A 142,605-nucleotide genomic window follows, 5' to 3' on the forward strand; every position below is an offset into this window, starting at 1 on the left:
CCACGGTGCAAACAAGCAGAAGAGCCGGGGACCGCAAAAGATGCCAGGTTCTGTGATGGAAGACCTGACAGCCGGCATTACTAGCCACCGGCAGTGAGAGATAGAGTAAGTGCCAACATTCATTGGCTAATCTATGTATGAACCTCTTCCAACAGATCACCGACAGGAGCCTTCGGATGAGAGCAAAGTGAGGATGAGGATCTAAAGTACTGCTGGAACCAGGTGGGAGTCCTCCCTCACTTCGTGGTCAAGAACGGCCTACTCTACTGTGTCGCACAGCGGCGGGGGGAGAAAAAATGTCCCCTATTAGTACCGAGGTCTAAGACAGAAACAGTGCTAGAGCTGGCTCACTCGCAACCAATGGCTGGACACCTAGGGGCCTAGAACACATTGCAGAGAGTGCGGACCGGTTGTACTGGCCAGGAATCGACACAGAGGTGAAGCACTTTTGTCAGAGCTTTTTGTACCAGAAATGTCCGGGGATTTACCCTCACCAATTTGAGCACTTGTAAATAAATCTCCCTCCTTTAAATCAGCTGTCTTGTGTCAGTGCCTTCTCTTACCATGCCACAGATCAGATGTTATATTATACAATGTTATGTCATGTTTTAAACTGTTAAAATAATATAAAATATTTCTTTTATAAAATTGCAAATTGCAAAATTAATGTCAAAATGAAAGCAAAAATTTTTTTTTTCCAGTGGATGCACAAGTCTTCTGAAGATTTTCAATCAACAGAAAGATATTTGGAAGATATTTGGAAGCGGTAAGTCAAGCTAAGTCATATGTCTGTGCTTTATTGGCAATGATATGTACATGCATAATGCAAAAAACCATTAAGGGATTAATGCGATGACAGCTTGTGTTTTTAATCGTAAAGCTGTATCTTTGTTTCTAAAATTGATGAGGTAGTTGTAACGTTACATATCTTTTATAAATTTGATCAAACTAAATACTCTTCGAAGATACAACCTATGCTATACTACCGTATAAATACTGCAGATTAATATGAGATTGCCAGAAACTGCATTTGTTACCCGATCTTTAAGCACATGTTTTTTAACACACAACCTATGAGGTAGCCAACTAATCTAGACATTTACCTGCTTTGTCTCACAGTTCCCTTTCTGTCGGTCTCTCGACATTGTGTCCAACCGACAGATGGGATTCGCCCTTGAGAACCTATCATCTTCTGACTAGTTTTGAAAAGGCCAATGAAATTGGCGAATGAAATTAGCATGAGACGTCTATTGCAGCATCGGAGGGCGACCTATCAGCCATACTCTCTCTCGCCGTTGCGAGCATTGGGCTGCAATGCACCGCCCACTCTCCAGTGGTCGCGGCTGGATAATTGGTACATCAGGTCTGAGCTCGATTCTGATTGCCATTTTTTCCTGAGGTTCATGAGGTGCTCAGCAAGACTTGGGGCGCCTCCTTTTTGTCACGCTGACTCTGTCACCCTCTCTTCCCTCAATGGGGGGGCAGCTAGGGGCTATGTTGATGTTCCTCAGGTGGAACGTAACATCGCAGTGTATTTGTGCCCACAGACGGCAGCCACCTGGAGGACTCGACCTGGACTCCCGTCCAAGCCGTGTAGGTTTTCGGCATCGCTGGTGTCGAAAGCCTACAACCGTGGGCCAAGCGGTCTCTGCTCTCCATGCCATGGCCATCCTGCAGGTCCATCAGGCCAAGGCGTTGAAAGAGCTCCACGAGGGTAAGACTGACCCAAAGATCATGCAGGAGCTTCGCACTGCCACCTCCCTCGCTTTGGGTCAGACGATGTCCACACTAGTGGTCCACGAGAGGTATCTCTGGTTAAACCTTGCGCAGATGCGGTTCACCTTCTTGACGCCCCCATCTCGCAGGGGAGGCTGTTTGGCGACACTGTTGAAGACTTCTCCCAGCAGTTCTCGGCAGTGCAAAAGCAGATGGAGCCTATTAAGCACATCTTGCCCCGCAGTGACCCGGCCTTCTTTGACATAGACTCCGGCCACGGTGCCCCCTCCTCAGGTGGCCACCCGTAAGAAGACGTTGAGGTAGCAACCACCGCCTAATCTTTTTATTAATGAAACCAATGTTCTCTGCTGTAGTTTTCCAAATATTTTTGTCAAACAAATATCCTAGTTGAATGTTTTCTACATTTTGTACCATACACCACATATCAAATCTGAGAGGTTGATATTGGTCCAAAACTGTGCAGATATTCCATCAAGATATCACTTTTGGCCAGCATCATGTAGGATAGAGGTGTAAATGTTGCTTAACACATCAAACTGTAAGATTAAGGACACTTAATAACAATTAATTGGTTGTAGAGGTTCATGCTGAGGAAGTGTTTTGACGAAGATAAAGGTGAAAGTGAAGGCTTTAGCAGGGGTCATCAAGATTCACGTTTAGTAAATGTCCATATTGCTGTCTTGAGATGGTTTCATTTCAATTTCTGTCAATTTGATGTTAAATGAATGCATATTTTCGGAATAAATAATGTGACTCATAAGAGGGAACTTTTAATACTTTTATTTCACAACATAGCTAGAAAAATCTGAATGTGTGCATATAATTAGTATATAGCATAAGCATTATCGAAGGTATTGTTGAGATTCAAAAAGCACAAAGACCTATTTGTTTAAAAGAATGTTTGTGTGTGTGTGTGTTTCTGCTACAGTATGATACTTAATATTTGAGTATATACAGTTACTATCCCACAATCTACAACAGATCTGGAATAATGTACAGACACTAACACATTTTCAGCATTTTCTTACTTCTCATCATACAAGAAGAGACAGAAATAATCTAAATAGAGACAGACACATGGAGAAGGAGTACCAGCCACTAAACCTTCCGCTTGCAGCCGAGACAGTCAGACGCAGTGTGGCATAATTCAGATCAGTGGACCCTGGAGCTTCTGCCTCAATGGTGAGTGTGACATCAGTCCCAGACTCTGTGCTGGAGGGCATAGTCAGGGTTGCGGTTCCCTGGGCACTTCTACCTGACTCCACATTCAGGAAGCTGGGGACAGACACACTGAAGCCGTCGCTAGTCCTGGCTCGGATAGTGTAGTTGCCTGCTGTGGCATTAGTAGCCACTGTAAAGTTAAAACTGAAAGGAACTCCAGGCCTTGCAGTGTTCTGTGTTTGGGCCTGTGAAGAATGAGACACAAGTAAACAAAATATATAACACTGTGCTACTCATAAAAATCTTACATATTGTGTCATTAACCGCTAGGAGCAATGCAATTGTTTGTGTAATGACCCTTAGTCTGTGAGCCATGCAATACATATTTAACCTTACCGTAATAGTTATTCTAGAGCCTTTATGATGAATGGATGACTGCCTCTGGAATCGGCTAGATAAGATATTCAACAGCCCTTTCAGCTGTAACCCAAATGTCCCCTCAGGGATTCTGTTAAGACTAACCAGGTAGTCTCTCCCGCCAACTGATTTGACAGATCCATTGACAACACTAGATCCTGAAGCATCAACTAGAAGCACATCAGTCAATGTGACCGATTCACCCCCAGTCACCGAGAGAAACAAGGTGGCGTTCTGACCTGATCAACAAATCAGAGTGGTTTAAAAATGGTGCAAAGGCATTTGAAAAACTATAATACACGTTTGTATAATTAATTTTTTTGTATTGTACCAGTAGAAGGGCGAGTGAAAATCTGTCCCCATGAGTCTGAATGACCTCCTTGACTTATCTCCACAAAATAAGAGAGAATGTTCAAAGAACTCTGACCTGCACAATTAAACAATATTCTGGATTTATGATTGTTTATTTCAATGACTTTTTTTTAAACAGGAAACTTAAAAGAAAGATATATGGAGAAATTATTAAACTTTACCAATGACTCTCAGAGTGTAGGAACTCGTTGAGTTAATACTGATGCTCCATTCCCCTGTCTGGCTTTTTGACTGGAGTTTGATTTTCTTAAGATTCCCCACAGTCTGGATGCTACCTAGAGAGCCATCTGTCACTGAATCTGACTGAGACACACCTAAGCGGAATAGAAATCATAGCACTTTTGAGTGTATCCGATTATAAACCATAAAAGCATATAGTTCTTTCAACAGGTAACCCAATGAGCTACCTGGAAGTTATAGGATAGTTCTAGGAGTTACAAACTGGTCATACCTGTGGGGCTGTAGAGGGTAAAAACCAAAGAAGACCCAGTGATATATACAGTCACATTGGACAGAGATGTGTCTAATGGGAAAGAAAAGTTTCCTGCATTCCCTGCACTCCTCGCCACTTGAAGAACTGTGACCTTCAAGAAAAAACAGGGACCACTTTTACAATCTGAGGCAGATCTGATAACATACATTTCCCAAAACGAAACAATATATTGCAAACTCTTGTAGAAATCTACAACATAATCGCCAATATACTGTACATTTAGAACATGATAATATTGATAACAATGTAAACGGCTATAAAAAACATGTCTCATCTTTAAGTACAATGGTAATGATTGAAGTACTTTGAATATAGCAAGATTGTGAGAACATACCAGACCAGAGGCAAATCTGTCTGTAATGGCTTTTGAGGCCTCAGACAGCGTTGTTTGTGTGACTTCGAAAGTTTGTCCACCAGAGACTTGAGTCAGGTCTCTGTATAACTGTATTTCTGACTGAGTCATCGGCCTTGATGAAGAACTCTGAGAGTCGGAGACCTCCCTTTTCCTACGCGATGAGACGGAGCTTGTCAACAGGAATGTGACCTAGATAGTGGCAAGAAAAAGACGGACAGATATTTAAAAGAAACACCATTTTAGATGCTGTAACATAATGGACATAATGAAATCTATAAAGATCATAACTGTTCTGCAAGAACTCACTGTAGATTCAGTGCTTTCTATCATGGCTTCAACTGCGCTTTTTAATTCGGGGTCCTTTGCTGAAGCATCAGTGAAAACAAAAATGTCTGATGATGGCGGAGCTCTTGTTAATGCCACCTGGAGCGAAATGAATATTTAAGTAGAAAATACCTTTTAATAATTTTCAGTCGTGCTCTATTATAAACATCAAAGCACCACATGGCTGTTGTTTGCTCCCAAAACAAAACGTTTATAATATGATCATATGTTTAAACTAATGTTTTGTCCTTAGTTTAGGAGAGTACCGATTTCCTATAGTAAAATTATAAAAGTACTGTGCACACACATACCAGCAGTCCTGACAAGCACATTTCAGGGAAGTCTCCTCCACCAGATGCTGAAAGAGAATTGATTTGCTGTTTGAATTTGTCAATATCCCCTGTCCTTGTCAGTCCAACATCTGTAGATATAAGATACATTCACATGTCACTACAGAGTTGTACATCTACAAATCTTAGCCAGATATATGCATCATAGAAATATAATATATGAGAAAATGCCAAAATTCAAGTGAACGCAACGAAAAGGTGTTTCTGCCAGCCAGGGCTTCTGAGAACTTCCTGTATATTATCAGAAAACTAAGATTCCCTTTCTTTTGGTCTCTCTGCGTTGTGTTGAGACAAACAAAATGGGGTTTTGATTTGAGAACCTATCATCTCCGATTCTACTTTGAAAAGGACAATGAACTGGGCGAATGGGACGGCACGCCAGACCCTGCCCCGTACATTCGGGTTTAAAAGGGAAGATGCCCATTCATTCACCTTTTTGCTCTTCAGAACATTGCAAGGCTTACGCAGTTCACAGCCGGATTCCTGGTACCTGGACACCGGTGCCAATTTCCCGGCAGTGCATGATGAGCGCACAAAAACACGGGAACGCCCCCTTTGGCGCGTTTGCGGCAGACAGGCTCTGTCACAGTGACTTCCCTCGACTCTGGAGCAGCTAAGGGCTATGTCTGTACCCCAGGTAGAGCATGCTCTCGTGGCACAAGGGCACTTGTGTCCACAGACGTGCCACCTGGAGGCACCGACCAAGGCTCCCTTCCAAAGCGTGTTAGTCCAGTGGTTATGCAAGGCCTGTTCACCGCCATAGACCTCACTAGGGCGTTAAGGGCCCATTCGGCGTATTCATCCCAGCAGTTCCGCCCCACCTTACCTCCTCCCCCGGCTCCGGTGCCCTCTCCTCATATGCCCCCCCACGGACAGAGGTTTCAACGCAGGACATCAACTCACTGCCAGGAGCCAACCGGGGAGACCCTGGGGGAGAGGTTCTGTGGTGGCAGCACAGCTGTCCCGCCAGAGTCAGGGCCCTGGTGGGGTGAGCGGGTCTGCTGACTTACCTGCCTTAAGTCTTTGCAGCCCTCCGCACTCTCCACGGCACTGTGCGTTCCGCAGCAAAGACTTAAGGCAGGTAAGTCAGCAGACCCACTCACCCCATCAGGGCCCTGACCCTAGGGGGACAGCCGTGCTGCCACCACAGAGCCTCCCCCCCACGGGAGCAATAAAGCAGATCTCCCCGCTAATTCCTCCATCACAATGTCTGGGGGCCTGATCACAGCCAGGGTAGAAGAGCTTCTAAGTCTGCTAGTCGTGCCTACAAGTCGCGCTCTCGGAGCACAGGCTCTGACAGCCACTCCCCCCTGCCGAGAAGGTCATGGTCTAGCAACCCAATGTCTGAACCCTGGCCGTGACGAGGAGATCCAAAGTGACCTGTCTCCCGCTCTTGTGATCACTCGGGCAAGAGAACCCAATCTTTCTCTAATGATGAAGACGCTTCTCCTGTCGACGCTCCACCAGGAGGGTAGGGAACAGCACACACTCTCTGTGTCCAGCGGGTGCCTAGAGTTGGGGTGCCCCACGTGGGCTAGACCCCAACCACTCCCACCACAGACTATGTGGTAGGGAACCTGCAGGTACTTCCCTGGGAGGAAGTCCCAACCTTTTCCCTGTCATGTCCAGTAAGCACCCTGCGCCTCTTCTCAGAGCGAACACAGAGCTCTTGCTCGGAGCAGCTATTTGTCTGTGTCAGGGGACAGCAGGGAGGCTGTCTCCAAACAGAGACCAACGCACTGGATCGTGGACGCCATCCCTTGGCTTACCGATCTCAGGCCCCTGCCCACTGTTGTGACGCTCACTTCACCAGGGTGCAGCCTCCTCGTGGGCACTGGCTCAAAGCGCCTTTCTGGCAGACATCTGCAGAGCTGCGGGTTGGGCTGCGTCCAGCCTTTTTCGCATGGCCGTCGAACCTGTGTCAGTTACGTATGTAACCTCGGTTCCCTGATGGAGGGAACGAGACATTGTGTCCATCATGCCACGAGCGCTGTGCCGGCCCGCTGCAGCGAACGAGGGTGCCTCTCAAGTTCCTCAGCCCAAAAAGGACCATCAGGGAACCGAGGTTACATACAAAACCGAGATGTTAAGCATGTTTTTTTTAAACACAGCATGCCTACCTGAATCATTAAATGTAATTAGCATGTATTCTGAAGGTTCCTCTGCTGTTCCTTTTCTGCTGTCTATGATATTGATGGATACTTTCTTGACTTCTACGATTTCGTCAGACATACTGCCTGTGGTGTCAATCACAAAGACCAGCGCTGATGTCTGAGTTAGACCCAGAAGTCTGAAGGGGATTCAAGAGGGCGAAATAAATTAAATCAGATTTAATGGCTAGGTCAAATTTTGGTGAGCCTTATTCCAAGTGTTTTAAAACAATTCAGTATATTCAGCTGCAAAATTAATTTTAACCTCTCCAAACACGCATGCAGGAATTTTTTCTGAGTTTCATATGGCGTTAAATATCCTGCATTTTTAGCTATGAAGGGAAGGAGAAGAAGAAAACCCTGTATATTTTGTCATGGCATAAGGTCCGAATGAGCAGAGAAGGAGATATTTTGTGAATCACGACTAGGTTTAGAGAACATAGTAATGTAGCACATTATTGTACTTTTTGCTTTTATAGAGCAACAAACTGTGCCATACCGAAGAAAGGTTGTTTCGCCCGCAGCCTGCCGTATGTCTTCCAGAAGTTCCATGGTAGCGTTAATGGCCATGTATGCAGCTTGTGAGTGAAGGAAGCCGTGATTCGAGTTGACATCATCCTTATTAATGCCTCCAGTGGGGTCTTTCAAGCTGGTTGCATCAAACCCACCATGACTACATTTGCCTGAAAGATATTTGTATTTAAAACACATTGTACATTTACACAAGGTCAATTAATGGTTTGAAAATCAAACAATTTAAAAATACCAATGGTAATGCATTCCTACCTGCAGGTTTGTTGGGTAATATAAGGCTGAAATATCCAGAAGTTAATATCTTGTTCTGCAGGATCTCTGGGAGAATGTTATCATTGCAGTTGTCGTTGACACAGCTTTTACATGTTGCTGTTTTGGAGTCTATAGGTAGACAAACATTTCATAAGTGTGGGCAAGATAACCAAATTTTAGGCGGAAAATGTAATGACAATTTAAACCCTATTCAGATGGGATTTGTTTCATATAGGGAATTGATCAACCCTATAATTCCTACCGAATTGACAGTCTAAATTACTGTTTCATATTTTTTTTAACTGTGACAGAAAACTGTCTCAAGCAGATGTTGGTTAAATCAAAATACTTGCTGTTGCATGCAGACTTAAGGAATTAAAGTTGTCTCAAGCTCTGTAGTATAGTATATGGGTAGTTGACAAAAAAAGGCTGCAAAAGTTTTGAAAGAAAATGTACAATGAAGATAAATCTCACTTCCTATTTTATATTACATTTATGCATTTGGCAGACGCTTTATCCAAAGCGACGTAACATTTGTTTCTAAGTATGTGCAATCCCCTTGGATAGAACCCACAACCTTGGCGTTGTAAGCGCCACACTGTTACCACTGAGCTACAGGAAAGGAGAAAATATTAATAATACAAATCAAAATATTAGTAATTATATTATTAATATTATACTTTCTTTTCAAATTACTTGCTGTCACACATTTACGGTATATTTGTCAACTACCCATATGTGTCTCTGAGCGCTCTGATACGGAAATTTATTTTACAAAAAAAATGTTGGGTGGGTTAAAACTAATACAATGGGTTATAAGTGAACCTATGCTATATGTATCATATAATCCATGGATTACAACTACAAACTAAACACCTATTTTTTATCAGTAAATTACATATGATGCCAAAACGTAAAGACAGTAGACACACCCATCTCAGTGAACAACCATTATCGAAAAAATGACTCAACAATAAACATTTCAGATGTCCATAGTAACAACTAAATTCCATCTGAATAGGTCTAAAAGTGTCAGGTGTAATATTAATGCAACACAGGAAATAATTTGATGATCAATGAAATACACAGAAATTACTTTACCTGCGGTTTTTGCGAGAGAAATGTCAGGTTTGATCAAGTCGCTATAGGGTCCAGCATATCCCAGTTCCACCCAGTTACTGTGGCTATAGAAATCCTGAACACAAAAATAAATCCATTTGCTAAATTAATCTAAGTATCCAACCATCAATTAAACAAATGTGTAATTTAATTTTGTCGTACGAACGACATCATGTGCTACCATTTATTAAAAACAGGCTTACAAAAAAGTAAAAGCTTATAATATAATGTTACATAAAATACTGTTATATGCATTTATTTGTTTTGTGTTAAACAAACAAACTAAATATATAAATCTTCAGCAGTCAATGTTACAAAAAACACAGGATAAACCAGTAGGTCCAAAAAGGTCTGATGGCAAAAGCTAGAGATAACTCCATATACATGCACGCTTTTGTGGCCCGAACTAAACATCCAGTACTCCTCCGCAAAGAGTACCTGAAGATTATTTATGATAAGCAAATGATATAACAAGTAAATTACACTGGCTGGCTAGTTAAAAGTATGTCTAACTGTTTATTTAATATAATTACTATACAATAAAATATGAATATAAACATTAAATTAAACAGAAATAGTTATAATATTAGCCACAAGCCAGATCGATCAACAAACACAGGCTGGAAGTTAACTTCTACCCAGGCGTGTGCGTCCAATGAAATTGTCTACAAAAGGAAAGTTGTCGTTTTTGTCAGGTTTTATGTCAGTACAACGGATGTCAATGAATGCCAGTGTGTTCTTCAGAAGAAAGGTATAGTGGTTTGGAATGACATAAAGGAGTAAATGATGAAGGAATTTGAAGGGCCCTTTTAAGCACTTATGAGTTATTTGAACGTAATAATGAAAATTGCGTAAGCTCAAATGTGTCCAATGTGTCCACATTGTGGACAGTAGAAGGATAAGAAAAGGAAAACTGGAAATGATCGCACTTAAAATCAATTAGATTTTTAAGATTTTTAAAAAGACCCTCTGCTACTATTCTTTTAAATGGAACTTTATACAGCAATATTCATATCCTACTATGATTTCCAGTAATAACATACCTGTAAGGTATGGGTTACTATCCCCAGGTTTATTCTGGCAGCTTTGTAATTTCCCTCTTTCAGATTGATTTTAAGTTTGGCTATGCCCTTGGTGATGAGGTCCCGTCCATCGCTGAAAGCCTCATTGTCAAAATGATGTGCACCACTGAATTGTTTTCTATCCACAGCTATGTTGTTGAGGGAAATCTGAACAATAGCCAACTTAAAATTGGTTGCTTTTGAGAGTACAGAATTTGAATTTGAGCAAGCTGTTTGGACAGTAGCAGCAGTTAGTTTGCTGTTGGCCTGGAAGTGAGGAAAGTAAATAACAATAGTTAAAATTTCCAGCATCTCAAACATATGACTTTAAACATTTGCACTTAAATCAGGTTTAAATGAATGAGAAAAGCTATAAAAATGGTACTTGTTTCACAACGATTTAAGTTTGTTTCTCTTCGTATGCGAAGTATGCAATCAGCTATTCTATGATATCCTGGTGTTATATGCCAAGACAACTAAATCAGTAAACAGTCCGAGAAAAATGTGGATTGCCACTAAATCTGTTTTGATAAACAGCATTCTTAGGCTCCTAGAGTCCCACCTTTTTGAATAGTTTAGCTCCACCCATAATTAAATGCAACTGAACCAGTAAATCAAGATTAGCAGCATGTCTTAATTTACAGCGAGTTGAATTGTAACTAAACTCTGTATAGGACAGTGGCTCTCCCGATCATGGTTTGCCATCTGCCTGATTGTTTCATTCTCATACAATACTTTTCTTACAGGAAGTGTAAAGTCTTTGCCCTGAGCAGTGGCTATGTCACGGCACACTGCTGCGCCCTTGGTGACGATGGCAATCTCTGTGATTTCTTGATGATTGAGGGAGGCATCAGAGGGAAAGATTTTGAATGCACCAGCCTGGGGATGTTGAAAGACAGCCCCCCAGAGAAGAATTACAGCCACTACAACCAGTGAAATCATGACTGTTCACAATAACTGTGGAAAAAATTGAAATTAAGATACATTTCTTACACATTCAGAAACAAACTACCATTACAAAAATGGGTAATAATGTCTTAAACCTGCAGCTTAAATCCACCAATTGAGTGACTAGTGCAACGTTCTCCCTGCAATCTAGCACAACATGCTTGATTCAGTAAATTCTCTTTGCGGTATCAACTCTGATTACACATAGTGGGGGAATACTTTTTAAGATACACCCATTTTGAGTCTCATAATAGAAGATAGTTGATGCTGAATCAAGCATTTTATTGAATTAGGTTAGAGCTCCAATCTTTAAACAAACACACCTGAACCAACTATTATTAATGCAAACCTGGTTCTTGCAGACAGAAGACAATCTAGCAGACATTTGCTTTATTAAACTAAAACTAAACTTGTCAGACAGGGACATTTCAGAGAAAAGGATTACATTTAAACTGTCTATACTTAAGAAAATGATCTCTGATTTACGAACACAGTTAAAGGGGAAAAAAAGTGTCATTACCTTGGAGCAGATCTTGTAGTAAATCGTATCTGCAGCCTCTGTCAGTACATTTATACTCCTCTAGTGATAAATATCAGCGTCACGCAGTTATCTTGATTTGGCAGGTTTGTATCACACTAAATTATAAGAATCAAGGAAATTGGCTAGTTTCTCTAAATCTTTATTTAAAAAATTTATTCTGTCATTCTCACAAAGTATTTTCACTGTGGCTGCATATGTCATGAACAGATGCGTTGGTAAAAGAGAAAGTAAAGTTTTCAATAAAGCTTGCAAGATGCTTTTGCATGTGCCCTACACTGTGGGCAGGAATTTCTAGACTTCATACCTGTCAATCGGTGACTTTTGTACACAACACTCCTTGACCAAAACAATTGGAAAAATCCAGATCATCGGGGCTCAAACCTGTAGATCTACATTCCTTTAGATTTCCAACCACACTGTGTATAGACACAGAGTGGTTGGTAACCCTTTGAAACTGATAAACTATGGTCTGAATACATTTTTCGACTGATGAAAACTCTATACAAAAGAATGAGAATTCTTGCTCCTGTGTTTTATGTATTGACAACTGAATGATTGTTGAATACAGTAAAAATATATTTGTTTTTGAGGGTACGAATTAAAGAATGAACTTGAATACCCATAAAACGTTCAGAAGAGGATGTGTCTATTTTTGTAGTTTTCTTCCTTTTAAATCTACATAACAATTGTATAGTTTTTAATCTTTGCTACTGTTGAGTTCCTCTTTGGGGGTGTAAAGGGATGTATTTTCAGCTACTTTGAAACATAATAAAGTGCACTGTTTATTGAAAAAATAAAACTCACTTCACTTGCACAATTGCTTGCATTTGGCTCAAATAAATTCCAGGAAAGAATGAGGACTGACCTCATTCTCTAGTACAACATGCTTGAACGGTTTCTCTTTCCACTTTAATTGTTGCATACATATCTAGACAGTGATCACAAAAACCTAGCAAAAAGCTCAAACAAAAAAATGCTGTAGGACCCTGTTCGCCAAGTCTACATTTTATAGGTCTTGCAACAGAAAGTAGCCCATCTAAAGTATCTAACCCTATGGCCTAGTAGACACCTAATCTACACGCAAGATCCAGAGAAGACATATTTTGTACTGTCAAAACAGGTCATTGAATATTCACCTACCATCAGAGTTAATATAAACATAATTGGGTGCTAATCAAAAACAAAACATCGATTTGCGTAATCAAAGTAAAACCGTGAAAACCTGTAGCTTAAAAAATTTAAGTTAGGTCCTATTTCAAGTTGATAGATATTTGTCATGTGAACTCAAAAACAATTATATTTAGTAGAACTCTAAATAAGTTACTTTAGTGAGGTAGGCGGGACGAGAGCCGGGAGTCATGGCCGGTGCGTGAGTGATAAGGAGCGTCAGCTGTACAAACACCGGTCTCGTATCACGTAGGGAGGCTTCCGGCTGTCTATTTATGATTGCTTTAATTTAACACACAAACCATAACTAACAGCCAGGCCTGGTCCTGTCTCTCTGATGGTCAGATCGCTGGTACTCTTATGCTCCTGATCCCCTCCGTGATACGCGACTCGACTCCCGGCTCTCGTCCCGCCTACATCACTATAGTATAAGTATTTTAACTCTAATGATAAGTTGAAAAGATGAATTTCTTCTACTATATTATGTCTATGGCTGATCAGAAAATATTTCAAAGAAATTTGAGCTTTCATTGTTTATAATTTATTTTAAATGCTGATTCCTGAGAAATGACGGTTGTATATCGTAGGGTTCAAGGTTATTATGTTTTATAGTTTTCCTAACTAATTAAAGCAAATGCTTAAATCCATCTGTCCATATAAAGATCCATAATATCTATAATTTTAAGCATACAGTCTTTTAAAATTATTAAATTATCCCAGGTAGAATATTATTGTTATAGTCACAGCAGGACAGCTCACACTGAGGTGTGATATGAGATTAACAGAAAGTGAGATGAATCAAGAAAGTGAGATAGATGAATCGGAGGAGGAAATAGATGAATGGAGTAACAATAGCAGTAAGGAGTGGACACAGGTGAGACGCAAGGAAACAAGGAAAGAACGACAATCTGATGAAATTAGAAGAAAAATATGAAGGAAAGAAAGAAAAGAAAGAAATTAAAGTTACTTCAACCTCCTTGCACACTAAATCCTCTAAAGGCTAGTGAAGCAATACATAAACAAAAAGATGAAGTACACTTTGTCAAAACCTTAAGAGGTCGAAATTTGTTGATTCTTTGTAGAGAAAAACTTCTAAATATTTTCTTTGCAAGGAACTCAAACCACAAATGTGGGACGAAAGAGGGATAGTTATGGTAGGGATATCAGGAGTGACAACTGAAGAACAAATACAAAGTAACATAAAAGGAGCTCGGGTGACTTAAGTTAAAAGACTGCTATATACAAAAATGGTGTCAGGGGACAAAGCAGTAATGTTGGTTTTTGACGAGAATAAATTACCTGAAAGAATCAGGATTGGCTATGTCAGCAAAATGGTAATAATTTACATTTCGTCTCCATCAAGATGCTTTAAATGCTAACGGTATGGCGATATTGCAATATCATGTAGGGATAATATTGTAATGCATTTGTGGAGGAGAAGTGGCGCATATAAAGAATGTGAAGCACACAGAAGAGCGGTTCAAGTTCAAAAGGTGAGAATGAATCTGGAAAGTAGATATAGATATAAAGTCTAAAGAAAGGTATGTGGTGCAGCCCCCAGTTAAAAAAAACAGTAGGCTAAAGAAGCAAAAATACCAACGACACACTGATGGTAGAAAATACTAGAAGTTATAAATTGTTCAGCACAAACAAGTAGCAGAACAGAAAAAAATAAGATAATTACCAAAGCGGCGGGAATAATACCTAGTAGATATATCAGTAGAAGCAATAAATGCAACATTATCAGCAGGGATATCTGAAAGTCAAACATTGTGTGATGGACATTGATGGCATTGAATTTTCTACGAAGGAATGCCAGAAGCCTAATTGCTTAAAGAGGTACAACAATTTATAGTAGAATGATCTGTAAAACTAAATATCATCTGTATACAAGAATCCTGTTTAAAACCGTCACTTGAGTTCATAGTTCATGGATACACAGAAGTACGTAAGGATAGAAAAAGTGTGGGGTAAGGGGAGGAGTATGCATTTGTTGTTCAACAAGGAAGTAATTCTAGAGATATCTATTTAGATAAAGATATAGAAGTAGTTATAATAGAAAATGTGTAAGTAGAACCAGATTTAAGAGCGTTAATTTGATCATCTCTGTCAAAAGATATAAAGAGAGAGACTGGATATGAGGAGGGAAATGGTTAAGTTATAGTGTGCAGAGATTTAAATGCTCACAACACATTGTGGGGAAGTATAAAAACAGATGGAAATTTGAAGGAAATGATGATAACCAACCAACATGCCTAAATGATGGAAGAGGAACTAGATATGATGTAGTACGTACATATGATGAAAAGGAGTCGGCCATTGACATTCCAATAGTTTCCAAACAATTAGCAGCGATAGGTAAGTGGGAAGAAATTACGGATAATACAATTGGAAGTGATCAATTTCCTATTTGGATTGAGATTGCGATTTTTACAGATAGAACAGAATTTGATTCCAAGGTGGAGAAAAGCAAATTGGGGTTTGCATAGCTTCAAGGCAAGCAGTAAATTAATTGAGGTTGTACCATCTGAGTAATGACATTGAAGTAAACACCATGATAACAGATTTCATAATTGAAACAGCAGAAGAAGAAATAGGAAAAACATCTGGGTCTAGAAAAAAAGAAGCAGTTAAGGCTAGGAACAAACCATTTAACGATGTAAAGTCAAATCATTAATTAAATTATCAATTTGAATATAAAAAAAGCACAGGCTAAGGTTAAAATAATATGTGAAACTTAAAAGAGTTACTAAAGAAATTATTGCAATAACATAGGAACAGATATTCAGGTCAATGAGACAGGTAATGATTAGGAAAATGGGAGGCATTAGAAGAAATGTATCTTTGTCTATGCTTAAAAATGAAGGAATGGAAGCAATATATAAATGGAGAAAATGAAGAAATGCTTGCAAAAGCCTTTGTCAAAATACACAGCTCATCTAAAGAGGAGATAGCTCGGAGAACAAGGAAATTAGAGGAAAACAAAGAACAAAATAAATAAATGACAGTCCACTGGATAAAAAGATCACACTGTTTGAACTTAAAAGCGTATTAATGGGTGCCAAAAATACATCACCAGGGAAAGCTGGAGTATGCTAAAAAATGTGTCATGATCCTCTCTTTGTAGTTTTTCTATTTCAGGCTGATCATGTCTTTTGTCTTAGCCCCACCCCTTGTTTCCTTAATCATTAGCCCATCATTATTTCACGCCATACACCTGTCTCCCTCATTACATCTCCTTCCCTATTTAAAACCCTTTCGCCTTACACAACACAGCATGCACAGGGGGTTGGAGATGTTTTAGAGAAAATTCTTTCCCCCTCTACCAGAGAATCGAGTCCCAAAAGTAATGGTCCATGGTCGGTGAGAGGGCTCCTTCCTTTCATGTAATGGATAACACTGAACTGCCACCACCTAGTGCCATTAATACCCCAGTGAAGCCTCAGTCTTCACCATATCATCAGCTGTGGGAAAAACATTAGTCTACACCATTACCTCCACAACATACTCCAGCTAGGCTTACCACACATTGTGAACAAGCATACTACTATCCACAGACTATGTCATCTCCAGCATTGGCCACACCTACTTATGGTCAGCGACAACAGACAGCCCACAAGGAACCAACCCTAAGGCGACACCAACCCTTGGGTCTGAGCGCACAATTCTTCTTCCTGATTCCGCCCGTGCACTCGGCATACAAGATTGAGCTGAAAACGTAGTCCTGCGGACCATCCACAGACCATCAGTGGGACTTCAGTTAAATTCCACATATCTTTCGCAATTCAACCACAGAAGACTTTCAATGCATCATTCACTGCCAAACACCTTGGCCTGGACGATCACTCATATCCAGACCTTATCACACCTGTCTGAATTGGTCCTTTTGGTGGTCTGGCTGTCATAAAGACGAGGCATGGAGGGACATTGTAGGGACTTTCCTCTTGGAAATCGTAGCGACCAACCTGCGCTACCTCCAGTAGGACAGTCCTAACAGTTGAGTTGACTTTAACTTTGGAAGAGGCCATTAACGAAGCATTTGAAAGAAAAAATCTCCGGTATGCCAACTTGGCAGCAGAAACTGAAGAGCAGGGATGGTCAGCGAAAGTGTTTCTGGTGGAAGTGGGCGACAAGGGCTTTGTTTCCATTTCCACTACAAGGCTGCTTAAGTAAGTGGGAATCAGAGGACAGGCCCAATGGATGATAGTCAAAGAACTTGCCACTGTTGCTGAGAGAAGCAGCCACTGGCTGTGGTTGAAACGGAAGGAAGAATCTAGTCGTGGCCTAAAGGTTAGAGAGTCGGACTTGTGACCAGGAAGTTGCCAGTTTGATCCTCAGGGCCGGCAGGTAACGACTGAGGTGCCCTTGAGGAAGGCACCGTTCCCCTACTTGCTCCCCGGGCGCTGCATTGAGTGCTGCCCGCTGCTCCGGTTGTACATGTGTTCACGACTTCCTGTGCGTGTGTTCACCACTCTCTGGATGGGTTATCTGGATGGGTAGAGAGTTGGACTCGTGACCAGAAGGCTGCCGTTCCAATTGGTTGAGGCGGATGGACACAGTATGGGCTGTCATATGACCTTGCAACAATGCAACACACACCGAGGTCTGATCAACCTGCTGTGGGCATCCCCTGCCTGAGGGTGTCTTGTGATAAAGGGCCGAAACACCCAATGAGGCTGAGGTGCACAATTGACGATGTCTAACATTGATTGGGAACCATAAAAGGTCATTATCAACAGTACCTCACCAAAAGGCATCTTTCACCCTTGATAATGAATGTGATGAAAGTAGGATCAAAACGCATGTGATGTCTCTCTGATAATGACAAGGAAAAGTAATTATGTATTTCTAGAATTATTAATCCCCGAACACAGAGGATGCCTACCCGACCCAGTAAATCATCAGACCTACTTTTCCTAAATTCATATTCTTGACTGTTTCCTCTGTAATACATAAAGCATGGGAAATATCCAATTGGGCAATTCAACTGTGCTGAATAGTGCGATTTTAACACCTAGTCCTATTAACCGAATCTTAAAGTCCGGCAACAGCGATTTGAAACTATATGGAGCAGTCTGATCTCGCAGTAGACTACGTATTGTCATACTTTACACCAAGGGGTTGGAATCGACAAAAGGACCTCTAGTAGTAATATAAGTAAATGCATGTGTGTGAGGATGATTCAAGAATTCTGCCAGCACATGGAATTTGTTTGGTTATATTATATTAAAAGGAATATTGAAATGTATTCCCACACTAAACGGAATGGAGCAGCAAGAAATAGAAATTGGTGCGCTAAACTGAGTGTCGGTCATTTGAAACTTCCAGCTTATTCAACCTGAGAGTGGGACGCAATTTCAGAGGCATAACATGGGCAATTACAGTTGTCTCAAGTGAAAAGACAAGAAAAGGCTATTTTCTCATCATCTTAAAACAGAACTAATGACAAAATTTGGGGGTTAACGGTTTAATTTATAGACATTGTTCATGTTAGTTCATAATGCGTCATAACAAAATGTATAACTTTATTGTTAAAAATGTATTCGTATACAAAAATGTACATCAAGATAAATTCTATAAAAGTCAGTTACATATTGCATTAACATCTTTATAGTTAAGTAACCCGCTAAAACTAAAACAACTTACTCTCTATAAGCAGTACATTTTAAAAGAGCCATGACACAAATACAACTGCATTAGGATTTCTTGAAATTTATTCTTTTATTAATCTTGATTACCCACAAAAACGTTAACACACAGGTACATACAGGTAACATACAGAGGTATTCAGTAAATGTGGTATTTCCGATGACTTGATAAGGCAGATTTTACCAGCTAAAATTGTAGTAAAATGATACGAAAACATGCCAATTTGTGAAAAAGAATATACGTTTTTGTTAGTAAACTTGGGCTGCAAGGGAAACAATAATGAGAGCGATGTTTTGTCAGGTCTACTTCATTTGTGGTCATTCAACATCTCTTCCAGTTTAGCCTGGTTGGACCCAGAGAACTCAGCCACCTTTCACAAAAAACAAGCAATAAAAAACAACAATGACTAAAGAAATCAAACAAAGCAGCTGTACATGAAACATATAACTTTATGTTTTGCTAATAGTCTATAAGTAAAAACAATCAAGGTGAAAACACAGAAGACAGACACACACAGATTCTAACACCCACATACAAAACACTCCACACACACAATAGACAGACACACAAATGCGCACAGACGGACACGCAGACACATGCGCACACACAGACATGCACTCATACAGAGAATCACAGATTTAAGATAAAGGAAAGAGAAACAGGTCAAATAGTAAACGGACTATAAATTCCTATATCCAATATTAATTAAGTAAAACTTAAAGGAAACAAAACAGGACAAACCTTTTTACTGTTCTTGTAGAAGTGGAATGTCGGCATACATTTGATCTCACAAGATTGGGCCACATCCTGCAGAGATGAAACAGAATATTTCACTACAATATTGTCCAGGACTTCTTATTTCTCATTCCCCCACCGATCTGCAAAATCAGCTTTTCGTTTAAACAAGCTATATGCAAACAGGTTAGTACTTATGAAAGCCAATGACACGGCAAATCCCTTCCCCATAAGAGTCATAGAACTACAGGTACACAGCACTTTACTGCCCTCTAATGGTGGACTTAAAGAATTAAAGTCTATCCACGGACAAGATTAACAAAATTCAAAGTGAGTTCATCATACACAAATAACCAATCCCTGGTGATGGATAGGTTTGTGATTGAAACATACAGTGCCGATTTCACAAACTTAAAACTATTCCCAGACTAAAATTTATTTTGAGCGGTCTTAAATGAAAATAACTTGCCGTGACATCTTAAAATGTGTGCCATTGTTTTGTCTCAAGATGCACATCAGTAATGTTTTTTTCTACGGCACAACCAAAATGTCAAAATGAACGAATTAAAATTCACCAGTCTAAGAAATAATTTCGTCGTCATTCACCAGTTTCGGAAAGCATCCAATAAACTAGCATCATTTCTACCTCATTCGGTTCCCCATACATCCACCATTATACTGCACTAAAACACTGGAATTAATTTTTAGTAAGTATCTGCTCAGTATGTACTGAGACATTCTGGTTTAACTATAACAAAAGGTAAACCATGCTATACTCTGACCCCCAGTGGTCTTACAAAGTCTGTCTGGTTTTCATGGGCAATTGTTTTACTTCCTGGTTTTACATTTACATTTAGCAGACGCCAGACCACACCTGTTAATAGAAACGGTTGAGTTTTAAACATTAATATCTTTTGTTGGTTCTACAACAATTCGGTCAAAGATATTCTCATTGATAGGAATGGTTTATTAGCTAACCTAGTCCCCACCCTAATGTTACCACTAAACCCACAACCGAACTTGATTAGCAACACATCTCCACCTGCATATGATCTGGCCTGGCTTAAAAATACAGCCACTCTTACCTGCCAGTTCAGCTTATATGGAGAATCAAGAGTGTATCAGTCAGTATGAGGACACGAACATTCCATCGCTCATCCTATGCACGGCCCTGGATTCTTTGATCATATTCACAGTTAACCTTATCACCGCCGGCTCTGCCCTCCTCCCAGTAATCCCTCTCATCAAGAGTTCGGTTCTATGCAGATGCTACCTCAGAAATAGTGCACGCCGGCTCTCATCTCTGATAATTGTTCTCTTGTGTGCCCAATAAAGGGTTCAAGTTGATTCAATGCTCTCTGTTGTGTTCGGACCGACACCCTGGTGCACTGCTATACCTAAAAACTAGCCCCTTACATTGGAGCGTACCCCTTTGCTACAAGTATGTTAAATTGTTAAAAAAATAAAGCATTTTTAGAGCTAGCCATACGTTCCAAAGGTACAGATTTACAACTAATTTGACTAAGCAAATTAACGGAGTTGGGTTTCTTTATAAATTTGGTAAATGCTTTTACCCAGTGCATTTAAAGATATATACATTCGCTTTTTTTGTCTGTTCTCTGGAAATTGAACTGATTATCTTGCTGTTGAGTCTCACTCCACCAAGTGAGCTGCAGGAACTTTGAATATGCAATATAGCACCGTACGAACCAAGGACAACAGTAAACTCACCTGTGCATCATCCACATCTACTTTAAGGAAGACCACATTAGAATTGGCTGGATTTTCAGACAGACCCTTGTAGAAAAGAAATACATTGAGAAAGTTAAGCATATGATCTCAATGAACAGCGATTCAGATATTGCTATGATAATAAGGCAACAATGCTCTCAATTTAATCTTTAACACCAAAAAACAAACAAGCAGTTATTTATTTGCCAATGATTACTTACTTTGAAGAAAGGAGCAATACTCTGACAAGGCCCACACCATGTGGCTGTAAAGTCAACCACAACAAGCTTATCCCCTGCATCTGCCAGAGCCTTGTCAAAGGCTTCCTGTAAATACAGGCGAAAACTGGATTTTACTTTTGCTAAACACTTTATAAACTCAATTGTGAGGTAATTGTACATTTGCGGGAACTCTGGTATACAAGTGCTAAATGACAGATCCAAATAACGGTTTGCCCCTTGCGCTTCAGTGATGAGCATATCCGGCTGCGTCTGGGAATCTCTGTCAGACAGCGCATCCGTGTTAAGGTCTCTTTCGTGCTTGTATGGATAAAACCACACAAGATTATGTCAGAAAGCCCGTTTTGTCTAGCATTTTCTTGAGCACAGACTTCAAAGTGTAAAATCAAATCTTAAATGAATGCAAAGAGTTGTGAACAGCTCTTAAAGGGGCCCGCGTTCTTAAACATGCTGCTGTGACTCCTATCACTAATGTTAATCAAAGAACTAAATAAAACAAGAAATCATGTGATTTTGTAGCTTTAATGAGAATTTTTCTGCATTTAATTTATAATATAGCATTAAAGACTACAAAGTGTTTGAGAACTTTTTAAATTTCTGTATGTTTCCTACATGATAGCTCTCAATTATACTGCAGAATGGCTATAATTAATGTTAAAATAATCAATTAGTCAGTTACAGTACTAATATCAGAATGTTTCCTTTCATTCATAAAATGACACATTTAAAGAAATATGTAGTTTCTACAACAATTTGAAGATTAAATGTGAAGTTATTAACATTTAAAAGGTGTGTGTGTGATTAATCACTGAAAAAATGTGTGATTCATTTCGTTTAATCGATTGACAGCACTAGTTTATATCCTGTATCTTTACAAGAGCTTTTCACCACACATACGACACAACATGAGAAAACATGGATTTAGTCTAAAACAGTGCAAATGTTCTAGATCTTAGGCAAAGCCCTGAGTTTAGTTACGTTTAGTTATTTAAGTGCATTGTAAATGCTAAACTCTGCAGGTTTACTTTAGTTTGGGACTGTTAATTTTCGCCAAAGTTCAGATTTTTCAACTCGCGCGAATAACGCGAACGCTCAATTCACGCAGTCTCATTCGCGTGAATCGCACCGCAAGTAGGTCTATCGCGTCTTTGCATTGACCTAACATGTAAATCACTCTCTCTTACGCTTCATTCGCACTTAGCAGTGTGGAAATATTTCAAAATCAATGATGACGACCCGCGCATGGCAATCTGCATGCTTATGTCCTTGGTTTTGCCCTTTGGAGGTTATTGGATGGACACTGTGAATTTTGGCTTTGAAAAGTTTTGATAAGAACATAAGATTGATTGATTTTTTCAGAATATGAGTTGAAGTTGTTAAAAATAAAGATGCTGATATGTTCATTAGTATCATTGTGTTGTTCTTAGAAAATTGCCACAAACAAAAAAAATCTAGCAGGCGAGTACCAGGGAAAAAAGTATCGGTATCGTACTCGATCCTTAAAAAGTGGTATCGGTGCATCCCTAGCATTAATATTATTTTTTATGAATAGTATATAATCAGATACAAACCAACTAGTAAGTAGCTACTTAAGTAGATTTTGCATTGCATACTTTTGCTCAAGGACTTATTTTTTCTTGAGCTACAATTTCTCTTGTTACTTGTACTTTTAGGTGAGTAAAGATTATGTATCATTTTGTATCTTTCATTACGTATTTCCTGTTTTTGGCCCAGGTGTTCTTGTGGGAGTGAAGATCCCAAGTGAGCATGTAGTGTTTCTACCCCGATGGGACACCCTTAGCAAGTGCAAAAAAATTACGTTAATTAATGTGGTGTTTCGAATTATGTGATAAAAAGCAGTTTTACAAAATACATAACTATGGAGTCTTCACCAATAACATTATTAACACTATGTTTTGCTACGAAATTATATGTAGTATCTTATTATATAGTCAAGTCAACTAACTAAACTACAGATTTTTTTCTATAGTGCTGTATTTGTATTGTATCAAAGCAGCTGTACCCAAAAAAGCGAAAAAGAAAAGAAAAACACATGTTCGGCAAACATAGAATAAATACATTTAACCCAGTGTTTCCCATAGGACCCCTGACTTGTATCTGTTTTTCTTCTACTCTCTTATCTGCCACATTATACTGTATTTTACAACGGGATGCCACCAGCAGTCACCATGGAAAAAAACAACCTGCATTTACAACAGAATGCATCTCACATCTAGGGTCCTTGTCCCAAAAAACGTTCAATTGTCATCTCAAAAATTTAGATTTATATATAGTATAGTTAATATAGTAACCATTTTTTTATTTTATATTTGTAATATATCTTTTTATAATAGTATTTTTATTGTATTAAACATTATTAAAAATAACTAGCTATTGTAATACGCAGATTAGTGTAAATACACTTATATGTAAATAAGCTTGCCGCTGATTGGATCACTTTCGGTCTGAAGTCTCTTTTCTAGATCATATGATCATCAGCCGTGCAGCGTAAGTTACTATGGTGATGAATAAAGATTAAAGCGGAGGTACTTTCATGATGCCTGAAACCCAGGGTTGGCGCAAACTAATCCTAAACTTGCCATCTAAACCTGCTCTATGGTACAGGCCCCCGGCCGGAGCCGTAACGTGCCGCAGATGCGTGCGGTGTAAACAAGGGGTCAGGCCTTGAACAAGCAAAAGATGAGCGCGGTATTTATAGCATCGAGGGTGAACTGTAACGCATCATTTTCTAGCTGCTTGACACCACATGTTTATCATGGGCCGCAGATCACGTAACACGAGGCGGCATGAACACCGCCAGCGGAAGCAGAATGAGTGCGTGTTTTACCAACGTTTCGTCTAAATATTACACTTTGATTTTACGAAAATGGTTGTGGCCAAAAAACGCATATAAACGAACTTTGCCGGCTTCTTTATAATTGGATGTTATGCACCATCTGATCGCCGGTGGACAAACGTTACCGATGTAAAGAACCGGTTAGCAGTTAGGCTAGGTAACTTAAAAATTAAACTATAGCACGTCGCGCGATCACAGCCTGAACCAGTGCGCGTTGCATTCATGCCTTGATAATACTATGCGAATCCTTACAAACACATTTTAACAAACTTGGTTGAAGCGGGTTTGCTGGAAAGCTAACGTTAGTCAGCAAATCGTGTCCGCCGTTATCATAGCGCACCGATCGGTCTTATTTGGCCCAAATAGAGTTTCATATGGGAGAGTGATGGGTTAACGCGACACTCTTACCTGATCTTCAATGACGGCGATCATCCTCTTGCTTTATTGTTACCTCGAGCTCGGAAAAGAAACCTTCCTCTGCTCGCACGCCCAGAAATGGACCTCCTCTTCTCTCTGAGTCTGAACCGAGTGTATAACGAAAAGCAGCGCTTTATACAAAGCCCAACCCATAAGCACACTGCAGGACAATACTGAATGAAAGAAACACCACGGTGTTTGTGGATGACAGGTAGCCTACATCTAAATAAAATGAATATCATGAAAAAGATACCATGATATATTATATAAGATACAATTATATATTCACTCATTACACCGAGAGAAATATTTCAAGCCTTTATTTCTTGAAATTTTGATGATTATGGTTTACAGATAATGAAAACCCATAATACAGTGTCTCGGATGATAAGAATATTACAATAGATAAAAAAATAAAGGATATTTTAAACAGAAATGTCAGGCTTCTATGCACTCAATACTTGGTTGGGCCTCTTTTTGCATTAATTACTGCATCAATGTGGTGTGGAATGGAGGGAATCAGTCTGTGGCACTGCTCGGGGGAAATGGAAGCCCAGGTTGCTTTGATAGGGCCTTCGGGTCATCTGCATTGTTGGGTCTGGTGTCTCTCATCTTCCTCTTGACAATAACCACTATGAAGTTCAGGTCAGTCGAGTTTGCTGGACAATCAAGCACAGTACAACCATGGTCATTGAACCAGCTTTTGGTACCTTTGGCAGTATGGGCAGGTGCCAAGTCTTGCTGGAAAATGAAATCAGCATCTCCATAAAGCTTGTCAACAGAAGGAAGCATGAAGTGCTCTAAAAAGCACAGTGGACCAACACCAGCAGATGACATGGCAGCCCAAATCATCACTGAAACTTCACACTGGACTTCAAGCAACATGGATTCTGTGCCTTTCCACTCTTCCTCCAGACTCTGGGTCCAAAAATTACTTGAATCTGGAAAGGATTTTGGTCCACTGCGGTTTCCGAAGTCCACAGTCAACGCAGCCATCTACCAGGACATTCTTTTCTGGAAGCTTTATGGATATGCTGATTTCATTTTCCAGCAGGACTTGGCACCTGCCCACACTGCCAAAGGTACGCCGCATTGATGCAGTAATTCATAAAAAAGGGGCCTTACCAAATATTGAGTGCATAGAAATGAACATACTTTTCAGAAGCCTGAAATTCCTGTTTAAAATGTCCTCTGTTACTGATTTTATGTAATATTCAAGTTTTCATTATCTGTAAACCATAATCATCAAAATTTCAAGAAATAAAGGCTTGAAATATTTCACTCTATGTGTATTGAATCTATATAATATACGGGTTTAACTTTCTGAAATGAGTGATAAAAAATATTGACCTATTTCATGATATTCAAATTGTTTGGATATTGCATGTTTCTGCAATTGATAGGCAAACATTTTTAAATCACATTTGTTAAGAAACATGTGATATAGAAATAAATGTTAAATTTCCTCCTTGTTAACTTACTAACAAGTTAGCAGAGTTTGTAGGGCGCTGGCATGCATCATTTGAGATGTGGAATTTTTAAAGTCTATATTTTAGCAGGCATTCTTGTTATCAGATTTCTGTTATATAAGTGCCATCTTGGTTTCAGCGGGGATGGGGGGAGTGTTGACTTTAATGCCCCTTGTGATACATTTTATATTATTAGCGTAAACGTATGCTTTTCTTATGCTAAAGTCAGAGCAAATGGATTTTAAGGTTACAATCAATTAATTGGCAAACTATCATTCTGAACAAATATCTTTTGTTTTCTGACATCAAATCGGAGCTGTAGAATTTTTCTTACAAATATTTATATATTTAACATACATGTCAATCACTGCCAGGACAAATGGTTCTAGTAGAAAAATTTAAGTAACAATAAAATATCTTGATAAATTAAGATACAACCAAAATAGGTGCTTTATATTTGTCATGGTCAGAAGAGAATGGACGAATAATCCAGACTGTTCAGTACACGGTTACGTGACGCAAAGTAATTCCATGCCCACATACATTTGGGTCATTCTCATGTCTAATGCAATATGGTTTTAATGTCCTTCTTTTGCTCTCAGCCTGTTCTGTGATGTCTCATTACATTTAATTTAATCATGTTAATCATTTTCTTTGAACACTAATGTAAAATGCATGAGATTGGTAATGAGTGTGTTGTAATAGGATCTGCAATAATTAGGCCTTTCTCTTTGAAGTCCTTGTGTTTGTGTTGCCACAGATACGATACTGCCACTCTCTCTCTCTTTTCTATCGCCCCCTTCATTCAGGACAGTAGCTATTCAGAGATTCCAGGTGTTTGCGTCTATCATTTGCAAAGGAAGCCTCCAGTTTGCCTCTCCTTAAGGGTCATATATAGCCCTAAAAGTTTGACTATTAATAATAGTATGTTACATATATATGTTAAATATAATTGTTACACTTTAATAATGAAATCTCAAATAAGCATGAAATGATGGTAAGAACAAATGTGTATGCAGAAAATCTATCCATGTTTTGTAAAATAAAATGCACTCTTTTTGTTTTACGTTATCAACAAAAAGTTGTTTAATGGCCTTTAACAGTTCAACTAACCTTACCCCCATGTCAAATTTTTTATTTGACTCCTCCTGTGGAACACCAAAGAAGTCAATGGGGTCCAATGTTTTTTGGTTACCAACATTACCCATAATGGTTGTGTACTGCAAAAGAAAGACATACAGGTTTATAAATTTAAGTGTAAACTATACACTTAAAGTGGGTGATGTTTCCTACTTGCCTGGATCAAAATGATTCAATTTTCTTTTACAGACATGCAAAATTGTGAAGATGCTGTCACCTTGTGGTGTAATTTTAAATGACACTGCTCATAAAATCATCCTACTGCAAAAGGGGTTTAAATTCTTGCTTCCTCATATAAATAAGTACAATTTATTTATTCACAAACTTGTAGAATCATATATTGTGTGTAACACAGCATGTTTTCTCTTTAACTGATCAAGTCCCCCCATAAAATAAAATATGAATGCATTTACTGTTGATTAAATTATTTTATACACATAAATGAGCACATTACAAATTCAAAATCACAGACCACCACACTTCTCCACACTGCTTTGCAATTGTGGAATTTTAACCAATCACAAAACACGGGCACAATAAATGCAATTATAAATTATAAGGAAAAAAGTCAGTATCCAAGAATACCAATGCCATAGGTTAATAAAATAGCTTTTTCTTTTCAGATATTACAGTACAAAACTTTCTCCTTCTCTTACCACATACAGCAGAAATGTAACCATGGAAAATAAATCTTAAACTCTTAGAGCAGCCTGCTTTTAAAACATCTGAAAGCAGTACACAGCTCAAATTTGGAATCAAACGTCTTTGTGCATGAAAGTAAACACACATATATATGTATATATATATAGTTTACAATATTATGAATGGTTAACATATTATGAAATTACTTTTCTCATTTAAATATACAATAATTAGGTCCCTAATGTGATTATCTTAGATAATCTGGATCTATTATACATTCAGCTACCCCTTGTTCCCCAAATAACAAATAATACTAAGGCATTAAATGACATAAAAACTAATTCAACAGCCCTCTAAAACGTTTTGGTTAATGTAAAATGCATTTTTGAACTTATGAAGCAGAACAACTGTAACTAATCTTTGGATGTTTACACATGCTAAATGTGGTACAGTGCGTGTTGTTAATAATGGATTCCTGTTGTGACATACTGCATGGAATTGCATGATGTGGATCAAGGTTTGCCTGTTGTCTTGCCTGGGTCCTTCCAGCCACCAAAGGCTTTCTCTAGGTAGAGGGCAGTGGCCAAACAGAGACGGTCCTGTAATTTTCCAGCCACAATTTGTACACCCAAGGGCAAACCCTCTGAGCTAAGGCCTAATGGACACTGGGTCACAGGCAGACCCAGAATATTAAAGATACCTGAAAAAGAAAATGGAGAGAATTAACTTTTCTGCGCAGAACAGCAGTGTTGTAACACAATTGGGCCTGATACACCTGTGTATATGAATCCACTTATGCTGCAATTTCAGAGCTGATGGAACTCATTTACATAATCTTGACTAGGGCCCCAAAAGCCACGTGGCCAGTCCAACTGACTGTGATTAAATACTATGTAAATACTATGTAAATATTGGAAACAAAGCTTTCATCTTTGTATGCACTACCTGTATGTGACATTACGTGTTGGAAGAACAATATGGAGTTGGCATGCATTCTGTTGAATGTGTCTTTAATTCAGTAGTAGCTTGCCATGTACAAGCAATTTATGTGCACACTAACTCACACTACTAAAGAAATAGCCCTTGAGGTCTGTAGAAAAGTATTTGAGTCTCAAAAATGTTTCTGTATAACACTCAAGTCTGGACATAACTCATTAACATTTTGCACACAGGAACTTCTTAACTTACCAGTGTAGGAGAAGTTGAAGGGCGTGAAGATTGGGTGGTGATGTTTGGGGGCAATGTGTGGGTGAGGAGGGTATAGCAGCACACCGTCTGTGCCTAATAACTTCTCCAGCTCCTGCTGCAGGTTTTCCTTCTGCTGCAGAATGAATGGAGATGGATGGGAACTCTGAAACTTTTCAAATGAAGCAAGACCTGAGAAACACAAAAGAAGAGAATGACCATTACACTATTGCCTTCATAAATGCACCTTAGACACCCTTAAATGCAAGTCCTTTTTGGCAGGTTTAAAGGAACAGTTCACCCAAAAAATGTTCACCCAAGAATTCTCGCTTCATTTACTCACACTCCATCTATACATTTCTTTGTTCTGATGAACAAGGATAAATATATTTGGATTAATGCTTGTAACCAAACAGTTCTTGGCACCATTGACGACCAAAATAAATCGTTATTCTGTTCAACACCAAAGAAGATATTTTGAGGAATGTAAGAAAGCAAACAGTTTAGTTACAAGCATTCTTATATTATCCTCTTTATTATTTGTATTTTGTCTTGATTCTTATCTTAAAGAGAACTGTCACATTATTTGGGGTTGCTGTATCATATTTGAATGAACACCATATCATAATCATTTATGCATTTGGCAGACGCTTTTATCCAAAGTGACATTATAATAATGTTTTATTTAATAATATTCATCAGCAATAATCATTGTTTAAATCTTTGATCGAAACAAACTCATTCTGCATCAGTGCTACCTATCTTAAAGGAGTGAAAAAGCCAATGACAACCATCTGTTTCGCCCTAGATGTGAAAGCTTAGTTCGGCAGCCATACATTTAGCTTTTACTTATGCGGTCAGTTTGAATAGTCCTCTGCAACACATTCTCTTTACACACCTATCGCTCCCAAGGTGTGAGAAGAAAACCCCAAGCACCACTTGAACAGCTCCCAGATTGGCCACACCTTCTTTCCACCTTCACTCAATAGCTCGGCAAAGGTGGTGGGAGGCTAAAAACATGAATAATATAAAAAATGTTATTTAAAAAAACACGATACCAATTAGCACTATGCTTTTTCTAGGCCAAATATCTTATGTAGTTACTCTTATAACTTAAATATGGAAATTGTTTATTTCGACAAAAAAAACTGTATGACCAATCTATTTGTTACCAGCAGGCAAAACACTCACTTTTCCATCCATTCCAGGTGAGGACATCATAGTTCCCCAGATCTGAAACGAGTACTTGAGTTGAGGGATGAACAGCTCTTGAACTTTGACACCGAGGTCTGCCTCTAAACGTTTGACCACCTAATAAAACAAAAACTCATTATGAGACAAATATCACAACCATGAGACTGATACAATTCTATCTACATACCTTCTTCTGTGCCTGAAGCAGTTCAGCATCCACTGGGGAGATCAAAGGAGAACCTCCATTGTGGGGAACAGAGAAGAACCTCAGCTTCTTTAAATCTACTTCAGCAGAAAGAGACAATCTACAGAAAGTGGAAGAGTAAAACTGGGTCACAAAGCAGTAGTGTAGAAAATGTTATTGAATGCGTTTAGATAAATGTAGGCCTACAAAATATTCTGGAAGTAAAAACAATACTGTTTGTGTTTCTGTTGCATTACATGTGTGTCAGTTTAACAGTTTGGAGCAGTGGTGTAGGATGATTTTATTTATCCAGCTAATCTCTTTACGATGCAGTTTATTACTTTTCTGCATTGGGTCCTCCCATGATGCTTAGCATGGGAATTAAATCTTCAGCATAGCGGCACATAGGTCCAGTTGTCAGAAATCCCATCTGTAGTCCAGAGGCTGGCGGATACTGACCATCATTGCTTACAATATCTGTACAAAGTACAAAGAAAAGTATAGTAGCCCGTGTTCCTAATGGCCAGTTGTACTGCAAATTCAGTTGGGTCCAGAAGACTACTACTAGCTTCAATTACTAATTTAAGACATTGTCCCTGCTACAATGTCCCTGCTACAGCAAGCTACAGTCTGATCCAAGTAACATCACCAGGTTTTTAATATTCCACAATCTTCTATACAAATATCATAACATTGCCAAAGTTAAAATCTGCTTTTATCTTTTCATGGTGGTCTAAAGATTGATGGACCTAAGTTTACAACAAAATTATCAAACCTACTGCCACGTTGACACACAATTTTCTTACCTACTGATGGCTTGTGTCCAAAGATGCCATTGAAAAAGCAGGGGATACGGATACTACCACCGATATCTGAGCCAATTCCAATAACTGAGGCACCAGCACCTAAAATACTGCCCTCACCTCCTGCAAATGAAAGCATTCATTTGTAAATTGCCAGTTGTTCAAAATAAACAAATACAAAATTTCCAAATTAAACCTTGTCAAAAGTTAACCAACAAAATGTGGATTTTAGATTCAATTGAGTTAACAGGTGTAACATAACACAACCAAGTTGCTCAAAAAAAAAAGTGCCTCAAAACTTTTGAGCAGTTTTTATAAAGTAAAAGTGAAATGTCTCTGTTTTTTTTCTCCGTTTACATACACAATTATATGGTGTATACAGCTTAGTATCACAAGCATAAGAATGTGTATATCTGTAAAAGAAGACCTGAGCTGCCGCCAGCAATTCTTTCCAGGTTGTAGGGATTATTAGTGATGCCATAGAGGTGGTTGTGAGACTCTAACCACATACAGAGCTCACTGCAGTTGGTCACGCCCAGAGGAATTGCTCCCGCCCTCTTCAACAGAGCAACAGATGGGGCATCTACCCCTGAAACTAGATCCTTTCTGGTCAACAAACCTGTCGAGTTTGGCATCCCTGGTAGGAAGAAAACCCAAAGTGTCATCCTACAAACATAGATAATTTCACAGCTCAAGTTTGTACTATAGCGCAACCAACTGGACTTTCAAACTCTCTACAATCACGCTACTGATACCCTGCAGGGCAAAGGCCTCTTTAACAGTGATGGGTACTCCAAGCAGAGGTAGTCTGTCCTCCAATACATCCTCTCCGCCTGTCTCCTCCTCTATAAGTTTATCCACCTGCGCAGCTTCTTGAAGGGCTGCCGAAAACCTGAATTAAAGTAAAGGGAAGTGTGTTTACAGAAAGAACAAAATGTAGGTTGAAATTACCTCTGCACACACTCACCTGTCCTTAACCATAGCATTTATAAGTGGGTTGACTTCCTGAATGCGGTCAATGTAGGCCTGGACCACTTCAACACTTGTTACCTAGAGACAAAGCAAAACAAGTACAGTCTGGATTACATAACCAATAAGTCACTACAGCCCACAAAACCAAACAGTATAAAAAATGTGTACACAACTGCAGGACAAACAGAAAAATGCAGATTAGAAGTTTACGGCAACTGCCAACATAAATGTGTAAAATAGGCTATGCGTTGTCTATCTGAACAAGTAATAACAGAATAAAAACAATAAATAAAATAAGGAATATGTAAATATTATACAGCTATCTATGGTCTTGCATGAATATGCTAGCATTTTAAAACTATATTTCACCATTATATTTAATTGAAACATTCACTAAATATGAATGTGAAATCTAAACATAATCTACAAATGGAAAACGTGAATACTAGACTCATTTATATTAAATTTTTCTTAATTAATAATAATTATTTTCTAACATTAATAAGAATGTTAACATTAACAGTGCTGAAACACTATATTTCTCTTTGTTCATGTTAGGTAATCCATGTACTAATGTTAACAAATACAACCTTTACTATGGTTTACTACACATAAAGCAAACAAAAAACGTGTGTCTTTTACACTTCACAAGATTCAGGAGATTAGATGAATGAGAAAATTGTCATTTTTGAGAGGTTTAATCCTTTAATGACCCCAACAAAAGTGTCTGACCTTTGACCAGCTTTAAATCTCAGGAATTCATTTAAGATAGTCTGCTTATTTTAATAAGTTTCAGATTACACATTAACCAAGAGAGCTGAAATATAAAAATGGACAAACTGTAATGTTAACAAACTTTACATTGAAGAAAAATTAAAACAATTATATATATGTTTTGCTTAATAACTGGGTAACGAGATCTCGCGAGAACACAATGTCCTCACGCAAATGGTATGATTGAGTGCTGGGCTCAAAATTGCAACCATTTTTGTTGCATATGCTCCCTATATTAAACCTCAAAATATACATGGGAGCGCTTGTGTGAGTGCACATTTTGTTGTTATGCGACCTGTTTTCATTACTGTATAGAAAAATGTAATAACAGGACAAAGCATGTGCCTGCTTTGAGCTACAGTGACCCTCGTCTCTCTATGTAAACACGCTCTAGACGGACGGATTCAAAATTCGCGCACGTCTTTCGCGTCCGCAGCGCCTCGCGCCTTACTGTTTTTGTCGGTTCTCGCTGCCGGCCATGGCAAACCGTGTCACAGTTACGGTATAGATTAAATGCGTTTATATCCGAACGCCGTTTTTGACAGCATTTATAACCGTATTTGAACCGCAAAATACGGCATCGCAATTCCAAACGCCGTAAAACGTGTGCGAAAATCCGTCTATAACGTCGTTTTAAGGTGCCACCTTTTTGTGCAATTACTGCCTGTCAATAGAGTTTTTGACAAAACATGTTGCAGTGTTTACATATTGTTTATTACGGCATAATATTATTAATTAAAATAGAAGTTTCATTTGAAGGTTGATTATAATGCCCACATTATTTAGCATTTTGTGTTTTTAAGGCGAATAAGAGACAATTTTTTCCCATCATATCTCATCATTGAGGATTTCTTTACAAAAGTCTAAAAATCTTGTCTCGTCTAGTTCTCGTGGGATAAGTGTCTCGTCACACCCTTAATAACTACAACTCCCAGCATTCCTTCCATGTTACCTTGCTGCATCTGATCCGTACACCGGTTGTGAAATGAGATTTTAACATCAATTTCAAAGAGAAACCAACAATTCAACCTACAATGAATTTGCACAGAGAAGTCTACACAGTTTTTAAACATTTGACATCTTACTTCCTTCTGACGGATCTTTCGGGCAAGCTGCATCGCTGTGAGCAGCAGAAGTGGGTTAGTGATCGAAGGAAGTCTAGAAACTCCGCCATGCCGCTGCTGAGGTGCAAATAGTTTAAAAACGGCGAACAGCATCCACACAACAGCCCGAAGCAGGCGGCCTAAGAACCGCTCGAACCTGGTCAAAGCCATCGTCGGTGAGCAGCAATGACACCAGCACGCACTTGCAAAGTGAAACCGGAATGCGCTCACCACTGCCCTCAGCAGGCGGAGAGGTAGTAATGGGGAGTAACCCCAGAGTACACGGGCGCTTAAGAAAACGATATTTAGGTTATTCGTGGTTTCTGGTACGTTACTTTTAGGCACTTAACTTTTAGTTACTATTAATTTCCGGTTACAATAGGAATACAAGCCCGCAAAATAATTAATTTTGCAGTTGTTAAACTCACTGAATACATCTAGTTTGAGGAAGGTATTCCCTTCTGGCTATTTTTGTGGAGGAGGGGATTCCTTCTAAGCTAAACATTCTCTGTCTTACATGTTATACCTTATTTGTTAATTTTGTGAATCCCTGTACGATCCCTCTTTTTGGGAACGTATACCGTATAAAATAAATGAGTTCAAAAGCTTGATGCCTCTCTGTGTCTTGTTTTAATGCTCCCAGATCTGCAGAAGAATTCGCTCAGAAAATCCAAAAAAGACATGGAAATGGGTCTTCATATAGTCTCAGGGAACACTGAAGGGACTCAGGGAGCACTTTATATCTTTGGTTTTTAATTCTAGAAAACATGGAAGATTTTTTTGTGTAAAACACATGATAAATGTGACTGAACGTTAACTCTTCTATTTAAGAATGTTTATTTCTTTCTATTTAAGAGTGTTTATTTCTAAGTGTTTTTTTTTTTTATTATGCAAATACTATGCAGCTATGAAAATATTTTTGAGTGTGTTTTGTTGAAATGATTGTTCATATAAGAAATGCTAGACTTTATTTTCTATTTATTTGAATTCTGAAAAATAATGTCTATTTGACATTAAACGTCTACACTTTGTCCCTAGGTGTTTGTTACAAACTGAAGAGATATTGATTATGTAGATGTATTTGTGAATATCAAGTAATATTTTGAATTATGGAAAAGAAAGTATATTTGACATTGAAAGTCTATACTTTGTGCCTAACTGTTTGTTACAAACTGAACAGATTGATTATTTAGATGTTATGAACAGTCAATATATCAAGTAAAATAGAAAGCACCATCGAAATAATAACTACGTACAAATTCTCCACATTTTCAGATACTGTACATAAAACTCACCCAAATCTATGCGAAAATAAGAACATCTGCGCTAAACAATAAATGGTTCGCCCTCATTTCCGGCCTGAGACAGGTGGTCTAGATCGTATGTCCTGAAACGTCTGGTGCTGCAGCCTGCCACTGAAAGGTCGTTTTTCCAAAACGCATAGTGCCCTTGAAGTTGAAAGTACTGCAGGAAGAGTACTCCACCACGTGAACTGTTGTCTCAGATTAGGGAAAACTATGGTGTCTTTATTACTCAATTCATTTTGTATGAACTGCTATATTTAAGAAAATTTAGCTGTTCATCTCTCTCCAGAAATTGCTCTTCACATGATCTGGCCTTTCTAAGTGGACATGAAAGCGATTAGAATTTACCCGAAGATGCGAGAATAGCGCTCATTTTCTTGCACAGACTAGAAAACCATTACATTAAAAAAACCTTTGCTAAAGTGTATTGGATCATGATTTTAGGGCAAATAAAAGTATAAGCAATCAAACCAAATTTAGTAAATAATTGATCATTTCAGAGCATTGTGTATGAGGGCAGGTTTCATGTATTCCAAAAATGTAATACAAAGATGAATAAAAATGTAAAACTTACAAATGAAAATTGCACATTGTTATCATCACAACGTTTAAACGTATATCATGCAATGCTTACATATAAAATCAAAGGCTCGCTGACGATGATATCATCAAGCCCTAATGTCCTATTTTGCGTGTTGCATCGTGAAACGAACGTACCGGTGATGTCATCGGCAAAGCACACTGCTAGCGCACTGGCTGTTCATTGGATCTCGTGACGTTTCTACGGCCAATGAGAGGCCGAGTAACGGGAGCTTATTTATGCATTAGGATAAGGGTACATATCTAAATAAGGTTTATTATTATATACATATTATTACACACATTTAAGCGCGTATTGCTGTTGTCCAGAGCCTTGCTAGAATGTGGAGTAGGCAGGATTCAATCGGAATTCAGCTGTGTTTTCCAGCTGTTGTAAACAACGTGTTGCGCCCGATCTACGTATTGTATACACGCAGCAATATTGTTAAAGTGCAACATACAGTGTTAAAATGCATTAATACTTTTTTCATGAATAGATTAATTCGCCAACATAGGCAATGGAAGTGCAGGACCAAGCCGGCGTGCGTCAGAGCGCTTACTGCGCATGCTTGACGCGCAACGTCCAGCCTTTCAAGACCAGCCCCTATTCTTCACCAATGAACGGGCAAATTTACAATCTGCCAACGCGTTTAACTATGGCCGAGAAGGCCATGGCAGCTCATGAACGACATTTTGAACCACTAAACATCATCTCCTAAACATATCTTCTAATAGCAACGTGGGACATAAGGTAAGAGTCGTTTCTTCGATATTAATAAAATAAGGTAAACTACCATCATGGGGCAGCCGTATCACGGGCCCTGCTACGTGCATGCTGCCCCTGCGCTAACCGGCCGGCTTATAAATGCACACTTAAGGATGCTTTTGGCACGATTGCATTTATGATAAATAATAATAGACAGCTGAAGATGCAAAAACGAAGACAAGGCAGTCGTTTAAAAAATGTGAATCTGAATGCTTAGCGCTGAATGTCATTTCAGCAAGCATCCGCAATGGATCCTCTATGTGTCAAGGCTTGATATATGATTCTTACAACACGTCGCATTTCTTTCAGCAACAAACATTAAAGCCCCAACCTTCTATAGAATAATAATAATAAATGATGTTTATTTTACTGCTGTTTTAATCCTTGTCGCTGAATAATAATAATACATTGTAGGTATTGTACTGCTGCTTTACTATCGCTGATATAAGGCTGTAGCCTATAAAGTAAATGAGCATGTTTCATGTCAATGTGTGTGTAGAATAAAAACAATAAGACAATATTATTTATATTTAACCATTTTTGTGGTTTATAGAGACAGAAGCTCCCGGTAAACCAGGCGGCAGAGATTGTGGAGAACAGGTCAGCATTAACGCGCAGCCACTCTGGAGATTTACCGATCGACCCGGAATATGAAACATGGCAGATGCATCACTCAGCAAAGATCCAGATCGCACTCATCACTTTTTCTTTGTCCTTTTCGGAAACATTTTAATTGGGTGGTTTTATGGGGTTTGATGCAGTATTGTACACCCGGGAGAAACATTCACTAGACAGGAGTTGTTTTAGATTCATTTTAGTTCATATCAATGAGGTCATGGATATTTGGACTTGGCTGCGTTAAATGACCTACTGCCTATCCATCATAATGGATAAATATGATGATCAAGAACTCTGCGAGCCCTCTCTGCAAGGGCTTTACGGGCCTAACCGGATCCGTCCGTCCTCGTACCGGGCTCTGCGGAGCGCCGTGTCCAGTCTGGCGCGCATTGACGATTTCTTCTGTGAGAAAATTGGCTCCGGCTTCTTCTCTGAAGTGTTCAAGGTAACCGACACTGTTTCTTATTACTTTGTCTATGCTTTTCCTGTTGCATCTGTCTAGATTGGTTGCTGGTTTGATAAACTACACTTAAAATAATAATGAGACGTTTTTTATGGAGGAATCATGGTCATCAGGGAAAAGAAGTCTACATAGCCCATCCATATCATTATACTATATCATTAAGTTAAGATAGTTTTTTTACTGTAGCTCATCAAAACGACGATGGGCTAAGAGTCTTTACAATGAATAATACAATAATTAACTAGTTTATAAAATCCTTTTGGCACACAAACTGACTTACATATCTGTGTTGACAGAAATCATAAATTCTTAAATTATCCAAACCCACATGTTGTAGGGTAAAACATATATCGCTTTAATACAACTGAAGTTTTATAAAGTATGATGGTTGTTATATCTGTTTCTCAGTCATCTTGTATACACTGTGTCATGTGTGGCCATGTTAAATTCAACTTCAGTGTCAGTGATTAATGACAAGACAGGTTGGTTCTACTAGACATCATAATCAGATTACCAACCTGTCCCAATCTGTCTGCCTCATACCAGAGGGGAAGATGCGTGCGTTGTGAATTGGTTGACCATCTGAAATCTTTATTAAAAAAATTCACCTTCTTTATTTTAAAATCATTTTGACTCATTTTGATATTCCATGCTTTGCTGAATTATAAGAAGGCCTGTGATGTGCAACTTGAACTTTGGACTTATCATGCAAACATCGTCGTTTATTCTGGTTGTTGTGGAAAGAACACACTGAAATAATGATGGTTTTCTGTTTGTACATCGTGGTTTTGATGTATGTGAACTCAATGACTTTACAGTGTGTTCCTCTCCTTGGGTTCCATCAGGCAGCGAAAGTTGTGGACATGACAACATCATATAATATTTCTGATTTTTTAGACCCTTGGCACATTGTGGACCTTGAGATCGTATTGAATTAATTCCTCTTATCCATATTTGTTATTTGTAGCTGTCATATTGAACATTTGTCCAATACAGAATTACCCTTTTCTACCTCAGCGGATATTCAGTCTCTTAAGTATTGCAGAATATGATTTTATTTTATTTTTATGGTATTAAGGGTAATAAGACTAATAAGGTCTGAAGATTGATGTGGCTGACATGACTCGTGGCTTTTATTGAGTTCTATAAATTCATATTTATACTTTTATGTATATTATAAATGTTAATAAAATAACAGGTGTTTTTGTCAGCTGCACAGATCTTGTAATAACTGAATGCATAACACTGGGATATAAATCCAATTTAAAGTTTGCGACACATACAGCGTATTGTTTTAAGGCCGGATGGCACTAAAAGAGCCACTTACTAAAAAAACTAAACATAAACATACATTTTATTTCAGTGTTTAATAGATGTAATTTGTGTCCGATATTGAAATTGTCAGTAACAGTCCTTTCGTATCTTATGCTGCATATTTTTATTTAAGATATGTAGTATATAATGTAAAGTATACACGACTGACAAAAAGGGACACAATACGCATTGTTTATACCTGCTTCTGTAGCTCAGCTTTTAGAGAAGTGTGTTAGCAGTTCATAGGTCTTAGGTTAAAATCCTAAAATCATACAGATAAAATGTATATTTGTAATGTGCTGCATAATTCTGATGCATGTGTTTTTTCATAATTGCAGGTAGTTATTATTCAAAGTTAGTCCGATAACTTGGTTTACGTGTATGATGCTGTATGTTGTGATACTTTCTAAAAGATCTTTTTTTGAAGTTGGTCAACCCATGTGAATTTGTGTTTGTTCAATGTCCTGAATTCCAGCAGGCTAGGTGGGATGATGGGAAATCCAGAAAGCCTATTAGTACTGAACACACCATACTTGATACGCACACTCTTGTACATACAGTACCACTTTCAAAAAGATGATCATATTTCATTCAAACTTACAGACACTAATGCAACTATTTTCTGTACAAATCCCAACATCGACTTTCCAGCTTTGCTCCACTGGTAAAAATGTAATGTAATATCTGTCCAATACATGTTTCAGTGTAATTATACCTATTGGGTCCACAAAAGCCATATAAGATGGTTGCTTGTCATCCCCAAATTCTCAGGCACGACAATAAGGATGGCACAGGCCCACCACTCTGAATTTCGGGCTTTGACCAGTTCTTACATTTGTTCATCATGTACATGTGTTTTAATCCCTAGCAAATTTAAACATTTGATTTCCTGTGAAAACGTAAATAATTTCAATTTCCTGTCGTGACTTGTATAATGTGAGCTACAACACATACTCGTGTTTATATCTATATATAAACTGTATATAGCTACAAAACCACAATTGAATATATAATGTACATCACCAGAGAAATGTGTTGTATTGTTCACTGCATGTATTATTCATGGAGTTCTGTCAGTGATGTTACTGTGTGTGTGTTGTGCAGGTGCAGCACAGGATCACAGGACAGGTGATGGCTCTGAAGATGAACACACTAGCCAGTAATAAAGCAAACATGCTGAGAGAGGTGCAGCTCATGAACCGCCTTTGCCACCCCAACATCCTCAGGTAGTTGGACACACACCTTAATCTGACGTCTGTCATTCCTCATAAAATTAAAATATAAGGCTGCATTTTTATATTTTTCGATCTATTATTGAGTTATAACTGGTAACCCGCTGCTACTAATTGGTTCAAATTGCCACTATGAAGTGTCTTCATACAGAAATGTATGTGTTACATAACATGACTTCATTCTTTTCCAATGTTTTTGTTTTCCCTCCCTTTTCTGTTAGGTTTTTGGGGGTGTGTGTTCATGAAGGGCAGCTTCATGCTCTCACTGAGGTAAGATTGGAAGGTAAATTGAAACTGTATGAGAGAATGGGCTGAATGTTTGATGTGTTTCATTGTGATGGTTACACAGTACATTAATGGAGGGAACCTGGAGCAGCTGCTGGACAGTGACATATACCTGTCATGGAGCGTAAGGATCGGTCTGTCTCTGGACATCGCAAGAGGGCTTCAGTATCTTCACAGCAAGGGCATTTTCCACAGAGATCTCACGTCTAAGGTGAGGGTCACACACAACCACAAATGCCCATGTATGATAATGGATAAAAAACAGGTGAGGAGTTGAAAGTGTATAAAAACTCATAAGTGCTCATCAACCTTTTGCAGAATTGTCTGGTGCGTTGTGAAAATGGTGCTTTCATGTCTGTGGTTGGGGATTTTGGACTGGCAGAGAAAATCCCTGATTACAGGTCAGTCCATGTTTTCTTTTTCAAAGAAATATGCAGTTTATGGCACATACACTTACCTGTTTTGGGATATATATGTGATATTTTAAGCTTACATTTGAAATATATCAGAAGAGAGATAAATTTACAACAATTAAAATGTGAAATAATACTAAATATTTTCTTGCATGTCTACAGTGATTGTGTCGAAAAGCAACCGTTGGCTGTTGTGGGCTCCCCCTATTGGATGGCTCCAGAAATGTTGCGAGGAGAGATTTACAACGAGAAGGTACTTTGTCATAGAATACCAACGTCTCAACTTCCAAGTTTACTATGTTTGTGTCATTTCAAGTTTTACAGTTAGCATTTGTATGCCATAGGCTGATGTCTTTGCATATGGAATAATTCTTTGTGAGATCATTGCCCGAATTGAAGCTGACCCAGATATCCTCCCCCGGACAGAGGTACTGTATCTAATACAACTGATACATTTTGTCAAGGCACACCATAGGACACATGTTGGATTTATTCTTCAACTACCCACCTACAGTAAATTTAACAAATGATGTTTCACTTTTCATTAACTATATACGGGTTGAGTTGGAATTGGAATCTGATTCTGTATCTGCTTTTTTTAGACTGTTACCTCCATCTGCTGGTGAAGCAGAATACAGAGTACATTTTCACATAAATAGATTTTTGATAAAGAGAGAGTTTACCCAAACATAAAAACATATGGCATTACCCACTTGCAAAATTATTTTCTAAAATAATTGTAGATGTGCATAATGTTGCATTCTATCACTAAAAAACAAGGCAGGTCTACATTTAAAATTTTAATGTATCTGTCTGGTTGTCTGTAGGATTTTGGCCTGGACATTGACACATTTAAGCAGATGGTGGGAGACTGTCCACCTTCGTTTCTACGTCTGGCTGTTAACTGCTGCAATGTAAGTCACGTTTGCAAAGATAGACCCATAAATTCAAAAACATAACTGTGCGAATATGTTATTATACACAGAGCTTTGATATCTAAAATGGTAAACTGTGCTTTGTTTATTGTCAATTCTGTTTCTATAGTTGTTTTCCTTTTTCTGTTTAAGATGTGTGCAGACAGCCGTCCAGCCTTCTCTGAGATAGTAGTGACCCTCGAGAGCATAGAGAGTGAAAGAGAGAAAAGTGAAGCTCCAATTATATTGGGTAAGTATATTACAGATTTCAGATTTATAACCCATATAAGCCATAATAGTCAAACTGGTCCCAAACCAAAGTCATGCCATTGGTTGAGCCAATGGATCCTCAAATAAACATCAATGTTTGGATTGCGCCACAATGTGTATACGGTTCAAATCAACTTAAATAGTTTTTTGCAGTTGTGTGCAAATAGTTTTTTACATAAACTGAACAGACCAAACATGACAATAAATAAAAAGTAATGTATTTTTCATGGCCACGTATTTAAATTTACTCATACTTGCATACTAAATCATACTACAAAAGTTTACATCTCTTTTATATTTCTTTATATAATTTTTTAATAATAATAATACAATTTTTAATTGTTTATGATATTCTTGGTTAATTCTTGAGGAAATGTTGCTTAAACAGTAAAGTTGTTGTGATTTCTTCAGAACCTGTTGCCATTGACGTCAGCCCGTATAGGAGGAGAAGTGCACCATGCCATCCGGGTGAACAGCGTCTGTCACGTAGTCAGTCAGACATGTTGCCTCCTGCCACATCGCCGTGTCTGGGTACACCTGCACGTGTCAACCCCTTCTCTCTTCGGCAAGATCTCAATGGTGGTCGCATCAAGCTCTTCGATACCCCCAGCAAATCCGTCATCTCTCTTACATTTACTCTCCCACCACCTCCAGACCCCTGTGTCTCCCCATCTTTTAAAAGCTACCCGGGACTCCGTGGACCCCCTCGAAGATGTCGGTCTCTGCCGTGCACCCCCGAGATGGGTCGACAACTCCCCTTCAGAGACCTGAATGAGTGTGAGGGACAGGAGCAGAGGAATGAGGAACTCGGAAATGAAATGAAGAAAGATGTGGAGGAATGGCTGGATGAGATTGAGGACTCAGATTTGGTGCTGGATTTAGACATGGTGTCTTTAGAGCGGGTAGACGAGGAAGAGGAGGAAGAGATTGAAAAGAATGGATTGTGCCACACAGAACCAATGGATTGTAGCAGCTCCCCCGACACAGCGGAAAGAGTCATTTCAGGAAAACGATTTATCAGCGGTTCTTTTAATTCATCTTCATCATCCTTAAAGCCCAATGGATGGCCTACGCCTGTTTCCAACGGGCCACCATTATTACCTCCCCTTCCCCGTTTGGACAATAACAATGGACTACTGAGACCCGGGCGGCCGTTAGCATGGGCTAGACTAAACGGTTACCGTGGTCCTGCCCCAGCACCTTTACCACCCACCACGGAACAGGATGATGTAATTTCCTGTCCTGCCTGCTGTCTGGCTGGGTTCAGTTTCCCTTCTTTGTGCCTGCGTGGAGCCCCTCCTCGTCGTGGACCTCCAAGAAGACCTTACAGGAAGTTCAATGGAGGAGAGACATCCGCAGCAACAGCAAAGGGACTTCTCTGTCGGGGAGCCAAGGGCCTGGTCCCACCCACAGTTACCTGTGAGCCAGGATTAGCACTTCCGGAAGCTCAGACCTAATAAGTGTAAACTGAAAAAAGGCAACATGATTTAGAAATGGTCAGATTACTAGAGGAAGGCTTTAAAATTGCTGACAGAAAGAATCCTCCCTGTTGAAAAAGCAGCGTATGCTGGGTTAAGTATGTTTTAATGCTGGTTTGTGCTGGTTTAAGGTGGTCACGTGCTGGTTTAAACTGGCTTAAACCAAGATTATACGTACCTAACCCAGTTTATGCTGATTTTTGCTCGATGTGGTTGAAACGGTAAATTAAATGTGTGTGTGAGATACATATATGGTTGAATAGAGGGATGAAAGGCATGCTGGTGTTGCACCAGATTTTCATCTTGATTTGGGGAATTTTTACCATTATACAGACTCGCAGTTAATTACACAATAATGGGTGCTCATCGATCCGTACTCCTCTTAGCTCCTATCTATACTGTACTGACTCAAAGCCACTGTGGTAAAAAGTAATACTGTGTTTGGGAAGACAGCGATCCATGTGCAAAATAGTGGCATGTAAAGTATTTTAAACATATCTCATTTATTTATTTATTTATTTATTAGATAATCATTCCTCCTGAAGACTGGGTGCTTTTCTTTTTATATGAGAGTGTAAAAAGATGTGCGGCATTGAGTACTAATGTCAGACACTTGTTAATGATTCTTTGTTATACATGTGTATGTTTAGAAGCAATGTATGCAATATGTCATATGGTGAATCTGTAAACTGTTCTATTTAATAGGCATTTTTGCCCATTACACAAACGAAGACGCTAAGGAGTGCTTGTAGAGTACATCAGTTTACTTTTATATTGTCCCCTAGTGGTGTGGAGGATCAACTTTTGCCAGACTGCTGCTGCTCTTAATGATGATGTTACTGTAGAGGAAATTGACCTTCACCTTTGATCAAGAATTATTTGTTTGTGGTGTTCAATTTATGAGTCATATGTGGAAAGCTGTACCTAGATCAGCACAAAAGAACGTCTTACATAAGGTGTTTCAATCGACACTAGACACAAGGCACCTAAAGCCCACTGAAACAACTCATGACTTTGTGATTAAACAGTTTCATAGAAATATAGATGCAGCAATGTCCAATATAGACATAGGACCACAACTTTCTCTAAAATAAATACATTATTGAACTTGTGCAGTAGTCTATGATCAGATTTACATCAGAACCTGACACAAATGACTGAAGTGTACTGTATATACCATCTTAGAAATCCATCCACATTGAATTTCCTCATGCTTGTACACCTGCTTATGAATCGAGCAATGGAAGCGTCTGCATGGCGAGTACTGCACTAACAAGCGATCTGTATGTATCAATGCATGACAATAGTCAAGAGAAGGTCCAGCTTGTTATTACATTTGCTTCGGCTGCTATCAGAGGTGAAGATCAAGTTGGAAATCAAATTAGAAAAAATATCAGATTTGGGGGCTACGGGAAGGGTTCATGGTTTATGCAGTATGACATTGATTCAGCTATTGATTAAGGAATATATTTGAATACATTACATTGCAAAATTATAACAAGGAGATCTTTGGGGGTATTAATCCGTCCAGGATTGAGGTTCAATTTGCTTTGTTTCTTTACAGAAAGGTAATCAATGCAAAATATTGTTAGTGCATCGAACAAATAACCCGATGATCGCTATTGGATATTGTGGATTTTACAGCATAGATAAGCATATCTTGCCTCCCTTGTGTCAGTATTGAAGTGATGTTATAACAGATTGGACATGAAAGCATTTGTAAAGTCCATGTGTCACATTATTGGGTAATGTTTTTTTTTCCTTGATACGATATATTGTATTTCTCTTTAAACATAAAGCACTTATCACTACTGTTATTTGTTCTGGGGAGCAACAGCTTTAATAAATGTCAAAGATTCATGTTATTTATGAAAATGTCAAATTAAAAAGACTGAATGTAAACTAGTGTACTTTTTTATTTTAATTGATTTGAAGACAGCACACACTGTGAGAATTCAGATTGGTTTAAGGATTTGTAAAGAGACAGGTTTGATCCTATTCACCCCTTTGTGATGCAACTTTACTGTCAACCTCTGCTGTCGTGATCAAGAAAAGTTAAAGTTTCTAGGAAAAGAAAATATGACCAATTTAATATTACAAATATTGAATAAATAAAGCGAAACGTTTTTTCATATTTCCAGAACTGGAAAGCGGGAAAGCATACTGTTTACAAACAACCTAAATGTATCTACATAAAAGTAAAACCAAAACATTCTCCAAGATATTTTAATATAAAGATGAAAGGAAAAGACTTCTGCAAATAACAACATGTAATTCTTTGTAAATATTATTATAAACAAAGGTGAAGAAGAACCAAATAAACATATTCAAATGTTCAAATAGTTCAAATAAACATATTATTTCTTGATTTAAAAGTAGTCATACTTAATATTTATCTTGTTATGGAAAGTATTTATAACTGAAGGTTTTAGCTTCTCCTGTTAGTGTGCTCTCTGCAAGAACATTAAGGCGGGGTGTCCGATTTATCTTAACTGTTGTTGATGTTCAAATCACCAAAACAGACACACCCCTATCCCCATCTTTCACTTTCATCAGCACTCGGCTCGACTTATGTCCGTGTGCACTGTACACCTTACTGCTGATTGGCTACAAGGTTGGTTTGGTACTCGGCCCGACTTAATTCATAAAGTCAGAATTCAGATATCGGACACCCCCGCCTTTGAGTCATGCTTGTGTCAAAGAGAAGCAGGGTCAATAATTGACTCAATAATAACTTTTCTCCCATTAATCGTCTTAGTTAATCATTTTAGATATCTTTACATTGTGTACTGAAGAAATACTTATTTTAATATGACCAGTATGACTTTTTTCAAGACCACCATTAAATACAAATCTGTAATGATGGTCTACTGCATTGCCTATAAGTGTTTATTGCATATAAATTGCTAATTTAATGCAATAAGGAATTAAATTGCTTATTTACATTACATTTAACTTCTTATTTCAAAATCATAAAAGCCACATTTACATGCTAACATTAGTTGTTTGATTTAATACAACAGTGTTATACAGACTGTATAATACAGTCAATGATGGAAACTGCTCACTTGGTCAATGGCACCTTAGATGAACCTGAAGATCTGCCAGGTTAATTTTTGGGGACCTTATGCCCTTTACAGGCAAACTTCCCCTTTGCCTGTAAAGTTCATTAAAAGTCTTTAGAAAAAGCCAAAAACTTTTTTTAGAGCTTGACCCACAAAATAAAAAGCATAAGATAAATCTGTCAAGATGGATTGGTCTTCCTCAGCTTTTCGTCTCGCCTCCTTTTCATCGCGGTCATAAATTTTTTTTTTTTCTTTTTCAAACTCTTCAACTCTAACTTTTGACCTCATTTCTTCTATCTCCTTGAGTCTTCGCTCCTCTGTCTCTTTCATAATGCGTTGTTTTTTTTCCTCAATTGCTTTCTCTGCCCTCTGTAGCATCTCACTGGTGTAATGCTGCCCACCATTTCCAGTCACCAATTTATCAATCTGGTCCAGCAACTGAATGACCTGATCTGAATCCTTATCTTTGTTGTTAAACACATGGTATCGTCCACTGCAGGCTTTAATGAAATTGACCAGTTTTGCATTTTTACGCACAAACGTGTGAATGTTTTCACCTTCCAGTAGATCTCCGTGAGTGAACAGGGCCATGGTGTATGTGCTGGCTTCTTCACCAAATATTGCTTGGATGATTTTAACTGCTTCTGCCTCTTCATCTGTGAATCTGCCAGACTGAATCACAACTAAGAACACATGTGGACCAGGAGCAGAGAGAGGAATACAGCGTTTGATTCTGAAAATCGCCTCATTCACACTCAAGCTGGTGTCAAACAAACCTGGAGAGTCAATGACAGATACTTCTCTCCCATTGACTATTGCATAATTTTTTTCACACTCTGCAGTCACAGAAGCGGATGATATCTCAGATTTAAATAACTTCTTGCCCAGGATAGTGTTGCCTGTTGCGCTTTTCCCCACCCCTGTTTTTCCAACCAAAAGTATCCGGAGCTCTTCAACTGGATGATGCACTATTGAGAATAATAATAAAATGTTTGTAAAAGTATTACATACTTTGTAATTCTAACCAAGAATCTTGCATGTAATATCTTCATATTCCTTTAAAAATATCTGTATAGCTTGATACATGATCAGAATCTTGAACTAAATGATTACCTGAATGATTGTGTTGCTTTAAAGTCTGGAGGGGATGAAAAAATAAACATTTCAACACATTTATTAACTTTTTCTTTAAATTTCTTACATTACGATATGGATGTCTTTTAAAAGAACATAATAATGTTCTATTTGCTTCTTGCCATACTCCTCCCACCAAACAAGGGCTTTCTCCTCCCACAGGAATGCATGCCTGGTGCTTACCTTATAGAAGAATGAAGGTGGATTTGCAAATAATTCATTATTTTCCATAATGTAATGATAAAAATTAAACTTTCATATATTTTAGATTCATTGCACACCAACTGAAATATTTCAGGTCTTTTATTGTTTTGATACTGATGATTTTGGCATACAGCTCATGAAAACATCTCAGTTACGTCTGTAACCTCCGTTCCCTGATGGAGGGAATGAGACGTTGTGTTGAGAGACTGACTGGGGGTTTGATCTTGAGAACCTACCTTCTCCGAGATAATTAATTATAAAACGCCAATGGGCTTGGCGAGTGGCACGCGCGCGCCAGTCTCCGCCCCGTACATATGGGTATAAAAGGAAGATGGCGGCGGTCATTCACTCACCCTTTGTACTGAGGAACCTGAGAGCATCCCTTTCACTGCAGTGATTCGGCGCAGCGTTGTGGCATGAAGACACAACGTCTCGTTCCCTCCATCAGGGAACGGAGGTTACAGACGTAACCGAGACGTTCCCCTTCAGTCGGTCTCTCGACGTTGTGTTGAGAGACTGACTGGGGATCTATCTAAACGCCCCAGCGCTTGCACCGATATCACGACCTCCAGCGAAGCGACCCTGACTAGGCTAGCGAGTCACAAGAGTGCTACCGCGAGATGTAATCTTCCAGTCGCATAGTATTGGTCATACTGAGAAGCCTGTACTAACGGCCTCCCGGACAGTGGCGTATGCCTCTAGTAGCGAGGAGCTGTCCGGAGCCGACCACTGGGGAAACACTGCTCTCCTCTTTGAAGAGTATGTTACGGAGGCCACATCCTACCGGGAGGGGAGGTTACATGTGGAGAAACTAACATGGTCTCACCGGCGGGGAGAACGAAATGCGCTAAAAAGGTGTCAGCCGAGTAGGGGGACAAAACCAGGTGGGAATTACCACCGGAGGGGAGGTCACAGATTCACCTACCGGAAAATCAGGAGTGAGGAATACAACACACGGTACGACCCAGAGGGGAGTCACTATGTATGGGGCATTAGCCCTAGTACAGGGGTCTACCTGAGTAGGGATGACTCTACCTATACTGGACCTGGTTCCAACAGACGGCTCCGCTCCGTCTGCTACCAAATGCCAATGCTTAGTGATGGATGGAATGCTTATACTTCGCCACGAGCTGGGAAAGCAGGGAGGCAAAAAATAGCGCACTGGTCTCACCTGGTGAGGGAAGAAGGCGCTTTCGCAGGCGTATGCCCAAACCAGGAGTCCGTCCTACACGCCGGGGGCATTAAGGACATGGGCTGCAACTGGTTCCACGCGGAGATTATATAACCTTGCGAAGGTACTGGGCGTAGCCCAACCCGCAGCACTGCAGATGTCTGCCAGAGAGGCGCCCTGTGCCAGTGCCCACGAGGAGGCCAGACTCCGAGTGGAGTGGGCCCTCACTGCAAGCAGGCACGGGCGATCTTGGGACTGGTATGCCACCGTGATGGCATCCACAATCCAGTGCACCAATCTCTGTTTGGAGACAGCCCTCCCGGGGTGCTGTCCTCCGGTAACAGATAAAGAGATGCTCGGAGCTTCAGACGCAGCGCGCGTACTGGACACAACACATTGGAGGTTGGGTCTTCCTTCCCTGAGGGGAGCGCCTGCAGGCTCACCACCTGGTCCCAGAAGGGAGTGGTGGGAACCTTGGGCACGTAACCGGGACGGGGTCTCAAGACAACGTGAGAATCGCCGGGCCCGAACTCTAGGCACCCTTGGGACACGGAAAATGCCTGTAGGTCCCCCACCCTCTTGATGGAGGCGATCGCCGTCAGGAGTGCAGCTTTCATCGACAGATGAGGAAGACTAGCAACTCCGAGGGGCTCAAACGGGGCCGTACCAAGGCCCTGTAGGACCACGTTAAGGTCCTAAGAGGGTACAGAGCGTGGTCGAGGTGGATTCACCCTTCTCGCGCCCTTGAGGAACCTGGTGACCAGGTCGTGCTGACCGAGAGACTTGTCTGGTGGGTCGTCCTGTGGGAGGGTCCTGGAACCGGAGGGGCCACCGCGGGAGAACGGGGCTGCTGGGAACGTCGCGGCGCGGCAGGATCTGTCCTCAGTCTGCTTCTGTACCGCGGAGAACTGCTGTGCCACGTCCTCCACGGTATCACCGAACAGCCCAGCTTGCGAGATGGGCGCGTCCAGAAGGCGGGCCTTCTGAGCGTCGCTCATCTGCGCAAGATTAAGCCACAGATGCCTTTCCTGGACCACCATTGTGGACATCGACCGACCCAATGCACGCGCCGTGGCCTTCGTCGCCCGTAGCGCGAGGTCCGTGGCAGTGCGCAACTCACTCATGCGAGTTGGGTCGGACTTCGCGCCGTCCAAATCCTTCAGGACTTTCGCCTGAAAGACCTGGAGGACCGCCATGGCGTGGAGAGTAGAAGCGGCTCGTCCAGCAGCACTGTAAGCCTTCGACACGAGTGTCGAAGAGAGCTTACATGCCCTGGACGGGAGTCTAGGTCGACCCCTCCAAGTGGCAGCCGTCTGCGGGCACCAGTGGCCCGCGACCGCACGCTCCACCTAGGGGACGTCAACATAGCCTCTAGCCGCTCCGCCATCCAGGGAAGTCACAGCCGCCGAGCCCTCCTGCCTGGACATTCCAGGACTTGGAGAGCTCTTCATGCACCTCCGGAAAGAACGGCACCGGGGCGGGGCACGGTTTTTGTCCGCGCCCCGACCCCAGAAACCATGCATCCAGCCGCAAGCGTTTCGGGGAGGGTGGTGCCACACACTGCAACCCGATACACACAGCTGCCTGAGAGAGCATGGCCGACATCTCAGCGTCAGTCTCCTCCGGCACTCGACTGCCTGACGACAGGAGATCAGAGGAGTTTTCCGCATCCGATGCCAGCAGGCAGCTGTCCGATGCAGCGACAGAAATGGAGTCATCATCCCTATAGGGAGTCTTGCCACTATGAGACGGCCGTCTGCCGCTCGTAGGGGACGAACCAGGTGAGCGTGCAGGGGTATGGACGGAGCAACATCCATAGGAGTCCCCAAATCACCCTCGCCGCTCATCAAAGCGATCAACCGCGCCGAAACAGCGGCTGAAGACGCCTGGGAAGCAGACGGGGTGGTGGCTGCGCTCACAAAGAACGAAGCCAACCGTGACCGCAACACCCTGATTGCCATGTCCGCACACACGGGACATGCCGAATCAGTGAAACGCCCAGGGGAAGTCCACCGAAAGGAGAGGTCCGCTGCTCCGCGTCGCAAATCCAGCAGGTTAAAATCAGTCTCGAAGTCGAGTATCGCATGTAGCATAAAGCAAACACACAGGTTCCGAAGAACAAAGGATGAGTGAATGACCGCCGCCATCTTCCTTTTATACCCGTATGTACGGGGCGGAGACTGGCGTGCGCGTGCCATTCGTCAAGCCCATTGGCGTATTGTAATTAATTATCTCGGAGAAGGTAGGTTCTCAAGATCAAACCCCCAGTCAGTCTCTCAACACAACGTCGAGAGACCGACTGAAGGGGAACCAAAATTCCTCTCTCAAACAATTTGCATATTTCATCCGACCAATAAAAGAAAAGTGTTTTTAATACAAAAAAAGTCAACCATCAAATAATTATGTTCAGTTATGCACTCAATACTTGGTCGGGAATCCTTTTGCAGAAATGACTGCTTCAATGCGGCGTGGCATGGAGGCAATCAGCCTGTGGCACCGCTGAGGTGTTATGGAGGCCCAGGATGCTTCGATAGCGGCCTTAAGCTCATCCAGAGTGTTGGGTCTTGCGTCTCTCAACTTTCTCTTCACAATATCCCACAGATTCTCTATGGGGTTCAGGTCAGGAGAGTTGGCAGGCCAATTGAGCACAGTAATACCATGGTCAGTAAACCATTTACCAGTGGTTTTGGCACTGTGAGCAGGTGCCAAGTCGTGCTGAAAAATGAAATCTTCATCTCCATAAAGCTTTTCAGCAGATGGAAGCATGAAGTGCTCCAAAATCTCCTGATAGCTAGCTGCATTGACCCTGCCCTTGATAAAACACAGTGGACCAACACCAGCAGCTGACATGGCACCCCAGACCATCACTGACTGTGGGTACTTGACACTGGACTTCAGGCATTTTGGCATTTCCTTCTCCCCAGTCTTCCTCCAGTCTCTGGCACCTTGATTTCCGAATGACATGCAAAATTTGCTTTCATCCGAAGAAAGTACTTTGGACCACTGAGCAACAGTCCAGTGCTGCTTCTCTGTAGCCCATTTCCTGCACACACCTGTGCACGGTGGCTCTGGATGTTACTACTCCAGACTCAGTCCACTGCTTCCGCAGGTCCCCCAAGGTCTGGAATCGGTCCTTCTCCACAATCTTAATCAGGGTCCGGTCACCTCTTCTCGTAGTGCAGCATTTTTTGCCACACTTTTTCCTTCAAACAGACTTCCCACTGAGGTGCCTTGATACAGCACTCTGGGAACAGCCTATTCGTTCAGAAATTTCTTTCTGTGTCTTACCCTCTTGCTTGAGGGTGTCAATGATGGCCGTCTGGACAGCAGTCAGGTCAGCAGTCTTACCCATGATTGCGGTTTTGAGTAATGAACCAGGCTGGCAGTTTTTAAAAGCCTCAGGAATCTTTTGCAGGTGTTTAGAGTTAATTAGTTGATTCAGATGATTAGGTTAATAGCTCGTTTAGAGAACCTTTTCATGATATGCTTATTTTTTGAGGTAGGAATTTTGGGATTTCATGAGCTGTATGCCAAAATCATCAGTATTAAAACAATAAAAGACCTGAAATATTTCAGTTGGTGTGCAATTAATCTAAAATATATGAAAGTTTAATTTTAATCATTACATTATGGAAAATAATGAACTTTATCACAATATGCAAATTTTTTTAGAAGGACCTGTATATGTTCTAGGTCTAGGCCAATGTCCCCAGACTGCTCTAGAGGGAAAGAGCACCACGCCCAATAGATTTCCCCTCATGGCAAGTAATTCATTTTATGAGTCCTTCAAATATTTGTGTGAACTTAATTTCGTCCCTGGTAAAAGCCCCGGCTAGAATGGGAGGTCTTTCTGTGTGGAGTTTTCATGTTCCCCCTGTGTCAGTGTGGGTTTAATAAAGTTTCCTTCCACAACCCTATGTAAATTGTCTCTATATAGACATATAGACGCTGAAATTAAGAAGAAAATACATACATACATTTAATTTAATTTAAATAATTGTGCGTGGTTAATTTTCTTTGCATTCGCGTTGATTGCAGCTTTACATTACAATACATTCGTCTGAACGGCCAAAGTGTCCATTACTGGCACCAAACGATAGCGGCCCACAGGGGAAAACGCCCGATTTGACTTTGGTTTAGGTTTTGTCCTTGCTGTGAATTTCACCTTTGTATTTTTGATTTTTTTGTAGCACGTGTGGCTCAGTTGGTATTCGGACAGCTAGCCTGACTCCCTGCTGGCGATCCCCAGACTCGGGTCGGCAGATCTATATTAACCTCCTGATCCATATCGCCAATTGTTGCTGTTTGCATTGTTAAAAAAATTATTACAGTTTAAATGAGCATGGGGTTTTACCAAACTAATTGACTTAAATAAATTACATTTAGATATTCACGCCTCATTGTCTTTAAGTTATTAGTATTTCCCAGATATACTGGGTGGCGTAGTCGATCAATTCACTTTTTTCTTGGTTCCTTGTTCCTTCCTACCTATGGAGGGATTTCTCAGTCACAATATAAACTAAAAGTCTAAAGCTGAAAGTTTTAAACCAAAACTAAAAGTCTAAATTTGCATACACTCCTCAATCCTCAAATGCCCAATCCTAAATCCTCAATTCTAAATGGCTATATGATTAAATGCCCAATCCTACATATAAAATACCCAATCCTATATACCAAATGCCCAATCCTATATACTAAATGCCCAATCCTATAAACCAAATTCATTTTCAACTTGAGAGTAGGAACGTACTTTGGGTCATGACCGAAAGGACAAGATCCCGGATACAGGCGGCTGAAATGAGCTTCCTCCGCAGGGTGGCTGGGCGATCCCTTAGAGATAGGGTGAGAAGCTCCGTCACCCGCGAGGAGCTCGGAGTAGAGCCGCTGCTCCTCCACATCGAGAGGGGTCAGCTGAGGTGGCTTGGGCATCTGTTACGGATGCCTACTGGACGCCTTCCTCGGAAGGTGTTCCAGGCCCGTCCGACCGGGAGGAGACCCCGGGGAAGACCTAGGACACGCTGGTGGGACTATGTCTCCCGGCTGGCCTGGGAACGCCTCGGTGTCCCCCCGGAAGAGCTGGAGGAAGTGTCTAGGGTGAGGGATGTCTGGGCATCTCTACTTAGACTGCTGTCCCCGCGACCCGGCCCCGGATAAGCGGAAGAAAATGGATGGATGGATTTTCAACTTGGACTTTTAGTTTCAAATTTAGACTTTTAGTTTTAGTTTAAACTTTCAGTTTTAGACTTTTAGTTTATATTGTGACTGAGAAATCCCTCCATACCTACCCCTCCTCTGAGCTCCGGCCACAAAAATGTATTCTGAAGAAAAATTCTCACCAGTGTTAAATCAGCTTTGACTCATTTAAATCTGCATATTTGTGATATTTTTTACCTTTTATAAAGTGTGTTTTCCCCGTAATCTAATTAAATATATTATTTGCTTCAGCCTTAAGTTTATATTCTTACATATTATCAATAAATTAAACTAGAAAAAGACGCTGTTACCAATCAAATAATTTACAACACTTAATAATGACTCGTTCATTCAGTAATTTGTAAGTACTGGTATCGGTACTCGGTAGCAGCGAGTACCCAAATGTAAATACTTGTAGGCCTACTTGGTCTGAAAAAAAGTGGTATCTGTGCATCCCTATACTGTAGGCTATATTACTTTGCAGTTAAAATTTGAAAAGATCATAACATACCTGCAAAGCTATTGCAGCAACAACACCAATTATACCAAGCACTAGTGCAATGAAAAAAGATTGAACCCATGAGGTCTTCGATGAAATATCTTCATTGACATTCATATCTGTTGAAAAAAAAGGAGGCCAAAGCTCTTGCTCTGAGTAAAAATTGACATGAATTCAAAGTAAAATTACAAATATAAAAGAATAAATATATATTTCAGAAATAATACATTCATGACTGCCCCATAAATAGTATTATGGCCCTTTCATACGGCATGTGGCAGTGACAAATGTCTACTTTCGGTGGAAGAACGGATTAGTTTAACTAACTATTTTCACCAAAAGGTTTGTTTTCTTTGAACAAAAACGGACATTTTCGTGTTTTTTAATTTTGGTAAAATTTTAACAATTTATACAAACAAATGATGCAAATTTTCTCATTTGCCTTTTATTGGTTTTGTCATTCAGTAAATCAAACTGCTAAGTAGGCCTATATGTAGCTTCATAGTTGTAATACACGGCTAAATTCCGACGCACTACTGCTTGCTCCTTTTACTTTTACAGTATTTTAAATGATCAAATTGTGTCCACTGTAAACCCAATATTAAGTTATACAGTTTGTGTTCCTCTCTTCTTTCCTTCCATTTGTCTTTGTCTTTCAAACTACATTGTTTTAGACTACTTTCACCAATATAGCAGCAACACATTTTATTTTAGCAATACTGTATCGTCTAAACATGAATAATATCTTACTTTTTTATTATTAAGATAAAACTTACAACATACCTTTCGATACAGTGCTTATAACCTGTGGATGCCTTGGTATCTGCGTCATTTTGTTTTCCTTAAATAGTGAGCTTTTTACATTAACTTAATCTATTCCTATGATAATGAGTCACTGCTAACTTGCCTGACTTGTTCACCCTGTGGTTGAGGTATTCACAGAGTAGACAAAGCAGCGCTGCGTGGCAGAGCAAATTACTTGTCACCGCCCACAGTCATTCAAACAAAATTCCTAAGAGTGTAAATGTTTTACACTGAAACATAAAATGTATTTAAATGTGCATGTATACTATCTTCCATTCTACCTGTGTTACGGTGTTTTTCCGTTAAAAAACATTTATGAATTGCTTTATGGGACCGTGATCGCGCCTTCGACAACTTTTGATGGTCATGGACGTACCAGGCACAGCCATAACACAACATTTACCCAAGTTTTCCAATGGTAGATAAAAAGATCACACGACATTTCAATTAAACGACTGCTTAATTATCATTATTACGGACCGGCCATGTAAAGAAAAACAATTAATTTCGTTAGATATTGTTAACAAGAACAGATGTTTTTAAGGCACAAACTGAACTATTATTTATTATTTATAATACTTATTGGTTTTTACCTTCTCCTCATCAGTGAATATGCTATCTGTTCATTTATAGTTTATTTGTCAGTATTTTTAATCTGCTTGCACTGTGTGACAGACACCGGTTGCCTTCAGCTCCGCGCTGTGTGTCAAGGTATGTTAATTATTTAATGAAATATAAAAATGACTGTTTTCTTCTTAGCCTACTATACAACCAACAAGAGCATTGAAAGGTAAGTTAATGATATTGTATAGGTTGGTTGACAGTAATCGTAGTGCATTTCAATTGATCGCTATTTTAAACGTAACATCTGGCCGTCTGTGTTTCTGTTTGCATATTGATAACGTCTTTTATGTTTTAATGACACACGTTAATCTAATGTTCGGTTAGTTAGAGGGATTTCAAGTCTGTGTGGCCGAGTTCAACATGACATGGTGATGTTTGTTTTGAATTGTAGACACCGCTATAGGAGGAATACAAACACACTTAATATGAGGAATACAAACACACGTAATATGAGGAAAACAAACACACGCAAGGTTAAGATTTACCCCACGGTTATACAAAAATCCAGAAAGAAGGATTGGACGTTGACGCGAAACGTTATAGATTTCACGCCACCGCCAAGTTGAAATCGAAAGCGAGTAAAAAAACGGAAAGACAGATAGACTGCAATGGTTTGTACAACCAACCTGGGCTGCGTTTGCCAAAAGCATCGTAAGCCTAAATTGGTCGTAAAAACGATCGTAGGAGTGATCTTAATATTAAGGTCTGCTTCCCAAAAGCATCGTAACTTAAGTAACACTTGAAAATGATCGTAGATCTAATAGTGCTCTGGCTACCTTAAGGCCACGCACACATCCTCTGACATTTTCACATTCTGTAGTCACAGATGAGGAATACCGATCTGAAACCACTTTTCCTCTCCCAGGATCCACTCTCCCCTTAGTTCCCTACTCCAGTTTTCCCAATCAGAACGACTCTTATTTCGTCATTGCTCTTCAGATTCGTCTGCTGTTAAAGGACAAGGATAGCATTACATCTGTATTCACAGTTAGTGTGGGTTGGAGTTAAATACTCTTCTGTCAGGCTTTTTGATGATGATAAATATTGAAGAAGTATAGCCACGTGAATTCAAATGATACTGGAAATGGGAAAGTTTAATTATAGTTCTCAGAAACTGCAACAAGTTACTCCATCGCGTGTTTCCATCCCCAAGAAATGTTGAAGGGAGTCTGTCTATAAAGATTTAAACAAATCTGCTCCACCCTCCCTACCTAACAACTAACTGTTTTATTTGTGTTTTGAATAATTATTTGCATGAGCACTGTATTTGCTTATACATTTAGTGAACACATGTGAATTCCTTCATTGGCAAAGAAGAAGAATGTGGTGAAAAACTAAATAAAGATAAGGAAAAGAACTGGTTAACGTGACAACTTGTAAAATATGTATTTATCATGCAAGGTCATCAACTGCATATTTTGGTGTGTCGTCTGTGGGCAGTGACCATTGCTGGACACTTGTAATACCATCCTTATTTTCTTGAATGCTGAGTTCTGGAGTTATCTTAGGGTCATTAGATCTATAGGTCTTCTGGCTGTGCTGGTCTCTCCTGGTGAAGCAGTGTTTGTAGGTTTGTCACTGTTGTTTAAAACATCAAAAGATTTCAACGGCAGGCCCATGCTTTAAAAAAGCTAGAAAGTATTTGTGTCTAGGACTAGTCTTAAACCCTCTTCGGGAAACCATCACTTGACACAAACAACAGTCATTGATTACCAAAAGTAATAATCGACATTTCTAAATACATACCTTGTTCATGACTGCTAAGGCAGCAAGTACTGTGATACCAAAGTATTGAAACATTGATACATTTGATCGTTGTCTTTAAGAAGTCACAGATGCCTCCATTTGTGGATATGAAGAATTTAAAACTGACAACATGAAAATGAATAAAAATGAGGCAAGGTTGTTTTATACAATAAAACTTCCAAAATTCCATTACCCAAATAAATGAATAATATGAGCATTCAAATCTTAAGACGCTAAATGCAACATTCTTCTGTTCTCAGGTCTCCTTTATCTTCAATTAGTCTATGTATTTGGGGGTTTTGTCCTCTTAATATGGCATTGTTCCAGTTATTTAGAGATAATGTGAAAAACTTAAAAATGAAAATAGAACCCACAGACAGGAAAAACAAAGACCAGCTCAAGCAAAAAAGACTCTGACACGGCATATAACCAGAGGTGATAACCAGGGCAGATGAGACTAGTAGTCATTAAACAAAGCTGAAGGAGAAGACAGGTAATCTTTAATTGTTAATTATGGAGAAAATACATTGAGTATGCTTCATTGAATAGTTCCTTTTTCAGAAAGTAGTAAGAAGCTTACTTTTACTTTCAATGATTTTGCGGGTGATCCAACCTTCAGTTAACACTCACAGTAAGATACAGACACTTAAGTGTCTACAATGGCTCGTTTGTTTACTTTTTCATGTAGTGAAAGATATTTTTGGCCATTACAGCCAGAATAAGTGAGCAGAATTTATGCTGCCTTCCAAACAGGAAAGTAGTAGTCATGGCCATTGAAGGTCTGCTTACCAGGCTGATGTGTTCAAAAATACTGAAGTGCTAAAGATGTTATGTTCACATAGTAAGTTGGTATGGCGATTAACCTTGCAAGTTGCACAAACTAGACCCAAAAATAAATGTTCTTTATTATTTATTCACCCTTTTCACACTGACAATAAAAAGAAATTCATACATGAAAACTTCAATCCACAACTTTTCTTCTTAAAATAAAACAAAATCAATATTAAGCAAGTACACAAGTGCTCAAAATCTCCTTGTCAATAGTAATTTATAGAAAGACATTTTTAAATTATAGAAAGAAAGCTTTAACAGAAAAAATCTAATATTTTGCAATCCTAACTTGTTACATAAGTATTCACATAATCACATTGCAGATCTTGTTCAAATGCAAGGTGGCATAAATTGAAATGATTTAGAGTAGCATCACTGTCTATATCTAAAACATACATATATTTGATAAACTAGAGCAAACTGCTGCCATTGAATTTAGCTAGTCTTGGCAAAAATATTTTTTTAATCCAATGATATTGAGTATTTTACAAATAAGGGAGGGTTCTCTCTCAGCTTGCCATCTTGCCTGCTCCTCATAATACTTTTTTTTTGCTTTCTCAAAGGCCTCATCTTTAAATTTCAGTCTTCGCTCCTCTGTCTCTTTCAGGATACGTTTCTTCTCTTCCTCAATTACTCTTTCCACCTTCTCAAGCATCTCACTTGTGTAATGCTGCCCACCGATTCCAGTCACCAATTTATCAATCTGGTCCAGCAACTGAATGACCTGATCTGGATTATTATCTTTGTTGTTAAACACATGGTATCGTCCACTGCAGGTTTTGATGAAACTGACCAGTTTTGCATTTTTACGCACAAACGTGTGAATGTTTTCACCTTCCAGTAGATCTCCGTGAGTGAACAGGGCCATGGTGTATGTGGAGGCTTCTTTACCAAATATTGCTTGGATCAATCTAACTGCTTCTGCATCTTCATCTTTGAATCTGCCAGACTGAATCACAACTAAGAACACATGTGGACCAGGAGCAGAGAGAGGAATACAGAGTTTGATTCTGAAAATCTCCTCATTCAGACTCAAGCTGGTGTCAAACAAACCTGGAGAGTGGATGACAGATACTTTTCTCCCATTCACTATTGCAGAATTCTTTTCACACTGTGCAGTCACAGAAGCGGATGATATCTCAGATTTAAATAACTTCTTGCCCAGGATAGTGTTGCCTGTTGCGCTTTTCCCCACCCCTGTTTTTCCAACCAAAAGTATCCGGAGCTCTTCAACTGGATGATGCACTATTGAGAATAATAATAAAATATTGTAAAAGTATTGCATAGTTTGTAATTTTAACCAAGAATCTTGCATGTAATATCTTCATATTCCTTTAAAAATACCTGTATAGCTTGAAACATGATCAGAATCTTGAACTAAATGATGACCTGAATGATGTTGTTGCTTTAAAGTCTGGAGGTGAGGAAAAAATAATCATTTCAACACATTTATTAAATTACTTTTTCTTTTCATTTCGTACATTAGGATTTAGATGTCTTTTAAAAGACTAAGGATAAATTAACATAATGTTCTATTTGCTTCTTGCCAAACTCCTGTATGCTGCTTGTATACTCGTGTCCCCCCCCCAAAAAAAATACTTTTGGGCTGGACCCAGAAATGATATTCCTTACATCATAATTTAGCAGAAAAACACACTTTTGTTAATTTTAGCACTCACATATCTGAACATACAGCTCCTTGCATTTCCACTTTTTGATATTCATTCATTATTTGTTATGTAATTCAGTGTAAGATAAAATATTATATTTACTTATTCAGCATAGACCTCTACCTCTGTGTAACATATCTGTTCCCTGCCACCAAAGGTCATCACACACCACACTGACCGTTTCACCCTGGACTCCATTTCCCAAGATCCCCTGGCGTTACACCTTCACTAGTCACTATTTAAGCCAGACTAACTCAATTACAGGGGGCTATTGGTTGTTTGCTTCTCTTGTTCCAGAGCCTTATTCAGTGTTTTCATTGTTCCTTGTTTTTTCGTGTTTTACCTCTACCTGGCCTGGACCTTGTGTTTTGATTGTTTGCTGCAAGTCTCGACCCCTTTACCTGTTTGCTGGATTACGGTTTTGGATAACCTCTTTTATTAAAGCTGCATTTGGATGTGACTTTGCCTCCCTGACTCGATTGATACACTCTGCAATGAGTCCTGTGCAATATCAGAAATGAATCTGCACTTCAAAATTTCACAGTTAGATAGAAGACCATCTTGAAACTAACTCAATATTCTGTAATTTGGGGATTTTTTCTAATCTTAAATGGTATTTAGAACAGATATGTGGAGACTAGTTTGCCCTTCTTGCCTTCATGTGCAGTCTCCCCGACTGTCTGAATATGTGCTGTCCATTTACCAGTGTTTGGTTTCTGTTTTGGATTTTTCTGGCTGTTATTGTTTCTCTGGATTTAACCTGTTTTTTCAACCTCTGTATGGTCATATAGCACAACAACGTGTCATTTGCCACAGTGGGAGCAGACTTTTTCTGGCAGTAGGCTATGTTTGGTCCAGGTTATACTGTATATGACTTTGCAGTTAAAGATTGAAAAACATACCTGCAAAGCTATTGCAGAATCACCACCAATTATACCAAGCACTAGAGCAATGAAAAAAGATTGAGCCCAAGAGGTCTTCGATCGATAATTTTCAATGACGTTCATATCTGTTGAGAAAAGGAGGCCAAAGCTCTTGCTCTGAGTAAAAATTGACATGAATTCAAACTAATATTAAGAATATAAAATTATAAATATATCATATTTCAGTAATAATAAATGTATGACTACTCCTTAAATAGTATTATGGCCCTTTCATAGGTGACGTGGTAGTGACAAATGTCTAGTTTACTTTCGGTGGAAGACATGGGGTTGAACGCCCAAAAAGCAGATGGATTAGTCTTATGTTTTGAATGAGAGATAGCACAAATTTAAACTGATCCCTTCTTAATCCCTTTGACACAACTAGATAAAGTTATATAATTATTTAAGGTAAAAAGTAATGAAATATCCATTAAGCAGAATAAAAAAAATAAAGGATATAAGTTTGTTTTAACACTTCTGCTTCACACCTGCTCCTTTTACTTTTACTGTATTTTAAATGATCAAATTGTGTTCACTGTAAACCCAATATTAAGTTGTTTGTGTTCCTCTCTTCTTTCCTTCCATTTGTCTTTGTCTTTCAAACTACATTGTTTTGGACTACTTTCACCAATATAGCAGCAACACATTTTATTTTTATTTTAGCAATACTGTATCGTCTAAACATGAATAATATCATATATTTTTTATTAAAGATAAAACTTACAACTCACCTTTCGTACAGTGCTTATAACCTGTGGATGCCTTGGTATCTGTGGGGTTTTGTTATCCTTTTATTTAAAATAGTGAGCTTCTTACATTAACTTAATCTATTCCTCTGATAATACAAGTCACTGCTAACTTTCCTGGCTTGTTCTCACCCTGTGGTTGAATGAGTATGTACAGTAGACAAAGCAGCTGCATGGCAGAGCAAATTACTTGTCACCGCCCACACAGTCATTCAAACAAAATTGCTAAGAGTGTAAATGTTTTACTCTGAAAAATGAAATGTATTTAAAGTGCAATTTTGCTCTTTCTGTAAATCATTAACAATTGCTTTCGTTTGATTTGAGAAAGACACAAGTGATTATTACATTTAAGTTTATTTTTTTTATTGATTATTTGTATAGGATACCTATTTATAGAAGCACTATACTGTTTTTGTTAAAAATACTTTAATATTGTCTAATATTGTTATATTTACTGTAACAACACAAACAACAACCACAGTTGAACAAATCTGCATCTCCCACCCTGTGTTAAAAATTCTAACACTTTCATTTTCTGTTTACTTTTGCACTCTTCTGGCTTATACATTTGTTTGAGTTTGCATAGAAGATTCAATTCAAGACAAGGTCAAACAATTCTTTCTGAGACTTCTTTTTCATTTATTAAACAACTAGTGATACAGTGAATATTTGCCATATTGTAGTGGTTTCTTTGGCCACTTTAAATAATCTTAAATATGGGAAAGATTATACTGTGGTTGCTACAGAAACTAATCTAATCTTCAACACACGGTTGTTAGCTGTTAAAGTTAAGTTAAATCGTGTATTTCCTGTTTTACAGTCTATTTTACTATTTCACCGTCCCTGGTTTCAAATTCAAGGCAAGGATTAGTTAGAATATAACTATAACCAAGAAAAATGCAAATAAACAGTGTGTGTGTCTGTATCTTGTTGAAACTTAAAGTTAAAACTGAAACAGAAACCAAACATCCAAAACAATAGCTGGTAGCCACCACACTATTTAGATTTGTTTATTGCACTTCTTTCTAATGTGGTTTGCGCTCTGTTGTGTCGACCACTTGTAAGGTCCCCAGTCAAATTAAAGACACGCTCAGCAAACGCTTGGGATGCTAGCATTGCCAGAAGATCCAAGGCCAGATGTTTAATTTGTGGAAACACTGTACAACTCTGAGATGTTCAGAAGGATAGCATGCGATAGCCCTTCTTTGTATTTTTTGGCATTGAAAAACCTAAATCTCTGCCGTTTTGACAAATGGGTTATCTCTGTGGAGTCCTGACATGGTATTTCCTCCCCCTCTTCCCCTCTTCTTCATCTTCAGACATCCCATCTTGCAGTCTTGTTGGCACACTGTTATCAATGTAGTTTTCTGCCATGTTTTGACTGTTACTATATTTGTCCTGGCGAATCTCTGTGATTTGGCAGGCTCATATATCCTTTTTCAGATTTTTTCCACCGTTTGGGAATAATGGAGGCTTGGTTGTCTTTTGGCCGAGAGTCTCTCATTTTGTTATTTCTGATGTGAAAATCACAGCCTTCACTTATCCCGTGCAAGCGCCCCATATAGAAATACAGATGTGGGGAGGTAATTTCTACATCACATTAGGTCCCCAAATAACTATAATTATTATTTATTAACTAGTTCCACAGAAATTTTACGTTCACTCAATTTCAGTGATGCTCGAATTGTTATTTTTTAGTTTGCCTAAACTTGACTCCACTTACACTGGACTACTGCAATGCTCGGAATTTCCAGCTTACTCAACCAAACCTCTACAGATGATCCAGAATGCAGCGGCAAGAGTGGTCTTCAATAATCTGAAGAGAGCACACGTCACATCTATCTTCAATAAATTACATTGGCTCCCTATAGTCGCTTGCATCAAATTCAAGACTATGCTCCTGGCCTACAAGACCACCACTGATTTGGCACCCCCATATCTTCACTCACTAATGCAGACGTATGTACCCACCAGATCCCTACGCTCCACAAATTAACGATGTCTTGTAGTGCCATCCCAAAAAAGGAAAAAATCTCTCTCACTTACCTTCTTGGGATCGGTTCCACATTTGTGGAATGATTTGCCTGCTGTTACAAGGTCAGCAGATTCTGTAGCCATCTTTAAAGAATCGTCTGAAAACACATCTCTTCTGTCAATACCTGACCGATCAGTTCTGACTTCTGATCTCTTTTCTACTCTTTAAAAAAAACATAGCTTTGTAAACTCTGGTAGGCTATATGAGACCAGTTTTTTTATTGCACTTATGCCTTTTGTTGTCCTTATGTTGTTCCAATTACTTCCATTGTTTACCTCATCTGTAAGTTGCTTTAGATAAAAGCATCTGCTAAATGATTAAATGTAATGTAAATGTATCATAACTTCACATCACATAAAAAAGAAGACAAATGAACACATAATCACAGACATTTTTGATGAAACGGAACAGTCACGTTCCAGAAGTAGTGCCTCGAACCATTTTGGAACCTGTTGTAGAAAGAAAATAACAATTTAGCTCAAAATGCTTTTAAAATCATTCAAAATATTTGTTAATTGGTGCAACCAATTATTTTACTCCGCATTATAACATTAAATAACGGTCCGACCCTAAACATGACTCACCCCTTCCCGAAAGGTGACATTTGGAACTATCCTGTTTCAAAATGCATGATTTTATCATAGATTAGTTTTATTACGTTTGTACCCATAACATGCATTCAACACACTTACGCAATGCATTTACTGTGTTTAACAAATTGTTGTTTTAAAATTAAGCGTCAGAATTAGCAAACATAGCAAGAAAGACAGAAGTCACTTCATGCCTTCACTTCGGACACAAAAAAATATATAATAAAATATAACACAACCAAAATTAAACCTTAAAAAAACTGCAATAATACACCTTTTAAAATTATACGTTTTATGAATTAAACAAGGTGAAAGACTAAACGTACCTTTGACTTGATTGAGCTCCTTGAGTAGATGCTTGCTACTTCACACTTCTAAACACAACAAAACACAAAACATTAAATACATTGTAAGTTTTTTTCGATATAATTTGGTTTAAAAAATGTATATTTATTTAGTAACAGTTACCTCAGGTGAAGCTTGCCTCTACTGCCTCCCACAACTCAGGCAGGCACGTCGCATTGAATGCTGTATTATCATATATTGGCTGTTGAATGTTTACTGAACTAGAATTTCATTTAATGTGCATGGAATGCTGTATTATCATATATTGGCTGTTGAATGTTTACTGAACTAGAATTTCATTTAATGTGTGAAAATATTTTTTCAGGCTGGACTTGTTGCAGAAGGTTTGTGCCAGTCTGCAGAATGGATCAGTTGATGTGTTTCTATCCAAGTATGTGATGTCTAGTTTAAACAAAATATGTTCAGATTGTAAAAGTCTTGCAATGTATTCCAGCCATAAATCCAACCAAAAATATTAGTTCAACTGAGATATTTTTGCACTTCCACAGTTTTATTAATTAGTATTTTTACAGTGTAGTCATGTTATCTGTGAGATATCCTTTTTTGATCTTTTCATCTGTTTTTCTTGTGAGTTGTTTGTACTAGTAGTACTACTGTCGTGGTTTTTGGAAATGGCTTGTAAGTTTGCTGAAGTTTTATTGTTTGCACTTGAAATAAAATCCAATAGCCTACATTGTCATGATCGTGATGGGTGAGACACGGACAGAGGACCAAGGTGCAGCGGGTAAGGGGTTAACATGTTTAATAAATAATTACAAAACAAAAACCCACGAGGGGGTAACCTGACAAAACAAGGGTATGACATAGAGACAGGAACATGGCCTTACTAAACATGACTAAAGATAACTAGGCGACACTAAAAAGCTGTGAACCACAAAACCATAATGTACCAGCACAAGACAGAAGACACAAGGGCATTAAACAAGGGCAGAAGTGGCAAAGGCCATTTGGGATTCCCTGGTGGATGATTTCATGGCTGTTCCAACTACAGACGATTGGCGGGACATTGCAGCTGATTTTCATCATCGCTGGAATTTCCCAAGATCTTCTGATGAAAAGCATGTAGTGATCCATGCTCCTAACAAATCTAGATCACTGTTCTACAACTATAAAGGGACATTTGTCAAATACTGTTTTCGCATCATAGATGTTTGCAGTAATGGGAAGACCAGTGATGGTGGGACCTTCATAGAGGCACCCGTGGCTTATCTGGAGACCTGCTGCTGCCAGCAACAGAGTACCTGGGGCCCCAACCTTGTGTCTTCATTGCAGATGAAGCCTTTCCTCTCCGTAGAGACATGATGAGACCCTTCCCTGGTACCACACTTCCCAGTAGAAGACACAGGGTCTTCAATTTCAGGTTTTTCACGGGCAAGACTGACTGTTGAGAATGCTTTTGGAACACTTGCAGCACAGTGAATGTACCGGCAGGTAATTGGTATCAGTCCTTCCAATGCGGAAGCCTGTGTGAAGGCAACCTGTGTTCTACACAACTTCCTGCGGAGGACAACAAACATTGTGTGGGACCCGCTAATCCATCTTGGCGATGAAGGTTCTGCACTGCACGCGCCAAGTAGGGAGCAACAATGCTGGAAGCGACGGGTTTGAGGGAGACATTTCTGAACTACTTCTGGGCTGAAGGTGCATTTCCTTGCTTTCCTTCCGTAGCACTTTTTCTATCTGTTCTTTTTTTATGATATGCTGACTAAACTGTCAGATACGCCCATGCAAAAACATTTCCATCAAATGCATGACAACATAAATAAAGTTTGTTCCCAAACCTTTACCTCAATATTTTTAAAGCAATGGTTTGCTGACTACACTCTTCCTCAAATGCATTATGCATCTTGGTTCCCTATACAGTAGTATTGTGTTACCGAGACTTTTATTCTTGGCATGGGTAGAAAACCCTTGAGCCCTTAAGTACGCACAAGGGGGACAAGGTTTTCCAAAAAAATAAGTTTATTCAAAACAGAGTTTATTAGAACAAACAGAAAGTCTCCCATAGCAGACAAAACATGTAACAAATGTTTTCCTCCTCTCACAACAGGTCTAATTTATCTTCAGCCAAACCCAGATACAGTGGCGGCCTAAGCACAGGACCACTCAAGAACTAAATAAATTCATATACAACGTCCCAAACTCATAATACACTACAAACAAAAACAATAACATAATACCTGCCAAAAACAATACCACACACAAGAGAGTAGTCCACGTGCGGTAGGTGTCAATGTAGTATGGAGCATGTTCTATAGGCCAGAAAATTAGACTGGGAAGGGACATAAACAAACTAAAGAAAAAAAACTTACTTGTCAGTCCCATACACCACAATCATAACCCACAGCTAGATTGGAAATATAGGGCACCCACGTACAGAGACAGACCTGTAATGATTCTCTTGGTTTAGTGGCAGGATCATGACAGAACCTCATGTTTAATGTGGAGAGAGGCAATTATTTTCATGGCCTTCCATACATCCTCTCCGGTCCCCGGTCCCCTCTCTCATTACCTCGTTATTGATTAATGCCCTTCACCTGTTCCCTTCTTGATTTGGTCCCTTATTTAATGCCCTTGTGTCTTCTGTCTTGTGCTGGTTCATTGTGGTTTGTGTGGTGAGAAAATTTCACAGATTCAAATCATAAGGCAGCTCAGTGGTAAGAGCGTGGCAAGTGCGTGGCAAGTGGTAAGAGCGTGGCAAGTGGTAAGAGCGTGGCAAGTGGTAAGAGCGTGGCAAGTGGTAAGAGCGTGGCAAGTGGTAAGAGCGTGGCAAGTGGTAAGAGCGTGGCAAGTGGTAAGAGCGTGGCAAGTGGTAAGAGCGTGGCAAGTGGTAAGAGCGTGGCAAGTGGTAAGAGCGTGGCAAGTGGTAAGAGCGTGGCAAGTGGTAAGAGCGTGGCAAGTGGTAAGAGCGTGGCAAGTGGTAAGAGCGTGGCAAGTGGTAAGAGCGTGGCAAGGTTGTGGGTTCGCAGTGGATTGCAGATACCTATGTATAGGATAATGCTATCTATGTTGCTTTGGATAAAAGCGTCTGCCAAATGCCTAAATGTAAATGTCTACAAGAAATTGTACCTTTGACGGTGTTAAAAATCTTGTCACGTGGATGGGAATATGTGGCAGTCTGTATGAGGTTGAACGCGGATGTTTTATCAGGGTTCGTGCTAAATTGGGCGGGACAGTGGAACTCGCGGGCCAGTGTTGAGAGCCACTGAAGTATACACTTTTTCAGATGACCAAATCTGAATAACTGGTGATCTACAGAGGTCCTAAACGGACAAGTTGGTGGATACAAAATTTAAGGAAACACTAATAACAAAAAAATGTAATGCTTTTGCATTGACTCAAAATTCCTGTGTGTTTAGCAAAACAAATACATTTATACAGGTTTGGAACAATCTGAGGGTGAGTAAATAATGCAGTATCCCTTTAAGCCCACCTCTATTTAACAACGCCAGCTTTGGTTGTGTTCACGGTTCTATTTCTACTTTGAATATCCTAATTGCATTAGGTTGTTCTGTATAGTCCTTGTTATGTTGTTCTGTTACGCTGTTTCCGTTATGTCCCATTCGATTTTAAGTCATCCGTTTTATTATTAATGTTTTTTGTGACTCTCAGTGTTGGCGAAATGTGTACACATACTCAGAAGAAAAGGGGGACTGAACTAGAAACAGGTGAAACTAATAATCTGCAACTGGAAGGCTTCAGGGTGGAACCAAGGCAGAGGCGGTGGATCCTGATAAGTGAGCTGAGCCAGGTCTAACACTAGACAGACGGACGATGCCACAACAACACTTGTGATGATGAGGGTTTAATAAAAATCCAAGACAAAAAATATATATTCCACAAAGTAACTAGGCAAGAAAACACCTGGAAATCACGTGAGCACAAAGGGTCAGAAATAGGACGGTTACGAAATACAACTAGGTCTGACAGTAAACTAATTCCAAGCAATGGTACATAGTGTCCATGGGATGGGTATCAGGTGCGGGTGGTCCACGGCTGGCACCGTAGAAGGATCTCCTGACCAATGGAAGATGGGGGGTTGGTAACCGAGAACGCACTGAAAGGGAGTGAGTCCGGTGGAGGTCTGACATAAGGAGTTCTGGGCATACTCGGCCCAGGCTAGGTAACCGTGTCAGCCTTGCTGATGATCATGGCAGTAGGATCTCAGGTACCTCCCAATATCCTGTATATTCCGCTCAGCTTTGTTGTTGGCTTGGGGGTGATAACCAGAGGTTAGACTGGCCGTGATGTTGAGGTATTGAAAGAATGCTTTCCAGACTCGTGAAATGAACTTGGGGCCTACTGAAGTATACTGCAATGAGTGACCAGGGATGATTAGGAATGGGCAACGGTAACAGTTTACCTTCTGGACTGCGACGGGTAGTTTTTGAAGTTTTTGTCACAAACTGAGCATCCTTGAATGTACTGGGAAATATCCTGAGAGATCCTAGGCCACCAGTATCGGTCGGCCAGATCCGAGAGGGTTTGCGGACTGCCTGGATGTCCTGATCCCGGAAAGGAGTGAGTCCATGAGGGTAGCACCATGTTCCGGTGGTAAGTATGTCTTACCCTCAGGACCTTCCGGCGGAGCTTGATGATTACTTGTTGTGGAACTCACATTTCTCTTGCTTGAGGAAGAGGTGGTTCTGACGAAGCCATTGTAACACTGGAGAGACTTGGGAGATGTGAGCTGGTAGAGTTTGTGAATATATGAGAATGTTGAAGTAGACGATACCGAACTGATTGAGCATGTCTCTGAAGATCTCGTTCATTAAACTTTGAAATATGGCAGGTGCATTAAAAGTCCAAATGGCATGACCAGGTATTCATAATGTCCAGATGGAGTTATGAAGGCGGTTTTCCATTCATCCCCAGGCTTGATACGGATGATGTTATATGCGCTGCAGAGATTGAGTTTAGTAAAGTTTTAGTAAAGATTTAGTAAAGGTGGAAGGTGGCCTGGATTCCCTCCAGGTTCATCCCCCATTAGTCGTGCTTGTACCTTCCTTTATCTCTCTTCTGCCAACTTTCTAGATAAAGCCCATAATTTCACATCATATTTCAAATTCTTCTCTGTCTGCTTTCGCTTTTTAGGACATTTATCTGGAGTATTATTGATGGTGCTCGCACCATCACGAATAAAAAAGCACTTTGACTTTCTCCTCTTCTTGTCTTTTGTTGTGTAAAATAATTTCTCCCCAGTTAGATCATAGATTGGGACAACATCAACCTCAATGACCCATTTGTCCATATCGAAGTTGTCTGGACATTTTACTTTAAAGAATTTAGGAGGCCTAATGCATCTCATTACAATACTAGTGTGATTTGTAAAATGCACTTTGAGACACTTATAAAATGCATCGATATATTTATTCAGTGATGTCACCGGTATTCCAATGATTTGTCCATGTGTGTACAGTGGCTCGTCCCCAACTCCAAAATGGATAGTTCCATTTGTTCGAGTATTCATGCTCCCTGCAGCAAACCTGAACACTTCATCTGTGAATTTCCTGAGGACATCCTCTTCTGAAGCATCCTCTGTGTTTGCCAGGAGTTTGTATTCGTGCACAGGCTCAATAAGATTGCCCGGGCCAGTTTCAGGAGGAAGGATTTCATTTTGTGTGTATTCAAAGGTTGGGCAGCTTTCATCAAATGGCCGGGGCGTACACAAACGAATCACAGCAACCTTTAAACTGTTCAGTGAGTTCTCTGAGTTTGTGGAGTGTGGCAGAGGTAATTTTGTTGACCGTGTACTTACTCTATTTTCTTTTTTGTCTTTCTCCTCTTGAAAGCTCGGGGTATCAGGCAAGGTCTGTCCTTTATCAACTGCATATTTTGGTGTGTCGTCTTTGACCGATGACCATTGCCGGACACTTGTAATAGCATCCTTAGTTTCTTGAATGCTGAGGTCTGGGTTTATCTTAGGGTCATTACATCCATTGGTAGGTCTTCTGGCTGTGCTGGTCTGTCCTGATGAAGCGGTGTTTGTAGGTTTGTCACTGTTGTTTAAAACATCAAAGGATGTTTTACATTGAAGCATGTTTTTTAGGATTTGAACTGCAGGTCCATGCTTTAAACCAGCATCCAGAAAGTCTTTTTTATTAAACAAAATAAGAGCAGCTCCATAAACATCCTCCTTGTAAAGTATATCAGCATATTGCTGAGGGACTTTGAATACATCCATGAGCCAATGACAGACATCCTCTTTGGTCCAATCTTCTATTTTATTTGTCCTCGTGTCTGATGTGAAGATAGTCAGATTTTCTTTTGTCTCAGTCACAGCACTACTTGTCCCTCCTACATTATATTGGAGGTCATCGTGTTCTTCTTGAAATCTTGAGATATCATGTAAGGTCGTCCCTTCATTTTCTGTACATTTTGATGGTTCCTCTAAGTACAGTGAGCATTGCTGGATATTTGAAATATCATCTGGAATTTCTTGAACGCTGAATTTTGAGGTAATCTCTAATTCATTAGATCCATCCGTAGGTATTTCGGCTGTAGGTATGGCACTGTCCTTCAAACCATCTGAAGATGTTTTATACCGAGACATGTATTTAAGGATTTGAACTGCAGGTCCATGCTTTAAACCAGCATCCAGAAAGTCTTTTTTATCAAACAAAATAAGAGCAGCTCCATAAAGGTCCTCCTTGTAAAGTATATCAGCGTATTGCTGAGGGACTTTGATTACATCCATGAGCCAATGACGGACATCCTCTTTGGTCCAGTCTTCTAGTTTCTTCAGATGTCTGCTTTGGTTTTCTATAGCGTTCTTTGTTGAATATTCTGCATTCTGAAAGAAGAAAAATACCCAGAAGAATTCAATTCATTGGGTTCCATTCTAACCAAAATCACAATAATCTATGTTAAAACTTTTTTGTCGGGTAGACTCAAAGTGAGTAGACTCAATTTTAGATGCTGTCTGAAAAACTGAGCATGTGCTATTACATCCGTTTTTGACGCATCCTCTGAGGACATTGATGACTTCGCCATGGCTCAAAGGTTGTGAAGTAATTCAACACAGCAAACTGTCCTAGTCCTGTTGTAGACCAATATCTGCACTCCCATCCAATCAGGTTTGAGAACTGTAAATATAACAAATGGGAGAATTAGACGCATTGTTATAAACAGGATTAAGATTTGTGTCTTGATCACACTGACAGGGTTTATTTTGTGTTATTTTGCTGGCAGTACATTATGCCTTACAAATCTAAATAAACACTGAAACTACTGCTTGACTAACATTAGATCATTTGACTACGGCAATAAAAAATCTATTGCTATTATTTGCATGTTATAAATACTACAGTACTCCTCATAAACCTTCTTAAAGTGTTAAAAGAGTCAACACTGCAATGTGCTTATTTATGCATCAATAATCAGAACAAAAATTTACAATTTCAGTGAAATGTAACTTACAAAAAGCACCATCAGTATTGACATTTTGGAAAAATGCAAACAACACAGGTGCACTTCCTGTTTCAGTGTTGTTTACGTCTTGTAAAATTATCTATATCGAACCATTCGTATGCACAATCGTATTTGCAGCTTATACTAAGCTAAATCAATATGAGATGATAAACTTTGTAACAGCACAGAGAATAAAGCGCCATGCACAGCTCAAAACACTTTTACACACAGCAACACGTTAGAGTCTGTCTGCATTAGATATGGGTCATGTTTGCTTATTGTTTGCCACAACTGTAGGCTTCTGCACATCTTTTGTAATTTATGTCTTATCTCACACTGTCCACAGCCAATAAAAGTCATGCTTACCTCTCAATTGTGCTCAGTTCTTATGCCGGCGTCAAAAGTGAAGTTAACAAATCACGTGTTGACATGACATACAGTATATCCTGTTTAATAAGAAAGTCTTGTTTGTTTTATTTTATTATGCTCATACGTATTCATCACATACTTGTTTAATAATGATGTACTACATATTTGAAATTCATATGCTCCGTAGACACAAGCGAAGGTTTCATAAGTTCTGAGGAAGTCTGTCACTAAAGAGCGCATGCGTGTTTATGTTGGCATGCCTTTAGTCATTTGGAGAAAGAAGACACGCTGGAACATTGTGTAGGAGTATGGGTGTGCTTCACTTCACAATTCCTAAAAAAAGAGACCTTTGCACTTTCCACTCTAAATTTATAAATTTGTGTTGTACTTCTGCCTGCCTGTTCATTCTATATTTTGTAAACCGATATTTTGCACTTCCTGTTCTTTGTAGTCCATCTTCTGCTTCCTGTTGTAGTCTTGTTCTTGTTTCCCAAAGCTGATAGTTTGCACCTACCCTTGCTTCCCCAAATAAATATGTTGGCTATATATGAATCCCACATGGTGAAATGATTGTGTTCTTGTGGTTATCCATGGCATTTCCTGATTAGTGGACAGTGTTGAAGTGCATTTAGATTTTGCTTAGTCATTGTCTTTTCATACACTGTAAAAAAACGGAAAGTTCCCAGCAGCAGGGTTGCCGGAAAGACTTTTCCGTAGTTATAAATAAATGTTTTAACTTTAATTTTACACAAGATCTGCTCCCAAATTTGGTCAATATTAATACATTAAAGTAGGTGATGTTACAATGTACACACATTCATATTATTATATAAATATGCAAATATGCATCCAAAACTGGCGGATAGGCTGAGGTGCAGTCCTCTAACGTGGGCAAGACTTTATGCGAAGTTGTCATGATTCTGCCTGCTCTTGTCTTGATTTTCTGGTCTAGGGGCAGAATCATGACAGACCCACGTGTTTTATGTGGAGAGGAACATATTATGGTCAATCAGGACATAATATGCGTTCTCTCCTGTCTCGTCATTTGGCCCTGCCCCTCTCGTTTCTAGTATAGCTCTCCTCCTGTGTCGCATTACCCACACCTGCCCATCGTTATCCCCTTTGTTAGTCTCCCTATATAATACCCTCTTGTCTATTGTCTTGTGCTCGTTGGTTGTACATGATCCCTTGCTTGTACGTATTCATGTATCCTGCCCTGTTGGAGTGTTCATGTTTCCTAATAATTCTAATGAGTGTTTGCTAGTCTTGTTTAGTTTTCAGTTGGTTTCTTGTTTAATAGTGTTTTCCCCATCGAGGGTGATTGTTTTGTTCCTGTTTGATTATTAAAGTCTATTTGTTAACCCCTTCATCCCTGCTGCCTGCGCTTGGGTTCTTCCACTACCACGTTCGTGACAGAAGTATGTAAAATTACTCACGAATAGTTTCAATTCTTTCCTACGGACTCAATGCTGGCTGGGTCACATCGTTTCTTTCTCTCTTTTAATCCAGTAAAAGGTATATATATATATATATATATATATATATATATATATATATATATATATATATACTATACAATAGGTTAAAAAGAGAGATAAAACTCAATTTGCACATTTTCCTAATTATAAACATTAATAATATCAAATCATGTCACACATTTGTCAATAATATACAGATACTATTTTTAAATAAACAATGTCAATTTTCAGCCTGTTTCTGTAGCCATATTTTAAATATACAGAAAATAAAACAAATTCACAGTCTATTTCTATGTAATTAGATATGTTTCCCTGTTTCAAATAAAAACTGTCAAATAAAACAGGAACATTTTGTTCTGTACTGTATACAGTGTTCTTCTATTTACTATTGCATGAAGAGGAGATCTCTGATTTAAAAACTTTTCTCCACAGGATGGTGTTGCCTGTTGCACTTTTTCCAGATGCCGTTTCCAACCAAAGGAGTTCAGAGCTCTTCTCCTGAATAAACATTAGACTTTTCTAATTTCATGTAATCCCATCATTTTTATGAAGCTGTGTCAATTATTGTTTTGCTGTATATGGAAAAGTCATGTTTTACCTAAATCATCCGTATCCTCATGTTCATAGAATATCTAAAAGTATAACATACTTTTCATGTGTAAAAAGTTTATAATAATGTGAAAATTTGAATAAGACACGAAATTGTGTTATACACAGGGATTATTTTAAACCAGAACTAGGCCTTAGTTAAACGGGGACATTGAAGTAGTTTTTACAAACATGTCTAAACAAACACCCACGATGGGGGAAAACACTAACAAACTAAATACAAAATAGAAAACAAACACTTACCACAAGGGGGGGGGCAAAAATAAACTAACTTCAGGACAACAATACAACCTCATACAAAACAGGATAGGAATGGCAACTGGCAGGGCAAGACAAGGCAAGGAAACAAGTACAACAAACAAGTACAAACAAGGAGGACAGGTGTAGCAATACTAGGAACCAGAGGGTCGAGGCCAATGACGAGACTGGAGAAAACGCATATTATGTCCTGGGGCCCGTTCTTCGTACGTCGCTAACTCGGTTAGCTGGATTTGATTGTTGACGATTTGGCATGATCTTGGATTGTTCGGTTCTTGGACGCTCATCCTGGACTTGCTGTCATAGCAACAGGTCTGTAAGCTTGAACCTGCTCGGGAGCAGGCTAACTTCATGTAAACAGGATTAGATTGCGGCTTTATAAGCGGAGGAGATAGGTAAGTCTGTCGCAGCCATGTCTTGTCCATTTGTACGACAGCAACCTGTTGCGGAAGGTGCAAGAATAATTCGCAGAGCTTTTCGAATGAATAGACAGGATCATTTAGCGCAGCAAGATAGCGTCATTGTTGAGAGATACCGTTTTTCTCGTAAGGGTGTTATTTACATCATTCATTTGTTGGAACCACACATAACGTGTTTAACACGGAGGAGTCTGGCTTTAACAACAGCACAGACTGTGTGCATTCGCAAACTTTACCTGGCGCTCAAGCAGTTTTTAGGGTTTTTTGTTGTATTTCTAAGCCACTTAAAACCGCAGGATTTTTTAGCTATTGCAAGTACATTTATAATTGTTAATGACATGCAATCATGACCATGCCAATAAGTATGAATAACAGTATGTGTCCTTTAGGCTTCCCTAACGTGATTGGTGCCATAGACTGCACACATGTCCCCATCAAGGCCCCCTCAGGCAAAATATAATTTTATAATTATAAAATATAAATATAATGAGGGGGATTTTGTGAAGCGAAAGGGCGTTCATAGTGTAAATGTGCAGATAAATTACTATTACAATTTATAATATTCCAGATTATTTCTTGGAAAAAAAGTAATGAAATCAAAAAGTATGCAGTTGACTGACTAAAATCTCTTCGATGGTGTGCGACTCTATGCTCCACGTCACCAATGTGGAAGCAAAATGGCCAGGATCAGTGCATGACTCAAGAATTTTCAGAGAGTCACATTTATGCACATCATTTGAACGTGGTAAGGGAACAAACATTTCAAGCTCACAGTATTATACACAGTATTATGCTGAGCCTAACAGAACTGCATTTTTCCATTATACAGGGGATTGTGACGGGATCCTGCTTGGAGACAGGGGCTATGCCTGCAGGCAGTATTTTATGACGCCCTTCCGTGAGCCAAACCCTGGACCACAAACCCGTTACAATGCAGCTCTAGCCAGGACAAGCATTGAAATGACCTTTGGGCAACTAAAGGGAAGATTTCAGTGTCTGAAAAGTCTGAGGGTTGCACCTGACAGGGCCTGTGACAGAATTGTTCCATGTGCCATATTGCATAACATTGCCACCATCAGAAAGGAGAGGAACCCTGTGGTGGGGGTGCAGCCTGATGATGACCTCCAGCCAGTGCACTTGGATCAACCTAGTGGCAGAGCTGCACGGGACAGAATTGTGGAACAGCATTTTTTTACTGAATAAAAGACAAGACAAATATGCTTAGTTTCTTGAGTTTTATTTAAAAGATTATTTATAAAGAAAAGCCAGCAAGTCATATTTTGCCTGCAATAAGAGATAGTTATGGAAAGTCAGCAATACTACTATGTGTGAAATAGTGTATTAGCACTTACTCTGAAGCAACTCTATCTCCAGTGAAATTTTTCTCTCTTTCAAGTTGTCGAGTTCAATTTCTCCTCTAATTTCTCTTTTTTCACCTTAAAATACTCTATTTTTGGTTAAAGGTGTCGTTTATATAGGGAACGGATGTCACCCTGTGTAATTTTGTGAAAAAAAGGGTCAAAACATGCCTCATGCAACAAAAGACAAAAGTAAAAGTACAACACTGCCCACCTCTGTATCACTTCTTTGTGCAGACTGTTCTGTGAGCCTTTCTGTAGACCTTTCTCTAGGTGTGGACTCCTGCAACTCATGTTGCAGCCAGAAAGAATAGGTACACAAGTATATACAAATTATAGTTAAGTTATTTATGCACTTACAGGTTCTTCCTCCAAAGGACAGTCATCTGAGAGGATTTCTTCACAGGACGTGCAATGAAAATAAATGGGTATTACAATGTGTTGCACTCTTGGGGGGGGGGGGAATAATGTCATTACAATTAACTACACTGTAAAAAAATTATGTGATCAATTACTCATGGCAACATATTTTATATGAACAAAGTTTATTAGTTTTCACTTTCACAAACATTTGAAATGACTGTACCAAATTCATTTAATGCAGCAACAAACCATTTTACAGTATACTAAGAGAAATAAAAGCTCATTTAGCCTAACAGTAATGTAGGTGTTGCTGCTACTGGTCCCTGGCTTTGGGTCTAAGGAAGAGCTGCCCCCAGGGATGCCCTCCACACTGGGTCGGTTTGAATTCAACCCAAGGGCCAGCTCTTCTGCTGGGGTATATTGTGGGGGTGCAGGACCACCACCTGTAATCTTTCAGCCTTTTTCTTTGTGGCTGTCATAAATAGACACATCATTTAACAGTGGCTTTTTACATAAGGACTGTATAAGAAGTAAAGGCTACCATTTTGTAGAATATTCTTGTACTTCACATTTACTTGTTCCCATGTTCTAGTGGGTCCCGTGGTGGCTCTGACATAAATAAGTATGAAATAAATAAAAAATGCAAAAATACATACTGTAGAAAGTGATAGAAACATCTGACATGGACACCATTTATGCATTTAATTTGTTTGAATTAAATGTTCAAATTGGGCATAACCTTCCATTAAAAGCTCTCCTTCTGCTTGAGAGGAAAACTGGGCGCGTTCTTTAGCCATGCTGAACAGCCAATCACCGCGTTGCTGATCATTGTTTCTACTATCGATACATATCCCCTTTTAAACCAACGCAAGAACGCGCAATGATCTCAGATAACTCAATCCAGCGATACTTATCATAAACAACAGGTGTATTCGAAGAACCCAATTAGCCGGATCATGATTAGCATGATGATGTCATCTTGGATGTGTTTTTTGATCTCGGATGTAATAAGCGACGTACGAAGAACGGGCCCCAGATTGACAAAACTATGTTTCTCTCCACACAAAACATGTGGCTCTGTCACGATTCTGCCACTAGACCAGATAATTAAGACAAGAGAGGGCAGAATCAGGACACATTTGCAGGTTATCCAACCTCAAGTTAACATTCACAGTAAGAAGATACGGACACTTCAGTGTGTACAATGGCTCGTTTGTTTACTTTTTCATGTAGTGAAAGATATTTTAGGCCATTACAGCCAGAATAAGTGAGCAGAATTTATGCTGACTTCCAAACAGGAAAGTAGTAGTCATGGCCATTGAAGGTCTGCTTACCAGGCTGATGTGTTCAAAAATACTGAAGTGCTAAAGATGTTATGTTCACATAGTAAGTTGGTATGGCGATTAACCTTGCAAGTTGCACAAACTAGACCCAAAAATAAATGTTCTTTATTATTTATTCACCCTTTTCACACTGACAATAAAAATAAATTCATACATCGAAAACAGTTCCTTCAAAAGATTTTGTTGATGATTTGAAAGCTTCAATCCATAACTTTTTTTTACAATAAAACTAAATCAATAATTAAGCAAGTATGCTCAAAACTCGTCTCCTTGTCAATAGTAATTTATAAAAAGAAATAACACTTTGTAGCTTTAACAGAAATACATCTAATATTTTGCAATCCTAACTTGTTACATAAGTATTCACATAATCACATTGCAGATCTTGTTCAAATGCAACTTGCATAAATTGAAATGATTTAGAGTAGCACTAATCACTGTCTATATCTAAAACATACATATATTTTATACACTAGAGCGAAACGCTCTTGCGAATGAATATAGCTCATCTTGGCAAAAATATTTTTTCAAACCAAAGAAATCAAGTATTTTGCATAGTAAGGAGGGTTCTCTCTCAGCTTGCCATCTTGCCTGCTCCTCATAATCCTTATTTAACTTTTTTTTGCTATCTCAAAGGCCTCATCTTGAAATTTCACCCTCAGAGCTTCAATTTCCTTCAGTCTTTGCTCCTCTGTCTCTTTCAGGATACGTTTCTTCTCTTCCTCAATTACTCTTTCCACCTTCTCAAGCATCTCACTTGTGTAATGCTGCCCACCGTTTCCAGTCACCAATTTATCAATCTGGTCCAGCAACTGTATGACCTGATCTGGATTCTTATCTTTGTTGTTAAACACATGGTATCGTCCACTGCAGGCTTTGATGAAACTGACCAGTTTTGCATTTTTACGCACAAACGTGTGAATGTTTTCACCTTCCAGTCGATCTCCATGACTGAACAGGGCCATGGTGTATGTGGAGGCTTCTTTACCAAATATTGTTTGGATGATTTTAACTGCTTCTGCCTCTTCATCTGTGAATCTGCCCAACTGAATCACAACTAAGAACACATGTGGACCAGGAGCAGAGAAAGGAATACAGCCTTTGATTCTGTCAATCACATCATCTTTACTCAAGCCGGTGTCAAACAAACCCGGAGAGTCGATGAGGGACACTTTTCTTCCATTCACTATTGCATGCAATTTTTCACATTGTGCAGTCACAGAGGAGGAAGAGATCTCAGATTTAAAAACATTTCGGCCCAGGATGGTGTTGCCTGTAGCACTTTTCCCCACCCCTGTTTTTCCAACCAGGAGAATCCGGAGCTCTTCATCTGGATTAAGGACTAAGCAAAAACATTTTTATTTCATTTTTTGTCTTGCTAATAAACAGTTTGCATATGTTTTAACTAGATGGTACAATGTGCCTTTTTAATAAACATCCTTTATAACATATTATGTATAACTGTAAATAACAACACATAAATAGACAAACAAACAGATTTTACCTATGTCATCCAACTATGCAATCCTAACTTGTTACATAAGTATTCACATAATCACATTGCAGATCTTGTTCAAATGCAACTTGCATAAATTGAAATGATTTAGAGTACTAATCACTGTCTATATCTAAAACATACATATATTTTATACACTAGAGCGAAACGCTCTTGCGAATGAATATAGCTCATCTTGGCAAAAATATTTTTTCAAACCGAAGAAATCAAGTATTTTGCATAGTAAGGAGGGTTCTCTCTCAGCTTGCCATCTTGCCTGCTCCTCATAATCCTTATTTAACTTTTTTTTTGCTATCTCAAAGGCCTCATCTTGAAATTTCACCCTCAGAGCTTCAATTTCCTTCAGTCTTTGCTCCTCTGTCTCTTTCAGAATACGTTTCTGCTCTTCCTCAATTACTCTTTCCACCTTCTCAAGCATCTCACTTGTGTAATGCTGCCCACCGTTTCCAGTCACCAATTTATCAATCTGGTCCAGCAACTGAATGACCTGATCTGGATTCTTATCTTTGTTGTTAAACACATGGTATCGTCCACTGCAGGCTTTGATGAAACTGACCAGTTTTGCATTTTTACGCACAAACGTGTGAATGTTTTCACCTTCCAGTCGATCTCCATGACTGAACAGGGCCATGGTGTATGTGGAGGCTTCTTTACCAAATATTGTTTGGATGATTTTAACTGCTTCTGCCTCTTCATCTGTGAATCTGCCCAACTGAATCACAACTAAGAACACATGTGGACCAGGAGCAGAGAGAGGAATACAGCCTTTGATTCTGTCAATCACATCATCTTTACTCAAGCCGGTGTCAAACAAACCCGGAGAGTCGATGAGGGACACTTTTCTTCCATTCACTATTGCATGAAATTTTTCACATTGTGCAGTCACAGAGGAGGAAGAGATCTCAGATTTAAAAACATTTCGGCCCAGGATGCTGTTGCCTGTAGAACTTTTCCCCACCCCTGTTTTTCCAACCAGTAGAATCCGGAGCTCTTCATCTGGATTAAGGACTAAGCAAAAACATTTTTATTTCATTTTTTGTCTTGCTAATAAACAGTTTGCATATGTTTTAACTAGATGGTACAATGTGCCTTTTTAATAAACATCCTTTATAACATATTATGTATAACTGTAAATAACAACACATAAATAGACAAACAAACAGATTTTACCTATGTCATCCAACTCATGTTTTTCTTGTTTAAAAATCTAGAGGATTACAAAAAGGGACAGTTATATATGTTTTAAATTGATATATTGTAGAAAATCACAAAATTACAATCACAATCAAAAATTTATTTAAAGATATCTGTTTAAATATATATAAAGACGTGTGACGTTTTGAATGTTCTATCATTGTGCATTTTTTATGCATACCTGAATCCCTATTGCAATGGCGCCGACAATTATACAAGAAAGCATTTGTAGAACAGTGGACAAAGATGGGACCCAAAACTTTGAGGCCTTTGGTGGTTGTCCTGGAGACTTTTCAATGTTTTCCATTACTATTGAAAAAGGGTTGGTCCATATATAATCGTTATTGTATTTCAAGAAAAAAATAAAATTATACTTTGTAATACATTGGGGACAGAAAATGTAGATAGTCTGTCTGCGAAATGTTTGGAGCATATTTTCTCTCTCCCACCAGTAAATGTATGAGATTCAAATGACAAAATGTCTTATAACAAGCCGTTACAATTTAGTTATTTTGGAACAGAAAAAATCTTGCTTCCAAAACTGAACAAAATAGCATTAACAACTGGCATTGTAAAGAATTTTGTTTCCATCTGTACTGCACTAGTTTCAGTAATTTTTCTGTTGCAAAATAACTTATAAAAAGAAGCATTATATGCTGTAGCATTAAGATACGTATGGTGAATTGCTCTGTCTTACTTGTTTTAGGTATTTTGTCAGGTCATAAAATGGGCTATAGAATAGGCAAATTGGGTGAATTTTTTTAATTTTGGCAGTGCATTTCTATTGACAGTTTCAGTTCTACATTAGTTTGGTTTTCCAGACAGGGTTAAGCAAGATAAAAATAACATTTCTGTGTGCATCTTGAGACAATCAATCACACTGATATTTACATTTACATTTAGTCCAATAACAGACGCTTTTATCCAAAGCGACTTACAAAGAGTTCGGGGAGCAATAACCGATATGATATATATTTAAGATATGTCAGTTTAAGTTGTTTTTTATCAACATCTCATTTAAATTAGTCTGGGAAGATAGGTTTAAGACATGTCCGGGAAACCGCCCCATCTAAATAAGCAAATTCCCGGAACTAAGTAGCTCAGAAAATAGACACTTTTTGTGTAGTTTGGCTTGATCTACCCAAAAAACTTGATAGCAAAATAATTTACAAAAAAGATAATACTTTTACCAGTAGCTAGATAGACAATATATTAATATAAATTACACTATGATTAAACATTTTAGAAGTAATACGTGTACAACGCACCTTTCGATGTAGAGCACATTATAGATGGCGTAGAAAATGAAACTGCTTTTGTTCAAAGAAATGGAGCCTGGTAAGTTTCGTTTTATTTCCCAGCGTCCAAAAATATCACCTCCAGGAGTTTTCATAGAGTGGGTAAACGTGGTGTACACTGCCATCTACAGGACCCTAAACTACGCGGCACTGCATAGAAGGCCAAACCATCCAAATGGGGGACTTAACGTATAAGCAGGTTTTGTTCAGTCATTCACTTTCTCAGAATTTAAGGTTTATATTTTGTCGACTTATCTTGTCCAGTCAGAGAATTTATTAACTTTATGCATTTGGCAGGCACAGTTTTCTCCACGGTGACTATAATACATTTATTCATACATTAAAATGGGCTCTGGGTCTTTAAAATGAATTTTGCACAGTTATTAGAGGAATGACAGACTAATTTTTCAATTTCAATGACTTGCTTTGTGTCAGTCAGACAGCTATTTACTAATTGGTTCAAATTGCCACTATCAAGTGTCTTGATAGTGGTAACAGAAATGTATGTGTTAAATAACATGACTTCATTTTTTTCCAATGTTTTTGTTTTCCCTCCCTTTTCTGTTAGGTTTTTGGGGGTGTGTGTTCATGAAGGGCAGCTTCATGCTCTCACTGAGGTAAGATTGGAAGGTAAATTGAGACTGTATGAGAGAGTGGGCTGAATGATTGATGTGTTTCATTGTGATGGTTACACAGTACATTAATGGAGGGAACCTGGAGCAGCTGCTGGACAGTGACATATACCTGTCATGGAGCGTAAGGATCGGTCTGTCTCTGGACATCGCAAGAGGGCTTCAGTATCTTCACAGCAAGGGCATTTTCCACAGAGATCTCACGTCTAAGGTGAGGGCCACACAACCACAAATGCCCATGTATGATATGAAGAGGTTCAACCAGGCGCTCAGGTGAAGAGCCAACATGTTTCGACCAACAACAACTTATTGAATATTCCATTGTCTGATTGTGGGTGGGAGTTTATTTATAATTTGATGTCATTCTCATTCTTTGTAATACTTTGCCCTGAGGAAGACCAGTTGTTGGTCGAAACATGTTGGCTCTTGTACATATATTTTTTTTAATGACTTAAGCCAAACTTAATAAAGGATTTTTAACTTTATCCTTCTCCTTCTCATATTTGACTGAGTGCCTGGGACCCGCTTTTTTGCCCATGTATGATAATGGATAAAAAACAGGTGAGGAGTTGAAAGTGTATAAAAAATCATAAGTGCTCATCAACCTTTTGCAGAATTGTCTGGTGCGTTGTGAAAATGGTGCTTTCATGTCTGTGGTTGGGGATTTTGGACTGGCAGAGAAAATCCCTGATTACAGGTCAGTCCATGTTTTCTTTTTCAAAGAAATATGTCATTTATGGCACATACACTTACACTTATTGTTTTGGAATATATATGTGATATTTTAAGCTTGCATTTTAAATATATCAGAAGAGAGATAAATCTACAACAATTAAAATGTGAAATAATAAAAAAATATTTTCTTGCATGTCTACAGTGATTGTGTCGAAAAGCAACCGTTGGCTGTTGTGGGCTCCCCCTATTGGATGGCTCCAGAAATGTTGCGAGGAGAGATTTACAACGAGAAGGTACTTTGTCATCGAATACCAACGTCTTAACTTCCAAGTTTACTATGTTTGTGTCATTTCAAGTTTTACAGTTAGCATTTGTATGCCATAGGCTGATGTCTTTGCATATGGAATAATTCTTTGTGAGATCATTGCCCGAATTGAAGCTGACCCAGATATCCTCCCCCGGACAGAGGTACTGTATCTAATACAACTGATACATTTTGCTAAGTCACACCATAGGACACATGTTGGATTTATTCTTCAATACATCCACCCAGGGACGTGCACAGGAATTTTGAGGGGCAGTTGCTCTGACCTGAAAAAAGGGCAACCCCCCCACCCCCCAAAAAACCTCACAGGCTATATGAAGGACTGAGAATAACAGGGTCTTTATTCATATATATATATATAAAGAAGTAAAACACTGAAATACAGCACTCAATCACCTCAACTAGTACTTATAATAACACAGAAAAACATAACTCCCTGAAATATCTCTGCTGAATCCGCCTCTTTTCAGTGGGCATCTTGGCTTCAAACAATACCCAAAATAGTGATAGGATTTGGGCATTTAACCATTTAGAATAAAATAATTAATGTGATGCATTGCTTCCATCATTCATTCTTCTTGCTAAAATGAAATGTGAGAAACTAACTATCAGCCGACATATGTAGCTTAGTTTGCCTAATGCCTACCTACCAAAACAATTGTAGCAGGCTGCTTGTCTGCAAGCTATCTGTCTTAATATTTAGGCTTAACGTGGCAAACTCAGCCTGGATTTATGAAGTTTTTAATACATTTCATAAAACTTGATGATGATGATCGTTCGTTTGTTATACATCACAAAATCACCTTTTCTGATAACGTAATAGGGGCCATTTCCATAACACAAAAAAAGGAGACACTTTGCAGCATTAAGTGAGGCAAGAATAACTGCATAGGACTCTGGTGTACTCGCAACTACAATACAATTTTGTGCATCATATCGATGGTCTCATGATACAGTGATTCTGAAACAGCCTACTCTGTTTTTTCAAAAATTGTCTGGCAATGAATATTTGACCTAAGCTTAAGGGAAGATGTACCTGCAGCTCGTCGGTTACTTTTGTTTTTCTGTGCTGGCATGTCGCAGGTCCCTTGACTACAAACGTCCACTTCACAGCGACATTCATGAAAAGTGTATCTACAGCCTTTTTATATAAAGTTGTGCTCTTTTGTCCATTCCGGAGTCCGGACTAAATAAGGTCTGTCGTTTCAGCAAGTTACCATTATGATGTGACGAAGCCAGCACGTGGACTCCAGGCTTGTTTACGTTTTTAACCAATGATATATCAGATATTTATTTGACACCTCTTTCAGCCAATAGGCTTGTTTGAGATGCGCCTTGCCTCGCCTGAAATGTAGGTGAGAGTAGGCGGCTGCAGTAAGGGGAGGGGTCAAAAAAGACCTTTGAAGTCGGACACTTCGTGAATCGTCTCGGTTACGTCTGTAACCTCGGTTCCCTGATGGAGGGAACGAGACGTTGTGAGAGACTGACTGGGGTTTGATCTTGAGAACCTACCTTCTCCGAGATAATTAATTATAAAACGCCAATGGGCTTGGCGAATGGCACGCGCACGCCAGTCTCCGCCCCGTGCATACGGGTATAAAGGAAGATGGCGGCGGTCATTCACTCACCCTTTGTACTGAGGAACCTGAGAGGGCACTCCCGTTCACTGCAGTGATTCGGTGCAGCGTTGTGGCATGAAGTCACAACGTCTCGTTCCCTCCATCAGGGAACCGAGGTTACAGACGTAACCGAGACGTTCCCCTTCAGTCGGTCTCTCGACGTTGTGAGAGACTGACTGGGGATCAATCTTAAACGCCACAGCGCTTGCACCAATATCACGACCTCTAGCGGAGCGACCCTGACTGGGCTAGCGAGTCACAAGAGTGCTACCGCGAGACGTAATCTTCCAGTCATATAGTATTGGTCACACTGAGAAGCCTCTACTGACGGCCTCACGGACAGTGGGGTACGCCTCTAGTAGCGAGGAGCTGTCCGGAGCCGAACACTGGGGAAACACTGCTCTCCTCTTAGAAGAGTGTGTTACGGAGGCCACATCCTACCCGGAGGGGAGGTACATGTGGAGACATGACATGGTCTCCCCGGCGGGGAGAACAACATGCGGAAAGGTGTTAGCCCGAATAGGGGACAATCCAGGTGGGATTACCACCGGCGGGGAGGTCACAGATTCACCAATCGGGAAATCCTGAGTGAGGAATTCAACACACGGGACGACCCAGTGGGGAGTCACTACGTATGGGGCACTAGTCCTAATACAGGGGTCTGCCTGAGCAGGGATGACTCTACCTATAACGGACCTGGTTCTAACAGACGGCTCCGCTCAGTCTGTTACCAAGTGCAATGCTTAGTGATGGATGGAATGCCTATACTTCGCCCGAGAGGGGAAAGTAGGTAGGCTACAATAGCGCACTAGTCTCACCTGGTGAGGGGAGAAGGCGCTTTCGCAGGCGTACGCCCAAACCAGGAGCCCACCCTAAACGTTGGCGGCGTTTAAGGGCATGTGCTGCAACTGGTTCCACGTGGAGATTGTAAAACCTCGTGAAGGTACTGGGCGTAGCCCAACCCGCAGTTCTACAATGTCTGCCAGAGAGGCGCCCTGCCAGTGCCCACGAGTGGAGTGGGCTCTCACTGCCAGCGAGCACGGCGATCCTGGGATTGGTACCCAGTGCGCCACCTCTGTTTGGAGACAGCCCCCCCCGGGTGCTGTCTCCCAGAACAGACAAAGAGCTGCTCAGAGCTTCTGCGGCTCTGTGTGCGGTCCAGACCGAGGCGCAGCGCGCGTACTGGACACAACACATAAAAAGGTTGGGTCTTCCTCTCCGGAGGGGAGCGCCTGCAGGTTCACCACCTGGTCCCGGAAGGGAGTAGTGGGAAGCTTGGGCACGTCGTCGGGACAGGATCTCAGGACCACGTGAGAATTACCGATCCCGAGTTCCAGGCACCTTTGGGACACAGAGAATGCCTGTAGGTCCCCCACCCTCTTGAAGGAGGTGAGCGCCACAAAGAGTGCATCTTTCATCCAACTGAGGAAGATTGGCAATTCTAAGGGGCTCACCAGGGCCGTACCAAGGCCCTGTAGGACCACATTAGGGTCCCAAGAGGGTACGGAGCGCGGCCAAGGTGGATCCACCCTTCTCGCGCTCCTGAGGAACCTGGTGAACAGGATGTGCTGACGGGGATACTTACCTGCGGGTCAGCACTGATCCGATCAGGCAACTCCGCGGGTTCTCCTCCCGGGGAGAACACCAGGACAATTTGGCGCCACTATAAGCGTATAACCGCCTAGAGGTGGGGCTCTAGCCTGTAAGACAGTCTCCCGGACCGCTAACGGGCAAGCCCTCGTCCCGTCCAGGGGCCAGGCATGGAGGTTCCAGAGGCCTGCATTGGGGTGCCACAACGTGCCCTTCCCCTGCAACGGTAGGTCCTTCGTCAGGGGAATGGGCCAGGGGGGGCCGTCGTCAGATCTACCAGATCCGAGAGCCAGGTCTGGTTGGGGCAGTATGGCGCCACTCACCAGAGCCTGATGCCCCTTTTCCCTGACCTTGCACAGGACCTGTGCAAGGAGGCTCACTGGGGGGAAAGGCGTACTTCCGCTTGTCCCGCGGCCAGCTGTGTGCTACGGCATCCGTGCCGAGGGGACCCTCGGTCTGGGAATACCATAGCGGGTAATGGGTGGAGTCCGGGGAGGCAACAGGTCCACCTGTGCCTGCCGAACCGCTTCCCACATGAGCCGGGCTGCACGGGGATGGAGTCGCCACTCTCCGCGGGGAGTACACTGTCGAGAGAGCGCATCGGCTGTCTGGCTCAGGTTGCCCGGAAGAAACGTGGCCCGCAGGGATTTCACCTGCTGACTCCAAAGGAGGAGGCGTCGGGCGAGTTGTGATAACTGCGGTGAGCGTAGGCCGCCTTGCGATTGATGTACGCCACGGCAGTCGTGCTGTCCACCCGGACTAGCACGTGTTTGTCCTGCACGAGGGGCTGGAGCCTCCTCAGTGCCAGAAGGACTGCCAGCAACTCTAGGCAGTTGATATGCCAACGCAGTCGGGGACCCGTCCACCGACCCTATACTGCGTGCCCACTTGCACACCGCACCCCACCCTTGCAGGGAGGCGTCTGCCGTTACCACGGCACGCCTCGAAACCTGTCCGAGCGGAACCCCCGCTCGGAGAAAGGTCAAGTCTGACCAGGGTAAGAGAGTGCGAAGGCACTGAGGCGTCACCGTAATCCGCCTGGTGCAGGCGTGCCACGCCGTCCATGGAACCCGACTCTGTAGCCAGTGCTGAAGCGGCCGCATGTGCATCAACCCGAGAGGGATTACCCCCGTCGAGGACACCATGTGCCCCAGGAGCCTCTGAAAATTATTCAGCGGCGTCAAGGGATTCTGACTGATCAACCTCAGACAGCGCAGCACTGACTGTACACGCTCGTTGGTGAGACGTGCTGACATACGGACAGAGTCTAGTTCCATACCGAGGTAAGAGGTGCTCTGCGCGGGGGAGAGCTTGCTCTTCTCCTGGTTGACCCGGAGGCCTAGACGGTCTAGGTGCCGAAGCACAAGGTCCCTGTGCGTGCACAACACATCTCGCGAGTGTGCCAAGACAAGCCAGTCGTCGAGATAGCTTAGCACTCGCACGCCTTGCTCCCTGACAGGAGCTAAGGCAGCCTCCACTAGTTTGGAAAAACCCGTGGAGACAGGGCCAGACCGAATGGCAGGACCCTGTACTGATTCGCCCTTCCCTCGAACGCGAACCGTAGGAACGGCCGGTGTCGGGGGAGAATAGAGACGTGAAAGTACGCGTCCTTCAGGTCGATTGCCACGAACCAATCCTGGTGACGTACCAAGCCGAGGATGCGTCTCTGCGTCAGCATTCTGAACGGCAGCCTGTGCAGGTGCTTGTTCAGGCGACGCAGATCCAAAATGGGCGCAGCCCCCCGCCCTTTTTGGGCACGATGAAGTACGGGCTGTAAAACCCGGACGACATCTCGGTTATAGGGACGGGTTCGACCGCAACCCTTCGCCAGAAGGGCGGCGACCTCCTGCCGAAGCACGGAAGCATTCTCTCCTCGCACCGAGGTGTACAGAATGCCCCGAAACTTGGGGGGGGCGCTTGGCGAATTGGATCGAGTAACCGAGACGGACTGTCCTCTCTATCCAGTGTGACGGGCTGGTGCGCTACCAAGCGCCCAAGAACCGCGACAACGGGACCAGAGGGACAATCTGCTTCACCGTGCCGGGGAAGGCTGGTTCGGTGGCTGACAGTACGGTCACCTCGCACAGGGGGGACCCCCCGGGAGGTTGACGGCTCTGTATGTTTACCTGCTTCAGGCGGCCTGACGCAATGTCCAGGGGAGATTGCGGTCGGCGGCCCGATCCATCCAATACACCGTCTGGATGAGAGTGTTGTGGAGGAAAACCCAGGGGAGATTTGTCTCTTTGAGAGTATGTGGGCGCCGGACTCTGAAAAGGGCCCAGACTCGATGGAACGCGGCAGACAGCATCCTTCTCCGATCCGGCGTTGGAAAGGCCGGGATTCGGGCCCAGTAAAATCTCCCCCTGGTTCGTCCCGTCAGGGCCGCTTAAAGGACCTCTTGGCGGGCTGCTAACGGGGAACAGATGCCCTCTACCGCGGGGTCTCTCTGGTGGGTCGTCCTCTGGGAGGTTCCTCAACCGGAGGGCCGCCGCGGGAGGGCAGGGCTGCTGGGAACCAGGCTGTGCCCGAGACCATGCCGACCTGTTGGCGGGCACGTTGCGGCGTGGCAGGATCTGTTCGATCGCCTCAGTCTGCTTCCAGACCGCGGAGAACTGCCGTCCTCCACGGTATCACCAAGCAGCCCTGCTTGCGAGATGGGCGCATCCAGAACGGGCGTTCTGGGCGCCGCTCACCTGCGCAAGACTAAGCCACAGATGCCTCTCTTGGACCACCATTGTGGACATCGACCGACCCAGGGCACGTGCCGTGGCCTTCGTCGCTCTTAGCGCGAGGTCTGTGGCAGTACGCAGCTCACTCATACGAGTTGGGTCGGACTTCCCGCCGTCCAAATCCTTCAGGACTTTCGCCTGAAAAACCCGGAGGACCGCCATGGCGTGGAGAGCGGAGGCGGTTCGTCCAGCAGCACTGCAAGCCTTCGACACGTGTCGAAGAGAGCTTACATGCTCTGGACGGGAGTCTAGGTCGAGCCCCCCCATGTGGCAGCTGTCTGCGGCACAAGTGGCCCGCGACTGCACGCTCCACGCGGGGGACGTGAACATAGCCTCTAGCCGCCCCACCAACCAGGGAAGTCACAGCCACCGAGCCCTCCGGCCTGAAACGCGCCGAAAGGGGCGCATTCCAGGACTTGGCGAGCTCATCATGCACCTCCGGGAAGAATGGTAACGGAGCGGGGCGTGGCTTTTGACCACGCCCCCGAAACCGCGCATCTAGCCGCGAGCGTTCCGAGGAGGATGTTGTTACACCCTGCAACCCGATGCACGCGGTTGCCCGGGAAAGCATGGCCGACATCTCAGCGTCAGTCTCCTCCGGAGCTCGACTGCCTGACGACAGGAGATCAGAGGAGTCTTCCGTATCCGATGCCAGCAGGCAGCTGTCCGACGCAGCGACAGAGATAGCGTCATCATCCGTATGCGAAGTCTTACCACTATGAGACGGCCGTCTGCCGCTCGTAGGGGACGAACCAGGTGAGCGTGAAGGGGTATAGATGGTCCGCGAGCGTGAAACTGACGGAGCAACATCTATCGGCGTCCCTAAATCACCCCCGCCGCTCGCCAAAGCGGTCAACCTCGCCGAAAACGGCAGCTGAACAGGCCTGGGAAACAGACGGGGTGGTGGCAGCGCTCAAAAGCACGTAGCCACCGTGACCGCAACACCCTGATTGCTATGTCCGCACACACGGGACATACCGCATCAGTGAAACCTGCCTCAGCATGCTTGAGCCCCAAGCAAGTGACACAGGAATCATGGCCGTCAGACTCCGGGATGAGTCTGTCACACCCAAGGATACAGCTACGAGACATGCTCGTAGCCGGAGGGACTTACCTCTTAAGGTCTGTAGCCTTCGGCCGAAACGCCCAGGGGAAGTCCACCGAAAGGAGAAGTCCGCTGCTCCGCGTCATAAATCCAGCAGGTTAAAAGTTTTCTCGAAGTCGAGTATCGCGTGTAGCATCAGCAAACACACAGGTTCCGAAGAACAAAGGATGAGTGAATGACCGCCGCCATCTTCCTTTATACCCGTATGCACGGGGCGGAGACTGGCGTGCGCGTGCCATTCGCCAAGCCCATTGGCGTTTTATAATTAATTATCTCGGAGAAGGTAGGTTCTCAAGATCAAACCCCAGTCAGTCTCTCACAACGTTGAGAGACCGACTGAAGGGAAACTCGTTGTTTTGTCGCTTGCAAACGTGAACAGTGGAGGAGATCGCGTTCGCGTTTTTTATCGCAGACGAAGTGGATGTAATCGAAATACCACTGTTTTTACATGAAGATGGTTACAATAATAATCACTGAATGTACTGTCAAATAATGTACAAATAAACAGCTTACACAAAAACATGTAAGACATTTTCAAGGATTGTATAAACAAATGGTAAATTAAGTAAATAGCAAGTTGCTTTTGAGAGACAGAGTTCATAACAAATGTTTATCATATTTAATAACAAGCAGGTTTCTGCCACCATTTCACGTCCATAGTATTTTTCCATACCATACAAGTCAAAGCTGTATTGTAGCAAACATTCTTCAGAATTTCTTCCCTTGTTTTAAGACCCAGACACTTCTCAGATGAAACCACACAAAGATGAGGCATAATGACTAAACAGTCCATTTAGATATGTATGTGTGCATGTATATTTTTAATGGATTGATTTATTAATTCACACAAACATACAATAGAATAAAGTGTAAATTAAAACAAGGAAGAATTCTAATGAAGAGAAATATAAAATAAACGCACGTCCTAATTCTTAACTTCACTATGTGTGTTTTTGTTTTTGTTTAGTTTGCATGTAAATATAAATTAACAGATGCGTAATCTAATTCTTAGAATGAAGAGAAAATGTATCGTTGACATTCTCAGCCAATGAGCTTGAAGCTGTGTCATCAGTCAGTCGTTTCCCATCATGCTTTTGAGTAGCGCAGTCGGAGGAGAGCAACTGCGCTCGACCTATGGCGGGAACTCCGTGCCAAAACCTATGGCGTTCCATTCGGTCCAAAATTATGACTAACCAGCACACACAGGTCTCACTGAACGTGACGTCTGCGTCTGCCGAACGTGACGTCTGCGTCTGCCGAGCGTGACGTCTGCGTCTGTTGCTTGAATCGTTGGTCTGCCGAACGTGACGTTTGCGTCTCACTGAACGCGACGTCTGCGTCTGCCTGAACATAGGCTACAAGCAATTTTATGTTTTTATATTGACAATACCTTAAACCAGGGTTCCTCAATTAGTTTTCACCAAGGGCCAAATTCTACTAACAATAGCAAGTCAAGGGCCACCGACTATAATTGGATAACTACAATGTTTGTTCTGCTATTATTATTATTATTGTCATTATTATTATTTTTTTTTACAGTTGTTTATTTGTTTTTAAAAAAATCACAATATAAATATGTTTTTTATTAGTTCTATTTCCTTAGTTCTATACAGTAACATTATATTCACAAACTCTCTTCAGCACACGACGAGCTCGGAAACGACGATGTGGCAGACTCGAGCTCTCGCGAATAAAGTTTACCAGCCTCGTGACTGCATCCATCGTCTCTTTCATTTTTCAACACCGATTTATGAAGCTAGTGCTTATCAGGCCTTTTTGATGTCCAACCATTGAGGGAGCCCCGTCAGTAATGACAGAAACAACTCTGCTCAAATCTAATTCATTATTTTTAAAGAACTCCGTTAGTTCGTTAAAAAGTATTTCACCGGTTGTGCGGCCATGCATCGGCAGCAAACAAAGCAGCTCTTCGCGGAAATCCTTCCCATAAAAAAAATCGGACAAACACCGCTGTGCAATGTCGGTTAGTTCGCGAGACGAGTCTATTGCGAGTGATATGGCTTCTGCTTTCTTTATGTCTTATAACAGATTAGACAGGCACTCACCCGCCAATGGCTCCACTCTTCTTGTTGCTGTGCAATCAGATAATGGAACCTGCTCCGTTACCATTTTCTTTATTTTCGCGTCGTGATTTAGAAGTTTATCCACCATGTCAGTTGCACAGGTTTTAATTAATTCGGCGTCAGTGAACGGTTTTTTGGCCTTTGCCAGGTTCCAAGCCACACGTTAGAATGCTGCAGTTACAGGCTTTCAGAATGTTCCGGATAACTGCATTTGAAATTTCTGCGCAATGCCCCGAAATGCCGTTTCAAGTTATCATTCTTGCAGACCGCCACGGTCTTGTGCATAATAAACACGTTGGCTTTGCCTTGTGGTGGTCAGGCAAAATAAAACAAAACTGTTAAGTCCATTCTTTTAAATATTCTGTGTCTACCTTTCTCTTTTTTACAATCGCCATGATTTCGCTGTCAACCCTTGTCACTAGCTGTCAATGAACCTGCGCCGTTTGCATTTTCGCGCCAGCATTGTGATTGGCTGATGGAGTACCGCGAGAGCTATGTGAGATCAGAGTGCTTCGTGTGTTTTCGTGCGGTGATGTCATGCCAACCCAAATGAAACTGAATACACTTTTAGTGCATCAAGCGGGCCAAAAAAAATCATTTGCGGGCCGCCTATTGAAGAGCCCTGCCTTAAACAGTTATTAACTGAAAGTAAGCGTATTCTTTCTTTTTTGAAGAGTAAATTAAAGTTTGAGTATGTTGTAATCATTTGACTGATCTCACGTTTCCCTTGCTTATTCTTGCTCACAACATATTATCAGATTTCCAAGGGGTAATATTTCGTGGCCACGACAAAACTTAGTGAAACGAGCATGTCCCCTCCAGGTCTCCGTACATGTGAGATTGGTCAACGTGGTAAATATATTTATTCAAATTATCCTGTTCTTCTGGAATAGTTTTTTTGGAAATCCTTCTCGACAACATATCGAACAGGAAGAAATAGCATTAATGGAATTAAATATGCAGCATGTACTTTTCACCACTAGGTGTCTCTAAGTCACCAAAATAAGAGGGACGGTTCCATTAACTGTTAAATATTGTACGAGAAACTCCTCCCCTCAACTAGAACACTCAAGATGGGTAGTGGATCGGCCTTCAACATGACAGAGACCTAAAACATATAGCTGAGACCACCAAGGAGTGGCTCAATGAGAAGCACAATAAAATACAAATCAATTTCTAAACCAATTCTACATTCTTCCACCCATGCACCTTTCATGCAGTTTAATTAGTACTAAACAAATAAGTACTAATTCAAGTAATTAGCTAAATTAATATTATGATATTTGGCTGAGATACAACTATCAAAATCAGAGGGTGCCAAAAACTACTTATTTATGTAATAATAAATTCAGTACTGTGACAAATGTTAGGTTGAAAATACGTAATGATTATAGTTTGTAAGTGTGGTTTAAAATGAGAGCTTTGAATTGTTCAATGACTTGCACCACCAGTTTTGTCATTTTATCAGATGGCAAAAGCAGCCTTTGCATTTGTTTTGCATTCAATTATGGTTGAAAACAATGTAGAACACAGTAGATTTGAAGATGTTCTGGACTTTAAAATCCCTGAATAAGAATATTGTGTTATATTTATTTCTGTTTTAGCAGATTTGGAGGAAATCTGCTGCTTCAGTTTTTTATTTATCCTGCCAGAATTTTCTTGGCATCACAAATAAGTAAAAAATAAAACACAAAAACAATAATATGACATTGTCCAGTAAATTAGTAAAACCTTGCAAATACACACACCCACACACACATTATTATTATTATTTAACATAAAAACATATATGGCTTGGCAAACCATTTAATGTTGCATTTATGCAACCTACTGGAAATAAAGTGAAACACAGATCAAATAAATGCAAGCGTTTATTTATTTATAAAGCACTAATAACTGTACACAGCAGTGGTCACCACATTTTAACGTGGTGTGTATTTGTTATAGTGAATTATATCGGAAACGCAGCAATAATCGATCGCATCAGAACAATATAAACACATGCCCAACATATAATGATATCACACGGTTTTGGACTTAGATGTATTTCACGAACACTTAACACAAAGCATTACAAACTGCATAAACTAAGATTGACAGCTGGTCCTTACCAGTGTGTAACACAATTAACAGAATGTCAAGAAAACAACAGATTATCGTTAGTTTTTAGGACAGACGCAGACGTCACGTTCATTGAGAGGAATGAGTGAAGTGAAAGTTAACAAAGTGACGCTTGACACACTGCATTAACCCGTGTATAGTAGCGTGTTACAATACGTGTTAGCAAAAATGAAAACAAATGACTTCACTGCTACACGTGAATGACACGTGACGCCTAACTGGACGCTTCACTGCTACACGTGATTTACGTGACGTCTGTATGGAAGGCCAAAAGGGTAAAAAACGCGCGAATTTTAACACGTCAACAACACGTTAAGTACGTGTACTTTACGCGTACTTTACGTGTACTTTACGCGTACTTTACGCGTGAAAAATTAACGTGTACTTTACGTGTATTTAACACGTTAAATACACGTCAAGTACACGTAGAATACACGTAAACAACGCGTGATTCAGACGCTGGTTTCCAGTTGAAACGGGTCAATATCATTGGCTGCCTACGAATTGGGTCAAACCATTTCTGCACACTTGGGGGGTTGCCTGCTGCTCATAGGCTACATGCTACCACCATGAAAGATCCTTTTGTTTATTTGTACTTTTCTTGTGTAGCCCACACGTATAAATGTCTATAAGTAGGTTAGTAAAAATTAAGTTTATTAAGATAAGATAAAAGTTTTCTAGAAAATCAGTTTTCTAACAAAAAGTTACAAATGTGGTTCTTTATAATTCTGATACAATCCATTGTAATGAATTTCGATTTTTGGTAAACAACAAACTTTTAAAGACTGAGATAAATGTGCTGCTATGACCAGTAGGATGCACCCAAAATACCACAGAAGTGCCATATTACAGAATCAAAATCAAATCACAATAGATATCAATGAAATAAGATACTGACACATGTTTTTTTCTGTAATAGCCCATCCCAGGTCATACTCATGATTTATATATTAAGGCATACCATACTTTAATAAGACACTAATATCACTGCAATAAATTAAACTGCAATGCTCAGCTATACTCCACGTTTTCAACTGTATAGTTTTAACAGTAGAATATGTTTACAATAGGGCTGTCAAATGATTAATCGTGATTAATCACATCCAAAATAAAAGTTTGTGTTGACATAATATATGTCTGTGTACATTTTTGTATTTATAAACACAGAAACATACACATACATGAATATATTGTATTTTTAGGAAATATTTACTGTAGATGTATTTATCCAAATTTCCCAATCATTAAAATTTTATTTAAATGTTTATAAATGTTTATGTTTGATATTTCTCTTAAATATATGCTTGTATGTGTATGTTTTTATAAATACAAATATAATATTCACATTACACAGACATATATTATGTAAACACAAACTTTTATTCTGGATGCGATTAATCACGATTAATCATTTGACAGCCCTAGTTTACAAGTAATCTTATTTCTGAGATATGCTTTTATTTCTTGAGAAATGGTACCGTGGCCAAATGTACAACAAATAGATATATGATATAAATACATTAACTGGTTTAAAAATAGATATAGTCTATGTTATGATAAGGCTTAAATATAAATATAAGGCTATGTTATGTTAAGTCTGTAACAAAACAATACCACCTTAACAGTTGTACCTGTAAGAAAAACAGTCAACAAACCAATAAGAATATATAGTTTTATCTCCAAATTACAATAAAAAATATAGCTGCAGAAACTGTGACAATGGGACAATGATACCAACTTGTAGGGGAGATATTCAGCGCTACAGGAAGACTGTAAGATACAATAAGGTGGACTTCAAAATTTAGTTTCTACGTATACAGCATCCACCTGAAGGTTGTGTGTGCAAATAATTTTAGCTGAATGCACAACCTGCTCTCCCCTGACCTAACAGGACATGTAAGATAATTAAGTTTGAGTTTAAGCAGGACAAAAATGACATAAAATTTAAAATAACTATAAAGAAAAAAGACAAGACAATATGTGTCAGCTTCAGTTGAATATCAGAAACAAACATGAAAACTGCTGTTAAATCCTAACCCTGCCAAAATGTCCATAAGTACAGAATTTGGCAAATAATGTATATCACCACTATAATTTGTGTTTGAAGTGCAGACTAGTGTCCAACAGACAGAAGGATAACATCTCCAAATAACTCCTAGTGATTGTCCCTGAGATCCTGAGGATGGCAGCTTGATGGTGTGACACTTTATTAATGAGAGATAATGATGTCAAGAGCCAATGATTCCAGGGTAAATTTTATGAGCAAAAAAGTTTAGAAATTTTGGACTGTTGTAGCGCAAGAGGTTTTAAGTTAGAGACCACAATTTGCTATGGTAACATATGAAACCACTTTTGGCCAATTTAAGAGATAGTCTAATTGCATTTGACCGGATTGTGTTCGTGGTAAAGATACTCATGTGGTTGAATGCACTCAAACAGCCACAAGACACCGCCTGCTCTCTGCCTTTGGACAAAATCCATTAACATTCTGGGACTTGCATTCTGTTTAACCCCTTCATCAGCGTTGTCTGCACTTGGGTTCTTCTTCCTCCTCCTCCACGATCACGACAGTATGACAAAGTAGAATTCCAAAGATATTTAAGTAATTATTGAAAAATGATAGACACAGACAGCCATCCATTAACACACAAAAACAATACTGGACAATGAACTAAATGAACATTAATAGGGGACTTAATAGGGGAACATAATCAGTTAAAACAGAATCAGTTGAGGGACTAATTAACTAACGAAATAAGACAAAAATAGTAGAACCAAACCTGTAAAACCATGACAATAACAAGTCTATTATGCATGTGAGCTATCTTCTCAGTGACACCAAAATTGTAAAGAATAGTTATATTGATGACCAACTTAAGCGTGGATGTCAACTTGCCTGGCTCAGTGCATGAATCTGTGTTCTGTCAGTGCTTGAGAGGTAAAGTATGGGAACAAAACAGAACACTTGGATTGTGGCAAAGAAACCCTATATACAATTTTCCCTTTTTGTAATAAGACAGGGCAATTAATGGCCGGTTGGTGGCAGATAGCCACTTTAGTGTGGCCTCACTCAAACCAGTGTCAGGATGGTTATGACCTAAAGTATTAAAATTGTATGATTCAGCTGACCATTCAGCTGGGACCAGCCATCATTGACATCAATATACTTTGTCACTTTAAATGCATACTGACGCTCCAATTTTTATATTGTTTGTTAAATGGCTAAATACAGGAAGTAAAGTATACATGAATAAATATGTATAGTGTTCATATGGCTGCTTAATTATATGAGTTTACATACTGACATCTGTTTTCCACCTGTTACGTCTTAATGTTGTTTCATTAATTAACAATCCAGCACCTTAAAAGGGCACTGAGAGGGTTACAGGGTTCTTAAAAGGCCCTGACAAAGTTTTACAAACAAATGTTATCTGTTAGTTTAGATACGTCATTTAATTCTGAGAACGTGGCATTCGTTCGTAGCATAGGACTGACTTTAATTTATATACAGGAATTGAAGATTTTTTGTTTATATTTCTCTTGTAGAAACTGAATGTAGAGGCTTCAGTTTCCTCAAGAAGGGGACAGTAATTTATGTTCACATTCAAATATATGCAATAAAGAATAGCTCTGCATTTACCTCGATGGTAAGTTTCTAAATTCTAAGTTTCTATCAATGCACACAGAAAGTGTCTTTTCTTTATTTATTTCACCCTTATAAAGGTTAAAAAACCTTTTAATGATATTTGGTCTTCATCAGCTGCCAGTACTACGATACGATTTGGTTGTTGGGCGCAGATGTCACTCTTTCATGTTATTATTCACCAATTTCACAAATAATTGTTTAATAAAATTAGGTACAAGCGCTCATCCTAATCCTGAAAGTCTTTTAATTAATTTAAATTATATCACATGTGTTTAAGTGCAAAATCTCTGAAACAGAAATGTTTTAACAAGCACCACCTGCTGGTTATAATTGTTGGCACAAAAAGCTCACCTTGTTTTACAAAGACCTATATGTACTACAATACGCTTTATCCTATAACTATCTTAATTAAGTACCTCTGCTGTAACTGTTTTCCCACACAAATATATAATTTTTTTATGCTTACCAAAGTTTGATAAATGGTAAAGCTAGTATTTCTACTACTGTGTTTATTTAAGAAAAAAGCTTGAGTGGAGTAAAAGCAGGTCATTTTCATTTTGTACAGCAATCATATTAGTTTATCTACATAACAATAATAAATAAGAGACAAGAAAAGACAAATAAATAGAAGTATCCATAGCATGTTTCATGTTGGTAGCACAGAGTCTATAGGACCCCCCAGGTGTGCAGAAATGGTTTGACCCAATTCGAAGGCAGCCAATGATATTGACCCGTTAAAAAAGGGAAAACCGGCCTGAATCACGCGTTGTTTACGTGTATTCTACGTGTACTTGACGTGTATTTAACACGTTGAGTACGTGTTAAATACACGTAAAGTACACGTTAATTTTTCACGCGTAAAGTACACGTAAAGTACGCGTAAAGTACACGTAAAGTACGCGTAAAGTACACGTACTTAACGTGTTGTTGACGTGTTAAAATTCGCGCGTTTTTGACCCTTTTGGCCTTCCATACGTCTACGTCACGTCAACGTCTCGTCTGCGTCTTGAATTCAATGCAATAAATAGCAGAATTTAAAAAAAGTTAAGACGCGGAGTTAGACGTTCAGTGAGACGTGTGTGTGCTGGTTAGTCATTTTTTTGGACCCTTTGGAACGCCATATTTGGACCCTTTGGAACGCCATAACAAAGTGACGCTTAAAACACTGCATTAAGCCGTGTATAGTAGCGTGTTACAATACGTGTTAGCAAAAATGAAAACAAATGACTTCACTGCTACACGTGAATGACACGTGACGCCTAACTGGACGCTTCACTGCTACACGTGATTTACGTGACGTCTACGTCACGTCAACGTCTCGTCTGCGTCTTGAATTCAATGCAATAAATAGCAGAATTTAAAAAAAGTTAAGACGCGGAGTTAGACGTTCAGTGAGACGTGTGTGTGCTGGTTAGTCATTTTTTTGGACCCTTTGGAACGCCATATTCTAGGGCCGCTCATGCGCAGGCTCAGCTCAGGTGCCGGTCACGTGCAGCGCTGCAGCCATGTAAACACCCCCTTCCTCTTCTGACTTTCACTCTCGTTGCCCGAATACGGAGGTGAATGAGGCTTTTCGCGTTTTTTTTATCTAGACGTATGTGAAATTCTCCATCCATTGTATGTTTTATTTATTTATTTTCCACCTCGGGAGGGCAACGTGAGTCGAGAAGGGCATATGGGCAGTTGCCCGGGCAACCTGAGCAACCCCCCTGTGCACGTCCCTGCATCCACCTACAGTACATCCAACAAATGATGTTTCACTTTTCATTAACTATATACTGGTTGAGTTGGAATTGGAATCTGATTCTGTATCTACTTTTTTTAGACTGTTACCTCCATCTGCTGGTGAAGCAGAATACAGAGTACATTTTCACATAAATTGATTTTTGATAAAGAGAGAGTTTACCCAAACATAAAAACATATGGCATTACCCACTTGCAAAATGCTTTTCTCAAAAAATAGCAGATGTGGGTAATGTTGCATTCTATCACTAAAAAACAAGGCAGGTCTACATTTAAAATTTTTATGTGTCTGTCTGGTTGTCTGTAGGATTTTGGCCTGGACATTGACACATTTAAGCAGATGGTGGGAGACTGTCCACCTTCGTTTCTACGTCTGGCTGTTAAGTGCTGCAATGTAAGTCAGGTTTGCAAAGATAGACCCATAATTTCAAAAAAATAACTGTGTGAATATGTTATTATACACCGAGACCGGCTTTGATATCCAAAATGGTAAAATGTTTTTTTGTCAATTCTGTTTCTATAGTTGTTTTCCTTTTTCTGTTTAAGATGTGTGCAGACAGCCGTCCTGCCTTCTCTGAGATAGTAGTGACCCTCGAGATAATAGAGAGTGAAAGAGAGATAAGTGAAGCTCCAATTATATTGGGTAAGTATATTACAGTTTTCAGATTTATAACCCATATTAGCCATAATCGTCAAACAGGTCCCAACACAAAGTCATGCCATTGGTTGAGCCAATGGATCCTCATATAAACATCAATGTTTGGATTGCGCCACAATGTGTATACGGTTCAAATCAACTTAAATAGTTTTTTGCAGTTGTGTGCAAATAGTTTTTTACATAAACTGAACAGACCAAACAGGACAATAAATAAAAAGTTATGTATTTTTCACGGCCACGTATTTAAATTTACTCATACTTGCATACTAAATCATACTACAAAAGTTTACGTCTCTTTTATATTTCTTTTTATTTCTTTTATACATTCTGTTTATGATATTCTTGGTTAAGTTTTGAGGAAATGTTGCTTAAACAGTAAAGTTGTTGTGATTTCCTCAGAACCTGTTGCCATTGACGTCAACCCGTATAGGAGGAGAAGTGCCCCATGCCATCCGGGTGAACAGCGTCTGTCACGTAGTCAGTCAGACATGTTGCCTCCTGCCACATCGCCGTGTCTGGGTACACCTGCACGTGTCAACCCCTTCTCTCTTCGGCAAGATCTCAATGGTGGTCGCATCAAGCTCTTCGACACCCCCAGCAAATCCGTCATCTCTCTTACATTTACCCTCCCACCACCTCCAGACCCCTGTGCTTCCCCATCTTTTAAAAGCTACCCGGGACTCCGTGGACCCCCTCGAAGATGTCGGTCTCTGCCGTGCACCCCCGAGATGGGTCGACAACTCCCCTTCCGAGACCCGAATGAGTGTGAGGGACAGGAGTAGAGGAATGAGGAACTCGGAAATGAAATGAAGAAAGATGTGGAGGAATGGCTGGATGAGATTGAGGATTCAGATTTGCTGCTGGATTTAGACATGGTGTCTTTAGAGCGGGTAGACGAGGAAGAGGAGGAAGAGGTTGAAAAGAATGGATTTTGCCACACAGAACCAAAGGATTGTAGCAGCTCCCCCGACACAGCGGAAAGATTCATTTCAGGAAAACGATTTATCAGCGGTTCTTTTAATTCATCTTCATCATCCTTAAAGCCCAATGGATGGCCTACGCCTGTTTCCGACGGGCCACCTTTATTACCTCCCCTTCCCCGTTTGGACAATAACAATGGACTACTGAGACCCGGGCGGCCGTTAGCATGGGCTAGACTAAACGGTTACCGCGGTCCTGCCCCAGCACCTTTACCACCCACCACGGAACAGGATGATGTAATGTCCTGTCCTGCCTGCTGTCTGGCTGGGTTCAGTTTCCCTTCTTTGTGCCTGCGTGGAGCCCCTCCTCGTCGTGGACCTCCAAGACGACCTTACAGGAAGTTCAACGGAGGAGAGACATCCGCAGCCACAGCAAAGGGACTTCTCTGTCGGGGAGCCAAGGGCCTGGTCCCACCCACAGTTACCTGTGAGCCAGGATTAGCACTTCCGGAAGCTCAGACATAATAAATGTAAACTGAAAAAAGGCAAGATGATTTTGAAGTGGTCAGATTACTACAGGAGGGCTTTAAAATTGCAAGCACCACTGACAGAAAGATTCCTCCCTGTTGATAAAACAGCATATGCTGGGTTAGGTATGTTTTAATACTGGTTTGTGCTGGTTTAAGGTGGTCACGTGCTGGTTTAAACTGGTCATGTGCTGAGAAACCAGAACGTGACCAGCTTAAACCAAGATTATACGTACCTAACCAGGGTTTATGCTGGTTTTTGCTCAATGTGGTTGAAACGGTCAATTAAATGTGTGTGTGAGATACATATATGGTTGAATAGAGGGATGAAAGGCAAGCTGGTGTTGCACCAGATTCTCATCTTGATTTGGGGAATTTTTACCATTATACAGACTCGCAGTTAATTACTCAATAATGGGTGCTCATCGATCTGTACTCCTCTTAGCTCCTATCTATACTGTACTGACTCAAAGCCACTGTGGTAAAAAGTAATACTGTGTTTGGGAAGACAGCGATCCATGTGCAAAATAGTGGCATGTAAAGTATTTTAAACGTATCTCATTTATTTATTTATTAGATAATCATTCCTCCTGAAGACTGGGTGCTTTTCTTTTTATATGAGAGTGTAAAAAGATGTGCGGCATTGAGTACTAATGTCAGACACTTGTTAATGATTCTTTGTTATACATGTGTATGTTTAGAAGCAATGTATGCAATATGTCATATGGTGAAACTGTTCTATTTAATAGGCATTTTTGCCCATTACACAAACGAAGATGCTAAGGAGTGCTTGTAGAGTACATCAGTTTACTTTTATATCGTCCCCTAGTGGTGTGGAGGATCAACTTTTGCCAGACTGCTGCTGCTCTTAATGATGATGTTACTCTAGAGGAAATCGACCTTCACCTTTGATCAAAAATGATTTGTTTGTGATGTTCAATTTATGAGTCTTATGTGGAAAAGCTGTACCTAGATCAGCACAAAAGAATGTCTTACATAAGGTGTTTCAATCGACACTAGACACAAAAGCCCACTGAAAAAACTCATGATTTTGTGATTAAACAGTTTCACAGAAATATAGATGCAGCAATGTCCAATATAGACATAGGACCACAACTTTCTCTTATTCAATCTATTACAAATACATTATTGAATTTGTGCAGTAGTCTATGATCAGATTCACATCAGAAACTCACACAGACTGTCGTTCTGTGCTTGTCTCTGGTTTAGTCTTAACTAAGCGTCACAATGGCTGCAGTGTACTGTTTATACCATCATAGAAATCTATCCACATTGAATTTCCTTATGCTTGTACACCTGCGTATGAGTCGAGCAATGTAAGCGTCTGCATGGCGACGGGAGATCTGTATGTATCAATGCCTGACAATAGTCAAGAGAAGGTCCAGCTTGTTATTACATTGCTTCGGGCTGCTATCAGAGGTGAAGATAAAGTCGGAAATTAAATTTGATAAAAGATCAAACTTGGGGCTTTAGGAAGGTTTATGCAGTATGACACTGATTCAGTAATTATTAATAAATAAAAACAAAAGGGCATTTTTGGGGGGTATTAATCTGTCCCGGATTAATTTTGTCTTGGATTAATTTGCTCAGTTTCTTTACAGAAAGGTAATCAATGCAAAATATTTTTAGTGTAGTGAAGAAATCTGATGATCGCAATTGGATACTGTGGATTGTACAGCATAGATAATCTTGCCTCCTTTGTGTCAGTATTGAAGTGATGTTATAGCAGATTGGACATGAAAGCATTTGTAAAGTCCATGTGTCACATTATTGGCAAAATTTCCTTGATAGGATATACCGTATCTCTTTAAACGTAAAGCATTTATCACTACTGTTATTTGTTCTAGGGAGCAACAGCTTTAATTAATGTCAAAGATTCGTGTTATTTATGAAAATGTCAAATTAAAAAGACTGAATGTAAACAAGTGTTCTTTTTTTATTTAACTAATTTTAAAACAGCACACACTGTGAGAATTAAGATTAGTTTAAGGTCAGGAAATGTGTAGCTCAGTGGGCACTATTGTGGCTATTTTTAAAGAGACTATTTTTTGTTATGCAACTTAACTGTCAAACTCTTCTGTCTTGATCAACAAAAGTTAAAGTTTCTAGGGAAAAAAAAGTTTTTTCATATTTCCAGAACTGGAAAGCGGGAAACCATACTGTTTAAGCTAAAAGTATTTACATAAATGTAAAATCAAAACATTCTCCAAACAGGATATGCTGTTAAGATATTTTAATATAAAGACTGAAAGGAAAAGACTTCTGCAAATAACAAAATGTAATTCTTTGTAAATATTATTATAAACAAAGGTGAAGAAGAACTGAGTGTTCAAATAAACATATTATTTCTTGATTTAAAAGTAGTCATACTTAATATTTATCTTGTTATGGAAAGTATTTATAACTGAAGGTTTTAGCTTCTCCTGTTAGTGTGCTCTCTGCAAGAACATTAAGGCGGGGTGTCCAATTTCTCTTAGCTGTTGTTGGTGTTCAAATCACCAAAACAGACACACCCCTATCCCCATCTTTCACTTTCATCAGTGCTCGGCTTGACTAATGTCCGTGTGCACTGCACACCTTACTGCTGATTGGCTAAAAGGTTGTTTTGGTACTCGGCCCGACTTCAGAAATCTGTAATGATGGTCTACTGCATAGCCTATAAAATGTTAATTTACATTGCATTTAACTTCTTATTTCAAAATCATAAAAGCCAAATTTACATGCCAAGATTAGTTGTTTGATTAAAAACAACAGTGTTATACAGTCAATGATGGAAACTGCTCACTAATTTTTGGGGACCTTATGTCCTTATATGCTTACTTCCCCTCTGCCTGTAGTTCGTTAAAAAAGGTCTTTTAAAAAGACAAAGAATCTCTTTACAGCTTGAGCAAAAAAACTAACAACTTTTGTCAAGGTGGATTCGCTTGTTTCAGCTTTTCGTCTTGCCTCCCCTTCATAGCGTTCAATAATTTTTTTTTTTTCTTTTTCCACCTCCTCAGCTCTAACTTTTGCCCTCATTTCTTCTATCTCCTTGAGTCTCTGCTCCTCTGTCTCTTTCATAATTCGTTGTTTTTCTTCCTCAATTGCTTTCTCTGCCCTCTCCAGCATCTCACTGGTGTAATGCTGCCCACCGTTTCCAGTCACCAATTTATCAATCTGGTCCAGCAACTGAATGACCTGATCTGGATTCTTATCTTTGTTGTTAAACACATGGTATAGTCCACTGCAGGTTTTGATGAAACTGACCAGTTTTGCATTTTTACGCACAAACGTGTGAACGTTTTCACCTTCCAGTCGATCTCCATTGGTGAACAGGGCCATGGTGTATGTGGAGGCTTCTTCACCAAATATTGCTTGGATCAATCTAACTGCTTCTGCCTCTTCATCTGTGAATCTGCCCAACTGAATCACAACTAAGAACACATGTGGACCAGGAGCAGAGAAAGGAATACAGCGTTTAATTCTGTCAATCACATCATCTGCACTCAAGCTGGTGTCAAACAAACCCGGAGAGTCGATGACAGATACTTTTCTCCCATTGACTATTGCATAATTTTTTTCACACTGTGCAGTCACAGAAGCGGATGATATCTCAGATTTAAATAACTTCTTGCCCAGAATAGTGTTGCCTGTTGCGCTTTTTCCCACCCCTGTTTTTCCAACCAAAAGTATCCGGAGCTCTTCACCTGGATGATGCACTATTGAGAAGAAGAATAAAATGTTTGTAAAAGTATTGCATACTTTGTCATTTTAACCAAGAATCTTGCAAGTAATATCTTCATATTCCTTTAAAAAATACCTGTAAGGCTTGAAACATGATCAGAATCTTGAACTAAAGGATGACCTGAATGATTTTGTTGCTTTAAACTCTAGAGATGATGAAAAAAGGAACATTTCAACACATTTCTTAAATTACTTTTTCTTTTAATTTCTTACATTACGATTAAGATGTCTTTTAAAAGACTAAGGATAAAAGAACATAATGTCATATTTTCTTCTTGCCAAACTCCTCCCACCAAACAAGGGCGTTCTCCTCCCACAGGAATGCATGCCTGTGGTGCTTACTTTGCAGAAAAATGAAGGTGGATTTGCACTCAGGTGTGAGTGTATAGAGCAGTCAAATCCTTCATTATATTTTGAATGTTTTTGATGCGGATGATGATAATATAATACAAATTTAATAACATCACACGTGTACTGTTAATTCTATTTAGAAATAGCATAGGTATATGTTCTAGGTCTAGGACAATGTCCCCAGACTGCTCTGGAGGGAAAGAGCACCCCGCCCAATATAGATCCACTCATGGCAAGTACTTCATTTTTTATTTGTCCTTCAAATGTTTGTTTGTGCTTAATTTCATCCCTGGTCCAAGCCCCGGCTGGAATGGGAGGCCTATCTGTGTGGAGTTTTCATGTTCCCCCTGTGTCAGCGTGGGTTTACTACAGTGCAGGTTAGGTGAACTGAACATTCTAAATTGTCCCTATATATGAAATTAAGAAGAAAATACATACATAAATTTAATTTGATTGTATGTAAAGGTCTAGAGATAAATGTATATTTTGCGTGGTCATTTTTGTTTTGCATTTGTGTTGCCTGCATTTGCATTTATAATACGTTGGTCTGAAGGGCCAAAGCGTCCGTAACTGGCCCCAAACGATTGCGGCCCATAGGGAAAATTTGCCTTATTCGCCAGGTGCCCAATCCGCCCCTGGTTAGGACCTGCTTTTAGCAGAGATAGGGACACTCGTAGATATCTATGGAGATCCTTCAGAGAGAGGTTGGAGAGAAAGATTGTCTAAAACCACCCCCGATGAGGTTGCTTTTATTCTTATCAGTATGTGAGGAACATTGTTTTTTCTGTTTGTTAGAAACAAGATATGCTGTTGTTGTAATATAAGCTGAGTAACAGAGCAGTTTCAAACGTTGTAGTTTATCTAGAACAAGTGTACTGCTTGTAGATACTCGTGTCGATTCCTGGTGGGTTGAACCCCAAATTTATACCGTTACTTAGCAGAAAGACACACTTTTGTAAATTTAAGCACTCACACAAATCTTTTTTGTCGTTTATTCATTATTTCTTATGTAATTCAGTGTAAGATAAAATATTTAATTTGTTTTGTTCCAGAGCCTTATTCAGTGTTTTCCTTGTTCCTTCGTATTTTGACACCTACCTGGACCTTGTGTTTTGATTGTTTGCTGCCTGTCTCGACGCCCTTTACCTGCGTGCTGGATTACGGTTTTGGATTACCCCTTTTATTAAAGCTGCATTTGGATCTGACTTTGCCTTCCTGACTCGATTGTTACACTCTCCAAAGAGTTCTGAGCAATATCAGAAATTAATCATGCACTTAATTTCACTGTAAGATAGTAGACCATCTTGAAACTAATTTAAATATTCTGTAATTTCGGTCTTTTTTCTAATCTTAAATGCCTTTTAGAACAGACATGTCTCTCTGATTGTCTGCATATGTGCTGTTTTACTCCATTTACCAGTGTTTGGTTTCTATTTTGGATTTGTCTGGTGTTACGCTATGCAGCGTCTGGCTGCTGTTCATCCTGTTTTCCCTAGGGCCGTGCTGTGTCCTGCTGGTTGCTGATTGTGGGTGGGGCAACCCACCATAAAGATGTCCGGAAGTCGTCTCAGCGATCTCTCTCTCTCACTCCATACCTGCTCTGTCCGGTAAACCGGCGTTAGGCTCCGTAGGATGACTCGCTGGATATTTTTTCTGTAGGCGCTGAGCACCGAACTTGTCCTAAAAGGGGTTGTTTTCCTGTTTTAGTGGATGTGTTACGTTGAGAGCTGGTGGGACTTAGAACATGTTTTTTTCCCTCGGTCACGTTGTTTATCTTACCGCTAGTTTAGCGTAGCAGCTAGAGGAACCGGGACCCGTTTCAGAAAGCAGGGTAAGTGCAAACTCAGTGTTAGTTAACCCCAGAAAACGGGATACTCTGGGTTTTCAGTTTCAGAACGCGAGGTATATCAAACCCACGACCGCGGGGTAAGTCAAGCACGTTTCAGAAATCAAGGTATATTATACTTAGAGTGAGTAACCATAGTAACCTACTCTGTGAACCTAACCTGGTCAGGAGCAGGTTTTATTCCACTAACCCGAGGTTTGTTACAATCTCCGCCCCTTTTAGAAGCCCGAGCGGTGTTGAAATTGCCTTCGCCGTTTGTTTTTTCATTCGTTTTCCTTAATCGCGCACAAGTTTATAACACGGACATTAAATGTCCGTTTATTCAGGAACCCGTAGATGAGGAAGCTGCATTCATTCAGAGAGAGTTACATTTACGTCGGGAGAGAATATATGGTGAAGCCACGTTTGGATGTTTTATCATATCTGGAGGATTCTTTATTTGAGCGGCACAGTTTTTCTTTACAGTCCATTAAATATATTCATAATCTGCTTCATCCTTAGATCACAAACCTCACTCGTCGTGGCTGCGCTCTTAACATCTGAGCAGATTCTCTGTATGGCTTTACGTTTCTTTACTAATGGAAGCTTTCTTTATAACACCGGGGATGCAGAACACGTTAGCAAGGCAACTGTATGCAGAGCAGTAAGAAAAGTGTGCATCGCTCTCAAGCACTTTATATACATGTGTGTTAAGTTTCCTGTGAGAACCATCAAAGAGGAGTTTCATAGGACTGCAGGTGAATGGTGAACGTCTTTCTGAATAAGCTGATCAAATAAATGTGCTCTTGCTGCCAACTCTAATAATTCAAATACCCTTTAGGATTTCCCAATGTGATTGGGTGCACATTTAAAAGGTCCCACTCGCCCCGTTCTGTTCTGGCTTGGAACTGCCGTCGGTCAGAACGAGGGACGGGCGCTCTAACCACGAGCCTAACCACCGCAGTCCCTATTGCGTCTGTCGCTAGAGCATCTCTAGCTGGCCTCCATTAGACACAGCTGGAGCAGGGGCAAGCATGGCCAGTTTTTTGTCTTCTACAGCCACAGTGCTCGGTTCTCATATACTCAAAACTTTCAAGGCCAGTTTATTAAATATATCAAACATTTCCCAGTCAGGCATCCTACTACCAAGAGCATTTAAACTCATCGGACTGAATGATGTTTTTATATTTTATTCTCAGCTGCTGCCATGTTCTTTTTATTGCAGAAGGATTGCACCTACATGACAAAAAATCGTAGGTATATATGTTTATATATATATATATATAGTTCCTCCAATTCGACTGCGAGAAATAAACGGAGCGCTTTTTGTCACGTGGCGTTGCCATGGTGAATCGTGTTATCTTCGCTCAATTGATGATGGCTTTTTAAAGCCGCGGTGAACACGAGTAACCTCGGGTGAACTTACTCAGAGTGGATTGAACTGATTGAAACCAGCTGTTCTGAAACAGAAAACTCAGAGTAGCGGTTATCTGAGTAAATCAACTCAGAGTTCATATTTTAACTCAGTGTTGCTTGAACCTCCTTATTGAAACGGGTCCCCGGAAGACTCACAACGAATCTGTTTGTTTGTTTTGGACGGGAGGTAGGCAAGTTTTGTTTCTTTTCAGATTTGTGTAGTTAGGGCCGTTTTGTTTAAGTTTTCTCACCACGCTCAGTTACTGTCAAATTTTTAAACTTATTAAACTTATTATTGTACCATCATCACGTCTCTATGGTCTCTTTATATGTTGCGTGATGCCATTCTTTTTCCTGTATTGAATGGTGACGTAACATCTGGTTATTATTGTTTCTCTGGATTTAACCTTGTTCTTTACCTCTGTATGGTCATATGGCTCAACAATGTGTCATATGTGTCAACTGGGAGATGTCAAATGGCAGAATTTTTTAGTATTTTTGTATTAGTATTTTTGGTCCAAGTTATACTGTATATTATTTTGCAGTTAAGGATTGAAAAGATCATAACTTACCTCCAAAGCTATTGCAGCAACACCACCAATTATGGCAAACACTAGTGCAATGAAAAAAGATTGAACCCAAGAGGTCTTCGATGTATAATTTTCATTGACCTTCATATCTGTTGAGAAAATGAGGCCAAAGCTCTTGCTCTGAGTAAAAATTTACATGAATTCAAACTAAAATTACAAATATCAAATTATAAATATAAAATTTAAGTTATAATAAATTTATGTCTACCCCATATATAATATGACAAATGCGGAAGACATGCGGTAAGCCAAAAAGCAAACTGGTTAGTCAACAAATTTACAAACGTATTCCCTTTGACACAACTAGATAAGGTTATATAATTATTTCAGGTCAAAAGTAATAAATATCTATTAAACAGAATTTTAGTCAAGTCAGCTTTATTTATATAGCGCTTTTTACAATTTTCATTGTTACAAAGCAGCTGTACAAGAAAAAATGACTATAAGTAAAACATAAAAGGTTATGGAAGTCAAAACACAGGTCAAATATCAGACACACAGTAAATTCCTATATGCAGTGTTAATTAAATAAGACTACCAAATTCTAGCAGCCCCCCCGGCCAGGCAAAACAGTGCAAAACAGTATGCAAACGCGACATATATTTTAAAAAGTAAGTTGTTTTTACACTTATATGTTTCGAATCAAATATATTTTTTGTTTTCATTTCTGGTTAAAACAATATATGTATACTGTCCCATATTTGCTTAGACTATTTCCACCAAAAGGTTTGTTTTCATTTAACAAAAACAAATGATGCAAATACTCTCATTTCTCCTTTAGTTGGATTTGTAATTCAGTAAATCTGACTGCTAAATATGTCGCTTTGTAGTTGTAATACATGTCTAGGTTCTGACGCACTACTGCTTCACACCTGCTCCTTTTACTATTACTGTATTTTAAATTAAGACTGATCAAATTGTGTCCACTGTAAACCCAATATTAAGTTATAAAGTTTGTGTTCCTCTCTCCTTTCCTTCCATTTGTCTTTGTCTTTCAACTACATTGTTTTAGACTACTTTCACCAATCTAGCAGCAAACATTTTTATTTTTATTTTAACAATGTATCATGTAAACATGAATCATATCGTACTTAATTTATTAAAGATAAAAGTTACAACTCACCTTTCGATTCAATGCTCATAACCTGTGGATGCCTTGGTAACTGGGGCATTTTTGTTTTCCTTTTACTTAAAATAGCGAGCTATTTCAATTAACTTAACCTATTCCTCTGATAACGATCTGACTTGTTCTCACCCTGGGGTTGAATGTGTAGTCACAGTAGACAAAGCAGTTCTGCGTGGCAGAGCCAATTACTTGTCACCGCCCAGGCAGTTATTCAAACAAAAAAATGTTTACACTGAAAAATGAAATGCATTTAAATGTTCATGTATACCATCTAAAGTGCTATTTTGCCGTATTATACCATAGTATTACCACATGCATTAAATTAATTGCATATTACTTAAATCTACTAAATTTATATTCTATTTTGCATTTATCTAACCAGAAAGAAACTTAATCACTTGCTTCCTGTCATCTTTCTTTCTGTAAAAGCCATTGTTTTTCTTACGCAATTGCTCTATCATCTGCCTGTTGGATGTCATTTTTGTAATTCTTCACCATTTGCAAATAAGAACTGATCCACCAAAGGTCCTAACCTAGATCTTCTATATAAGTTATAAAACCTGACAAAAGTGAACAGCGAGGACCACCCTGCTGCATCACATTAGTCATTAAGTGAAGCCCCTGACCCTAAAGCTTCATAGGCAGCCATATCCCGAGTAGACTGTGCCCTTACGGGGAGGGAATGCCACGAAGTTCACAGGCAAGATAGTAAATAAATGTAAAACCTTTCCTGGCCAATCTAAAGCAAAGAAATAACCATTCAGACTACCTCCACTGAGTAGTCCTGTACACAAATCAGGCTAGTGCATAGGTAGGTTCAGAGGGTGTTTGAGAACCTTCCCCCATGGATCTTAATGCTCAAAGTGCCATTTTGTCAAGGCAATTTTTTTTAAATAAAGGTAATTTTATTCAGTTCTGCCCATTCTGAATATTAGTAAAATTAATGAAAAACAATTTAGCAGTAAATGAAATTATCCCTCAAGTTCAGACACCTTTACTAGTTTAGCGCACTTCCACGATACATACCGTTTGCGACTGACTGTAAATGGTGTTTGTAGTGGAGCGATGTACTTGTTTTCTTAATAAGGGTGAGCATATGTGCTATTTTTCCCTAATATAGAATGTCAATGTATTTTCTTACACATTTCCTTTTGTGTTCTGCTGAATTTTTATTGAAACAATCCATAATACTGGTCTAAGCTATATGGCTTTTGTTCCTTTTTTATACCTTTTGTTAATCTAACAACTACAATTTTTAACATGAAAGTCACCATATTTTAGGGATCATTCGAAAACCATAATGACTGTCAGACATCAAGAAGGATTGTGTTTAAACAACAGAGAGAATCACCACAGCAAAAGTTCGAACAAGTTTATAATCCATTTTAAAGAAATTGTTTTCATAAAAACAGTCTGATTCCTTCACAGGTGTTCACATTTTTTAGTTCACCATCCTAGCTTAGGCAATTGATTGATATTTCGGCCATGTTTCACTCACCTCGGCCAAAGTTAAGTTCATGTGATATTTTACTCTTTCTGTGAATCCTTAACAATTGACTCCGTTTGGTCTAGAAATGCCAAAAGTGATAATTACATTTAAGTTTATTTTATTTATTGATTATTTGTATAGGATACCTGTTTAGAAAAGAAACACTATGCTGTTTTTGTTAAAAAATACTTTAATATTGTGTAATATTGATATATATACTGACTCCAGTTTGACCACAGAAATAGTAAACTGTCATAAATCACAATTTAAATAAATTCTTTCCCCCACAAAGGAAAAGTAAGTCTTCCCACAGTTCAACAAATCTCCAATTCCCGCCCTGTGTTAAAAATTCTAACACTTTCATTTTCAGTTTACTTTTGCTCTCTTTTGGCTTATACATTTGTTTGAGTTTGCATAGAATTTTCTATTCAAAACAAGGTCAACAAATTATTTCTGAGACTTCTTTTTCATTTATTTAACAACTAGTGATACAGTGAATATTAACCATATTGCAGTGGTTTATTTATGGAGACAGATCAGACTCAAAAAGAATACATTTACAGAACATAATTCACAGCACAATTCACAAAATCAGATTCATAAATACAAAACACAAAAATTTTCCCCAAATGCTCCCACAAATATATCTCAGAAATAAATTCGGAATGTTTTCACAAATATGTATATCATGTTCTTGAATTATTTTCCAATTAACATTTGTGAATGTAACATGTATTTATGGATTGGTGAATCTGCATTTGCCAATCGTCACACGTGTGTGGATTGCTTTGAATTTGCGTGTGGTATTTTTGAGACGTCCTGCCACGCTGAGGGTGCTTCTCATTTCTTATTTGTGCGTCCTTGTTTCCTTTCCTCGCTTCCTTTCCTCGTGTCTTAGCTCCACCTCTTCAGGATGCGAGAGAAGGAAGCAAGGAAAAGATGCAAGTATGGAGGAATCGAAGCTAGTGAAATGATATATCCTCGCTCTTTGGCATCACTTCAAAGCATCGTCAACTAATGATGACTGTACACCGCTGGATTTAGCTTGCACATCGGGATTCTTGAACATAAGATATAATTATTTATATTGATACCGTTTCAATCTCCACAAGATACCACATTTGTTCTTTTTTTACCAGTTATTATTATTAATGAATTATTGTTGTTGTGATTTCACACACATTGTGTCTTGTGCATGTAAACAATAATGATAATCATTAAAATAGTTATAAATAAACTGTGGCAAGAACACACATTTACAATAACTTTATGCTTATTACTCACATTTATGTGTGTTTGAATGTTCTGCCATGGAGCAGATGTGAAGTGGGAGGAGAATTTATACGTGCGTCACGTTTAGGCAATAAAAAACTTCCGCATAGGATACAACTGTGTATCCTCGCTCATGACTCTTCAGGAAGCCTCCTCCCTCCTCGATGCTCGACTCCTCCCGGTGCAATTAGAGAATTGAGATGTCCTTCAATATGGCTGAGCTCGATCGGTTTCCGGGTCATAGGATGGAGGATAGAGGAGCGAGGAGACGAGGAGGGATATTGAGAAGCACCCTGAGATTCAAGCGTAACTTTTTTTAAGGATAACCTGTTCAGCCAATAACGTTGAGCTTTTGATCCACCAATCAAAACGCTCCTTACTGAACCGATCTTGTCTCTTGGCTCTTATCTCTGTGGTGTCCTGATATGGTATTTCCCCCCCTCTTCTTCATCTTCAGACATCCAATCTTGCAGTCTTGTTGGCACACTGTTATCAATGTAGTTTTCTGCCATTTTTTTAAGATTCTGATCTTCCTCAACATAATTTTCAACAAAGACTTCAGGTGATAAACTGGGGTCAACAAAACATGCAGCTGCAACAAGAGGAGAGAACATGTTGGATGAGACATCAAGGAAATAGCTGAAGCATATATTTTCGCTCATCTTCTGTGCCAGTGTAGTTGTATCTCTGTAGCTCCTGGCATGAGTTAGGGAGAACTCAGACAGGCGACTCCTCAAGTCCAACAGTGTAGGCAAATGGAATGAGCAAGTCTTGGTGGATAGCCATTATCTGCCACTCACTGGGTAGCAGGCAATCCCAGCCCACTGATCATAAGATTGTCCTTCACTTCAACAAATGTGAGATAATCGAAGAAGAACTGGACCATCTGGTTGGACAGTCTTTGATGAGGAGAAGTCCACAATTTTGCAGCAAGCGCTCTGTGGCTACTGATGTTTTGCGTAAAATCTCACCAGGTACTTGATTTTGTCTAGCAGTCCTTTGATTGATTATGCCTTCTGGATCATGTTGACCACAAGTTGGTATGGACCATGCAGGACATCACCTCCAAGGTGAGAGGGCTGGTGCACAGTGGCAGAGCTATGGGACTGATGTAAGCAGTTTTTAATGAAAGAAACTATTGATCAGATATTGGTCTAGGTAGGAGAAGTATGATCCTGTCTTTATGATAATATTCTGACTGTGAAACTCTTGTCGTGCAACACTACCAGAAAAGCACTTATAAGGATTGCAAGGTTTCTAGCATTCATAAACAATGGACAGAGAGACAGGAGTGAAAGGCGCGACCTCGCCTCGGTCCCTGGATCAACTACAAGTGATTGAGCAGTGAGCACAGAAACACATCTTTCAGGAGTAGTTAAAATCTGAAAAAAATAGATAGTTATAAGATAAGTGTCAATTCAGCGCAATTGTATCAATGTCCTGTGTAACAAAAGTTGGAAACAGTTTTACAATAACTGAGCCCTATTCGCATGGGATGCGTACCTGGGGACCTCTAGTCATTTGTAATAATTGTAGAGGTTGTCTGTGATCTTAATCCCGTGCGAATCGGCCATGTCTGTAATTTGTAAAGTAAAATTCCCCCGCAAATTACCTAACTTTACCACGTTTGACTGTGATTATATTTGTCCCGGCGAATATCTGTGATTTGGCTGTAGGGGTGGGCGATATGGACAAAAAATTATATCTAGATATTTTGGGCGATTTTAACGATAACGATAATTAGACAATATCCATTAAAAATGTGTTTATAAAAGTCTGAGTTACTTAATCACTGATGATAATAATGGGCACAATGTTGAATGAAAACAGTGCTTATTTAATTTCTTTAACATGCAAGTATTCAAGTAAAAACAATTCAAGACAAACAAAATACAAATTGAACTAGTGCAAGAACATCGAAATCTGAGTAAACATTAAGTTGTACACTTCTGTTGTTATGTAAATTGTGCAGCACACAAGCAAGATGAAAGAATAATATATGATATAAATTGGGGAGGGCAGTTGAGCTGAAATAATTTCGACTTGGTACTGTATATCTGGGGTCTAGGGTATTCATGAGTTCTATAAAGCCCTCTTTCTCCACCAACTGAATCAGCAGCATTTCTTTCTTTCTGTATGTGCCGACACACAGGACTTATTGGCTAGAGATCATTTTATTGCACATGTGGGAAATGGGGAGACTCATATTCGATTAGGCAGCATTAAAATCACTTTGGGAGAAGCAATAAATATTGCAAGCGAATTCAAAATTTATTCAGGGATTAGAACAATGTGCGATCACCCCTGATGGTCGAGTGCGTGGGTTACATATTTCGGCGACAGAAAGTAAGGTAGATGAGCTGACGGAGGTGGTGGATACGCTTCGTAATGAGGTTCAGACATTACACAAATCGGTACAACAACTTTGTGAGACAGTTCCCACATTATTAAGGAACAGCATGATCAAACTGTCAACTATTAGTGGGGTGGGGAAAAGGCAGGCGCAATCTTTAAGAGGCGGTTGTTGGGAATGTGGATGTAATCGGCATATTAGGAGAGACTGTCCTTATGTACAGGGAAACGGGAGGGGGCAGGCATCATAGGCCGAGTGCCTACCCCAATGCAAGATCATTTTTTTCAGTTGGCCTCACCGGTCCAAGGTATACCGGGGATTTACCTTGCTGCTAAATTAGGTGGGTGTGACATCAAGCTTTTAGTCGACACAGGTGCACAAGTCTCAATAATACCGAAACAGAGGTGGCTTACTATTACGAATGGTGTGGCTTACCTTGAACAGCATGAGGGTGTGGATAGAGTGGCCAACGGGGGGAGGATGCCAATTTTAGGTCGCTGGTAGACGGTATGCCAATTTGATTCTCTAACTGTCATCGCAATGTTTCTTGTAGCAGATCTTGAGCCTCAGGAAATTCTGCTTGGCTCTGACTTTTTGCAAAAATATGGTGTTATTATTAATCTTGACCAAAAGAGCTGTGGGTTGATGGGCAAACAGATTGCCCTCTTGGTGGGCAATAATAATGATATGCTGTGATGTGATTGTGCACGTTGATACATCGGTTCCACCTCGTATTGAAGTTTTGATTACAGGGGCGGTGGAGGGGGTGTTGGATAGTTTGCAGGGCATGTTAGAACCGTCTTCCTCCCTTTAAAACCACTGCAACCTTTTGGTGGCAAGGGTAGTGTGTCGGGTGGAGCAGGGTATTCTGCCCGTTCGTGTAATTAATTTCACTGATGACACCCATCTTTTAAAACGTGGGATAAAAGTGGGCAAGTTCTTTATGTTGTGGTGGAGGGAGGAGACATGGTTATGGGTAATAAGCCTACATTCTCTGTGGACGCGCTTATAGATCGGCTACATTTACATGAAAAGGGCTTTGGGCAGGCTGAAACTTGTGCAGTGTGTGAGTTATTGTACAAGAATTTGTCAGTTTTTAGTATGAATGAGGGAGATTTGGGGCGGACAAAATAAATAACGCATCAGATCGAGATGGGGAGACTAAGACTATTAAATTACCCCCACGGCGTGTTCCTCTTCATTTGCAAGAAGAATTGGCTGAGCATATTAAGGATATGCAAGCAAATGGAATTGTACAGCCGCCGTGTAGCCCGTGGGGCGCGCCTGTGGTCCCTGTACAAAAGAAAGACGGGACCCTTCGATTTTGTGTTGATTATAGACGGTTAAATGACGTAACACGGAAAGATGTGTATCCCTTACTGTGTATTGATGATGCGTTGGACAGCCTTGCCCATGCCCAGTGGTTTTCCACTCTTGACCTGGCCAGTGGATACTGGCAGGTTGAAGTGGACCCCGGAGATTAACATAAGACTGCTTTTATAATACGACAAGGGCTGTTTGAATTTAATGTTTTGAGTTTCGGTTTGTGCAACGCTCTGAGCACATTCCAGCGTCTTATTGATTAAGTGTTAGCTGATTTACAGTGGACTACTTGACTTGTTTATTTAGATGACATTATTGTTTTTAGGAGAACATTTGGGGAACATCTACAACGGTTGGATGAGGTCCTTGGTAAATTACGTCAGGCGAACCTGAAAGTTAAACCATCTAAATGTGAAATGTTTGCGACTCAGGTCCGTTATTTGGGACACATTATTTCGGCCGAGGGAATACGAGCAGACCCAGTTAAAATCGATGTGGTTAGACAATGGCCGATACCAAAGAATCAAACTGAAGTTCGAAGTTTTGTGGGGCTGGCATCTTATTATCTGCGATTTATTGAGCAATCGGAAAGAGTTTATATTGCGTACGGACCGTAGTTCCTTAAGGTGGCTATAGTTTTCAGGGGCTGGAAGGACAGCTGGCTAGATGGGTTGAACAGTTGGCCAGTTTCCAATATAAAATTGTGCACCGCCCTGGGAAAAAACATGTTAACGCGGATGCACTTTCACGCTTGCCATCATTTGGTGACAAGTCGGAAGAGTTTTCAGATTCACGTTTTGAGGTTAGTGCTTCGGTTTGTGCGAAATGTGAAACGTCTCCTTCGGGGGAGATTGAGGATAAGTTGGTGGAGGCGCAGAAGAAGGATGTTGTTTTACAGATTGTGGAACAACTAAGGTTTGCGGGGGGTGGAAGGGCGTACTGAGGCGCAGATTAAAGTTGGAGTGAGAGGGTTTTGTATGGGATGAATTTCGACTCAAAATGATTAACAAATGCACGCACAGTCATCCGTGAACGTGATACACGTTTCATTTGTATTTTACGATTCACAAACAAATGCCTTATGATTTGATTCTGTGAAATTTAGATTTGAATAAACACGAAGCGATTTGTACAAATAGAGGCAGATTTGTGATCGCAATGTTTTATTTTGTGTTCATGTATATTGATTTTGCGCATACCAATGAGAAGTTGTGCATTTGTGGATCCTGTGACGCGCGTTCATACATCCTGTTCGGTTCATTTGGATTTTGAGACTTTCTTTACGCGGTTTTGCATTGGACAATCCACACACACGCAACTGCAGATCCATGCGCAACCGTGCAGAAAATAAGAACTACCACTAGATGGCAGGCTTACGGAAACCATAGGTGCTGGTCATATCATTAGAATATCATCAAAAAGTTAATGCATTTCACTATTTCCATTAAAAAAGTGAAACTTGTAAATTATATTAATTCATTACACGCAGACTGATATATTTCAAATGTTTATTTATTTTAATTGTGATGATTATAACTGACAACTAATTATAATACCAAAATGATAAGGAGTTTTTATCTCAAAGACAAAGCATTTTCTCATAAAGTTAATAGATGCAGTTATTAAAGTTACAGTGCAGTAGATGAGTTAAAGCAGTTATTGCATTAGTCTGACTTTATTACAACAATCTAAGAAATTAGTAAAGTTTGATCAGAAAACTTTGGCATCTTAAGTCCTCAACATGCAACCTGGACACACTCCCCACATCCTTTTTCAAAAAAGTGTTTAACTGTTTAGAAGCAGATCTTTTAAAAATAGTAAATACTTTATTTCTCTCAGGAACTTTCCCAGAGTCCCTAAAAACTGCATTTGTCAAGCCTTTACTAAAATAAGAGCAATCTAGACAAAAACTTACTGTCTAACTACAGACCAACAAATCTTCCTTCATAGGCAAGATCATTGAAAAGGTTGTCTTCAATCAGCTGAACAAATTCCTAAACTCATCTGGACAATTATCAGTCTGGTTTCCGTCAGCATCACAGCACAGAAAAAGTAAATGATATTCGATTAAATTCTGATTCAGGCAAGATATACATACACATACTGCATCATCTGCACTACAGAACTGTGTACTGGTACTGCATTAATTTTTATTTTATTTTTTTAACTCATCTACTGCACTGTAACTTTAATAACTGCATTAACTCATCTACTGCACTGTAACTTTCATAACTGCATTAACTCATCTACTGCACTGTAACTTTAATAACTGCATTAACTCATCTACTGCACTGTAACTTTAATAACTGCATTGACTCATCTACTGCACTGTAACTTTAATAACTGCATTAACTCATCTACTGCACTGTAACTTTAATAACTGCATTAACTCATCTACTATACTGTAACTTTAATAACTGCATTAACTCATCTACTGCACTGTAACTTTAATAACTGCATTAACTCATCTACTATACTGTAACTTTAATAACTGCATTAACTCATCTACTGCACTGTAACTTTAATAACTGCATTGACTCATCTACTGCACTGTAACTTTAATAACTGCATTAACTCATCTACTGCACTGTAACTTTAATAACTGCATTGACTCATCTACTGCACTGTAACTTTAATAACTGCATTAACTCATCTACTGCACTGTAACTTTAATAACTGCATTAACTCATCTACTATACTGTAACTTTAATAACTGCATTAACTCATCTACTGCACTGTAACTTTAATAACTGCATTAACTCATCTACTATACTGTAACTTTAATAACTGCATTAACTCATCTACTGCACTGTAACTTTAATAACTGCATTGACTCATCTACTGCACTGTAACTTTAATAACTGCATTAACTCATCTACTGCACTGTAACTTTAATAACTGCATTAACTCATCTACTGCACTGTAACTTTAATAACTGCATTGACTCATCTACTGCACTGTAACTTTAATAACTGCATTAACTCATCTACTATACTGTAACTTTAATAACTGCATTAACTCATCTACTGCACTGTAACTTTAATAACTGCATTAACTCATCTACTGCACTGTAACTTTAATAACTGCATTAACTCATCTACTGCACTGTAACTTTAATAACTGCATTAACTCATCTACTGCACTGTAACTTTAATAACTGCATTAACTCATCTACTGCACTGTAACTTTAATAACTGCATTGACTCATCTACTGCACTGTAACTTTAATAACTGCATTAACTCATCTACTGCACTGTAACTTTAATAACTGCATTAACTCATCTACTATACTGTAACTTTAATAACTGCATTAACTCATCTACTGCACTGTAACTTTAATAACTGCATTAACTCATCTACTGCACTGTAACTTTAATAACTGCATTAACTCATCTACTGCACTGTAACTTTAATAACTGCATTAACTCATCTACTGCACTGTAACTTTAATAACTGCATTAACTCATCTACTGCACTGTAACTTTAATAACTGCATTAACTCATCTACTGCACTGTAACTTTAATAACTGCATTAACTCATCTACTGCACTGTAACTTTAATAACTGCATTAACTCATCTACTATACTGTAACTTTAATAACTGCATTAACGCATCTACTGCACTGTAACTTTAATAACTGCATTAACTCATCTACTGCACTGTAACTTTAATAACTGCATTAACTCATCTACTGCACTGTAACTTTAATAACTGCATTAACTCATCTACTGCACTGTAACTTTAATAACTGCATTAACTCATCTACTGCACTGTAACTTTAATAACTGCATTAACGCATCTACTGCACTGTAACTTTAATAACTGCATTAACTCATCTACTGCACTGTAACTTTAATAACTGCATTAACTCATCTACTACACTGTAACTTTAATAACTGCATTAACTCATCTACTGCACTGTAACTTTAATAACTGCATCTATTAACTTTATGAGAAAATGCTTTGTCTTTGAGATTAAAACGCCTTATCATTTTGGTATTTTAATTAGTTGCCAGTTATAATCATCACAATTAAAATAAATAAACATTTGAAATATATCAGTCTGCGTGTAATGAATTAATATAATTTACAAGTTTCACTTTTTATCACGTGTATCACGTTCACGGATGACTGTGCGTGCATTTGTTAATCATTTTGAGTCGAAATTCATCCCATAGTTTTTGCCCGTGTGGGATCAGTTGGAGTTTGAGCGAGGGCGGTTAGTGCGTAAACCGCCTCTAAATACAGATGCTCCATTAAAAATTCAGGTGGTCCTTCCGAAGGTGATGGTTCCAGAGGTTTTGAAAATGTTGCATAATTCTGCTACGGGTGGCCATCTCGGGGTGCAAAAATTACAGGCGAAAGTGAAAGACCGGTTCTATTGGCCCAGGTGGTTTGAGGATGTAAAGAGGTGGTGTAGGGAATGTACAGAGTGTGCTCCCCGTAAATCTATAGCGCTGAATGTTCGTGCCCCTTTGCAGCCCACTTTTGTTGCTCGACCTCTTGAACCTGTAGGGGTAGACATCTTGGGCCCCTTGCCTTTAACTGCAGAGAAGAATGAGTATATTGTTTGCCGGTGGATGTTGTGTTGGGAGTGGGGGAGACGGAACGGTTTGAGTCTGCGAATGATTATGTGAAGAAAGTAGCTGAAAGTTTGTCTACGTTAGCAGAGGCTGTGAAAGCTCATCAACTGAAAGCATCACGAAGGCAGAAACTATTTTTTGATGTAAAAGTTTCCCTTCAGTCTTACACCAAAGGGGAATTGGTCTGGGTGAAAAATAAGGCGCGTAAGCGGCGGCTGTGTCCGAAGTTACAAAGGCATTTTGTGGGGCCGTTTGTTGTCAATGAGCGGGTTACAAATGTTTTGCATCGAATAACCTCTAAAGAAAAAGGGCTTGACCGAGTTGTGCATCATCTTAAGCCATATGTGGTTAATCTATTTGCAGGAAGACCGGAATTGCAGAGTGTTGAGAGGGATCGAATGTCGGCTGGTGGAAGGAGTGCGCTGAATCCTGACCCTACGCTGCTGGCTGATTCTGCACTGCATCCTGAACCTACGCTGCTGGCTGATTCTGCACTGCATCCTGACCCTGCGCTGCTGGCTGATTCTGCACTGCATCCTGACCCTACGCTGCTGGCTGATTCTGCACTGCATCCTGACCCTGCACTACTGCCTGATTCTGCGCTGGATGTGGAGATGCCTGCTGTTTCCACCTGGTGGCCTGCCCCTATAGTGGATATGGCTGCAGCCCTTTTTGGTGACAGTTCTTGTGGAGTTGAACCTATTGAACATGTACCCTGTGAGTCGGGGGCTGACTCTGGGATAAATCACGGATTTGCGGAGGGACGTTCTTCGCGGGCCAGGAGGGTACCGTTTGTTAGATTATTATTGATCTCCTTTTCACCTGGGAGGGGGCTAGTGTGATGAATAGATCACCGGAGACGTGATTGATGGACAAGATTAATTTGAAGGAATGGACGTGGTTAATTCAATTAGCGGTTACAGCTTATACGGGAGGAGAGGATCATCATTTAAGCATGGTTTGAGTATTGCTCGGGAGAACTTGGGTCGAGCGTTCACCCGTGGGGAAATGTTAAATGGCCGCTCGGGATAACCAGTATCTCCTGCGGTGAAGATAGACAGTTAGTGGGGGGACTACCTGTGTTAGATAGTTAGGGGTACGACTTGGAATTAGGAGAGCTTCTGACCAATGCATCCGACTACTCTTGTCATACAGAGACTGTAGAGGGTGATCCTGCCAGTCGAAGGACGACACCGCAAGGTCCCTGGATATCCTTTTTGCTGAACGGGAAACCGTCTATCTGGGAACTCTCAATCGGATAAACGGTGATCTAATGTGCACCCTCTGTGCCTGCCTGGCGCTCAGCTGTTCTGACTGTGGACTAATCTCGCCTGTGCCAGAGAAAAGAGGGGTAACCTGTTTTAAATTATGAGTGATGCTGTTTATAATTAATAAAGAATTGTGTGTTAACTGCCATCCGAGTGAGCTGATCTCTACCTCTCTTATACTTCGTGCGGTTGTTACAATAATAATAATAATTTAAAAAAGAAGAAAAGAAAATACATTGTAATATCTTGACAACGTATATTGATCAAGGTATATTTTGGGTGGTTCTTACACTTATTTATAGTAAAATAGTTAAATACATGCGTAACATGCATCACGTTCACAGATGACTGCCAAGCCCAAAGGGGTAGAGATACAATAGTAGAGATGGCCATGAATAGTGATCTGACCAACTTTGGGGTCTCTAAATCCAACTCTATAGCGCCACCACCAGTTCAAGAATTCAACATTGAAACGGTTATAACTCCTGAACCCCTTGTTCTAGACAAATTAATAGTACACCGGATTACTCTAATCAAGCTGATCACTTTCAATAGCTCACATTAAGACTCCACCCATTATAGAAGCAGTCATTTTGAAAAGTACAGTATTCTGTCTTTTCACTATTCCTCCTTCAATATTGATCAAATTCTTCCCAAAATTGGCACAGATGATCTTTGAACTGAGCTGCACATAAATTACTGAACAGTTTTTTAACTACTAGTGAAAAAAAAATTATGATGTTGTGAACCTAACATGGAAGACACAAAATTGGTTCACAGGATGTATCTCAGCCAAATTTTGATCAATCAAAACGAAACTTGGTACACTTCATCAACACCAATATCTGAGGTGCCAGGCCAAAGTTGAGAACAGTGCCAACTCTGGGTCATGAGATACCCAAAATTCCCATTTTTGCTTATTACTTTTTAACAGTTTGTCAGAAAATTATGTTATTGGTGTCTATGGATTCTGCGGGGAATCAGACGATGTCAATTTTGCCAGGATTGATTGGACCACGTGTCCGCCATTTTGAAATTTGTCATGAATTGCAATATCTTTTGAACCATTGGACATATCTGCACAAAAATCGACAGGGATCATGAACACAATGTCCCGGAGGTACCACAGAAGTTTGAAGTGTTCCATAGATATAACGAGGAATCACCCTGTTACATTACTGTATAGAATACAGAACAATGATGAATGATGCACACTTCAATATTATTGAAACTGCTGGATGGATTTGGGTGTGGAATGGTAGATTGTCCGTTTTGAATAGGTCAAATAATAATACTGTACAACCGCATCTGCATGGTTGATATGAACAATACCACTGTGTTTAAAGGATCGCCTACAACTTAAACATCCGGTAAGAGTTGCACGTTTCCTTTTTAAAATACTCTTTGTGACATGCCAATCGAGTCAGACCATTGTATTTACACTGCAATAAATAAACAGTATCTGTTTCCACTAAAAATAGATAAAAGCTGTTCACCTTATCAGCAAAACTGCATGAATTACATTTTATTCATATTTTTTTATAACAATTGAGATACTATTTGGTCAGTAGACAAGAACGAGATCAACATTCTTTTTAGAGGCAACTCTAAACAATTGATATTTTATATTGTTTTCTTTTTATGAATATTTTGATATATTTATTCTTAAACATAACAATGACATTGGATGATTTTTTGCAATGTAATATATGTAGCCTATAGCACAAGTGCTATTTATAATTCGTATACCATATTTTCTCAACTACATTTATGTATTTGGCAGACGCTTTTATCCAAAGCGATTTACATTGCATTATTCTATAGATGTATACATAGGTATGTGCAATCCCCTGGGATCAAACCCACAACATTGTGTTGTAACTGTAGCTTTAACAAAAGTAAATCTAACATTTTGCCATCCTAACTTGTTACATCAGTATTCACATAATCACATTGCAGATCTTGTTCAAATGCAACTTGGAATAAATTGAAATGATTTAGAGTAGCACTAATCACTGTCTTTTATCTAAAACTTACATATATTTTACAAACTAGAACAAACTGCTGCCATTGCTGCCATTAAAAAAATATTAAAGATAATTTCAATCCAAGAAAATGGAGTATTTTAAATATAAAGGAGGGTTCTCTCTCAGCTAGCAATCTTGCCTGCTCCTCATAATCCTTATTTAACGTATCTTTTGCTTTCTCAAAGGCCTCATCTTCAAATTTCACCCTCAGAGCTTCAATTTCCTTCAGTCTTCGCCCCTCTGTCTCTTTTAGGATACGTTTCTTCTCTTCCTCAATGCTTTTGCTTCTTCTTCTGTGAATCTGCCCAACTGAATCACAACTAAGAACACATGTGGACCAGGAGCAGAGTGTAGTCACATTAGTCATTGTGTAGTCACAGAGGAAGAGTAAGCTTTACCTTTTTGTATTCAAAAACAGTTTTTACCTGTTTGACCCAAATAATGATCTTTATCATGATTTTTGTAAGTGATGTAATAAAATCATATTTTAAGTACACTAACTACTTAGATTTTGATAAAAACATAATTAGTTAAGAGAGACAAAAATATATTTTTACAATGTGATGTGCCAAAAATAGCAATGGGCCATTTAATTATTTCAAAAAAATGCACAGTGATGCTCATGTGCAACTGTATAACTGTCAGGTTACAGACAGGAAGACAACAGAGGGTTGAGTGTAATGTATATTTAATCAGCAGAATGAGAAGAGTGAGAAGAGCAGGGTCTAGAATGTCATCCCGGAGGACCCAAGAACGCTCCTCTGGTCCGTAATCCTCCCAGTCTACGAGGTACTCCCGATGGGGACCTCGCCGTCGGGAATCCATGATGGTTCGGACGCGGTAGAAGGGCTCTTCTTCCACAGGACTTCACCCGAAGGTTCATCTGTGGGAAGAGGAGTGATAGAATCAGTGAAGGGTTTGAGGAGAGAGACATGAAAAGAAGGTGCAATCATGTAGTGAGGTGGAAGGTTGAGTTTGTAGGTGACTTCATTCAGCTGTCTCTGTATGGTGAATGGTCCGATGTATCGTTGTCTGAGGAGCGAAAGGGTACGCTTGCTACCTGGATGTCCAGAGCCCGGGGCAGTGTGAGCTGAGTCCAGAAGGGCTGTACGAAGGTTTGGAATGACGAAGGTGAGCCCTTCAGGACCTCCCGGCGGAACGGGATGACGACGGTTCTCCTGGGCGATCTGTTTGTCGATCTCCCAGATGATGGGGCTAAGGATCATGGCTGGAGGGAGAATGGGTTCTGGTGTGTTTTTGTCCAAAGAGGAGTGATAAAGACGGGAGAGAGAATCTGCTCTACAGTTCTTACTACCTGGTCGATAGGTGACTTGGAAGTGAAATCGAGTGAAGAAGAGGGCCCAACGGGCCTGACGAGGATTCAATCTCTTAGCCTCCTTGAGGTACTCTAGATTACGGTGATCTGTTATGACCTCGGACTGGTGATTAGCTCCCTCCAGCCAATGTCTCCATTCCTCCAGAGCCAGTTTAATGGCGAGCAACTCGCCATTAAAGGGTCTTGATAACATCCGAGTTAGAATTCCACAGCGATTGCGCCCACTGAAGTGCTCTTCCAGACAATAAGGAAATGATGAAGGCGACTCGGGCTGAGTCGTTTGCAAATTGAGATTGTTGCATTGAAAAATAAAGCAATACCTGAAGTAGGAACCCACTGCAGTCCTCCGCCTCACCGGAGAAAGTTGCTGGTCAGGCCATGGGACATGCGGAGACAGTGAATGAAGCAGTGGATGATTGCTGAAATGACGAAGTAGAAGCAGGCTGTTGGCTGGTGGTGGGGGCGGAATGTGGATTCGCTGATGGACGTTCTTCTCCGGAATCCGTAGGATTCTGCATCTTTGGTCTGGTCCTCTGTCAGGTTACAGACAGGAAGACAACAGAGGGTGGAGTGTAATGTATATTTAATCAGCAGAATGGAACGAACTCCAGATACAATGGTGAATAAACAGATTTAGAGCTGGTAAGAATGACTTAGCTTGCAGATTAAAGTCTCTTTGAACAATGATGGAAGATGACACGAAACTGACGATGAAGACTGGTTGACGATGAAGACTGGTTGACGATGAAGACTGGTTGACGATGAAGACTGGTTGACGATGAAGACTGGTTGACGATGACGACTGGTTGACGATGACGACTGGTTGACGATGACGACTGGTTGACGATGACGACTGGTTGACGATGAAGACTGGTTGACGATGAAGACTGGTTGACGATGACGACTGGTTGACGATGAAGACTGGTTGACGATGAAGACTGGTTGACGATGAAGACTGGTTGACGATGAAGACTGGTTGACGATGAAGACTGGTTGACGATGAAGACTGGTTGACGAGGAGGATCTAGACGAGGAGGATCCAGGTGGTGACGATTAGAATTCGGGTGATGACGAACGAGTGGGCGGAGTGAAGGGAAGAAGAGGCGTGGTTACCGGGGGAATCCTGACAATAACAGCTCATGTTGGAAATGAAACAAAAAGAAAAATGCATATCTGTGATTTCTGTTCTTTGATCAAAAGCTGCTAAAGACTTTTATCATACCTGAATTCCTATTGCAACAGCAACACCAATGACACCAAGTGCTAATATAGCTGAGGACGAGACCCAAGATTTTGATGTTGGTTGTAACACTCACCAGCTGGAGTGCCCTTGAGAACCACCAGAGGGCACTCCACATCAGACCATCATCACTCAATCACAAACTATTTCCCATAACTCACTGCCGGACTCATCATCACTGATTACATTCATCTGTGTCTCATCACCCTGTTAGTCTCACCCTGTATATACCATGTTCACTTATTCACACACTGCGAAGACATGTAGAGTTAATACTGCATTTCTGATCATTCCCTCGTTCCTTGTGTTTTGGATTTCTTGCCTCTTGTCCCCTGATTTCTCTTTTGCCTCTTTTGCCTCTTTTGCCTGCCTGCCTGCCTGCCTGCCTGTTTGTTTGTTTGGACTGCCTGTCTGTGTATGACCCTTGCCTGTTATTTGGATTACGCCTTTGGTTGCCCTCTAAAAAAAGCTGCATCTGGATCTCACCTTCATGTCTCGGAACAGTTCATAACAAGGGTGAGGGTTGATTAGTATTTACTTCCGCTCTGTCGCCTGGTGAAACCGCGTGTAGTTTCGTTCCTTCGTTCGTTCTCGGGCTAGTTTAATTTGTTTGCTTTGTGTGCGCGTGTCACCTGAGGGCGGGGCCTGTTGAAATGAAGTAATTAGACGCGTTTTTAAAAAGCGTCTACCCACCGCGGCAGCGGTCGCGTGCAGCCCTCATCGCGTGAAGACCGAAGAGAGTAAAGACATCGACTCTACCTGCGCGTGACTCCACCGAGCGGGGACACCGACAGGGCACTTGAGTATTGCACTTATTTTTGTACCTATTTTGTTTTGTGTTAACACTTGCACTTTTTGTCTAACTTGTTTGCACTAACACTTCATCCTTTATTGTTATCTTTAATGTTTCTCACTATTTTCTTTCTGCTTCTCTTAAATATGTGCTTTAAAATCCTTTCTGTTATCACAACACGTAAATCATCTGCCCCATGCCGACGGCGACGCAATGCTAATAATCTTCACAATGTATCACTGCTAGCAACTGGCCCTTCTACTTTCCCGATAGGATTGTGGAACTGCCAATCTGCTGTGAACAAAGCTGATTTCATTACAGCTTTTGTTAAACATTCTGGTCTTTCCATTGTAGCACTTACAGAAACATGGATCAAACCAGAGGACTCTGCCACTCCTGCTGCCCTCTCCCATAACCACACTTTCTCCCACAGCCCTCGCATCACAGGAAGGGGTGGAGGCACCGGTCTACTCATCCCCAAAGACTGGAAATTCAATCAGCTAACACCCATGTGTGACAACAGCTCCTTCGAGTTTCATGCTGTTACTATCACCCACCCTGTTAAAAGTCATTTTGTAGTTATATATCGTCCCCCAGGTCAGCTTGGACATTTCTTGGAGGAGCTGGATGTGCTTCTTTCATCCTTCCCTGAGGATGGTACTCCCCTGGTGGTACTAGGTGACTTCAACATCCACATTGGAAAGCCACAGGCTGCTGACTTCGTCAACCTGACCGCATCATTTCTCCTCGAGCAGGTTTCCACATCAGCAACCCACAAGTCTGGAAACCATCTAGATCTGATCTTCACAAGGTACTGCTCCACTCATCACTCTCAGGTCACCCAGCTGCACACGTCTGATCACTTCTTCGTCACCCTCGACCTCGACCTCACTGCTCTGAATATTGCAGATGTCCTACCGATGGTCACCTTCCGGCGCAACCTGCGGTCTCTCCCTCCCTCCTGTTTTTCCTCTGCTGTCTTCTCTGCACTCCCCCCCTCTGATGAGCTCTCTCTTTTGAATACAGACAATGCCACAGACACTCTGTGTTCCACGCTATCATCCTGCTTGGACAACCTATGCCCTCTTACATCTGGACCAGCCCGTGCATCCCCGTCGGCTCCCTGGTTATCGGATGTACTGCGTGAGCATCGCGCCAGCCTCCGGTCAGCTGAGAGAAAATGGCGCAAGTCAAAAGACCCTGCAGACCTCTCTCTCTACCAATCTCTTCTCTCTTCTTTCTCTGTAGATGTCACTTCTGCAAAAACAGATTACTACCACTCGAGGATCTGCAACTCTCCGGACTCTCGAACGCTCTTCAAAACCTTCTCTGCTCTCCTCTGTCTGCCTGCTCCCGCACCTTCATCGGAGTTAACAGCGGCTGATTTTGCAACGTTCTTCGTAAAGAAAACTACTGCCATCAGCTGCCAGTTCTCTACGCCACCACCTGTCGAACCCGCCCATATCCCTGACACGTGTGTGCTCCCCGCCTTTTCTCCTCTGTCTGAAGCTGATGTCTCCAAGGTCATTGGCTCCAACCACCCTACCACATGCCCACTGGATCCCATCCCCACCCATCTCCTCCAGGCCATCTCTCCAACGGTTGTGCCTGCTCTGACCCACATCATCAACTCTTCGCTCACCACTGGGACATTTCCCACAGCGTTCAAAGAGGCCCGCATCACACCGCTTCTAAAGAAACTCACCCTGGACCCTACACTGCTAGAAAACTACAGGCCTGTCTCCCTTCTTCCCTTCATCGCCAAAGCCCTGGAGCGAGTTGTGTTCAACCAGCTCTCCTCCTTTCTCATGGAAAACAACCTCCTGGACAGCAATCAGTCTGGGTTCAAGACCGGTCATTCCACAGAGACTGCACTGCTCTCAGTCATCGAAGCCCTGAGACTGGCAAAAGCTTCATCCATGTCATCTGTGCTCATCCTGCTGGATCTGTCTGCTGCCTTTGACACTGTCAATCATCACATCCTCCTGGCTTCTCTCAGTGCTATGGGTGTCTCTATAATGGCGTTGCAATGGTTTGAGTCCTACCTCTCGGGTAGGTCATTCATAGGATCCTGGAGAGAGGAGGTCTCCGCGTCCCAACAGCTGAACACGGGGGTGCCGCAGGGCTCAGTGCCTGGACCGCTACTCTTCTCCATTTACATGACATCCCTCGGCTCGGTCATTCAGAAGCATGGCTTCTCCTATCACTGCTATGCCGACGACACACAACTCTACTTGTCATTTCAACCGGACGATCCGACGGTCGCTGCTCGCATCGCGGCATGCCTGAGTGACATCTCGCTTTGGATGAAGGATCATCACCTGCAGCTAAACCTTGCAAAAACGGAACTGCTTGTGATCCCGGCCAACCCAAAGATTCACCACAACCTTGCCATTCAACTAGGCCCATCAACGATTACACCGTCCAGCACAGCCAGAAACCTGGGAGTGGTAATCGATGATCGGCTCAACCTCACAAGTCATGTTGCCAGCACCACCCGGTCCTGTAGATTCATCCTCTACAACATCAGGAAAATTAGACCTTTCCTATCGGAGCACTCTACGCAAGTCCTAGTCCAGGCTCTTGTCCTGTCCAAACTGGATTATTGCAATGCGCTTCTGGCTGGACTTCCTGCTTGCACAATCAAACCTCTCCAGATGATCCAGAATGCGGCGGCAAGAGTGGTCTTCAATGAACCGAAGAGAGCGCATGTAACTCCGCTCTTCATCAGGTTACACTGGCTCCCTGTTGCCGCCCGCATAAAGTTCAAAGCTATGCTCCTGGCCTACAAGACCAACACCGGATCTGCACCATCGTATCTCCACTTGCTAATGCAGATCTATGTTCCTGGCAGATCGCTGCGGTCTGCAAAGGAACAACGACTAGTGGTACCATCCCAAAAAGGAAAAAAGTTACTCTCCCGTACCTTCTCTGGATCTGTTCCACATTGGTGGAATGATCTACCAGCTGCTACAAGATCAGCAGACTCGGTTGCCATCTTTAAAAAACGCTTAAAAACGCATCTCTTCCGTCAACACGTCTCTGATTGATTTTTTCCTAATTCTCTTCCCTTTCCTTCTTTAAAAAAAAAATAAAAAAATTCGTTACTAACCTCACTATTCTTAGCTTTTTATACTGTGCTAGGCTTTAATAGACTAGTTTGATGCACTTATGTATTTTGTTGCCTATGTTGTTATAATTGCTTCCAATGTTTCCTCATCTGTAAGTCGCTTTGGATAAAAGCGTCTGCTAAATGACTAAATGTAATGTAAAATGTTGTCCTGGAGAATTTTTAGTTTCCTCCATAACTATCAAGAAAATAAGGTTTGGGAACTGTTAAGGAGATTAAAAAAAGATGTGTGTGTAAAATACTGCTGTGGCTAATCTCTATAAAGAAGCCATTTTAGATATAATACATGAACAGGGTGAAAAATGCATCTCACTTTTTGATGTGGAGCAAATAAATGTTGATTCAAGGTACTGTCATGTAGAGTTCCGTTTGCATTAAGAGATCACACCCCTCTGTTAAAATATTGAACCACTGCACACTTGCAAGACTTGTTTCCGTCACGTAATGTTCTATTGTGTAAATCATCTCAGGTAGCACTGCACATAGGCAATTTTTTCACCTCAACACCTGATATGCACTCATTCAGTTATAAGCAGCTATAACCTTAAAGCTGCCATAACACACGCAGTTTCTGCCAATCTCAAATTAATCTTGAGTACCTATAGAGTGCATACTTTGTATCTTCAAAGAGTCTTTGGTTTGATCACATTTATAAAAGATAGATACAGCTGTACGTATATTTCCGGAAAAAATATGACGTCCTGTAGTGTGTGGGGGGGAGGAACTAACTCAGGAGCACACAATAGCCTGCCCTACATCATTGCATTATCCCTGCATAACTATTGATTCACTATAAGTTTGTGTGGTGTACCTCATGCACCATATGACCCACAGGCCCACAGCTCAGGTAATTTTGACGCAGTTCAGACCACCTGAATGGTAAGCAGGTCTCGATCGTAAATTGGCACGCGGGCGGGATCTTTCTTTCGCCTTGTCGTGCTTTTCCGGGAGAATTGCCCAATAAAAGGAATAGGATCCCTGTTACGAAACAGGGATCCAGACTCATAAAAAAACTTTCCGAAACAAGTTGGAGTGCAGGGGTATTTTTCACGCTCAGAAATACTGCGACATACGTCCAACACGTTTTTTGACAAGTTGACCATGTAAAGCATGAGAAGCCTACATGTTTAACATTGTAAATAAGTCAGAATGCATGACACACCGTTGCATCACATCTTTATTGGCAAAGCGGCCATCTAGTCATTTAAAATACGCTCCTTAAGGCAATTATTTTATAATATTTCAAAGATACCATTACCTTTTTAGATTTACAATTTTAGATTACACTTATTTACCCGTATGTGCCCGAAGAATATTTTCCTTGACTCTTTTTCTTCTTAGTTTTATTAATACGGTGTTAATAGCTGAAGCATCTTATTTTGCATTTTAAAAGAAATAACCACATATTCTAGAGTAGACTATATTATATGCACAGAATTAACTATATCAAAGACATTCACAAAGTTAGCACCCTCAAGCATTAAAAATTGAAAAGCATCTTTTAGTAGCCAGACATTTTTATAGGCACATAAGAAGGTTGTCAAAAAAGTATATCTTTTAATATCATAGCCAAAGAAGTGAGCATTTTTAGTACAAATGGGAAGTTCATCTCAGCTTGCACTCTTGCCATCTGCTCAAATTCCTTATTTAACTTTTCTTTTGCTTTCTCAAATGCCTCATCTTGAAATTTCACCATCAGAGCTTCAATTTCCTTCAGTCTTCGCTCCTCTGTCTCTTTCAGGATACGTTTCTTCTCTTCCTCAATTACTCTTTCCACCCTCTCCAGCATCTCACTGGTGTAATGCTGCCCACCGATTCCAGTCACCAATTTATCAATCTGTTCCAGCAACTGAATGACCTGATCTGGATTCTTATCTTTGTTGTTAAACACATGGTATCGTCCACTGCAGGTTTTTATGAAACTGAGCAGTTTAACACTGTTACGCACAAACTTGTGAATGTTTTTGTCTTCCAGTCGATCTCCATGACTGAACAGGGCCATGGTGTATGTGGAGGCTTCTGTACCAAATATTGCTTGGATGATTTTAACTGCTTCTGCCTCTTCATCTGTGAATCTGCCCAACTGAATCACAACTAAGAACACATGTGGACCAGGAGCAGAGAGAGGAATACAGCGTTTGATTCTGTCAATCACATCATCTGCACTCAAGCCGGTGTCAAACAAACCTGGAGAGTCGATGACAGACACTTGTCTTCCATTCACTATTGCATGAAATTTTTCACATTGTGCAGTCACAGAGGAGGAGATCTCGGATTTAAAAACATTTCGGCCCAGGATGGTGTTGCCTGTTGCACTTTTCCCCACCCCTGTTTTTCCAACCAGGAGAATCCGGAGCTCTTCATCTGGATTAAGGACTAAGCAAAAACAGCAACCCATTTTTATTTCTTTTTTTTTTGTCTTGTTTTAACTAGATGGTACAATCTGCCTTTTTAATAAACATCCTTTATTATATATCATGTATAACTGTAAATAACAACACATAAATAGATAAACAAACAGATTTTACCTATGTCATCCAACTCATGTTTTTCTTGTTTAAAAATCTAGAGGTACACAAAAATGGACAGTTATATATTTTTTAAATTGATATATTGTAGAAAATAACAAAATTACAATCAAAATCACATAAACTGTAAAGATTATCTGTTTAAATATATAAACAGACTTGTGAGGTTTTGTATGTTCTATCATTGTGAATTTTTATGCTTACCTGCATCCCTATTATTGCAATGGCGCCGACAATACAAGAAAGCATTTGTAGAGCAGTGGACAAAGATGGGACCCAAAACTTTGAGGCTTTTGGTGGTGGTCTTGGAGACTTTCAATGTTTTCCATTACTATTGAAAAGGGGGTGGTCAATAAACAATCATTATTGTATTTCTAGAAAAAATTACAATAATACATTGTAATATATTGGGGACAGAAAATTGAGATAGTCTGTCTGCGAAATGTTTGGAGCATCTTTTCTCTCTCCCACCAGTAAATGTATGAGATTCAAATGACAAAATGTAGTATAATATCTTATAACAAGAGAATTATGTGGGAAAGTATAAGGACGCCACCTTATAATGAATGTTTGACCACTTTAGTCGTTTCCGGGAGTACAAATCAAAATGCTATGCAACATTAAACCAAAATACTCATCACCCAATATTTATGTCATGGGTGTAGCGTAAGTGCACGACGAGTATATTCCACAAATAAGTATTTAATGAATACACAAAGCATACGAAAAAAAACCCAGGAACACAACCACGCGTAACAAAAGTCAAAACCGGACATTGTTTTCCCTATGTATTCAAGCCCTGTGTTCTCCTGAGTTCAAAGCAACTAATGAGATTATAATTGAAACACGGGTGAAACTGATCAACTATTAACAGAAAAGAAACTATAGGTCAAAGAGAACTGAACACAATGAAAACACAGATAGAGCCGTTACAATTAAGTTATTTTGGAACATAAAAAAATCATGCTTCCAAAATTTAACAAAATAGCATTAACAACTGGCATTGTAAATAATTTTGTTTCCATCTGTACTGCACTAGTTTCAGTAATTTTTCTGTTACAAAATAACTTATTAAGAAGAAGCATTATATGCTGTAGCATTAAGATATGTATGGTGAATTGCTCTGGCTTTCTTGGGCTATAGAATAGGCAAATTGGGTGAAATGTTCTAATGTTGGCAGTGCATATCGATTGACAGTTTCAGTTCTACATTAGCTTGGTTTTCCAGACAGGGATTATGTTAAGAAAGATAAAAATAACATTTCTGTGTCACAGAATTGAGACAATCAACACTGATATTTAGTAGACGATTTATCCAAAGCGACTTTAAAAAGAGTTCGGGGAGCAATAAGCGATATGTCATAATAAGCGTATATTATAAGCTACATTTATATAGATATATCAGTTTAAGTTGTTTTTGGTCAACACCTCTAACATTTAAATTAGTCTGGGAAGATAGGTTAAGACATGTCCGGGAAACCGCCCATAGCTTTAAATCCCAAGAAATAAGCAAATTCTCAGAACTAAGTAGCTCAGAACATATACACTTTTTTGTGTAGTTTTGCTTTATCTACTCAAAACTTGATAGCAAAATAATTAAAAAAAAAAGTTAGTAAATACTTTCACCAGTAGCTAGATAGAAAATATATTCATATTAAATTACATTATGATTTAAAATATACCAACACTTAACATTATATCAAATCAATAAAACAAACTAAAACCGTTATAGATGTAATACGTTTACAACGCACCTTTCGATGTAGAGCACGTTATAGATGGCTTGGGAAATGAATCTGCTTTTGATCAAAGAAATGAACCCCAATAATATCTCCGCGACACAGCTCCAAGAGTTTTCAGAGTGGGTAAACGTGGTGTACACTGCCATCTACAGGACCCTAACCTACGCGGCACTGTATAGAAGGCAAAACCATCCAAATGGGGGACTTAACGTATAAGCACGTTTTGTTCTGTCATTCACTTTCTCGGAATTTTAGGTTTACTATTTTGTCGACTTATCTTGTCCAGTCAGAGAATTTATAAACTGTATGCATTTTGCAGGCACAGTTTTCTCCACGGTGACTATAATATATTTATTCTATACGTTTATTAAGTAAACGTTTATTGTAAGCCCTGGATATTGAAACCATGCATTTGCGTTGCATTGCAAAAAATTCTCAATATTATGAATACTTTAATATTGTTATTGTTTGAGTTATGGAAAGTTTTATTGTCTTTAATAAATACCATGCTCCGTGTTTTTATGCATGTTGAACGAACGATGCAAAAATGACAACAATGCGCCTTTCTGGCAAGGGTTTGCGTTTCTCAAACTTCAAGCGTGTCTGGAATGGCATATGCGTGTTTGTGTGGCACGGAAGAGATGTTGTAGATCATTGGAAACTGTCACACGTACAGCCGCAGCGCTGTGTGTCGCTGTCGAGTGCGTCTGCAGCTTTTTCTCGACTTAAAGGAGACGCAACAAAGAGCGATAATCAGCCATCTCAGTTGGCTGTGCTAACAGCGCGTTTTACTATAGCTTTAAGAGCTTAAAATGGGCTCTGGGTCTTTAAAATGAATTTTGCACAGTTATTAGAGGAATGACAGACTAAGTTTTCAATTTCAATGACTTTAATTTTTGCCTCAGATTTGCAAACGCGTCCACAGAAACATGTTTGACAGTCGGATCGGGGCCGTTAGCCACCCAACATTTTCCATATTTTGTACATCGCGTTCATTTCAAGCTTCATTTTAATTCGTTGAGAATTAGAAAGTCGTCCAAAAGCAAGGCTCTGAGAGACCACAGCGTCTGCGGTGATGGAGCCGCAACTCTCGAGCAACAAAGAGGAGGTGGATATTGAGACGGCCGTGGAGACATCCGCGGAGCAGAGTACGGCATCCACCCCGTGCAAGACGGTAAGAGAACGAGGGGACGGATGCTTGAATACCGAAGGGACCTGCTCGCCCGAAGCAAACGGAGCGGCGACGAGCGTGGCAGCATCTGGACGGGTTTTACGGGACAGGTCGATGCGAGCGCTCCCTTCGTGGAGGCAAAGCGATCTAGGAGAGGACCGGGCTGAAGGGACCCGCGATGCAGCAGCCAATCGCCGGAGGAAAGCGATCTATCCGCGGCGCAGGAGGAGCGCGGCAGCCTCTGCGGGTCCATCGGACACTGACTACGGTCAGCCGGATGAGTACGTGCGACTTCTGACTCCATTAAATACTGTAATGTCATAGCAAAACAACGAGGCCTCGCGTTTGAAAATTCCTTTCATTGTCAATAATAACATTGTATGTGATTACACGTTTATCGTTGAAGTTTTGTTTACGTTTGCACTCCCAAAGTTGTTTGTGAGCGAGCAGTAAAATCACCTCAACGAGAGCGCGCACTGTCACTTCAAATGATAAATAACCCTTATTCTTCTGTCCGTCCTGTGACAGGTGTGAAGAAAGCAAGGATGGGCTTGTCATTCGAGGTAGTGTTAATGTTGTATTATTTTTATTTCGCTTGTAAAGAGAACGTTATCTGAATGTGCTTCGTGTCATTGTTGAATCGCAGCATCCCGCGGGAGACGAGCGCAGGTGCGATCAGGAGCGCGCACCTGTCGAGGGCCACCGAGGACTGTGTTCAAAGTTGAACCAGAAACAGACAGCGATTATGGTATGACGATACGTTTCTTAATAAAACAGTTCAATACACGACTGAGAAATAAATGTAATGAGAGCGAATTTCTTTTTCCTTCAGCGGAGGCCAACAAGTCGCCTGAGAATACAGGAACAAGGTAATAACAGTGGATGACATTTGGACATCTGTTTTAATCGATCGTGCTTTATTCTATGCGGAACCGGCCCAGTCCCCCGTCAGAGAGAAACAAAAAAAGACCCGCTAATCCGTGTTCACAGATTTACAATTCGTTACCTTATTATAAAAATACTCACAGATTTTGAAACCGTTCCCTCGGTTTACCATATCGTGCACGCGGATTAATAAACCGTACCCATGACCAGTCCCGCCCCAGATATGAGATGAAAGGTGGGCAGGTGATTTTCCAGGTGAAATTAAACATACACACTTTATTTTGTTTAACATGTCTATTTTAGTGCCGTCAGTCGATTCAAAAAATAACTCACTAATCACACACAGCTTTTATGTTTTTAAATATACTTTTACATTCTAATAATTTCACATTTCATCTCCAAACGAATGTAGAAACAACACATAAAACACTAACCGCATCATTTTATGAATGAAAGCCAACATTCGAATATTGTTGGCTTTGGAACTGATGTCTTTATTAATATATTTTCTACTAATCAAACCCATTATAATAAGTGTGCTGTTCCTACCTGTTAGACTGTAAATATACAGAAAATAAAGTTGAAAACACATGAAACACGGAAGAATCTATTTTATTTTGTTCTTTGATTAACTTTAGTGACATGAGTCACATCAGCACATTTAAGAATGCTGCTCCTTTAAGAGCTGCCGCTTTAAGCAGGTCTAATGCGCTTCCTATTTTCACTACTAACATTGATATGTATAAGGGAATGAGCTAAGACTTTCTCACAAAAAAAGGGAAAACGGATAAGAAAAATATCCGGAGCTGACTTGAAAATAGCATTCATTTCATGATTGGCTGTTTCACGAGTTCGCCTTAGCAAATAATTAAATAGGCAGTAGTTTAGTTAAGTAGAGTAAGTATATGCATATTTGGCGTGCTGTCCAAGGAGAGGCCTCTGGTGTCGGTATTCTTTCACGAACCCTGAGCATTCCCCCTCTGTTCGGGGCGAGGGCTCCGATCTCGATGTTTTGCCCGAGCCCGGAGCACTTCCCCCAAAAAATGCAACTAGGGCAGAACAGCAGCCAAGGCTGGGTGTTACATGCCCCCAAAATATAGCAGAGCTTGGTGGGAAATATAGGTAAAGGCCCCAGCTGGGTCGATGCTGTGTACTGCGGAAATGTAGAGTGAAGGGGGTAAGGCGATTTAACTATTTATAGGATTTGCTCTTCATTTGGTTGGACGGGAGACGTAATGGCTAATGGCTGGCAGCTGCGTAATGATTTGCACGTGCTCCTACCAAACTTTGTTAATAAAACATCATTATGTGATGTGGGGGCAGTGTGAACGCAGAGTCACTGAGAGAGAGTCTGCCCACGACATTTCAAATCTGTGCTCTCGGTTTTGTGAACTGTGCCCTCAGTTTTTGAAATCCATACCCACAAATTCATAAACCGTGTGTACGCTTTCACAATCCGTTCCCACAGTTTACTATAGCAAATTATTTGACCTAAAATGTTTAAAATAAATGAACATCTTAAATGGGAGTTATGTTAATGTTCATTAATGAAATGTCTGAATTAAAAATTTGTTAGTAAATGCGCATATCTATCTTCAATTAGTTAAAAAAATTAAAACATGCACATGCCAAAACAATGCACACAAGTCAATCCGCGTGAGCTCCACATTGTTCTTCAAAACTTTAGAAAATGAAAATAAGCTATGTGTATTTACCCGTTTTTGCTATGACATATACATATGTGCTGTTCCTTGCTATAAATGCAGTTTACATAATGTGATGCCCGCTGGGATAATACAATACAGTTTCCAATCTACTGTAAAGTTTTCACTCTTTCAAGTTTTCCTCTCATTAACACACTATACAGATGCTTACCTCAGAATATAGTGCTTCTCATCCATGAAGGCATAGTTTAGAAAACGATCCTGATGCTATTTTCATTTAGATTTAAAACATTTTGGCATTAGATGAACTCCAAGTCTTGCACAGAAGTGACAGAAAGTGCTTATCAGAGTCGATGGCAAAGAAAGAAAAATATTCCTTACTGATAAATAATGACCCAGCAGGAGATTGTGACATTTATTTGAGGTATTTATGCTTGGGTTGTCCCTTTGAATAATAACGTTTTTTAAACTTAACATGAAAGGGATGTTACAGATACATTTATTTTTATTAAGCAAATACATTTATTAAGACTAATAGAAAAGTGTAAAACAGAATTGATGCTAACCCAACCTTTATCAGAGTATTTCTTGATTTTCAATGTATTGGTAATATATGATAAATATTTGGGCACGGACATTTAATGTTGTAAAAGTGAACATTTTGTTGTATCACATGTGTTTTGACTATACGTTTATATGATTATTGTGCAATTCTATTTTTAAGACATCTAAATATTCACAAAATACTGTCAGAGGGGCCTTGTTGAATAATTTTTCCTTGGGCCCCCACTTAAAGGGGTGTTGTAATAGTGTGTAATGCATTCTTACTTCTTAACAATGTTAAACTTGCTGTCTTCTCATGATTAACATGGTCAACTTGTCAAAAAACAAGTTGGTCGTATTACGTAGTATTTCTGTGCTCGATACACTCCCCCAGTGTTCGTACAGGTTTCGGAAAGTTTTTTTCGAACATGAAAAATCGTTACGCAATATTTTGTCTTAGTCCCTTATTGGACAATTCTACCGGGAAAGAACGCGGGATGCCCACGCATACAAAAACATTACATTTATGCATTTGGCAGACGCTTTTATAATTTTTTATCATTATACTATATATGTCCCCTGGGATCACACCCACAACATTGGCATTGCTAGTGCCATGCTCTAACCACTGAGCTACAGGAAAGCTTTAAAGGGAATGACTTCTAGCCACAAAACCAACTGCACAGTGTTGATATGTGTGTGTCAGCAATCCCAACACCTTTTAGATGATTGATATTTATTAAGCTAAACCATATCAAATGTAAATATACCTGTGTTTCAATGTACAGTTAGTTTTGTGGCTATACTGTATGTCATTCCCTTTAAATGCTATTGAGCGTAAACATTGTTACATTGTGTATTAGCCCACACAGCAGTGAAACGCATAACAATATTTGCATATGATTTTT

At 40.1% G+C, this 142,605-nt stretch overlaps 12 protein-coding genes and 1 pseudogene across 15 annotated transcripts in view; 3 read left to right on the plus strand and 10 right to left on the minus strand.

Moving 5' to 3' along the window:
* Positions 1–2,497: 2,497 nt before the first annotated feature.
* Positions 2,498–12,043, minus strand: vwa10.1 (von Willebrand factor A domain containing 10, tandem duplicate 1). Of its 2 annotated transcripts, XM_079462511.1 has the most exons (15): positions 11,794–12,043; positions 11,070–11,282; positions 10,308–10,592; positions 9,247–9,340; positions 8,146–8,274; positions 7,859–8,042; positions 7,330–7,499; positions 5,171–5,280; positions 4,842–4,958; positions 4,515–4,724; positions 4,139–4,271; positions 3,849–4,001; positions 3,647–3,742; positions 3,295–3,554; positions 2,498–3,143 (listed from the first exon to the last, which is right to left on the minus strand). In XM_079462511.1, exons 2-15 carry the CDS (start codon positions 11,265–11,267, stop codon positions 2,772–2,774), a joined length of 2,511 nt encoding a protein of 836 aa, XP_079318637.1. In that variant the 5' UTR covers positions 11,268–11,282; positions 11,794–12,043; the 3' UTR covers positions 2,498–2,771. The 2 variants fall into 2 exon arrangements, with proteins under 2 accessions (XP_079318637.1, XP_079318638.1); XM_079462512.1 differs by lacking the exon at positions 4,842–4,958 and having other exon boundaries at positions 11,794–11,818.
* A 6,392-nt stretch (positions 12,044–18,435) lies between these two features.
* txna (thioredoxin a) lies at positions 18,436–24,781 on the minus strand. Its single transcript, XM_079463479.1, has 5 exons — positions 24,601–24,781; positions 21,318–21,422; positions 21,097–21,162; positions 19,372–19,437; positions 18,436–19,000 (listed from the first exon to the last, which is right to left on the minus strand). Exons 1-5 carry the CDS (start codon positions 24,622–24,624, stop codon positions 18,938–18,940), a joined length of 324 nt encoding a protein of 107 aa, XP_079319605.1. The 5' UTR covers positions 24,625–24,781; the 3' UTR covers positions 18,436–18,937.
* Positions 24,782–27,144: 2,363 nt separating this feature from the next.
* Positions 27,145–34,301, minus strand: faah2a (fatty acid amide hydrolase 2a). Its single transcript, XM_079462195.1, has 11 exons — positions 34,058–34,301; positions 32,194–32,276; positions 31,982–32,118; positions 31,654–31,863; positions 31,230–31,349; positions 30,765–30,900; positions 30,427–30,544; positions 30,237–30,356; positions 29,944–30,055; positions 29,049–29,237; positions 27,145–28,560 (listed from the first exon to the last, which is right to left on the minus strand). Exons 1-11 carry the CDS (start codon positions 34,244–34,246, stop codon positions 28,373–28,375), a joined length of 1,602 nt encoding a protein of 533 aa, XP_079318321.1. The 5' UTR covers positions 34,247–34,301; the 3' UTR covers positions 27,145–28,372.
* Positions 34,302–36,577: 2,276 nt separating this feature from the next.
* LOC306897533 (dual specificity testis-specific protein kinase 2-like) lies at positions 36,578–45,610 on the plus strand. Its single transcript, XM_079462358.1, has 11 exons — positions 36,578–36,709; positions 37,278–37,787; positions 40,224–40,345; positions 40,573–40,621; positions 40,701–40,847; positions 40,955–41,037; positions 41,212–41,302; positions 41,394–41,477; positions 41,877–41,963; positions 42,117–42,213; positions 42,645–45,610. Exons 2-11 carry the CDS (start codon positions 37,587–37,589, stop codon positions 43,688–43,690), a joined length of 2,007 nt encoding a protein of 668 aa, XP_079318484.1. The 5' UTR covers positions 36,578–36,709; positions 37,278–37,586; the 3' UTR covers positions 43,691–45,610.
* Positions 45,609–55,922, minus strand: LOC306897534 (GTPase IMAP family member 9-like). The gene is made up of 4 exons (XM_079462359.1): positions 55,761–55,922; positions 54,990–55,096; positions 47,890–47,914; positions 45,609–47,744 (listed from the first exon to the last, which is right to left on the minus strand). The coding sequence occupies exons 1-4, from the start codon at positions 55,807–55,809 to the stop codon at positions 46,891–46,893; spliced, it is 1,035 nt and encodes a 344-aa protein (XP_079318485.1). The 5' UTR covers positions 55,810–55,922; the 3' UTR covers positions 45,609–46,890.
* A 3,111-nt stretch (positions 55,923–59,033) lies between these two features.
* On the minus strand, positions 59,034–62,466 carry LOC306897357 (GTPase IMAP family member 9-like). Its single transcript, XM_079462004.1, has 4 exons — positions 62,307–62,466; positions 61,555–61,661; positions 60,327–60,396; positions 59,034–60,227 (listed from the first exon to the last, which is right to left on the minus strand). The coding sequence occupies exons 2-4, from the start codon at positions 61,657–61,659 to the stop codon at positions 59,422–59,424; spliced, it is 981 nt and encodes a 326-aa protein (XP_079318130.1). The 5' UTR covers positions 61,660–61,661; positions 62,307–62,466; the 3' UTR covers positions 59,034–59,421.
* A 6,637-nt stretch (positions 62,467–69,103) lies between these two features.
* Positions 69,104–73,320, minus strand: LOC306897124 (sterile alpha motif domain-containing protein 9-like). The gene is made up of 3 exons (XM_079461608.1): positions 73,089–73,320; positions 72,261–72,397; positions 69,104–72,105 (listed from the first exon to the last, which is right to left on the minus strand). Exons 2-3 carry the CDS (start codon positions 72,303–72,305, stop codon positions 70,321–70,323), a joined length of 1,830 nt encoding a protein of 609 aa, XP_079317734.1. The 5' UTR covers positions 72,306–72,397; positions 73,089–73,320; the 3' UTR covers positions 69,104–70,320.
* A 5,684-nt stretch (positions 73,321–79,004) lies between these two features.
* LOC306898000 (GTPase IMAP family member 9-like) lies at positions 79,005–83,031 on the minus strand. Its single transcript, XM_079463200.1, has 4 exons — positions 82,898–83,031; positions 81,811–81,938; positions 81,606–81,642; positions 79,005–81,443 (listed from the first exon to the last, which is right to left on the minus strand). The coding sequence occupies exons 1-4, from the start codon at positions 82,914–82,916 to the stop codon at positions 80,566–80,568; spliced, it is 1,062 nt and encodes a 353-aa protein (XP_079319326.1). The 5' UTR covers positions 82,917–83,031; the 3' UTR covers positions 79,005–80,565.
* Positions 79,531–80,357, minus strand: LOC306897122 (GTPase IMAP family member 9-like; the record flags this gene model as incomplete). The annotated part of the gene is made up of 2 exons (XM_079461607.1): positions 79,531–80,261; positions 80,336–80,357. The coding sequence occupies 2 exons, from the start codon at positions 80,355–80,357 to the stop codon at positions 79,531–79,533; spliced, it is 753 nt and encodes a 250-aa protein (XP_079317733.1).
* Positions 83,032–83,102: 71 nt separating the features above from the next.
* Positions 83,103–103,296, plus strand: LOC306897123 (dual specificity testis-specific protein kinase 1-like; annotated as a pseudogene). The gene is made up of 9 exons: positions 83,103–83,116; positions 83,496–83,544; positions 83,624–83,770; positions 84,174–84,256; positions 84,437–84,527; positions 84,619–84,702; positions 101,501–101,587; positions 101,740–101,836; positions 102,251–103,296. The product of its transcript is annotated as a dual specificity testis-specific protein kinase 1-like (transcript).
* Positions 103,297–105,538: 2,242 nt separating this feature from the next.
* Positions 105,539–112,505, minus strand: LOC306897143 (GTPase IMAP family member 9-like). The gene is made up of 4 exons (XM_079461648.1): positions 112,348–112,505; positions 111,207–111,313; positions 107,119–107,188; positions 105,539–107,017 (listed from the first exon to the last, which is right to left on the minus strand). The coding sequence occupies exons 1-4, from the start codon at positions 112,394–112,396 to the stop codon at positions 106,161–106,163; spliced, it is 1,083 nt and encodes a 360-aa protein (XP_079317774.1). The 5' UTR covers positions 112,397–112,505; the 3' UTR covers positions 105,539–106,160.
* A 21,819-nt stretch (positions 112,506–134,324) lies between these two features.
* On the minus strand, positions 134,325–137,534 carry LOC306897144 (GTPase IMAP family member 9-like). The gene is made up of 4 exons (XM_079461649.1): positions 137,447–137,534; positions 135,898–136,024; positions 135,694–135,730; positions 134,325–135,541 (listed from the first exon to the last, which is right to left on the minus strand). The coding sequence occupies exons 2-4, from the start codon at positions 135,940–135,942 to the stop codon at positions 134,706–134,708; spliced, it is 918 nt and encodes a 305-aa protein (XP_079317775.1). The 5' UTR covers positions 135,943–136,024; positions 137,447–137,534; the 3' UTR covers positions 134,325–134,705.
* Positions 137,535–138,102: 568 nt separating this feature from the next.
* Positions 138,103–142,605, plus strand: part of zfp91 (ZFP91 zinc finger protein, atypical E3 ubiquitin ligase) — a 9,052-nt gene continuing 4,549 nt past the window's right edge. The window contains exons 1-4 of one of the 2 annotated variants that reach the window (XM_079462120.1): positions 138,103–138,886; positions 139,134–139,168; positions 139,252–139,353; positions 139,438–139,474. In XM_079462120.1, coding sequence (XP_079318246.1) covers positions 138,510–138,886; positions 139,134–139,168; positions 139,252–139,353; positions 139,438–139,474 — 551 coding nt within the window. In that variant the 5' untranslated portion in view covers positions 138,103–138,509. The remainder of the gene's footprint in view (positions 138,887–139,133; positions 139,169–139,251; positions 139,354–139,437; positions 139,475–142,605) is intronic. The other variant, XM_079462121.1, reaches the window with a different exon arrangement.

This window comes from Barbatula barbatula (assembly GCF_947034865.1).
Source record: "Barbatula barbatula genome assembly, chromosome: 8".
Classification (NCBI taxonomy): domain Eukaryota; kingdom Metazoa; phylum Chordata; class Actinopteri; order Cypriniformes; family Nemacheilidae; genus Barbatula; species Barbatula barbatula.

What these genes read in the sequence shown, in the direction of transcription:
- vwa10.1 (XM_079462511.1), bottom strand. Translation starts at nt 11,267, where the DNA reads ATGATTTCACTGGTTGTAGTGGCTGTAATTCTTCTCTGGGGGGCTGTC. An exon ending in ACAGATTTGCCTCTGGTCTG is followed by an intron (nt 4,272 to 4,514) that starts GTATGTTCTCAC and finishes TTTTTCTTGAAG; the next exon opens with GTCACAGTTCTTCAAGTGGC. An exon ending in TACCCTCTACAGCCCCACAG is followed by an intron (nt 4,002 to 4,138) that starts GTATGACCAGTT and finishes TATTCCGCTTAG; the next exon opens with GTGTGTCTCAGTCAGATTCA.
- txna (XM_079463479.1), bottom strand. Translation starts at nt 24,624, where the DNA reads ATGATCGCCGTCATTGAAGATCAG. An exon ending in TAGATGTGGATGATGCACAG is followed by an intron (nt 19,438 to 21,096) that starts GTGAGTTTACTG and finishes TCATCTCTGCAG; the next exon opens with GATGTGGCCCAATCTTGTGA. An exon ending in TCTACAAGAACAGTAAAAAG is followed by an intron (nt 19,001 to 19,371) that starts GTTTGTCCTGTT and finishes TTTTTGTGAAAG; the next exon opens with GTGGCTGAGTTCTCTGGGTC.
- faah2a (XM_079462195.1), bottom strand. Translation starts at nt 34,246, where the DNA reads ATGGCTTTGACCAGGTTCGAGCGGTTCTTAGGCCGCCTGCTTCGGGCT. An exon ending in CACCTGGAATGGATGGAAAA is followed by an intron (nt 30,056 to 30,236) that starts GTGAGTGTTTTG and finishes TCATGTTTTTAG; the next exon opens with CCTCCCACCACCTTTGCCGA. An exon ending in CTTCAACTTCTCCTACACTG is followed by an intron (nt 28,561 to 29,048) that starts GTAAGTTAAGAA and finishes TTTCTTTTTCAG; the next exon opens with GTATCTTTAATATTCTGGGT.
- LOC306897533 (XM_079462358.1), top strand. Translation starts at nt 37,587, where the DNA reads ATGACCTACTGCCTATCCATCATAATGGATAAATATGATGATCAAGAA. An exon ending in TCTTCTCTGAAGTGTTCAAG is followed by an intron (nt 37,788 to 40,223) that starts GTAACCGACACT and finishes TGTGTTGTGCAG; the next exon opens with GTGCAGCACAGGATCACAGG. An exon ending in GAGAGATTTACAACGAGAAG is followed by an intron (nt 41,303 to 41,393) that starts GTACTTTGTCAT and finishes TGTATGCCATAG; the next exon opens with GCTGATGTCTTTGCATATGG.
- LOC306897534 (XM_079462359.1), bottom strand. Translation starts at nt 55,809, where the DNA reads ATGACGCAGATACCAAGGCATCCACAGGTTATAAGCACTGTATCGAAA. An exon ending in TATAAGCACTGTATCGAAAG is followed by an intron (nt 55,097 to 55,760) that starts GTATGTTGTAAG and finishes TTTTTTCAACAG; the next exon opens with ATATGAATGTCAATGAAGAT. An exon ending in AAAGCAACACAATCATTCAG is followed by an intron (nt 47,745 to 47,889) that starts GTAATCATTTAG and finishes TATTCTCAATAG; the next exon opens with TGCATCATCCAGTTGAAGAG.
- LOC306897357 (XM_079462004.1), bottom strand. Translation starts at nt 61,659, where the DNA reads ATGAACGTCATTGAAAATTATCGATCGAAGACCTCTTGGGCTCAATCT. An exon ending in ATTCTGCAATAGCTTTGCAG is followed by an intron (nt 60,397 to 61,554) that starts GTATGTTTTTCA and finishes CCTCACCTCCAG; the next exon opens with ACTTTAAAGCAACAACATCA. An exon ending in TCATGTTTCAAGCTATACAG is followed by an intron (nt 60,228 to 60,326) that starts GTATTTTTAAAG and finishes TATTCTCAATAG; the next exon opens with TGCATCATCCAGTTGAAGAG.
- LOC306897124 (XM_079461608.1), bottom strand. Translation starts at nt 72,305, where the DNA reads ATGGCGAAGTCATCAATGTCCTCAGAGGATGCGTCAAAAACGGAT. An exon ending in AGGATGCGTCAAAAACGGAT is followed by an intron (nt 72,106 to 72,260) that starts GTAATAGCACAT and finishes TTCTTCTTTCAG; the next exon opens with AATGCAGAATATTCAACAAA.
- LOC306898000 (XM_079463200.1), bottom strand. An exon ending in CCATTGCAATAGGGATTCAG is followed by an intron (nt 81,643 to 81,810) that starts GTATGCATAAAA and finishes GTAATCCTCTAG; the next exon opens with ATTTTTAAACAAGAAAAACA. An exon ending in ACATGAGTTGGATGACATAG is followed by an intron (nt 81,444 to 81,605) that starts GTAAAATCTGTT and finishes GTTTTTGCTTAG; the next exon opens with TCCTTAATCCAGATGAAGAG.
- LOC306897143 (XM_079461648.1), bottom strand. Translation starts at nt 112,396, where the DNA reads ATGCCCCAGTTACCAAGGCATCCACAGGTTATGAGCATTGAATCGAAA. An exon ending in TATGAGCATTGAATCGAAAG is followed by an intron (nt 111,314 to 112,347) that starts GTGAGTTGTAAC and finishes TTTTCTCAACAG; the next exon opens with ATATGAAGGTCAATGAAAAT. An exon ending in TTGCTGCAATAGCTTTGGAG is followed by an intron (nt 107,189 to 111,206) that starts GTAAGTTATGAT and finishes CATCATCTCTAG; the next exon opens with AGTTTAAAGCAACAAAATCA.
- LOC306897144 (XM_079461649.1), bottom strand. Translation starts at nt 135,942, where the DNA reads ATGCTTTCTTGTATTGTCGGCGCCATTGCAATAATAGGGATGCAG. An exon ending in TTGCAATAATAGGGATGCAG is followed by an intron (nt 135,731 to 135,897) that starts GTAAGCATAAAA and finishes GTGTACCTCTAG; the next exon opens with ATTTTTAAACAAGAAAAACA. An exon ending in ACATGAGTTGGATGACATAG is followed by an intron (nt 135,542 to 135,693) that starts GTAAAATCTGTT and finishes GTTTTTGCTTAG; the next exon opens with TCCTTAATCCAGATGAAGAG.